General features: G+C 38.8%; 1 protein-coding gene across 1 annotated transcript; it reads right to left on the minus strand.

Annotated features, from left to right (window-relative positions):
• Positions 1-41,557: 41,557 nt before the first annotated feature.
• On the minus strand, positions 41,558-102,555 carry CDYL2 (chromodomain Y like 2). Its single transcript, XM_086758415.1, has 7 exons — positions 102,311-102,555; positions 70,163-70,754; positions 60,619-60,836; positions 54,102-54,274; positions 49,202-49,412; positions 48,357-48,500; positions 41,558-46,130 (listed from the first exon to the last, which is right to left on the minus strand). Exons 1-7 carry the CDS (start codon positions 102,332-102,334, stop codon positions 45,972-45,974), a joined length of 1,521 nt encoding a protein of 506 aa, XP_086614541.1. The 5' UTR covers positions 102,335-102,555; the 3' UTR covers positions 41,558-45,971.
• Between the last annotated feature and the right edge of the window lie 41,624 nt (positions 102,556-144,179).

A 144,179-nucleotide genomic window follows, 5' to 3' on the forward strand; every position in this document is an offset into this window, starting at 1 on the left:
AGAACCTGCTTCGTAGTAAATGAAGGTGTACTAATAAAAAGTTTTACATGAACACTAAATTCACATCAGGTTCCCCAAACCTATTTAAATTGCTGTGTACCATAACGTGTCAATGGGAACAAAATATATATTTAGCCTAAAAATGGTTCTTGTGAGCTGTCATGCTTTAAAATTATTCTTTTGAACTATTTAGTGACATTTTAGAGGCTGGTAATGTTGATAACTTTGAACTATCACTTTAACCACTGAGACTATTATTATTTTTTTTTTATGAGACCACTAGATAAAACAAACTACATTCCAAAAAGGTAACTGTGCAGAAAGATGTTTTGGGGCATTCATTACCTAGAAAAGATCTTACTGATGGCTTGACAAACCGCATGCCCAGCACAGACATCAGCTATCCAGAATCCGCTTGTTTTGGCTTGGGAAAAATGTCAAATGCCTTAAAGAACACGTGTAACAAAATTGTACTGCAACCCAGATATAACAATCTTGTCCCCAATATTAAGGTGCTGAAAGAACAGGTTACTAAATATGTGTTTCGTTGGCATTAAATCGGTGGTCTAAAGGCAATACGGTATTTTTACAAAACCTTTGATTAAAAACTGTTCTTGACCTTTGCTGCCAGCAACCTAGGGCTAGACTATTTTGACTGTAAGTAAATATCTGAAACATTAAGCTAATTCCTCCTCCAGCGCTAGGCTGAAATGGTTATTCCCCACGCTTGGATCACTCCGCTCTTTTTTTTTAAGTTATACAATTATTTCCAAAGCGATGTTTGGCACTGTGAACCCGAGTGCCGATGGCAGTGCCTTCTGGGTGCTCGGCTGCATACCACGCCGCCACTGCTAAATCCTTCATTCAAAGCCTCTAAGGAAGAATATCGGGAATTTTTAGGTATTTTCCCCCGCAGTGCCTCTCGCTAACAGCCACCGGCCGCGTCTCCCAGCGGCAGCCGCTCCCAGACTGGGGACGACGGCCGGTACCGCGCTCCTCAGGGCGGCCTTCGCTGCCTCCTTGGGCCGCTTCAGGCCGAGGCGCCGATGCTCGGCGCTGCTCGCTCACCTGGGCCGGTAGCACCGAATCCCCTCACCGCCGGGAGCGCCGGCAATCCCCTCGGCCCGGCCCGGCCCGGCCCGGCCTCCCCGCCCCCCGGCAGCCGCCAGCGCCGCCGCGCGGCCGCGCCGTCCCGCCGAGAGGCAGCGGGCTCCCTGCCGCGCGCGGGAAGGGCTCGCGGTGGCCGGGCCGCCATCTTGGAGGGGCCGTGGGTGGGTGCTGGCTGCTCCCGCCTTTCCTGGCTGTTGGCCACCGGCGCAGCCTGGCTGTACCCAGATGCCCAGTGCTGTACTGAGGAATTGTCCTTGTCCTCAGAAAGGTGTGGTGCTGATGTGGGTGCTGGTGTGGTTGCCATTGCCCACCGGAGGCTGTGCGGTCCAGCCATGGTCTCTGCCTCAGGTAAAATGACACCATGCTCTCCCCTCAGTGTGTCCTTTGGGCCACAAGTTCTCACAGATGTCCTTCATGCCCTTGAAATACTCTAGGGATGCTATTGATCACCTGTTGATGCCAAATTCTCTTGCACAATCCCACTTTATCACCCCCCCCTTTTTTTTTTAAATCTAAGTCAATGTTGTGCTCAAAACAATGCTGTTGAAATAAGCAAACTTGGTTGGACTTTGCTGTGCTCAGCTTTGAGCAGGGCCTTAGCATAAAGACTCACATCTGATCACAAATCACAGCAGGGAATGATGGTAATTTTGTAAATAATCCCCTCTATGTTGTTTGGTAAGAATAGAAGACTACACCTCACTTCCTTCCCCAGATTTGTAGTTACAGCTATAATAAATATTTTAGAAACAGCAATGGTGTGCCCTAATACAGGCATTCCTCTTTTTCCAAAGTTCAGCAGGATATTTGAACTGGCTGATGTGCCTGGCTCTGGAAGCAGCCAGGAATATAAGGTCATCCTCAAAGACATCTGGCATTGTTGCATTTTATCTTATTAGTGATTAATTTTGGGTAGTGTCATGGTTGGTTTGTCTCTTGCTTTGTATAGTCTATAATACTCTAATTATTTATCCAGTGGCACCTTAGACTTTGTGTGTGATTCACAAAACAATCTACTTGAGCTGTCTTTGTGAATTTAAAATTCCAGCTTTAAATTCTTACACTTCTCTGTAGCTTTCAGAGCTACATATTTGTGTGGATTATATTGCTGTATTTCAGTTTGCTTCATATTCTAGCATTACTGGTAATGAATATATAAAGTACTTTGTGTATAAGTGCTGTTAGTTAGACAGCTGCGGTTACAAGCAGCCCACATAATCATATTAAATCAATATTAAATGTGTGCTACTGAATAGTTGTCTTTGGGATGCTGATGCTCTCGATTTAATTTAAACTTCATCCTACTAGTGCTTCCAAAAAACCTCAGAGGAAAACAAATCAAAAATCAAATCCCCAAATGAGTAATTCCAAATGGAATAACATATCTTTCATAATTGGTCCACAGTGGCTTCATTTAGGCGGATATACAAGTGTGCGGTATGTGACAGCAAACAGTCCAAAACCCGGTCACTGTTTGCTGTCATACAGCTAGCAGATGGCAATCACGGAGAATGGGTTTTGAGATACAAAACTTTCTTTTGATGAGAGAGTTTGTGTATTTTAACTAGGAAAATAGGAGAGGCTGGTTGGAGTTACAGTATTCGGTGTGAGGAAAAGATTTAAATACTCTAAGTTTTTTTCAGAAAGCAAATTTGCCCTTACCCTGATGCAGCTGTGCTGCTGTTGGTTCTGTTTTGCAGGATGGCCAAGAATAGATAGCATGAAGGCTAAAGAGGGGTAGCAGCAAGGAAATCTGAAACTCTCCTTTGGAACTTCTTTGTATTCAAAATGGAAACTCTTAAATCATCTTCTAGTTATAACAAGAGCAAAACATGCTCCCTTGAATTTTTCTGTGCTGGGCTTGTGTTCAAGGGCTTCTGTTTCTATGCTTGGGGCTGTGTTCAAGGTGAGGGGGAAATGACATAGCTGAACTAAATCTCCTAGTTGAGAAGTTGCATATTATTGCAGGGAGTGGTGCATCAAGCGGAAACCAATTCCCGTGTCCAATACTCACTGGAAGTGTTGTAATATTATCTCTAATTGTTTATTAGGTCTTACCATGTGTTAGAAGATACTGCATACACAAGTTGTGTACTATACATTATACTGGGGAAGCAGGAAGGCCATACCTGCAAGTGAAATGGGAATTCTTCCTTTGAGCAGAATGGCAGGTAGAGAACCTTGTCTGTATGAAAATATTCCTGGTTTAATAGGTGGAATATCTAGGGAAGGACTTGGGACATTATTCATAGGGGCTTTTATTTGTGGCTTGATGGGGCTTGCATTGTTTGTGGCTACCGATCAACAAGCCAATTTTAGTGTATTGTGGTGCTGCTAAGTGGAGTTTCCTCGTGTCCTTACACCAAAAATGGTGCTTAAGACATGTAGGTCATGCCTGGCAAATGCAGGTCACATGAACCTAGGTCTCTAGTATGTCCTTCCCTTGGTTGGTGTGTGCCTTCCGTTGCAGCCATGAGGCTTCCAGAAGTTGCGCAGCAATTCTTTTCTGTTTTGTGCGAGTGAGTTATTAGGAAAGGGGAAGAGGAAAAATAAAGGGACCAATGTAGGTTTGTTGACATTATTAGTAGCATCCAAAGCTACATTTGAAGTGGTGGTGTGTGTGCATGTATATATATTTGTACATATAAATTTATAAAAATGAGTGAAAGAAAGGAAACAGTGAAAGAAAGAAAATGGCAAATTTAGCAAACGTTTCAAGCATGGAAGGTGTATGGTTCTTGTTTTCCTCTGAAACTGCCTGCTGTATTGAAACCTAGCAGTAATACAGCGGTGCAATCTTAGTGATGGTATTTACTTTTATTTTGGGGGTTTGATTCAGCATATGAAATGTGAAAAAATATTATCTAAAACCAAAAGGGAAAACAAAATATGTTAATCTCTCTGTTGTCTTTTAGGGCATTGCAAATAGGTATTTTAATTTAGGTGTGTTTGACTTGGCTTTGACAGTGAGAGAAGCTAAAATAGCTTAGCAGCAGCAAGAAGTTTTGAATTATCATCTGCCTCTGTGCTAACCTGCATTTTAGAATTATTTAAGCTAGGTGCAGAATGATGTTCTGAGTCTTGCCATTCCCAAACAAGTCAGATTACTAATACTAGCGAAGGACGTGAATGGTGTACAAATAAAGCAAATAAGGAATTTGCCATTTTTCAGCCCAAGAAGCAGCATGACTGACTAGATTTGCATACAGACTACACAGATGCTAAGTATTTTTCCTTAAATGTTGATAATAATTTCTTATAATAAATAACTTTGTTTCAACTTGACCAGCAATGACAAGTAATGAAAGTTATTTTTGTTGTTGCCATAAACTCTTTTAAGAAATTATGGCTTACTCTCCAAAGTTAAATCATCATATTCTGCTCTTCATTTCAGCTTCTTGTGAAAGTGGTGATGAATAAATGCCTCAACATAGCCCCTTGGGATCTATGGTACATTACAAAGATCCAGTATTTAGCAGATATAGTAAAAAATAGACTGGGAAGCCTCAAGTCTATAAAGACTCTTAGATTTTAGCTAGTGATGGGCCCAAAGAAAAAAAGCCATGGACTTAAACATCTGTGAACTTAAGTTCAGATTCAGATCTGTTTTTACTTTACAGCTTCCTCTTATCTTTGTAAGCAGAACCAAAACCATGGTTTCAAGTCTCTTTTGTCCTGAGGATTATATGTGTGGGCTTGAAACTAAATCCAAATTTAGTTGTTTAGGCTTGTGCTAGTTTCATCTTTTTTTTTTTCTTTCTTAAATGGAAACAAAGTATGAATGCCACCTTAGCAGCTGGCCATATAAGCTGCCGTTTTACCATAGCTAAATTAGGATTTTCAGTTTAAGTGTAAAATTGGTCCTAGGAAAGGGGAGGACAAGATGCTGCCCTGAGATAGGTGTCAGGTTGACATAACATTTTCCTCCAAACCTATGCTGGGCCCCTCAATCTTGACTTGAAACCGAGTACTGGAATTGTAAGACATTATTATTGTTAAGCAGAGACTGCTTACAGCGTAGGACATCAGTTGCATACATATGAAGTGCGTGAAGGAATCAGATTTGATACACTAGCGATTCTCTGTTATAAGCAAGTATGTAGACAGGGAATTTGTAATTGCAGTTGGTTTTCTACAGAAATTGTTTATTCTATTACATTTGTTTTAGAGCAACATTAGGGAGTTCTTTCAATTAAACATCTTTTAAAATTGGTTTTAAAAACAGTATTCTTCTTAGTTTACAAATAGACAGTGTAGCCAGGCTATTGGTTTTGTTTTGCGTGGTTGTGGGGAATTGTTTAATTCTCCTTTCTGAGTCCTCTTTCTCTAGGTCAGCAGCCAGCAGTGAGGAACATTAAGTAAAAATAAAACTCCTATTTTTAGTTCAGCTACATAATGTCCTATTTATAATACTGAAATTTCAGCTACTACCTGGCCCCTTTCAGTTCAATGAACCATCTCTCCTCTGTTAGCCTTCATTGCTCTTTTTTCATACCTGCCCCGTTTGATTCTTTTGCAGTTATTTTTATAGGTTTGGGATGCTTTTCCAAGAGGGCTCTTAATTCTGCACAGTGCTGACAGCTATCAGTTCAAGTAATTTGACTAGAAGTAAGGGCAAGTAGCAGCTAGCAGGGGATACTCAAAACTTGGCGTAATTCATCCTCAAAATTTTAACATCATGGAACTCTTGGAAAAAAAAATAAGAAGCTGCAATCATAATGATGTATCTGTTTCTGCAACATCCAGAATAAATGTTTGCTTCTGGTTTCAATCCCTCATGACTACTGAAAATAAGATACTTTAACTTCATTTTCCTCAGGATGATACATGACAATAATTTTCTTTTTTTCCCCCTTTTGTTTTGTATAAATTTTAACATAGCTCACCACAATAACAATATACCAGTGAGAGGGAGACAAAGAAGAGCATATTCATAAACATTTCATGGCTAGCCAATAAGCTGCCTGCTATTTGGAAGTGAAAATGTTAAAAATGTGTTGAAAATCTCTGAGTATAGCTGAAGTCTAGGGTTTTGGCAAGTAAAAGATGGCCCTCAGCACAGGACCTTAGGAAAAATGCATTTGTGCAAAGGCAGTTTTTACCCTGCCCGCAGTCTTGGAGATAAGGCAGTAATTGTAACAATAGGAATAGTTCCAAAATATGTTTGTCAGTTTAAAGAATTAGAAGGAAAAGTTGATGTGCTGCTGGGCATGGTTCTGCCGCCATCATAGAATAGGCTGCAAAATGGTAATATCACTCTGGTTAAGCCAAAACTAATGTAGAAAAATTCCCAGTGAGAAGCAGCTTATGAAACCAGATAGACGCTATTATCCAGTGGGGACCATGCACTGAAAATAACTTCTGTAAAGCATTTTATTTATTTCCTCCATATGATGTATCTCACTTCAAAGAAATGAAATGACTTGTAAACCTACTGCTTTTCAGCTGGGTTGAGTCATGCTACAGAATGATGAGGAGTTGGATGGGGGCGGAGGAGGAGAGAATGCAGTTCTGGTAATGTGGAGACCTTGTCATTGTGTGGCAAAGTTTGAGTTTTAAGAGCCATGATTATGCTTGAGAGAAATTGTTGCATGATATGTATGATGCATGATGCCAGATAATACTGTGCTGGGCTGGAAACTGAATAAATAGATTGAGCAAGTAGTTAGCCAAGCATGGCCAGTTTGTTATAACAGAGGTAGCAAAGTCTGATGGCTGGAAACAGCTCTTCTTTAGGAAAATGGGGAGCTGCTTTAGAAGAGGCAAAAATAATGCAAAACTACAGTTTAAAAAAAAAAAAACAAGCAACAAACCCTGTAACCCATGCTGCTTCACAAAATTCAGTGACAAAGATACAGAACAGTTTATGTAATTAGATTCCATATATAAATAGCTCTGTATTTCATGAAATTTCAGGTATCTTCTGAACAACAAAAAAACCTATTGTTTCTTCGTGTCCTATTTCATCTCCTTATTTGAGCACAGATCCAAAGAGAATAACTCCTTCTCAGAAAGCTCTTTTTTCCCCTTCTTTAATGTGCATTTTTTAATATCAGAATAAATGATAAAAAAAAAGAAAAATAAGTGAGATCTAAATAAGGGAAAAAATATGTATCTTATGGCTGCTCTGTCTCAAAACCTTCATCTGTAGTTGGGTGAAAGATTCCTTTTGGAGAGAAGGGCAATGGGTAGAATGAGGTTAGGTGGGATAAACATGTAATTCTATTGTTATATTTAGTATTGCAGTATCTGTGAGAGGAGAGAAAGGTGGCAGGGTAGAGATCTGCAGAAGAGGAATATTTGAGGGTTGTCAGTCCCTGCTCAAGGAGAGACCACATGAGTGAATGAGGTCAACAGAAAGGTAAAAATAGAAAATGTGAAAAAGTGGTACAGTGAGAAAAGCCCCTTAGAAAATGTCCACAGTGTATGAAGAGAGGAGGAGGAAGAGGCAACTATTGAATGTAGCTCTGAGAAGGTCAGGGAGGAAGCCCACTGCGTATACAACTGTGTACCAAACAGAAGTTTCAGTAAGAGATGAGTAATTTGTGGTGTCAAAGGTATCGATGGGGGTTTGTAAGGGACGATAAGCAGAAGACAGTGTTAGGTCTTAAATTTAAAAAGACCATCAGTGATGCCTGTGACAGCTGTTTCAGCAGAAGCTAGAAAATGCATTTCTGTAGACCAAGGTGGAGACTGTTCTGTGCTCACAACAGCTTCCTGAATGAAGATATTCCCATTTTTAACCTTCTTTACCTTTAACAAGTTATGATCATTTCAAGTCTTGTAACAGAGATGCTCCAGCTATTCATTAAATGACTAATATTCTTGCACTTTATACAGTCATAAATAATGTGTGTTAGATGTGACCATTCCTGGCAGAGCTCCAAACTCTATTTCTGCAAAGAAGCATTTGTTTGCCTTCAACTTAATAACAAACAAGGGAATTAAGACGCTGCTATAGTATTTATTTTAATATTTGGGGTGTTCACTGCAACGTAATGCATTTGCTATTCATTGCATTCTCACAAATTATTTTTTTAAGGACAAACACTCACCTCCTTCCTGATCTTTCTTCCTCCATTCTCTTTTCACTTTGAGCAGAATCATTTCCAAAGCAATCAGCTGGATCTAACCGAAGTACAAATATGCTAAATTATGCCATTGTTCTTCTGTTTTTCCTGATTTCTCTCCCTTAACATAAACCCATTTGATACTGTCTTCTTGGCTTTGTGCTACATGGTGCATACATTTAGGATAGCCTTTCAGTTATTTCTGTGTATTTAATTTCAGTATCTCTTTTTGATAAACTTTGCAAACAATTCCAAACTGGTGAAGTTTTCAAACCTAGTGCTTTACTTATTTCTAGAGCCTTAAGTGGCAACTTAGTAGAGCTACATCTGCATTTGCAATTAAACATCATCACTTAGAGACTGGTTTAAGACAGGAGAAAAGTAATATGGAAAACAGAATTCAGAGACAGCCTGATAATTCCCTTCATTTGTGTTGGAGAAGAACAGTTCATGGAGGCAGTGATGGTTTAAAATATTTTCTTTGAATTAAATGAAAAGCTACTATTGCTCTAGAGCATCAAATGTGACTATAAAATGGGAATACACTGCTTGGTTTTGCACACGTGCATTGTGCCTGCTGTAGATGAAAGGTCATGACTGATAATGAAAAAAGTGTGTGAAAACAGTTGCATCCCTGTATCTTTGATACAGGTAGCCAGTGCAGTGAATGGCATTGAAAATATTTGTCCATAAGCAGAGGGAGTATTTATAAACACAGATAATGAATAATTTCTTATAGGGGTATAGCTGTTCAAGCTTGTCTGTTTCTTGGACGCTAACAGAATAGACTGGTTTTGTTCCTTGTGAAAAGGGGACAGTGCTTATCTGTTGGGTTGTATTAACCAGTGTTATCAAATTAAACTCTAGGTGAAATTCCACCAGGAAGGCAGCTGATCCACTGTTTCTGGTATATGTGAGGGATATGACTGGAACACTGCTTCGGTTTTTGCTTTAAAAGTCTTGATTTTTTTATTAGTATAAAAAAATTAATAAGATACAGGAGAAATACAAATTCCATTTGATATTTGAATATGTATGAGAAAGAGAAGGCTATCTCAGGAGCCAGCTACAAATAAGAGAGAGTCTTATTCACAGGAAATTGGGAGCACAGTTCAAAGAATATATTTTAAAAAGTCAGCAGCACTGAAGCAGCTAGAAAAGAATGTGTGGTGAGATAATACTATGCTAACGATAAATAGAAATATAATGCTAGTGCAACCAGTAATAACACAGAAAACAGTATGTAACTGTCTTCCACTGAGATGGAGATAATGAAGCAGAGGTGAAGTAAAATTTCAGCTTGAGCTACAAGCTGTGGCTTCAGAATCCAGAGGTTGTTTATTAAGTATCTTGGAAATTGAGAGCTTTCGAGATACTGCCTCTTACTTGAATGGTTTTGTAATAATTAAAATATCAAATTAATTGCAGAGAAAACTGTTTTTCATATTTTTGCCTTAAAATCAGGAATCTCAAAAATTATTTCTCATCCTAGCCAGAAAATTTTATTCAATGGAACTAGTAGATCAAGAGGCATAAGCTTATGTTGAAAACAGAAAAAAGTAAGTATTACAGAATGAAGACTTACGTCCTGTACAGGTAGAAATTCCACGCGCTGAACCAGAAGACGGTTCAGAAAAGGGGGAGAAGTCCCTTTTGTCAAATCTGTTCTGCTTTGCATGAAGTGTTCAAATGCTAATGGCTACTTGCTTAGCCCATGTTCAGGTTTTGGTGCCAGTAAATATATGATAAACTTCTTTATATTAGGTGTTAATTCTTACAATGGGAGGACTAACAAACTCGATCGTGACACAGGACCCTGTAATTTTTTAAGTTTATCAGTTCATCCTTTGATCTTTCTCTTCCCATGCCACTTTTCCTTCTGGTTTTCCAAAAGGACTCCTGAAGAATGACGTAACTAGCACAACAGCAGCAAACTGAATGTCTCTTTGAAGACAGCCAGAGAAATAATTGCTGAAATACTGACCAGTGTTTGTCTGTCTTTAGAAAGTGGAGCTAGAGATGTTAATTCAGATAAAATAAATGTATCTTAATAGAGTGCTGAGACATTTCTGCCTATTCCTCTCCATGTTTTTGTTGAAATTGGCGGTATTACATCTATGATAGATTACTATTGTTTCAATCTTTTCAATAGCGTATTAACAAACAGCTTAGTAGCCAACTGTAAGATGATCACAGAACACATTAAAGTCACAGATTGAGTTGATAGATAATGCAGTCCTAAAATCCTTGCTCTCTTGAAACAGTGTGGCTAACTGAATGAATCTACCTGAGAAATACTTACTGGCAGTGATAGCAACAAAATGGAATTTAATAGATAATAAATAATAAATACTGAGGCCTTTATGATCAAATACAAGTGATCCTTTGTCTTTGCTATATGCTGAGAATGAATGATGAAAAATATTGCTGGAATTTTATGGTTTGCTAGCAACTATATGTTTAGAATTTAAGGTACGGCTTTGTTGTGTATCTTCCAGGTTTTAAATTCTAAATCTATTTTTCCTGAATACACTTGGGTTCTGAAAATCTGAATGGTTGCTGTAATTCGCAGGAGCAATTGTGTAATCGCATTTTGCAAATTAGGTGGTAAAAAAATCATTTTGTGAATTTACACACTTCAGAAAAGCCTTCTTTCCACCACTGAATATCATGTTATGATATTATAAAAATAATAAAACATCAGTACTACATGCAGAAGGACATGTATGGACGTCTGAGCACGTACAGAGAACCCAGTGTTCTTCAAAGGACTGGGGATCTCAAGGTCATTAAAATGCCATGAAAGCTTTGGTTTTGAATACCATTTTGGAACTCGTCTGGAGGAAGAAGAAAAACAACGGTGAACAGGCACGACTTGCAAAAGATAGGGCCCAAAATCCGTGTGTCGTGTTCTAAACATCATGTGGCACTTTCTTGCCACATTCTTGCCCTTTCAGCTCATGGAAGAGCTGAAGACTGGTCTGGGATTTCTGAGTGCTCTGCTGCCCAGGACTCTTTATAATCTGTGTGGCATTCCCTTGCCCTTTTTCCTGTCTTTAGACCCTTTTGGGGACCCTTTTTAGAAAAAAAAATTAACTCATATTGTGGATTTCTGCTTCCACATGGAGATTTTGCGTGCTTGAGTTCATCGCTGTAGGAGAGAAAACTTAAACAAGAAGGCAGCAAAGACTTATTTGTCTCTCTTGTCCCAAATGCTTAGCTATTAAAATGAACCAGTCTTAGAGAATTTTATGTGTGAAATTTTTGTAGTATTGTGAAGCAGTAATATTTTATACATGATTGAAGTGAAGCATGGACTTAAAGGGTAAAAAAAAACACTGCTCCAGAAAAACTTCCAGTTGGTTAAGTAGGATTTTTCCCTCAAGAGTAGTTCTGAATCTAGTCTGTTTCTGCAGATCATTTTTTTTTCTGCTAATTCATGTTTTACATATGTGTAAGTAAGACTTGTCCTGGTGTTCAATGTCCCAGGCTCTAAAGGTTCTCACTTCAGTGGGATAAGTGGAGAAAAGCAATAAAATTGTCAGGTATTCGTCTCCTCTAATTCAGTTGCGGAAAAATCCAGTTGCTCCATCAATTTGAGTGACAGCTTTGGACAAGAAATTATAATGTTTGTTTTCCTCACAGTCATCTTCCTCATTGTTAAAGGACAGATGAGTAGATACTGTTTCTCTGCTGGTAATGTTTGCAGCAGCATAGAAAATTAGCTTTAGGTAGGTGTATTTCTGAAGTGTATGTTTTTCTGTCCCTGTCTGGGGGATTGGAATTTGTTGGCTGTTATGGTTTTAGTTGCTAGTTAACACATTTTGGTGTTTTATTCTTGGGACCTGTGTCACAGATGCCTGTAGCTCATCAACAGGTGCTCTGTGCATGTTTTGCATGGCAAAATTTGATACAAAAATTAGGCTTATACACCAACTCCTATTTGTCATGCTTTTTTTTTGGTTTGAAATGAGAACTGAACCATGATTCTAAAAGTTGCTGTCCTATTTGAAAATTATTTAACTGAGTTGCACAATTTATTCTACACAGAAATAAAATCTAATCAGATAAAGATCCTCTTCACTTACTGTTCCTGTCAAGTTCTCCATTAATGATGGAGCACATTAAGAAGAGGAGGAACATGCTAGTCATTGTTTCTTTACTATTAATGTAAAGCAGTTAATTGAATTGGAATTTGGAAAAGGCAGTGACACTTCTAGGGAATTCTTCATGACTTGATACTTAGTGCTCCTGAAACTGTATAATTTTCATGCATTCTCCTGAATTTTATGCTTTCCTAAACTCTCTTAATTTTAGCCCTTTCCCCTTTTTCTTTATCTTCATTACTGTATATAAGCATAAATAAACAGAAACTAAGATATTAGTAGCTTTTGATACAAATACGTGCAATAGGAAACATCCTCTGTTGCCTGACCCTTTAAGAATTATATACCACATTGCAATGTTGCCACTAGGACTTTCTAGACTAATGTGATCCATTTTGTTTTTGAAGCAGAATGCAACAATCTTTGAGATGACCCTTGCTGCTTGTCCTTCAGACATTTTGCTATAGTTCTGGAGAAGGAGAATAGGAGCCCTTTTTAGACAATCACCACAATTTCCTGTGAAGGAGTTTTTGCCTTCCCTTCAAATGTGTGCACATCCTACAGACTTATTAACCTTTAAGATAGACTGAACTTTTCTCATGCAATGGTGCGTAAGGTGCATAATGATATGGGCCAACTGGTAAAACCTTTCTGCTCTTACTAGGTACGAAACTTTAATAAGCAAGCGTTAGGTCTTCCGTGTCTTGGCTGTTTGTCTTAGTGCTGTTCTCTTTCCCAGTGTATCTGTAATATTGATTATAGAAGCCGCTGAGGGATGTTGAAATGTTCAGTGCAAACTCTTATCACTACTGAAGCAACAATGTGTGTGGCTGTGTTTGCCTCCATGACAGTCTGTCCCCTAACACGTTTGCTGCTTCCAGACACATGGGCTACCAAGATGGGTAAGCTGTTTTCCTTGGGTAGTTGTGCATCGTGCCTAATTTTCTCCCTACTTCTCCCCGAGTTGGCAGTGATTCCAGAAGCAACAGAGCAGTTCATTGACAATCATCCAGGAAGAATTGCTTTGTTTTCTTTATTAAACTGTGAGTTTATAAGACAGAGACTGGAATGGGCTTAGTTCTAGTAAGTCAGAACAGCCTAGAGGGTTTTCTGTGCTGTACCGGCAATCTCCTGTGTACCGATGGTAACATCCCTACTGCAGGGTAAATCACTGGGTAGCTCAGCATACCTTTTATTTAGCTGAATATAAATAAACAGCAGGATACTTGAAAGAAATAACACTCCAGAGAAAACACAATCCTAGTGCAATTAGAGCATTTCTATTTAGATAATTGCTCACTGAAATTATAAGCTTGGATCTAATCCTCAAAGGATACAGAAAACTGGCAGTTCCAGGATGATCTGCTTCTTTCACTCCCCCCCCCCCCCCATACATTAATATCTTTGTTTCTCAAACTTTAAATGATGGGTTTTGTGGGGGGTTTTGGGCTTTTTTGCATGCTATAGTGAGAGTGATACTGAAAATGACAAAATAGCAAAGGATGCCTGGGAGATAATGTAATTTTGGAGACAATCTGTGTAGAGGAGTGATAACAAGCATGGTAATTTACTGCTGCATGAGAGAAAAACATGACCTCATGCAGTTACAGAGGGGCTTGCCCTAATTATGGGTGCAGACAGGGTGGTCACTAGGGTATTGGTGAGACAGGCTGTAATCGCCACAAACAAGTATCTACCTCAATGACACTGTTCTCTCCTACCCAGTCTTTTATAAGACTATGCTTTTGGGGAATATTTTTTTTCCATTTCTAAGAGGCGTAGCTTGATGCTTAGGCTAGGAGGTAGAAATAGGGTTCTGTTCCTGACTGTCCTGTTGACTTTGGATGTGAGTTTAGGTCCACTAACTCAATTTCTTCGCGTCTTTTTCCATATCTATAAAGTGAGGATTACCAGCCATGGGTAGAGTGCTTTAAGTTACTTCACATGCTTTAATTTGCTTCTTTGTTTGTTGATATTTTTTAAATCCTTACATTTTCTGTTAAACTGAGACCCTTAAAAGCCGGAAAATTGGGAGTACAAAGAGACTTCCTGGTTACGCTACTCAGCAGAGCGCTCTGAAAAAAAGTATTTTGGCCAAAAAGAAACTGGTCTAAAATACTGATGTGTAAAACAAATCTCCCCTATAATCCATGTCGCTGCTTTGTTCAGTTGCGTTTTCTTAAATGTCTCCTCAATTCTCCATTTGCAACGCATTTTATGAGACATATTTGCACTTGCGGTTTATAGAAACACTTGCTGCCTTGAACACCTGCCAAAAAGTAAATTTTTTTTAAGGATGAAACTAGAATAAAGATCTTAGGATATGTTGCAGTTCCTAAGATTAGAATCAGAAGTTTTTAAAAATAACATTTCAACACATTAATTACTGAAAAATGATTTAATTCGTTGATAAAGCAAAATGTGAAGCCAGTAAGATGTGTATGAAATACCCTTATTAGCATTGAAAACTGGCTCTGTGTTTATACGAGAAGCAGAAAAATCAAGTGTTGCCCCGTATATGACTTAGAAATACTTATTGGCTAGAGGAGTAAAATATGCCTTGAAATAATTTTTTCTGTGTGCATTTTTTTCCTGCATATTCCAGAGCTCAGATTTTTTTCATAAATACATGAAAAAATGAGTATGTATCCTTATGCAGTTTCTGTGCATTAGGCCTCTTCCCCAGCTCTTTAACATTTAAGGGAAGGGAAAAAGTGTGGGTGTGAAAGTATGGGGGCAGTTTGAGAAGGCACTCTTTAAATGGTATGAGATTGTGTCATTCTGTCTCATGAATTACATCCTCAAACTGTCATTTACTTGTTAATTCTACTTTTGAATAATGAATATTCATCTAATCTGTTCTTGGTTCTCCATGTAACTCCCATCGCAGAAGAACGTCTTTCCACAGGCACTGAAAGGCACTCTGGATTTCACTCCTCAGGACCAATGTGACTTAGAGTCACAGGGGCTTGCTCTGCTCTGTTTGGAACAAGCCTGGATGCTCTGGGTGCAGGAGGAAGAGATGAAACTGCTTATTCTTTCTACCCTAGAGTGTGATGGCATGTATCAGTCCCAGTCCATAGCATAAAGTAAAACTGATACGGGCTAAGCCTTTGCCTCAAAGGACTGTTTTTATTGATTTGGAATTGGTAAAATACAGCGACTGTCTGCTCAGTATCCTCCCCATTCATGGTCTGTTTGACACTCCTAAATGGGTGCAGCATAAAAGCCACAACAATTGAGGATTCTTCTAAGCTGAGAAAATGCTTGTTGACAAATTTCCTTGATTTTAATTTTGAATCATGGTGTTGGATCAGGGCACAGCAGACTTAATGGCTGATGAAGTCATCAACGTTTTTCCTTTGTCGCTTGTGGTCTGCTGAATGTTCACTTGTGTTACTGCAGGACACAAGTTTATGAAGTTGATGTGTTGTTATCAAAGCCTTTTAGTGTGGCCATTATACACCTCTTCCCCCCTGCCCCCCCCTGCTCTTTAGCAGTCAGCCATCTGCAAGAGCTGTTTATTGTATCCAAATGGTTGTGATAGCATTCAGTTAGAGTATAAACAGTGTCAGAGCTGGTTTCATTAGCAAAGGGCATGCAGAATCAATGTCTAGGGCTGATTCCTTCGTTCTTAGACTTACATCCATATAATTCATGTTTAAGTGGTCTGATTTACTTGAGCTCAAGTGAAAACAGATACAGGTCCATGGACTGACACTATTCACGTTGATGGGAAACCATTTATATTGCTGCCAAATTGTTGGGGTTTTTTATTACAGTGGCAGTGAATAAAAGCCAGAGTAAATAATAAATTTCACTACCTATAATATGTGAGAAACGGAGACATCTTACTGTAGTAGCCCTAAATTAACTCACAACAGTCATTTATCTTCATTGTTTTCTACAGAGATTGGCTGAAGGTTTTTAATACACATAGTTTATATGGGCACTGATTATAAAATATTTTTACCTTTCTTAGTGTTAAAACACTCTTCTCTAATTAGATAGTATTTATCCCAGACAGGAAAACAGTAGAAGGGCTCCCATGTCAAATTTTTATTCCTGTAGCTTCTCAAAGACTATAAAAAATTTTTTTTTTAAATCTCATGAATCTGAACTTAGGCTGCTATATTTCTACGTTTCTGGAGGGAGTATATTACAGATGAAGCAGGCTTTCTCAGGAGGGATTATACCTAATTACTTGGGAAAGTTAATTGGTAGTGCAAAGCCCACAGAAGCATCCACTTCATCTGCAGACACAAGATACCTCAGCTGTCCACAATAACCTCATTTTCTAGTCTTAAAAAGGAAAAAGGAGAGAGGCTTGTGCACTTAAATATTATGAATTTAACTAAACTAGGGTGAGTCTCTATGCTGCTGAAGCAAATGATTCCACTTGGCATGTTACTGAATGCTGGTAGAAATCCCACTTACTGTCTTACCTCATACTATGCTACCATTCTGCCGTGCAGCTTTTAGATTGAATGCTCCTTGGTGGAGGGCACTGAGGAGCATGTGCATGGAGCATTGGATGTGGATGTTCAGGGATGGATCTTACCACCAAAAACAGCTGCAAACTTCTCTGTGTCGTCACGTTCCTGTGAATTCATGTGAAAGACAGTGGGCCAGAAAGGCAAGCAGCTTGCCTGTATGGACATACAAAAGATGGGAGTCAGAGGGACTTGGACACACCAGCATCTTCTGTCATATCGTATCAAAGGCTGCCTGATACTTTCAGCATTGTACCTGATTTTCCAGTTGCATAGACTTTTCTGAAATACAGCTTACTTTTTCTTTGAATCTCCTTTAATACGTATGTTGGTGTTGTTACTGGGGCAAACAGAGGCCTTTTATTTCTGTGTCTGTGGGGAAGGTCCCCTGCTCTGTTCAGCATCCAAGCTGAATGGATGTTAAAACTAGTGCTGACAATATCATGTCATCACCGGTTCTTTGGAATAGAGCTTCTGCTCATCACAGTATTGAGTGTTTCTTGCAGTACTGCATTCTAGAAGGCATTAAATTACTGGTGCAGGAAAGAGGCTGGGTTTTTGTGAAAATAAAAGCAAGATTGTATTAAAATAAGGCAATATTTGAAATAACAGCAGAGGCTTCTCGGCATACACTGCTGTAGCTGTTGTTGCCTCTTAGAGACAACTGGTTATTACATGCCTGGAAAGTCTGTGCCATTCTTCAAGGTTTTAATGATTTTTCTTACTGACAATGGATAGCACATATCCCTGCCTAAAACCGTTCTGAAAATACCCTTTCTCATTATAACTCATCCCATCAGAAGAATAACTGTTGATTCAGGTACTTCAAGCAGGTTTTGTGACTAGGCAGTTTCAAGAAATATCAGAGAACAGAACTATTTAATAGCACCAGCAGTGCTTGCTTAGGCTGCAGGTAAAGGCTTCTGTTTATTTGTTTGTCCAGCAGTTTGTACCTGTGCAAAGTACAACTAGAATGTCACTAAATGAAAAAGGTTGCTTTCACAGGGACAGCTTTATTGAGATTGGATGAAGGGCCAAGAGGGTTGCTTTTTGCCTCTTCCTCTACTCTGCATTGTCTAGTATGCTGTCCCACATCCTGGTCACAAAAGCAAGAGCAGCTGTGTCATTCCTCCATCCACACTACAGCTCTTTCTGCTTTATATCCTCTCATGTATTTCAGAGGTTCTGAAGCTCATTTTTGCAGATTGCTGAGATGGTGGGAGAGTTTGCTGCCCCCACAAACTTCTCTCTGCCACAGGTTTCTATATTGCAACAGAAGCGATGTGAACACTCCCTAAACAATTCTACCTGATGGTGTTAATCCATCTTTGCTGGAGGGTACTGACCTGGCAGAGAGTGATGAGAAGGTAGAGATGGGTGCAGACTTCAGCTGAATCTGGTAAAGATGTCTGTCTTTTGTTTCCAGTAGGTTGGGACAGGTGGCCATCTTTCAGCCCTGCCAGTGGACCTTCTCTGCTACTGATTTCTGTCAAATTAAAGAACTCTTCTACAGCTGCTTCTCGTAGCCTGTCAGATTTGCCTGAAACATTTGAGGCAGTGCTCACACAGCGTGTCTGAGGAGATGGTGGCAATGGTATTATGTTGGAAGGTGCAAGTTCCTTCTACAGACATGGGTGTTTACAAGGTTTGTGATGCCACCCCTGTGTAAGCAGATGTAGCCTGCAATGTTTCACACCAACAGAAAATGTAGCCCATGAACATGGAGAAGCAGGAAAAGCAGATCAGAATGAGGACATGGGCGCTTTCAGTGTTTTTTCTCCTTTGTACCATTTAGCCCAGGCTCTTTTCTTCTCTGCTGTTCTCTATAGTTGCTTGTTCTTTGGGCCAGTAGCGCAGAATTTGAGAGTTTTGGTGTTAAAATATAAGGTCAGGATCAGCCCAGATATGAAGAGATATAATGTTGTTATGTCCTAGCAACTTAAGTCTGCGAGACCTAAAGAAATTAAGAAATGCCTTTCCACCTTGTCATGTTGCATCTTCCCTCCTCTCAGCTTGCTCTGACTCTCACAGCCATGGTATAAAGGCTCCTGTGCAGAGTTATCCATTGGTAAATGTAAGAAGTCAGCTGGGGGAGTAAAGAGAAAGGGAATATTGTGCACTGTGGTCTCAGTTATGAGGCTTCAATGTTTTGTTTGCCCCAGGATCTAAACCAGCTTGTGGTCTTGAGAGCTGAGGTTGAGCTGGAGTTCTGTGCTTTGGGGGGATGCAGATCAATAAGTGCATGTTGGTAACAAAGGAAGATCTGACCCTTGGCTGTCACTTCCAGCTGGCAGCTGGAGGCCAGGGAGGGATTTCTTGCAGTGGGGGAAGGGACCGATTCATTCTGTAGAACTACAACACAACTCTCACTGCTGGCAGGGGCAGCGACTGAGAGTGGCTAATACTGACTGGAACCACTGAACTGATACCAGTTCACAGCCAGTCTAAGTCAGATTGTCTTTCTTGTTTCCCGTGTTGCTTTTGTGTGTTCATCATGAGCACTGTACTTGCTCTGGTGTAAACACTAGTGGCTTTGAAGAACTCAAGAGTAGAGGAGGAAATGCGCACATGCACATGTAAGCATGCACACACAGAGAAAAAGAAATTAGGAGGAGTCAGCAAAGTAAGGAAGAGTCAGCAACAGACAATGATAGAAGTATAGGAAAGAGTAGCACCTTGAGGAGGTCTCATTGGGGATCCTCCTTTCATCAAATACACATTTTAGTGATGATCCCAGTGAAAGGTTTAGTAATCTTACAGCAAAGAAGCAGAAAAGGAGGAGATTCTAGACAGCACATTTTTTTTCTTGACCAAGCAAGCAATGTTTGGATGAAGTAAACCTTTATTGTTTTGAAAATAAAGTAATGCTTAAAGCCATATTTGGTTTAGTACTTTTCATTGCAGCAGCATTAAAAAACCTATCTTCTGCCCTGAAGAGCTTACAGTAAAGTAGATAAGGCAGAGGAATAAGGAAGCATATGAAACAATGAGTATTTATTGTCATTTTTCAAATGGATGGAATATGCTCAATAATTGGTGAGACTGTCTACAGTAGGGATTTTTGGGGTGAGTGACTGTTTAAAGGGATTACTCCCATCAAGGTCAAAGAGTATGTTGTTCCAGGGCACTGTATTTGTGAAGTGCCTACACTGCCACAGATAGATGTTGTATCTAAGTCTTTGTTGACTGTCAGCTAGCTCAAGCAGACTAACCCTCGGGGATCTGTTCTCCTCTTGTCCTCTGGATGTTATTGATCCTGCTGTACTGCTACTTGTACATGTTCTTTCAAGGTATTATTAGACTGGCTGAATAATATATTTTTGGCTTAACCGTAATATTTTGGCACTTAGAACATTTTATTAGCTAGCCAACTTTCAAAGAGTGGGAATGAAGTAATGTTTCTGGAATGGTATACTAGGAGTTAGGACACAGAGTTAAGCTTTCTGAGTATGTGGTCCCAAAGGAAAAGATTAATGTTCATACTGGAATGAGAAGAGCTTGGACTCCAGGTACGAAGGGAGGGAAAGGACTGTCTTGCACTGTATGTAAACCTCATGAAATGCTTTATTTGCTAGTCTAAATCGCCACAGTTATACAAGGAGCTGACAGGGATGGGCTGTACGGAGGATTCACCTCCGCATACCATCTCAGTGTGGAAGTGATCAGCCATCCTTTCGTGGTTCACATCAGTACTACTTAGGTTCCACTTGATGTTTCTGCCATCATGGACTGTTACAAAGATGATTGCTCAGGCTTTATCTTCTGTAAGAAAATATAACCTTGGAGTGTTCTGCACAGAGCAGTTTTAGTGAATGAGTTAAATTTGTCATTGCAAGATTTACTCAGAATGCATTAAAACATGTTAGTTTTGCTAAAAAAGACCGGTGCTGCTTGCTGAGGTTTTTATCCATGCAGTGGGCAGGAAAAAGTTGAAGAGCTCTGAAAGTTTTGGTCTGAGCTTGTTGCCATTGTGTTGCAGAAACACAGCTGCCATAGCTAAGATGTAATTAGCTTTTAGCTTAATATTATAGTGCTTTTGAATTACCTGCCCTAAAATATGCAGCAGTTCTACCTTTTGTTGTTGTTTTATTTCCACAAATTAGACACTGCACATTAAAAAATGCTCTTACATCCATGAGGACACATACACTCTCACGCTGTTTTTGCTTTTTTTTTTCTTAACCAAGCAAACACTGGAACACAGACATAAAATTAAATGCAGGGAAAATGTTGTAAGTTATTATATGCATAAGCAATAAGTATAATTTTGAACATGACAGTATTATCTGTTGTACTCCAAAGCAGAGAAACTACATTTTTTTCTACACTGACAGAAGCAATAGTGAAAGTTTAAACATAATTTTTTGGATTCTGTAAACCAAACTGACTGATGTGCTGTGTGCTGAAATATACATTGCCTCAAAATTGATGCTGCTGTTATTTTTCATATGTCTAAACTTTTAGCGATTTGTCTTCCTCAAAGGCAGAAAGGAGAGGTGAGGGGAAGAGATTCCTAACATCTGCCCATAATGAAGGATTCTTTTTATTCTGTATTTCAAATCTTTCTTAATTAAACCTGTGCCATTCTCTGAACTGCTTCTCGAAAAGGAAAAATAGTTTTTAGCCTTGAAGACAAGAATTAAACAGCTTGCCCTAGAGGGCTCTAAAACTAATAGCAAGGATGAACACTCTTGTAATTATTCATTCTGGTGCTTCAGGTTTGGAAAATGTAAAGTAAAACAATCTGAATAGTCTTTCTAAATGGCTGCACAGTAAAAGATTTTCTTGTCATCAGAGGGATAGGAGATCTTGATCCTAAAGGAGAAGTAGTCCTGTGATGGTTTAAAACTGTCTTGCAATATACTTAGTTTACTCTTTTCTGGGCCATTACTTCTATATTTTATCTGTTGAAGAGGAAACATAATATTTCTCATAAAGTGAAATAAATTAACCTTCCTTCTCTCTCCCATTTATATACTGAACATAAAGCCATGGCTTCCTGGTTACTTTAATCCAGGATACGCCAAGAGTGCAGCTGAAGAGGGCCTTCCTGCTTTCCTCCTTCCCACAGTTTTTCCCCTGCTCAATAAAAAGTTATTACTTGTCTATTTGTCATCCTGTGATGCCTGAAGGGATCACTTAAGTGCTGCTGCTTGCATGAGGGAAAGGATGAGTGGATGGGAGGGGGAAAGGTAGGGGATGCATTGTCAGTTTTCATCTGTCTAAATTTTTTAAGACGCAGGTCTATGCTAATCTAGTACATTTTGGCTGAAGTGATTTTGGTACCAGTTGAAGTGAACAGCTGGGAGCTGCTCTGAAGGGGCAGCTGAGTTGGTCATGAAGATCTGAGGATAAACTTTTTCCACCAACACAGGTATTTGCAAGGTGGGTGTTTGTCCACATGCTTAATCTTTTTCTCTCTGCACAGCTGAACTAAGAATCTAGTAAAATAGATGACTGCATACAAAACCTTTAGATATAATTTGGTGCTGAAAGCTCTAGATGTTAATTTCTTATTATTTCTTATCCATTCCTATTTGGCAGGTACAGTATTTCAGTTTATTGGAACACAGAGCACAAGGAAGTTTTGCTATGACATGTCTCAGGAAAATGCACTTGAATATACTGTTAGTTAAAGGATTGACAGAGGTCTTACTTCATAGTTCCAAGAAAATTTTGAGATATACTGCTCTTTATTTTATTTTTTTCCCATTACTTGAAATACTGATTTCTTCGGGAATTGATAGTCCTATCTTCTTTCTTTTCCCATCTCTTGATCAAGGCCACTAAGGATCTGCAGTAAGATAAAGCAGAGAAGAGCTAGTGGCAGAGGTTGTGTTTTGTGGTATTGCCAATCCAGTATCCTTAATTCTTAATCAGTCTTTGGTTAAGAATCCATGGCATTGTTTTAACAGGAAAGATGAACTCGAATTATAAAAAGCATGAGCTCTTATTTCTTTTTCTCCAGTCCTCCCACATGAGGTTTTGGAGGAAACCTGGATATGAATGAGTGCTAAGTTTCTCCATAGTGCTGAACCTTTCAACCAGAAGCTGGGTGAAGCTACTGTTTGCCTCCGCTCTGGAGTGGCAGTTGTTGGACTGCGGTCTGAGTATCCCTGTCAGCCCTGTGACACTTTCATGAGGAGCAAACTTGTTCCATTTTTAAAGATTGGGAGTAATGTCCTAGAACAGCAATAAGTGAAACATGTTCCTTTATGCAGCATGGACTGTGGCAAAAGTTCAGTACACATAACATAAAACACACTTAAGGGAGGTAAAAAAATTGTCAGGAAGATGTTCTTAGATCTTCATCTTCATCATCCTCTTTGTTGTCATTGTTTTGTTCTTGATTTTCTTTTTCAGAAAACATTGTAAAATGTGAACAGCACAGAGCTTGGAAATTAAAACTTGGATAGATTATTATCTAGTACAGCAGAAACTGATGTATTAAAAATATGGAAGCAAGTATCTTTTACTAAAGCAGAGTCTTTTGTGCAGATCATAGCAGCTGAAGTTGGTTATTTAGCCTTTCAGAGAGCTGGTTTATGTTTTATGATGGGAGATGGTAAGCATTATTGAAATGTGATAAAAATCAGCTGTATGTTCTGAAATTAGCAATGCTATTTCATCTGGCTGCTTTTTTTTTTTGGTAGGGTTCAGTACCTTCCACAGTGAAGTGCACACTAGAGGACATCCTAGATTTGATATTTGTATCATGACCAAAGGAAAAAATATTTTAGTACAAGTATGTAATAAGCAAGATTCTCAATGGGTGTAAATTATTGCAGCTCCATTGATTTTAATAGATCATGGTATGTAATGTACAACTTGAGGATCTTGCTCTGAATAATATTCCTTACAATATTTGGTGACATTAATATTTATGTCTTTCTTCCAGCTGTGATAAACTAAACAACTTGCAAATATCTACATTTTAAAAAATCCAACCGAAAAACTGTTACTTGAGCAGTTTGTGAGAGAAGAAATAGCCAATTCAAGTACTGTATTTGAGCTTCATGCTTTGTTCATGCCATGGAAATGACAAAAGTCTTAGCTGGGATCATGTATTGGTTTTAAAACCGAGAAACCTAGTTTGAGAAATTGATGTGATCTCGGCTTCCTGATGTGTTAACTCACACCTATAAGAGGATATTGAGTGTCAATGTGCTTGGATAGGTAAGTGTTGGTTTTGGCAGATGATACAGATTGGTAAAGATCTAGTATTTTTTCTTACAGATCAGTAAGAAACAAGAAATTGGGTTAGCAATTTTTTTATATATATATATACAATATGCTTTGGCTTTCATTGTATAAAAATATTTATGACAAAGTACTGTAGTTACTCTCAAATAAACTATCTTCTGTAATGTCATTCTTATCTACCCCACTTCTCAGATTCTGAAGTAAAAGGTAAAGAATGAAAGAAGTGAAATATGTAAACTGAGGTGCATTTGTGATCTTGTCAATGCTACAAACTGCTCAGATTCTACTCAGTTTATTTATTTGCATATAGGTGTCTCCTAGTAGATCTGATGAAGTGCAACTGACTGTAACAAGAGACTTTGGGTTCATTCACGGTACTACCAAAAAGACAGAGATTGGAACACAGGAAGCTTTAGGGCATGTCAGAAAGAGAAAGTAAAAGTCTTATATTACATGAGGACTAAGGAGGCTGAGTTTTATCTGTGGTCGTAGGCTTTGCTACAGTAATCCTTGCACATGAATACATGCATTCATAGCTGCTTTTTAATGTACATAAGCAGTGCACATACTTTTTCCGTTCGTACATTGTGCTGCTTCCTCCTCCTTTCAGCAGCAGTGAAAACTGTTCTTGCAGATGCTGGTAATACCCGTGTATGAAGGCTGTCGTAAAGAAGCTAGGGCTTTCAATAATAACTGTACGCCTATCTGATAGTGTTTTTCTTAAAGTACTTAGAGTTCAAAAGGAGCAAGATATTTTTGGAGTTTTCAGTGTTTCCTCATGGTTAATTTCTTCTCTGTAACAGCAAGAATTGATACGTAGTTCTTGTTCTACATGTAGCAAAATAAGAGGAATAGTAAAGTAAGCTCTGTTAAGAAAAGTGGTGTCATTGAGGAAGATCTGCTGTGTAAAATACTCCACAGCCTATTTTGCCGTGCTCAGAAGATAAGTGAATTTCAGTGCGTGCATGCCTCCATCAAAAAGCTGAAACTTTGATTGCTGGTTTCCAGTTTATTGTAGGTTTGTATGTCAGCTGAGTTTGATATTGTGCATGGTATCCCTTCCGTAAATGTTTTATGCAAATTGCTGAAAGCGCATTGTCAGATTTGCCGGAAAGGTAGCAATTTCATGAGTGAAATTCATGAATAACTTCCTGTACATTAAAATGGCCAGCAACTTGGTATTTTGTTCTCTTCTGATTTTTCAGGTGACCTATGCACAACATTCTCACTCAGCCTTGTGGACGAGAAGATTAATTCCTTTAGAGGCTTTCTTATATAATATGTTTATTCTGTAATCATCAGGGTTTTTCAAAACATTCTGAGTGTTATCCCCATTTACAGGTAAAAAACTGAAGCAAAGGAAAGTGAATGACAATTTATACTAATGCTGGTTGCCTAATTGAGACACCTAGGACCTAAGTGACCTTTTTTCAACTGCTGTGGTACATACACTATATGACCAGGGAGGAGCTTCCATTGCAGCTAGCCACTGTTCAGAAATGTCATACCCAAAGATCTCCAGTCAGAAGCTCTGAAATTGTGTAACAAGTTTGATTCAAAAGATTTTCCAGCTATGAGAAAGTAAAGCAGAGATGGGGATGAAATCCCATTCCGCTATGTAATGTTCAGGTGTCCTGACATGGGACTCTCTGATTTTTGCTTGCCTTTCTCTTCCCACTGCCTGCCATTTTGTTTCAAATGTGCTTGTGAACTTCAGCAATAACATGGGAGCCTTTTTCTCTAAACAAACCAAGCCCAGCATGTATCTGTCCTGAGCAATAGGGAGTGTGGAATAGAATAATATGGAATTACATAATCTGGGGCCATATGATACTACATAATGTATGAGATGTTTCCCCAAATACGAGTTCTGCTGGCGTCTTGCATACTACCTCCCAATTTCTTTCCTTTCCCTTCCCCCTGTGAAGTCTTATCCTGCCAAATGTGTTTTAATTCTCTTCCCTATTTATCTGCTGTTCTCCATCTAGACAGACTACTGGCATGAATGTATAAAGTCTGGCAAAGACATTATCAACTGAAAGCAGAGCTGCTGGGCTAGGCTTTACCTTGGCGGGGCTGCAAGGGCAGGAGGATTTCTGTAGCGTAGCTATAGCTTACTGAACTGCTGCTGTGCAATACTCAAGCATGTTTTTGTGAGAGAGGCTTTGTTAGGCTTTATGTGTAATGATTTGTTGACTTAAAGTATAAAGCAAATAATCAGGCTGAGTACCAGTCCTAAATGGAATCAGAGTAACCTTGTGTAACCTCTTACTACTTTTTTTTTTGTAATAAAACCACTTTAATAGACAGGCTTGCTCTGTGAGATCATACTTCGTTCTAGCAGCTGGCCCTGGAACAAGAACATTTAACTGCTTAAACAAAGGTGCTCTTAGCTTAGAGTGTGGAAGACATGTTTGATTTTTGTTTCAAGATGTGAAAAATCCAGTTTTTACTGCCAAGTCTGTGTGGTTATATGTTATTGTACATGGTCTCATACATAAAATGTGCTACCATGTTTACTCTGCAGAAGTGTATAAAAGAAGACGATTTAAGCTTTGACTATACTTATATCTCTGCTTTCTTCAGTGCATAAGAATTACCAAGCATCCTATTGTTTTATTATTTAACAGCAAGTTCTCTACCCATTCAGAGGTTTTACTGTACCATTTATATCAAAATTTGTGACTGCAGAAAAGACAATACAGTGTGTCTGTGGCCGCTGTATAGCACTGATGTAAGAGCTGTATTGAAGCCTTACTCAGTGACACAGAGGAGAGAATTTTTCTATACAAATGTCCTCTGGCAATTATTGCTGACAGATGTAACAATAGAAAATAATGATATTTTAAAGGAAGTTAATATTTCAAATGTATTGAGTATATTGTGGTACTAGTGACTTTCTGCAGTTGTCCACAGGGAATCCCAAATGCATATTTAAGGTGCGTTAAGGAAGAACTATTTAGTGTTTATTTTAAAACACTTATAAAAGGTAGAGCACAATGGAGGAGAACCTTGTCCATAATCTGTGGTTTCATTTGCAGTACACTCAGCAGACAGTCTGTAGTTTGTGTTTCGCTTTCCTGGAACAAATTACCTTTACTTGTGCGTTTGCAAAATGTGAAGTACAGCTGAGCATCTGTAGTCCTTATGTTTAATTTGTGGACATTTCTGCTTATGTGTATAATCTGGGAGCTGCAAACTGGAACTGAGAGATGCATGTGCCTAGTTTTGAAGACGTATATGCAGTTTTGAGGGTATGAATACCTGTACTTTTTAAAGGTAAGAAAGAGAAGAGGGATGATTTGAAGTTGTTGAAATATGTTATTGGAAGAGGAGAAAGTTGAAGGCTGTTAATACCTTTACTTTCTTTCCCCCATGTGAATTATGTATGTTGTAATAAAAGACCAAGTGTATATTGGGATGAATGAGTAATTGAATGAACTGTCATATCTCTCTCCCACTCACCAGCCTGTGGAATCCAGTTAGGGACTGTTAGCAGTGATCTCAGCTGCTAACAGCTAATCTAGCAGACTCACAGTTAAAAATGTTTGCTTATTGCTTCAAAGGCATCACTGTGAACTCTCACACTGGGATTCCAGTAGACCTCATAAAAAGTTACTGTTTGTGAATGTGCAAACACAAAAGGGAAAAGGCTCAGTAAATAAAACAGCACTTCAGTCTTGCAAGTAATTCTAGAGGTACTCAGTGTTTGGTTTATGCAGTTAATATTTTCAGGTATATTCTTCTCAAGTGTAACTTCCCTCATAGGTCATACCAAAAAACCCTGAAGCTCTTCAGTTCAAGAGTTAAAATACCTTGATGCAGCATGAAGCAAAGTTTTGAGGTTTAGAATGACAGTCTAGATAGAGTAAGTAATTCCATCTAAAAGTAATCTTCTCTGAGTGTGATGTATTTTAAAGTGTGTTTGGTAATGAATGCTGTAGTTAAATTTAAACTTGCGCAGTAAGCCTGTTTTATAAACCCATTTCTTTTCAGCAGATTTTTTTCTCATCTTAGAAGATGATTTTGTATGATTTTAGATTTTGAGAAAGACTGCAAAATATTTCTTTTCCTCTCATCTGTCCAAGCTTCTTATCTATATTCAGACTATGTAATAATTTCTGAGTGTTATTCAGTGAGTATTCATCAGGGTCACAAGCCAAATCACACTACTGTTCTCTTTGGATATTTTGTTCCCCAAAACTTCGCCCCTGTTCCCTCTTGTGGCCTCACTCCTTGTCCCTGTTTTCGTTGCTCTTTCCCCAGGGAGGCCTCTCTCTGTCTTGGATGTGTTTCTTCTAAAATGGGAACTGTTTTTACCCTTCTGCAAAAGAACTGTAGAGAGCTTAGAAATTCCTTAGCTATGTAAAAATGCCAGCCAAGGTCTAGAATGCCGTCAGTGATGTAACTGATGTCATTTGATTCTCTCCAGTTTCCTGACAAGGACAGGGAAATGGGGACTTGGTATGCCAATAATAAAGAAGATGTTTTAGGAAATCTCTGCTTCCCCATATGTTTTTTTTTTCCTCATTCTCTTTACTTTTAGAGGTGCATCCAATATTGATGAGAAATACTAAAGTGCAAAAAGAAACTTTTTCTGTATGATTCGACCTAAAAAGTTGTATCATATTTTAAATTCATAATCCCTGAAAGTAGAAATTGCATTCATTTAGTGTTTATGGAATCACCATTAGTAAGAAGAAAATATGAAGCGTTTGTATATCTCAAATAAGCACATAGTTCCTGTGTTTAAGGTAATATTTTCCATGTACATGTGTATATATGTTGAAAAAACAAAAAAAAAAAATTTATGCATTAACATTAGCAATATTTCATGAACAGAAGTTTGATTAATTTAGTAGTAATATTTTCTAATTTCCTGCTCTTCTGAGAATCACTTTTAAACAGGATATTGATTCTGTTTTCCAAAAAAAAAGAGCCAGTTTATTAATGTAAAATTGGAGTTGTGCCCAGATGGAAATATGTACTCCCTTGCAGCTATCTGCATTATACTGGAGCTAAATGCTGAGGTTCATCCACCATCCGCAAATAGTATCTGACTTTACAGCAAAGGACTTTTGGACTTCTTTTTACTTTTTCTTTCTGTATATCCTTGGTAGATTTCCTGTAGAGATTACATGACTGATATCTGCTGTGGATCTGGTCCAGTGCAAGTTAAAATGTCTTGGTTCTCAGTAGGAGGTCCAAGGCTCTAATCCTGGGCTGTGGAAATTAGCCTCTTTTGTCACTGGTGTCTATCCGTACCGAGTTATGCCCCTTCCAAAGAGAGATCTGTTGAACAGAAGTGTAGAGTGGTGTGGATGTAGAGAACAAAAATATGTCTCCATTCCCCTCTGGCATCTGAGCTTTTAAGAAAGCTTCAGTTTTATTGTCTCTCTTTTGACATAATCAGTTGAGCACAGTTCCGGAGTTCAGTGTGATAATTTGGATGGAAGGGGAAACTGATGGTGGAGTAAGGTGCCTCATTGATAGAGTCTAGTTTAGGGGATTTCAGTGAAAAGTACCTAAATATCTTTGCAGGTGGAGACTAAAAGCAGTTCATATGTCACACCGCATGTTTTGCTGGCGCAGAGCATTGAACCTTGATTTTGTGTAGCTAAACCTACCACCTTAACATGGTTACTTGTTTTCTCCTTGTAAACTGGCTGATTCATTTGTATTCATTTGAACTTAATTTGAAGTATGAGCTGATTCATTCGAATGATTTAAATGTACTGATTCTTTCAGAAATGCACATATGACCACGAGAAAAGTCAGTAGTAGATTGCAACAAACTTACATTGCAAAGAAGGGAGAGCAAATTCAATCTGCTGTGATGTATCTGAGTTCAGCTGTATTGGCTGTAGTTTAATATAAATTAAAATAAATTAAGTTAAAATAAAATTCTCTTAAGTATGATTAAACAACGCAGCTGATATTTTTCTGATAAATGACTGGTCATGTATGAAAACATCTTAGTCTTCCACCCTCACAAATAATTTAAATTTCATCATTCCTTGGGGTTTTAAAATTACTTCCAGTATTTTTAAAAGGGGCTGTTGACTAGAGATGAGTAAGCAACCCTTCTCTGAAGATAAAATAGACTCTTTGGCTTGCAGTCCCTAATTAATTTGTTGTGTTATCAGTCACAGTGGAAGTATCTGTATATTTTTTGAATCAAATATTGTTCATAAAAATGAAACTAACTGCTCATTTGCTTGTTAATGACATTGTGCACTCTGAGAACACTCAATTCTCAGTATCCTTACATTTCTGCAGTTATTTTAACAATTGTTTACAGTTTACAGACTTTGAAATTCTGTGTAAATTAATCAGTGCATTACTCCGTCCCTCATGTTTAAACTAGTTCCTACTGAAAGCTCTGTTATTAAATACCTTTCACTATGTGGGCTGACAACAAATCCATAGGTGCATTGAGTAATTCCAAGTCTTGATTTTAAGAGAAACATTTTATTTCCCCTAATCACCTTTATAAAAAAAATACACCCAGCCATCCTCTTTTCTTGTAGGAAAGCCCCATTTTCAGCTTCTTCATTTATTTGCTTACCTTATTAGTTTCTAAGCCCTGTGTTCATGAAGTTGTTTCACAGTTCTCTTGGAGTTGTAATGATTTGTGTCAGCTGCTAACCTATGCTTCTTCCTGCATGTCTTTTGTGTCACTGTCTCTTGATCCCCAGCCTCAAAACTCATTTTTAAATCTCATACAAACTTACTGTGTCTCTTTCTGCTTTGTATTGATCCTGAAGACCTCCCTCTAATGTGATGATTGTAATAAATGAGACTGTGCAAAGGCTAGGTAGAGTCTGATGAGCAAAACTGGCGTATCTCCCATCTCTGGGCTTGATCTTATTTCCATTCAAGTTGGTGAAAAATCTCTCATTGATTTTAGTACAGCAAGGTCAATATTAGATTTCCATGTATCTGTATTTATAACTCTGCATTTCTGATGGTGTATTTTTCTCCTTCTGAGACAGGAGCTGTGTCTTCGTCTGTGTTACCACAGCGTCTTGGCAACAGACACAAATCTGGGCTTGGGATCTCATCTCTATTCTAACAGAATCATACAATCATTTAGGCTGAAAAACACCTTTAAGGTCGTTGAGTCCAACTGTAAACTTAACACTGACAAGTCCACCACTAAGCCGTGTGCCTAAGCACCATGTCTACCAACATCAAAGACCGAGAAAGAAAAAGAGAAGGGAAAAGGATTTGGATGTTACTGATCACCTTGCTGCCACATTGGAACCAGTGAATTTGCCCACTCTCTGTTCAGTTTTATGAGAGAGAAGTTTTTCCTTTTCCTTGTGTGTATTATATACATATAAGCACTGTGTCTGATCTCTGTGTCTATACATATTATTATGATCCTTTTGTCAGTTTGTAGTGATAATGTATTGATAATCATAATGCTCTTACTGTTTTGATTCTGTTTTAATTACATGACTTAGTGATATTTATTAATCAGTCTGGGAAGGTTCCTTGAATTTAACTTAAACTGCTGTAAATTAACAGCACATAATATTCTACTTTGTAGCTAAGCAGTGGATATATAATACCAGATGAAATAAAGGAAGACTTAACTCTCCTAAAAATGTAACAGAATTCTGCAGAAAAGGAACTTCTGGATTCTAGGGGCCTGTCTTGCAACAATCTCTCAAATCAAAGCTTCTTTCTGTAAAACTTGAAGAGCTGAGTCTGTGGACTAAATGTATAGATAGTTAATTTAGATCGTGTATTGGCCAGCATTGCCTAAATCTTAAGATTTATGTGATCCACAGGAAGTTAGGTGCTGAGGTTTCTAAGTGGATTAGAGCAGAGGATCCATAACCAAGCAGGAAAACTCAATGAAAATATAAGGCAAATGAAGAAATACTATCTACTTCTATCCAGTATCGTAGCTTTTTTTTTCTGAGAATATGGAATGTGAGAGGTGTAGCTGTATTGCCCTCATCTCCTTAATGAATTTGAGTCTACCTTCTGCAGCATCCAAAAGCATATTCCAAATGATGAACAGGTTGCTTAGAAGTGGAGGAGGGCTTTCTCAGTGCCTCCCATTGCAACTGTTCTGCTTTGCAAAGAGCAGTTAACTGTTCAGTAGGCCAGTGAGAGAGAGCAAGCATATTGCTGTGACTTACTGTCCAGGGCACTTGTCTGGGAGGCTGGGAATGAGGTTCCTGTTCTCCTTCAGCAGTGTCACTTTGTGGATGAGCACAACATCTGGAAAACAAGCTGCTGTGTATATTGTGCAAGGGGAGTCCTGAACAGAGTGTGCTGACTAAGTACAAGTGGGTTTGAGCCAAGGCAAGGTGCAGAACTGAGCAGCAGCAGATGCAATCTAATCTTTATTTCTTGGCTGGTGCTGCTGCTCAGCGGTCTTCTTGATGACTCAGTTACATGGTGAAATCAGCTTTCTGAATTCAAAGAAAAAAAGTGGCTTTTATGACAAGGGAAGGTTCTTTCTTGGTAATCTTGTTCACAAAGTAGAACATTAACCCACTGCAAATCATATTCCCACAATATAAATGTCATCTTCCTTAATGTTCAAAGCACAGGTTTTACACAGTGAAAATTGGGAGGTCTTGCAGAATAGAAATGAGAACATTTTAGAGCATAAAGTGCCTTACAGAGTGAGAACCTCACCCCAAGCATGTGGGTTTGGCTTTTTGTTCTTGGTTGGCTATAATTCTTTTTATATCAGTTGAAGATGACCTATTTTTCTAGTGGTAAGATTTGAATCTCTATAAACTGTAACCGTTCTTGTCAAATGAACAAGACCTTCCTCCTGTTTTAAAAAGATAGTTATTTTCATGAGTATAACCTGTGGTCAACTGCTTTAATTAAAAAACAAAGCTGTGATTTAGTGTTTTTGTAAATCATATGCAAGTAATACACAGGCAAAAATAATCCAAGCCTCTGCAAATCTAGTATTTCAGCCTACCTCTGTTTTGTAAGGTGATATGAAGGCTTATTTTCAAGAAAGAATTTTTTTTTTAACATACGGTGATTACACATGTTAAGAATATGACTGTCTGAAAGCTATGTTACTGAGTACATGCTCAAAATGTTACCTCAGTGGGCATACTGAAGTCAGCCAGTGCTCACAAAAGCAGGCATTTTTGTATTTTAAAAGAGATTATTGGCACCATGTTAAGTGAACAGAGACTTTGCCTAAACACTGAGAGGAGGCTTGCCAGTGAATGCACAAGACAGGTTCTCAAAAGCAACTATGTAAATTTGGTACCTGATTTCCATTGATGCAAGTTTCAAAAAAATCGCATGAGGAGATGCCCTGTTTTCTTTAACTTGGAAGAAGCCCCGTTGCTGCCATGGTGTGCAGTACAGTCATCCCACAGGTCGTCTTAAAATCAAGTGGAACTATTGCCTCAGGAAGTCTGAGGGTTTTAATGGTGCAGAGATGTACCAGGTTAGTTTGCAAATAATAAAATAATTTACTTTGGAAGGGCCTACCAAGCTTTAGTTTAATATAGAGTAAAAATAAAATTAAGTTTTCAAAATTCTTATGTATATTTATAAACTTTTTGTCATTGTAGTAATTATATGAATGTTACTTAGATTTGATTTAAGAACAAACAGTACCTTTTCTGGAACTGGGGCCCATGTTCACAGCAGCCTATTGTTAATTAGTCTAAAAGACACCAGAGGCCATTAATGATGAATATAAAGATTTTTATAGAATATAAAGATTCTGCAAGCAACTCTGGGACATGTTAGACTATCAGCTATTCACTGCATTTATACCACAAGTAGACAACTACCGTCATCAGTAAGAGGAACTGTTAGAAAATAAAAATTTCTCTGTACTTGGTGTTATTGGTTGTTATGTTCTAAAGATAATAATGTAAATTAATCTAAGTTATAAACATTTTTCTCTCCAGTACATTTTATTTAGTTTCTGCTACGATGACAGTTTTGTGGGACTGCATTTCAACTTCATCCTTATGCTTTTTTCCCCTTTTTCTTCATTGACACATTCTTCTGTTTTAAATATTTGCATTTTCTTGTGGTTGAAATTAATCCTGGCTGTGTTGAGTTTCTTTTGCCTACTGCACTTTTTGCTTACACACACAGAATTATACCTATCTCCCATACCTAGCTGCAGTGAAACATTTTGCCTCTTCCACTAAGTTCGCTTTTGAATTGAATGCCGAACCCTTTGCTGTGTACTGCTGGGGACAGGTTTCTGCTCTGTCACCCGTGGTGTGTTCAGTGTGTATTGCGTGCTTCTGACAGGCTCTTCCTTGGTTTTGTGGTGGTGTTTCATTATGACTGTGCAGAGAAGCTGCTGGCCTCACTCCTCTGTGGTATTTTTTTTTTATTTTTATATTATTTCAGTCCCTTTACAGTGGCATGTCTTTGTGCTTGTAGTGGTCTTTTTCAGTGCTTTGGATATTTCAATTTTTTTTTTCTTTTAACTTCTATAGCTCCTGTCAGAGAAACTTAAAAGTGTGCTTTTAAATAAAAAGGCACCTCTTCTGTGACTTAGAGCGTAAGTTTCTTAGCTTGCTTGTATGCCCGACACTGTACAGTGAACACTGGAATCCTTTCTCTTTTTAAATAGATTTGCACAGTGCATGAAAACTGAATGCAGTCTATTGCAGAATGGTTTTTGCACTCTTTTTAAAAGTAATTCCATATAATTACAGCGCTATTTAAATGCAACCTGATTAAACATTTTATTAGTACTTTACTACTTAATTAACAACTATTGCTGAAAACAGTCCCCATACTGAGACTTATTGCCACTTAAGCATCCATCCTGATGAAATGTAACTTCCCATTTCAAGGAATATATGACGTTCTGTGGAATGTTTTTTCTTGGTTGTTTCTTGAAAGTGAGACCCTTATTTAGTGCTGAGTATCTGAAATTATTTAAAACAGTCTCTGCTTGTGCTTTCTGCATGAAAATTGCAAAGACTATATATAAATAAAATTCTCAACAATAATTCACATTCTTGTCTGGGTTAAGAATCTTCATCCAACAAGCCACCAAGTTGTAAAGCGTTCAAATTTTTCTGCTGCTAAATCAACAGTTGTGTTAGTCTTATGTTGCCACTGCCTGTGTCATTTCATTTGGTCTCTTACTCTCCTGATTTGTTCAATATGTTGCAAGCAGTGTAAACTGGTTTAACCTGTAGATGTTAACGTTTCCCAGGTATGTACACCCAGAAGATCAAAAAAGTTTTTGGGTATGGGAGTGCAAGAATGGGCAAATAATTTTCTATTGGTAACTGGATTTTTTTTTTTTAAGACAGTTTTTGATGGAGGAGAGCTGGGTATATGAAACAATGCTCTAGAGAGTTCTGGAGCTCTGCAGGATTTCTGGGAATTACTGCTGGGATGATGATAGAAGATGACTTAGAGCTTCCTGCATACAGGAAAGATGTGTCATGATTCCTTCCATAAACTGCAAGCTTAATATTGCAAGCTGACAATCTTTTACATTCCTCTTTCTTTATGAATTTCTTATAGAGGAATTTAGCTGCATACATAGGGAATTTGCTTTCAGAACTGAAGTTCTGCAGGACTTGATTCTGTTCTCACACTTGTGTAAGCCAAGTGTGAGCCATGACAGAATCATTCACAGTGAGTGACATTGGTTTCTCATCACAGTTATACTTTGGTCGTATTTCTGTATTTCCAGTCCATAAGATCGTGGTGGAGGTGAATGCAATGTTTGAAGAGATAACCTGTGATCCTCTGTTCCTCTGTGCGAGATTGCCATGTCTCAAGTGTCCTAGATTTTTGTCAACCATTTAAGCTCATAGTCAGATCAAATACATCTTCTTTGTGCAGATGTGGCTGCCTAATCTGCAGCCCCTGCTACAGTTGCTAACATCTGGCAGAAAGACAGGGCTGAAGGCTGAGGTAAAAGTCTTCAGAGCCACTCCAGCAGGGTTTGGCAGGGCTTGTCTCTTAATGCTATAGGTGATGGCTTGGTCTAAACTTTGGGCTTAGGCTTTATGAGGGCTGTTAGATAGGAGAAAAATTCTTTCATAGATCTGTGCAGGGAAACTAACTATGAGTATTTCCCTCCTGGTCGTACATTAGATGTCTGTACAAAATAAGTCTTATCTCTGTAGTTTCACAGCCCAGGCTTAATCCAGGGCAGGACAAACAATAACATTAAATGGACATTACTGGCTGTAAGTTGAGTTCCTGTAGAAGATGGCCCAGGCTATGGAGCTCAGTGAGGCAACATGTGAAAAAAAGTATTTGTCTATGTAGGTGTTTGTAGGATTGAGCAGGGTGAGCTGTGGCAGAGCTAGCTGTTCTCAGCCTTTAATTGGAAGCTGTATCTGTTCGTTGATGGGGGTAAGCTGTAAATTCACAGCTGGTCTGTAATTACCCTTAACTAACACTCTGAAGGTAATAACTGGAGCCTTTTTTCCCCCTCTTTCCCTTCCTCCACAGGTGTCCAATGTGGTTATTTACACCTGTGAAGAGTGAGTAAGAAAGTAGGTATAAAATGCTGCCATTCTGGTTTGGCAGTGTTTAACAACCTTGTAAATGAGCGTTCAGATTTACAGGTGGAAGATTGGGTCCTCTTTCAAATATTTTATTTTTTTTTTTTTAATCCTCAATGTTTTTATCCTTTTCTGATATTCTGAATAGAATATTTAGGGTGATCGTGCAAAGTGATGCTTCAGTAGGGAATTCCTTACGAGGTATTAATTTAAAAATGATTTATGAAATCTCATGATTTCATCAAGCACTCTGCAAGAACACTGTGAAGCAAAGTAGCATGCACAGATACTCCTTTGGGAATATGACAGATGATCTGAACTGTATTTTCATTAGGAAAATGTACTCCTTTCTATATCTGAGCAAGTATTTAGTATTATAGATTTTAATGGTCTCATGAAACCCTTCAGGTTTATCAGTGGGATTTTAGTCACAGTAAGGATCATAGGATTGGTTCATGAAACTGTTTCTCATCAGTTTACTGATTGCTATTTTCTTAAGCATTTCTCCTAATTTAAAATTTGAGAGCTTCTGTAAGCTAGAGGAGAATTGAGATGGTTGTTTGTACTAATGGAGAAAAAATTCCAGTAATTTTTGCCTTTTTATGGAGTGTTTTCATTCTGTTCATAAGAAAAGTGTCCTCTGGAGTGAGGGTTAAATGCATTTTTGACACTTGATTCCTTTCCCTGCCTGCTGACTCACCATTTTGTTGGCACACAGCCATGGTACAGTTGTGAAGTGTGTTTACCAAGTGCTTGAATCGCAAATGGAGTGCTGTTGGAGTTTCTTATACTTGAAAGGATTGGGAAAAGTTTTAGCCTTTCAAATCAGCTATATCACAGCCTACCTCTTTAAAGCTCAGTTTAATCTCTCAATAGATTTTTAGCAAAAGTGGATTTATTTAAGAAACATCGTTTAGAGAGGGACAGTGTCTTTGTGTTCTAACTAGTTACAGTCATGTATGGAAGATTAATCCTACCAGGTCTAACGTATTTTGGGATTTTTCTTTCCAACTGGTATCACATATAGCATCCCGGAAAATAAGTCTATCTGTTTTATCCTGTTACATGTAAATACATGAAAAATATAATGTCCTGTTTTTCTGGTCTAGTTAAGCTAGGCACAGCTTGGTGCTGGGCATGGTATGGGTCCTATGATCACCACGTTCGTTGCTTTTTTTCAGATGGGCCTGGTCACTGGCATAAGGAACTTGCAGGGAGCTTTACAGTTAATAACATACATTGCTTCAGATGTCATTGCAGGGAGCAGCCCTGCGCAAAGGAGTGATGAAAGGTCGTTATGGTAGGAAACCCACAGAGGGCTGGGCCGCTGAGATTATTAAGGCTTGCTTTCAGAAATAAAGGGAGGATCAGGGTCGAGCAATTGTTGACTCCAAACCCTGCACTCAACCAGTGGGCATGCTGCTGCCGATCAGCAAAGCCGTGCTCATCTGACCTTTACCCTTGAAACAGCAGGGAATCCCTTGGCAGCTCAGCTGGCAGGAGTTTTGAGTTGTTGCTCATTATGAGCCTAATGGGCAAAAAGTGGACTTGGAGGGAATTGTGGGCTGGAATCCCTGACAAACAACTCGCTGCAGCTGCATACAAAATAAAAAAGTGAGAGGGTAAGATAATGCACATCTTGAATAATTAGGCATGGGAAGAGTTTTATGTGAATGCCTTTATCCATTTAATGAACCTCTTGTAGAAAGTGAATACCCTGGAGCCCGGTAGGCAGGATTTGTAATCACTAACCAGAAGACTGGAAGGACAGCAGTATGAAATTGCTGATCTTTTTGGAGTAATACAAATTGTAGCACTTATTTACAGACACATCAGAAACACATTTCTGGATGACTGTGAATAACTTGCTTCTAGATTATAGTAATTAACTTAATCCTAACAAGTCAAGATTGCTGCTTAGTGTTTAAATCATTTTTCGTTATAGAAACTCTAATGTTAGATGCAGCTTTTTAGCTAACATCTTAGGAGGCAGTGGCAGTTCAATAGTCACCAGTGTTCAAACATGACTCTTAGTTGCAAAGAACATTTTCACTTTTCTCTTTATAGTTGCTCAGCAACATATTTCTGTCTGTGACCAATGCGTAAAGTAAGTTTCACAGATGTTACATAGTCATCCAGAATCCAACTTGATAAATGTGACGTTAAGGAAGGTTAAAACACAGCAGAGCACGTTTTTCTACTAACAAGAATCACTGATAAAATGGAAAATGTTGATTTCATTCAAAATTTCTTAGATACTGCTGTTAAATTTTGAACTGAAGATATGGAACCCTGCCTCCTGTGCTAATGATGTCTTTCTGATCAGTGCTACATTATTTATTGAAGAAGATGACTACAAGATATTCCCTGTACTATTATGGTGAAGCAGTTTGCTGTGGTATTGATCAACCACTTGGCTTGATCTAGAAGCGACTGAAGTCAGAAGGAGGATCTCCATTGATGTTGGTGTGTTTTAACGTAGATCTGCTGAATTTGTTATAGTGACACCAGGGCCAGGAAGCAATAAAGGAAAGGTGATACGGCTTAGCTTAGAATTTTTAAAGTTACTCTCTGCATTACTAACTTCTGCTCTATGTGGTTCATGTATTGCAGGGAAAGCGTTGTGGAGGCTTAAGTTACAGGTTTCTTTCGGGGTCATGACACTCCATGTTTGCTAGGAATGGGACATGAAGTCACACTGACAGTACTGTATCATGTACAAACCTCAGGTGTTAATGACCTCTCCTTCTGGAAGGAGGATGTTTGCTTATTACCTGGAAATTTACTGAAGGACAGGTGAAATTGTAATTGCTAGGATTGTTCCTCACTCACTAAATAGCATTACAATTTTTGTGCCAAGAATTTGATAAGGATAACATTCTGTAAATTATGTCATGATAGAAACTGTTGTAGTGCTTAAGACAATTAAAATCTACCACCCAACTGCCCAACAATTAGGGCTGCTTTCTAATAATGTATAGCTGGAGATGATATATATGATTAGATATTCCTCTGTAACCTGTTCGTAGTAGAAACCTGGTTCTTATACTAGTAGAAGCTTTGTAAAAAACTCTTCATTTGCTTCGTGTTCTGTGTAAATTAATTTATTCCATACTAAATGATAAACTGTTTCCTTTTCCCAACTTAAAAATTCCCTTCTTTCTCCTATAGTACTTTTGACAATTCCAGGTGAAAATTGTGTCAAGCCAGATGGACTGAATAATTGGAATTCAACAAAGTTCTAAACATGTCTATTTTTATTATACATCTGTAATGAGCAAATTTTGTAAAACCAAAATGTGTAAATCAAATCGAAGTGGTGCTAGTTGATTTGAATTCTGGAGCAGGTTGTTACTCTGGCTTTCTTAGTAATTTGAAACCATGCTATGCCTGTAGATTGGTTTTGAGGATAAGTCAGACATCAGAGTCATGAACAGATGCATTACATTTTATTAAATTTTATAATCTTCTGAGGGGATTTTGTGAAAAATAAGGGAGCAGGAAGAGGTGAATTCCTGAAGTTAATAGGCCCAGAATTTCACCCTCTGACTTTTTCCTCCTCAACAAAACTGCCCTGCTGTCCGACTTCTGAGACTTGATTTGCTTTGAACCCCCCAGTCTTTAAAATTATGTCCTTCTGATTTTCTCACATGCTTTAATTTGCTGTTCATTTGTTTCAAAATCTCATCTTGTTCCTTCCTTATGCGATATGTTTCTGTCTGTTATTTGAAACTCAGAATGAGAAATGGCATGTCTCAGTTTATATCGAGCTTTGACCTGTTTGAGTACTTTTTATGTCTTAAGTGAGATTAATACCTGACTGTTCTTTTCTAGATGCAATTCATAGACTAGTCTTTGCTCTGCTTACATTTCTAGACCTTTATATACACTTAACGGATTCCTCTTCCATCTAGTCTGTTGGTATACTAATTTACAGCAACAAGGACTAACATTTATCTTGCTTTAAAAAAAAGTTGTCTTACAATATTTTGATGGGGTTTAAAATTTTAAATATCTTTTGCTTTCCTTTAAAAATGAGTTAATTAAAATAAAACTCAAATGTTGGCAGTCTATGTTAAGACCAAAACTTACCAATAAAACTGTTAGAGAAGAAAGGTGTCACACTCTGTTCATCATGGGCACATTGCTTACAGTCCAGTGCAAGCTATGATAAGTTAATTCCTGACAAGAGTCACCGTAATAAATAATTGGATTTGTTGATGGTGAAGCAAGACTAAATTGCTCAATCCTCTGCTCTAAATAGCTGACCACAGTTTTTACTAACAGTATCTGCCAGTTTAAAGCGAACCAATGTAATTGCTAGAACATAATTGTTGTCCTTTGAATCAAGTGTAGGTAATTTTTTTCAGATCTTGTTGTACAGGTGGTTTGCGTAACACTGGCTCCCTGTAAAAATATTCTTACATTTCTGCCCCAGGCAGAAGTAATGTACAGTTACTCTTCTAATCATGTGAGATACATGATTGGAAAGAGCATTCATGGATGCTACAGCCAAATGATCACCTTGTATACCGGAGACCCCATGTAGGAGGCCCGCAGGGTGATCCAGCTTCACTCTGCACCAAGGGCATTCTAGGCTGAATCTTGGCCTCCACGGCAAATACCTCTTCAAAATCAAATTCCCTCATGTGTAGCTGAAGTACTGTATCCAGTAGTCAGTTCTGGGCAGATATGCTTTAGGGGATGTGCACAGAGCAAATAGCGGAAGTGATAATGGTGGAGCAAGTGCCCTAGAAGTGTATTTATAAGACAGTTCTTGATGGTTTTCTTGGATTTGATAAGGAAATGATAAATGAGATGGATCATGATGAATGATTTCAGAGAGTTCTTATTGCAGTGTCTTTTAGGGCCCTGGTTTTTGCCATTTGAAAAAAAGAAAAGTTTAACTTCTCTTTTAAAAAGCCTGGTGTATGCCTGCTTTCTTTGAAAATGCAGGAGTCCATGAATAGCTTTATCATATATAATACAGTATCATATATTACAAAGCTACGGCTACTACTTATCATGTTCATTCTGATTATGTAAAACTGAAAACCACTGCATTGAAATGAAGTTTCAATATTTTTATTCAAAGCAGCTTCTCACAATGTATAAATACTGCATATTAACACACATGAAAAATACAACTTCTAAGGCACCCAGAAATGTGTCCATACACTAGTTACAGGACCATCAACAAATAAATTGTGTACAATTTGATCTAGACAGTCAATATTTTATATATCAGAAGATACAAGTCCCTCATTACTGTACCAGTTTCAGAAAATATTTACAACACTGTGATATAGGGGTGCCTGTACCCTTATAATATTATAATATGCACTCATCATTACAAATATTAGAAACTGTTTTAGTCTGTTCCATGGTGTTCTGACAAAATAACTTAAGGGCCTAATTTGCAAAGTTCTACAATTAATTATTTGTGCAAGTTCTGAAAATAAATTTTACATTGACATAATTTGTGAATTTTTGGTTCTTTGCTTCATCTCAGAGGTTTGGTAATAAGCCTTACCAATAGACATGCCATCCTAGCTGAACGTCACTCCTTTCCCATAGGTCAGTGGATACATCTTTTCCCCTTACACTTGACGTGGATGAGAATGCAGTGTTTGTAGCAGAAAGAGACTATTTGATCTTCAGTACAAATGTCAAACTAGTTCACTGGCGAAGGAACTAATGCTTTGTTAGAATATGTTAGAATATGCAATTCTTTGGTCCTTTGTTTTTATGGAAGGCATAACATTTTTATTCAATAAAAATTGAAATCCTGTCTGTGAGTAAGCAAGCTAGTGAATGACTTTCAGTGTAGTATTTAAAGTAGCAGTAAAGAGATTTAATATGGCTTAAAACATACGGTTAATTGGGCAGACACAGATAACACATCTAGGATACCGAGTACCCAAATGTACTATGATTAAGATTGTCTATAAGTCTCTTATGTAAACTTCTTTAGTGCCTCCTAAAGAGCGCTGGCTTTAGCCAGATTTGACTTTTATAGACCCAGCCACACAAAGCCTGAGATTAAACTACTGTGGTTGGGAGCACAAATGCACAGTTTATATATAACAAAGCCCATGCTGACAAATCTACCTATGTTGTTCAAAAGAAACAACCCGTATTATCCTTTTCACAAGAAAAACTTAAGGCCCTGTACTCTGATTTGCTAACTTTCTTACAGCAATTATTTGGGGAAGTCCTTAGTACTACATAAGCAATTATGTAGCTTTAAAGATTTCTTGTACCTAATGGTAAGGCTTATTCACAAATGCAATACATTTATAAATTACATTTAAAACTGTAAAGGCTGGCAAAATAATAATTAAAAAAAAACCAAACCAAAATAAAACAAACCCCAACCAAAATTGTCTGTTTATCTCTAACAGTAAAAGAGCATTTTATTCTAATGAAAAACTATTGGCACAAACCCATTATAGTATAGATTAAAAGAACAGTTAATAGTAGTGAAAAAGATTGCCTAAAACGCATACCCTAACCTACCACAGAAATATAAAAGTTTATATTCTGAAAATATATACTGTATTAAAGTTTGTAAGCTTATTCATTTAAACAGAAATGTACTGAAATAGTAAACTAAGCAACACTTATCTACAGCAAAAATATACATGCAGGACAACACAAAATAAATTGCTTACCTTTAATATCTACAAATGCAAAACTGTAGATTTTTAAAGATTGTACAAAACAATTTACACAAGAATAAAATAACATACTTAACAACAAATTGCATTTATAATCTTAAATACTGTGAATATTAGTAAAGGTACCCAGACTAATATGTACAGTACATCTAGATATCTGAATACCTAGGAAGGACAGGAACACAAGAGAAATTGGATTCTGATCTTTAAATACTGGAAAAGAAGCTTTTGACATTGTTATTACTCTTTTTTTTTTTGAAGGGAAAATAGATTCCATGAAAACTAGATAGTAACTGTATAGATATGAAGAATTAAAAATGTTAACTATGGTTAGTGCTTGCTTTAATGGAAAAATAATTATAGAAAATGTATTTCAACAATTCCTTTGTCATAAAAAATGCTAAGATACAGATATCTGAAAATTCAGATGAAACGATGCAGTTTAAAGGTCTAACAACTTATGATTCTTCTCTGTTTCAAAATCTCACACGGAAAGCATACCTTCACATTGCTGAGCAATTTTTCTATATTTATCTACAAAAACCAAGCATAGTATTGAAATAAACTTCCTAATATCTTATTAACACATGACTAGGAATTATGGCTCTCTGGACGGGAATAAAGGAAATAAAGGAAATTGAGGAATCATGGGACTTTCCATTGCTTTTTTTTTTTTCCTTTTTTTTTTCTGAAGTCATATGCTGGAGGCCTGGTTGTGCAAACATGTATGCATGCCAGCGGTTTTCACTTGAGGAGTCCCTCTTGTTTTACTGGGACTGCCATGCAGGTGACTGACGTGCGCACACTGGCGTAGCAGGGGGTCTTGTGGCCTTGATCCCACCACGTCTTTGTGTGTGCGCTCTGCGGCATTGCTGGCAGGTTGTGGAAATAAGCAAGTGTTAGTATAAAACAAAAGTGGTGCATCTATCACTTCAAAAAGTTATTGAAAGAGTCCTGTTTCAGACATTTAAAAATAAGTTACTTGTTTTGATAAGGTTTTTTTTGAAAAAAGCAGGCTAATTAGAAGCCAGATTTTGGCTTTTTACTGAAGAATTTCCATGAGAACTTCTGCCTTTAGGATAAGGATTTCCTTAAAATTCAGTGGCCATAGAAACAGCACTTTTAATTATTTGTGGAAAAAGAAATGTTACATTAATGTGTCGAAGGCTTACTGATTATAATCACTTGTTTGTTAACTTTACAAAGGCTTTGTTGAAAGTCTTCATGGAAATACTGGGAGGGAGAAAACCAAGCGGCCTCATTTGCAGAGGTTTAAACCATAACCAAGTCACTGAGCTCAAGGATGGAGAGCAAGTGCACAAATTACAAAGCAAAAAAAATGTGCAAAGCTTCTGCTTCAAGAGGTTTTAATTTGGGCATCCTAAAATGGCAGGTGAAGTCGCAGAGCATGCGATGTGTATTTCCATATTAATTGCCTTACTAGCAAGAAAGAAATGAGAGAGATCCAGTGTTCAGAAGTCACTCAGTGTCACTGAAAAGTACTAGGATCACATTCCAAAATAGCAGATTGGATTTTTGTTGTTTATTGTGGACTGCTTTTACGTAAGTTCTTGTAACAGATGGTAGGGTGGCCAGATGTGGAGAGCTGAGAAAAGCAAAACAAACCCTCTCCCCCAACTTAGTTCAATACCTAGCACCTTGTATAAACTGTTGGCCCACACCCAGAGGCCTCCAGAGCAGAAATTATCTCACACCTGAGGAATCAGGCAACTAGACTAAGGCTCAAAGGATTTGCTGTTAGACTTCAGACCAAAAGGGGATGTTTAAACCTGAAAAACAGTACGATGCCACATAACGGCACCACTCACCCTGTTACTGACATCTGGCTAACAGGAATATAGAAACTGAAATAAAGCATCTTGTTGGTAAGCCCTTCAATGCTCCTCAAGAAGGCAGAAAGTGAAGAGAGACTTAGGGGGGACTCACTCTTTCAGAATGCGCTGTTTTTCCCCTTAACCCTGGCAAACCTATTTCATTCATTTTTTTTTGTACAACTTTGCACATAGAGGAGCACATAGAGGACATCATAGATTTTTCTTTTACTGCCCACAGCATTCTGTGTGTTTTCTATATATTCTTTATTTTTCTACACAATTTGCTGCTAAAAATGTGTTTGCGTTCTCACGTGATGCTATTAATTCAGCCAAGGGAAATATGAAAATAAGATCTGTGATCAATAAACAGCTGAATATGAACACAAAATAAATAAGTTAAATAAATTCAAAAAAGAAAAAAATCCTAGCAGTTTTTGTAAAACTAACTTTACATATTATACATATAAATTATAAGATTTTTCTATTACACTGTTAGAACTTAGAAAAAAATAATTAAAATATTTCTAAAGTATGGTGTTTGGGTCTACAAAATATTGTGCTGACCTAGTTTTTAGATTAAGCCCTCTATGTCAGCCCAGATGTGTTGCAACAGCAAGAATAAGTTAAGAAGGGCAGACAAAAGAAACCATTACAGATGGTGTGCCTTACTGGGCCTCGGTGGTGCTTCTCAGCACATGGAATGTATACTTTCATCTGGATGAGCATGTGAAAGATGCAGCCCTCCGTAGAGATTATGTGCACTGAACAAGCCTGCCTACGTCTCGGTTACACAAAATCAAACCAGCTACAAGCAGCCGTGTAGCTCACAAGGAAATCGACACAACCGTACGCGTTAGGATACACTGTCACAAATTCCTCAATGATGCATTGCCTCTGCTTTTCAAACACAGGTGATGTTTGACTCTGTTCACAAGTGGAGCATTTTCTCTTTAAGTTAGGCCAGGACATCAGACTTCATAAATTTTGTCTTGCAGGTAGCTGAATAATGAATCCAGTCCTTTGGAAGAACTCCACAGCTGTTTTAACATCTGACACTCTTTCTCATTCACATCTTCAAGTCCGGATTTCAGGAAGCTCCGCATGAGACATTTCGACTCTTCCAATACCTAAAGTCAAAATATCACTTAGTATTTTATTTTGAATCCTACAAAATTATTATTATGGATAATGGTGTGAACAGCATTTTTACACTACTGACTCTGTTTTACAATCTAAAGAACTTATTTGGGCACAGAAATTAGATCTGATTTACAGCCGTAACTCAGATTTATGCCTTAGTGCCAACATTTTTCAAAAGAATGAGGAATTCTGAAGTACCTTAGTTTATTGAAGGTCTGTCATGAAGGACTAGAAGGAGCTGAACTCTCTCCTGTTGAAAATGGTTCCCTTAAAATGAAAATGGTTCCCTTAGCATAATATATTGGCTACCTGTTTTCTGGAAGGTAGTCTTTGAGGTTATAGAGGTTGGAAACCCAAATGTGGATGTCAGTCAACTTTAACAATTTTCCCTCATGCGTTATTTCCTTATCAAAACAGAAATTAATAGGAAAGGGCCTTTATTGCAAATTTCTTTTAAAGTTTACTTACTTAATTTTTTATAAAAGTGAAATATTTTATAAAAGAAGGGTGTCAAGCAAAACAAGCACCCTCTGGCTGTCTTCTGGAGTTAGATTTGCTTAGCATATACAAGCAGTCACAAAAAATGACTTGAGATTTTTACAATGGAACATCCAATCTCAAGCCCTTAGTAGATTGCTCTAGTTCTTAAAGACATGAACAGCAGGTCCATGGTTGCTCACATAGTTCAGCTCATTTTTCCCAAACCCATTTTTAGACACTATGAGATTGCCTCCTTTAAAATTCCTTTTGAAATGTATAACACCAGTATGTCTCTCACATAGAGGGAACCCAACTAGTCAAACAAAACCATTAATAATTCACACATTATTGAAGGTTTAATGTAAACTAATACAATGTTTATGGTAAGGGAGACGTGTACTCTCCACTCAGCTTCATCAACACCTACATGTTAAGTCCAGTTCCTGTCTGTTTTAGGTTACAACACTGCTATTCCAAAATAACATTTCTCTTTAACTGAGGTAAATGTTGCTAACTGCAAATCGTGGGGCCTGTATATATTTTTTTGTCTGCTTGTGAACAAGTACCCACAGTGAACTTGGATAAGCTCATCACATTCATTGCTTTTGTGACTTCAGCCTGATTTGCATTTAGGATCTCAGGGAGTAAATCTAGTCTTTGACAGTTTTAACTCTCATCTTTGTCCACAAGTTAGCACCAGTCTTCCTAACAGGTCTCAAGAGAAAATTTCATTGGCAGCCAATAACAGTGAAAGAAGGAAGAATTCACAGTAAGGCCCAGAGGTTTTCCCAACTCATATAATACACATTATATCAGCATCATCAAATAAGCTTATGCTGCATTTCCAGAGAGTTTCATTCTGCATGTCTTTTGTGAGATCTAATCTACACTTCATTTAATTAAAAATCTCCTGTGTCTCTACCTTCTCTTTTACAACGGATCTTTTAAATGAAACTGAGGGATGCTGAGACAGTTTCAGGCACAGGAAGTATAGCAAGAAACTGCGACAATCTGCACTTCACTTAGTGCAGTTTTATTGCAGCCAGTATCACTTTCTTCACTGCATTTTTTTAAACAAATATGTGCCCAGAATAGGAGTGTATCTCCCTGCAGGGAAAAAACCTTGGGGAACAAAAATAGGAAAGGATTTTCTTTCCACTTTTATGTACACAAAAAGAAAGTTATAATACACTGTGACCAGACTGTGTTCAAATCCCTCTGTGTCTGGATCTCACTCCTCCTTCACAGCAGAGGTTAGCTGGCACTATCCTACCCTTCTGGTGCACTGTGCAGAACATTTTGCAGAATCAGGAACTATGCAGGTGTAGAAAAGAAGGCAGACTCAGCTGAAACATAGTGGGCTAGGACAATGTGAAATGCAAATATATTTTCTTACTGGACCTATAGTCCAACTGGACCCGGTACAGTTGTATAGTTTCAGAATCTTCCACCTTCGTAAAGGAAACCTATGCTAAAATCCCCTTTCAAAATCTGAGGCAAGGAGGTTCCACTCATACTGAATAAATGTGAAGATGAGGAAAGGAAACAACCCTCCCTGTCACTGAAAAATGGGAAACTCCATGAGCTTGCTGATCCCTACCCAGATTTTCTGCTGTTAGCCTTCTTCCACAGGTGTGGTTGTGGAAACTGGAGACCCACCACGTGATGAGCCTTGAGAGCACACCTTGCCTCTGTGAAATATAATTTAATCACAAAGGAGTTTGATTTCTTACCACTGCACTGCAGGATGCCATTTCTTTCACTCGTAGCATCACTTCTTGGCTAAATGTTGTTGGCCAAAATACTTGTGACACTAGTCCTCTGCTGCAGGCTTCCTGTGCTGTCAGCTTTCTCCCACAGAACAGCATTTCATTTGCCTGTGGAACCAAAAGTTTACTTGTGATTTTGGGTTATAATTACCTTAAAAATTTTCCCATACTTGCTTCCTATTTTCAAGATTAAATTTACAAATGGTCTCCTGTATCTCTCCATACTGTAAAATACTTAAAAAGGAGTTTCAGTAGCTATTTAAGGATTGTGCAGGTGGCCAGAACACAGCACGAGTTTCATTTAAGAGAAATGTGCTGGCATGCATGATGAATCTGTATTGCTGATTTTACAAGAGTAACTGTCAGTGATACAGTGATACTGTGCCAAGAGTCATGGAACCTAGTGTGAAATATTTTGTGGGGCAAATTCTGCTTTGTTATACTGGTAAAAATCAGTCTTCAGAGCAGAGACGAATATCTTGCTCTGTTACTGCACAGTCCTAACAAAACACAGACAAGCACTCTGCAACATTATTCTGCTAATGCCTTTCTTCCCTTTTCTACCATGATCTTGACAATCTTTGCTTTTTCAACCTGTGTTCAACCTTCCTTGTCTACAGCATGTGTAATATACTGAATTCTGAGGTCATTTTGTGATATTGGCAGGGATTAGATGAACTTTCCACAGGTTTCATTTTCGTTCATGGCAATTAAGAGAAATGGTTGCTTTCTATTTTACTTTTTAAAGAGAGAAAGAAGAGCATGAATTTAAGAAAGGTTCTTCATCAATTTGAGGTGGAAAACCTTACCAGTGCAACACCGAGAATTTGTGGGAATGTGTATGATGAGCAGCCAGCTGGAGTGAGTCGGATTGTTGCATATGGTGTCTGAAACCATGCCTTCTCACTTGCCCAAACGATATCACATAGAGGTAAAATAGAAGCTCCTAACCCGAGAGCAGGGCCGTTGATAGCAACCACAATTGGCTTCTTAAATTGAATAAAAGCTTTTACAAAATCCCTAAAATAAAAAATAAAGGAGACATCTTGAATACAGAAGTAACACTCAGATAAATACCCAAGCTTAAAGTATTTAATCCGAAAACAAATTAAAAACACAGACAAACACAATAAATGCCATGGCCCACTTTTTATGAGGTCAGAATTGCAAGATACTTTCTAGTTTGGACATGGAAAATTTTGCTTATATTTAGTTATTTAATCTTTGTGAGTACCTGGGAGAATAAATAGTTTTGTATATGGTGTATATGATCTGATTAAATGGAATGCACTGACTGTTGTACTTCTTCCAGAATGGTTTGGTTACGTTTAGTTTTATTTCTGGACCAGAAACTCATGAGTTTGTACACATAGCACTTCTCAGTTTGTTCCACAATGGTTAGTACGGATTCTGACAATCTGCTTTGGCTAACTTGAGGAACATATTATAGCATGAAAGACAGGAAACTCATTAGGTAGACTGCTGAATATTTTTTTTTCAAAAAGTTTTCTTAAGATCCTATATCAAAGGTTGCTGGAAGTCCCATCAATGGATTGGGAGACAGTAAATGTTTATGGCACAGCAGCAGAAAGAACAAGACCCCCAAAGGGGAGTCTGAGAGAGAGAAATGTTTGAACAGGGAAAGAATTAGGCGAATGATCTGTTGGGTCTTCATTGCTAATGTCTTTGGCAAAGACATAAAGAAGTAGGTGCCCTTGCCTGCCTACAAGGGTGAATGTGAAGCGATGGGAAATAAAGAGGAAGTAAATGTCATCAGATTCGTCTGGATGAGTGAACTAGAACATGCTAAATTCTGTGCAATGAGGAGGTATTTTAAATACGTTACCTACCAGCAACTGTGGAAAGACATCTGTTGAATGGAACAGCCTATACACCAATTAGGAAAAAGCATGAGTGTAAGTAATTGTGGGCAAATTATGGGCTCCAGCAGCTCACTGCAGAGCAGGTATATGGAGGCAAACAAGATGCTAAATTATTTTAGAAAAGACACATGTATAAATCAAATTCAAAACAAAAGATGAGATTCTGTTCCTGCACGGGGTATTTATCAGATCTAGAGTGCATCTTTGCTGACAGATTTTAGGAAAGAACATTTTGTCAAACATGCCCTTTGATGAGTTGCAGCTCTCCCACTGAGGTCAAAAAGACCTAGACTTCTGTATCTGAGAAGCAGAGGTGTAACCTTGCAGGTTACAGTGCCAATTTGGCAAAAAATTGAAAACATACCGAAGATAAGTATTTTATTGGACTGAAGTGCCAGGGCATTGGCTATACTTTAAATGAAAATGAAGAGTCTGAGGTGACTTAGCATTAAATCTTCAATGAATGGGATCTGTTTTTCAGGCTATCCAGTAGGGAGTTGATTTTTGACCATGGGAAAATAGAGGCTCGTGGGAATTGATGCAGCTCTGTTCACATAGTGAGTAATAAAAGAGAAGATCAGAGGCAAGATAAAGAGAGCAAAATATGGAACATCGTATGTGTTGGTTCAAGACCATTTCTTTATAGATGATAGCAGGGTTAAGGTGAGCTGTGATTCATTTTTGTTTGCAGAAGCAATGCTGTTCGCTTATCTTGTTATTTCTTCGGTTGTTTATGGTTGAGTAATGATTGTGGATCACTGCACCTGATTAATTCCAGAATTCTCAGAACCTTAGTAGTTATGCAAGGAAGCCTTCTAAGTAGGGCTACAGATGGGAACAGGGATCTGAAGAATGATAGGTAAAAATAAGAAACTATGGATAAATGGTAGCAGCAGATCTGAGGACCATGTGGTAGAAGAAGAAAAGTGTTGTGGAGAAAAGCAGGAAGCATATGGTGATAAGTGGGACTGGAAGTGAATACGGAAAAGCAATTAGGGATGTGGAGAGGAATGGTTAGAGGATGATGAGGAAGAACAAAGCAGAACACATTAATGGAGGGGAAGGGTTGAAGGAAATGTGAAATCTTTATGTGAATGAGCAAGGAAGGGAGGACCTGAAGATGGGGAGACAGTGGAACAGAACACTGAGAAGATAAAATGAGCCTGTGTCATGAGGAAAAGGAGCAACAGAAGATGGTACAATGGATGGGTATGGAACATGTCACCTATAGGATGGAGTGGAAGGCTAAAACATTGGGAGCTTGCGAGGGGAACAAATGCCTGCATTTGGTCTGCAGAAGCTGCAGTGTCCAGCACTCCACTTCTCTGTGTTCCGTTTGGTATGTTATTTGTTTCAGTGAGTTGTCTTTGTACCCAGAACCTGGCATGTTTCCATGTCGCCAAGCCATTAGTTCACACATGTAGTTTCTGGGCTAGAACATCCTTGGTTCAATTCAAGGCAGTCTTTGAAAAGCACTTAAAATTGTAACCGTTGGTGCACAGTAGAGCCACAAGGTCAAAGAGAGGAAAAAGTATCACATGCAGAAGGCTTTTGGTTTTGCTAGAGGATATCTGGGAAGTTGACCACTGAATACACTTTGGGATGCTCAGATACTTCTGCATCATGGCAGATGTCTTGCTGCAGGTCAGGGCTCGTAAGTACATCAAAGGCTATAAAGAAGTTGATCAAGTAAAGTCGTCCTTCTTTGTTTTGTTCTGAGCACACTCAGAATTTTATGTATCGGGTCACATAATGATGCCTGACTGATGATGTGACAAGGGAGACTGGTGCTGGGAATGCCTTCCAGTGAGTCTTTGAGTTGCAGGGCTCTGTAGGCAACATATGCACAGTTGCAGTGCGGTCTGTCTGCCTTTTCCCTGCTCCAGGAGGGCAATACCAGACGCACATGTGGATGATGGCAGCCCAGGCTGATGGATCTATGCTCAGTACCTGGAGGGAAGCTACAGTGCCCTGCATCTGTGGGTTGGTGAGTTGGAAGCCCCAAAGGCAGTGGAGAGGACAGGGGCCAAATGAATAAATCATTTGGAATGTGAGATAAGACTTGATGGGTAGTTAAACTTCAGTTTTGACTTGTGATCAGTATATGAGATCCACACTTTAGAAAGTGGAAACACATAGTAATGAAGATTATAATTTCGTTTTGATACAAGTCTAACTTGATGTAAAGCAGTGGAGGCAGAGATGCGTTAATGTATTTTAGGACATCCTAACCACTGAAAAAGCAAAGTGTACATTTTTTTCTACTCTTATTACATTTTATTTTCCATGAGTTGAGTCCTTTGTTCACAGAAAGCACAGAGAGTGCTAACTGGAAAACGTAGTGTATTGTTTCCAGAAGTACAATAAAAATCTATTTCCAGTGGGCCTGAAGCCGACATTCTTGACAAGGAGCAATACATTGTACCAATATTTCAAGAATGTTCTATGAGTCCAAGGTTGGAAAAACTGAGTATCATAGTCTGGCTTATACTCATTTAAATATTGAATTGATAAGTATACCTGTATATTAAACGTGTGTAGATAAATTTCTACATACATAACAATAACTATCAACACAATATTTACATGAATAATATTACATTTATATCTTCTAATGGAGTGTGAGTGTGCCTACATTTTCAAACAAGAATAGTGATTTTCTTCCCTCATGTTTGGTTCCACAGTATTAAAAATCCCTCACATTAAAAAAAATAAATTGTGACCTTCAAAGTATTTTTCTTTTTTTTTAAATATCACTACATGATATTTAAGCATAGCTAGGGTCCTAAAAACATGTAATAATTTATTATATTTAAGAAATACTTTTAAAATTCTTTCAAAATAATTACTACTTTGAGAATTTCAAAAGTATTAAACTGAGAATCCAAACTGATCAGCAGCAGTTGTAACCAAGATAATTGGTGGTTAATACATGTCATGCAGCAACTAAACCTGATCTAATCTTATACTAATATATCCAAAATGTAGATCTGTTGTAAAACAAATTCTTTAATATTCCTCATAGAATTGTTGCATAATTTTTTAAAGCTCTCAGAAGAATAATATTTATTTGTAGAGGGAGGGGGGGGGACACCAAACCCTTTCCTGGTACAGACTGGTGAAATACCATTTGTGTTAGTGGAGTAATGCTGATTTATACTGGAAGATCTGCCAAATGTGTATGAAGTATGCCGTGTGGATAATGGAAATATTTGGTGATGTATTGTGCAGATTGATTTGTAGACTGCATGTCATAAACCCTGGATTTCTATTAAGGTAATGTGATATATATAAGGAAAGTCACATTTTATTTACCAAAATGAAACTACATTTACATGTATATTAAGTAATTTAAGTTTAAGAAAAAGAGTGGAGACCCTTCTAATAAGGTTCTGAAATAGCGGCAGACTGCTGTTTCAACAGAATATGAGTAAGCCATGGATTCCTATTTGTACTGAAATTCATTAAAATGACGAACATTAAAACAAGTAAAGTATCTGCCTTTCAGGAACCACTTTAGAAAATGAAGCAATAGCTAATTTGGAAAAACAACAACAAAGTTGTATTTGAATTTGGAGGAATGATTTGAAATATTAAATACAGAGAATTTGAATAAAATAAATCCCTATGGATATTAGCACTGGAATAAATGTGCTTTCTTTTCTAATAAAGAAAGGTCCAAGGTTCTTCTTACTAAAAGAATTTGAAGGACTATAACTAGAATGCAATCAACACTTAAATATACAACATTTTTGGACCTGATAAATATCTTTATAATCACACACTGCATTTCATAATTTAGATATCATAGGTAAGCTTGGGTCACCTTATAGCTTCTGCAATCCTAGTGCTTTCCTTTCTTCTGTCATTGGATAACCTGCCAATTAAATATGAGTAATCTAGGCCACTACAGAATACACTTCCCACTGCGCTGAGAAGTAAGAGTTTACTGTCATCAGCTGATGCATTGCACAATGCTCTCCGAACTTCCTTCATGATCTGTGGATAAAGAAAAGTAAACAATTCGACATGCATGCCGTTGCAATATCATTTCCCTAGTTTTACAAACCTTATTGATTTTGAGAGACTTAAATTTTGGGCACTATTAATACGTACACCAATTATATATATTTATATAATTTTAATATACTTAGAATGATAACACTGAGATTTTGCAAAATATTTTATATTTGGAAGGGCTTTGTAGATCTTTACTAATTCAAAGAGTTTTTAGAACTTGGCTGTTCTTTGCTTATTCTATGGGAAATTTTAACTAGCTTATGCTATTTCATTGCAATTTAATAATTTCAAATATCACCTTTTTATTTTCATCGTGTATATTCAGTGTACATCGCTGTATCCTCAGTAACATGGTTATCACAACAATAGCCTATGAACCTCAACAAGGTGTAAGCAAAATCTATAAACCCCAATTTTCAGTTCTTCATCCACTTTGGTTTATATGACTTGAACCAGAGCAAGCAGGACAAGAGGACATCATATACATCAACATTTCAAATACATTATTCATTTTTCTGTGGTCAGTGATATTGTTAAAGTCTACAAAAATTAGAGCCAAAAAAGCCACTTGAAAGACATTTCTACACTCTGATTTACAACTGGATCAAGCTGTTAATCGCACCATAAATCAAACCTAATCAAAATTTGTATAGAATTGAGCTGCTGCTATTGTAAGAAAATGGCCTTTCATCTAAGCCGAATTGTTTTTCTAATTATTTTAAAAATGAAATACTATTTCATAAACCTCCGATGGGTGACGTCTTGTTTGGTCACAATTCAGCATAGGTTCTAAGCTGTAACTGATATCAGCCGTTTCAGCTTCCCCTCTTCTCTTTAGTGATTTGCGCCTCACTTCAAGGGCCATGAATTCATCTCATGTGGCACCTCCTGTGCTTAAACAGACTTGTGTCGAAGTATTTCCTACAGACAGAGTCCCACTGAGTCAATTTTTCTCTTTTATACTGAAAGATTTGCTGTTAGTGTAAATTTAGGTAAAAGACAGCAAAATGTGGTTGAGGGATTAAATGTGGTTTCCATGTGAGGGAAAACCAAGATTTTTAGCTTGTGATTATTTTTGTTCACTACTTTCTGTTTCCAAAAATTCTTTAGATTTCTGAAGTGCCTTACTTAAGAAAGTCCTAAACACAGAAGTTTTGCTTACACCATTCTAGGTAGCCTTTTATTAGAAATCCTGTGGCTTGTGAGACCAAGCTTGAACTTGTATATTCAAACCATGCAGTGCAGTGCTGCCTGCTTTCCATATGTGTTTGCATAAAAATGATTGCTTATGGCTGCTGGGACCAGGACACGAGAAAGCAGGTGGTGAACTTTTAGATGCTTCACTTGTAAAAGTGCACTTCAGAACGCCTGTAATACTGGGTATGTGACAGTGGGTGGAAGTGAAGTAATTAAAAGCAGCAGAATTTGGAAGTGTATTTGAAATTCTTGTGCAGGTACAAAAATGTCATCAGCAATTTTACAAGCAGATTCTCAGAGTCTCAGAGGCTGTCTCAGTCCTCACTTGGTAAAAACATAGCAAAGTTTCCCCTTTTGCAAAGGGGTAACTAAGGAAAAAAAACCCTAAAACCTCTGTCCAAAGTTAAGAAAGAAACTTTAAAAACCGGTAGATGTTAGAATTAAAAAAAATTATGTATTTTGATTTTCCTATTTTCATGTGAATGCAAGATTATCCTCTTAGTTTATTTTAAATGTTCTCAAAATCTGTGCTTTCTTAGGGAGGATGTATAAATAATATCAGTCAAACATTTTTATATACAATGAGGAGTGTTGCTGTAAATGTGATGCCACGATGTGATGCTCCGTTCAGCGAGTTTCTTTACTGTTCCCCTTCCTCCAGTGATATTTGCCTATGGGCCATCTCTTTGATGGCACTGCTATCCTTCAAACACATCATTACCGTGGCAAACCTGTCTCTTTTTTATCCTCCCCCTCATTGATTTGGATGGATAAAGCCATCTAAAAGTATACCAAACTTCCGAGCAAAGGTTATACTATTTGTAGGAAAACCCAATTTCTTTGTCAGAGTCTGTATTCTTTTTCTCTCTTCCATGGTCCTTAAAACTTCCCTCATTTTGGTATAACTATGACATTTCTCAAATTAAATGTTACTTTCTCTAGTGGACCAGATCCAATATTACTCTTTGCAGGACTCTGTAGCAGTATTCTCCAGCGCTGTGCTTTTTTAAATTAGCCTTTAAAATTATCTTTTAGTTAATTTTCAGTAGGGGGGACAATATTTTTATTTGCATGCATTTGACTAAAATTTCAGAGGAAGTATTTACAAAACAGTATGAGCCAGTTATTTCACTTATGAAAATATATCAAATTACAAATTTAGATGAGGCCTAATGTTTAATGTACTGTTTTATAGAAACCCAAATATATAATAAAATTATCACTTTCTCAAAAGTTGCTTATTTTTTTAATCCTGTCAAGAAAATAAGTTGGTCAGTTCTTTAATAGGACACCATATATTGGAAAATAAACATAAAATGTTTAAAAACTTCATTACACTTCTCAGAGCTTATTTTAAAGCCTGTCACTGGACATAGGAAATTTTAAAAGTGATTCGGTGCCCTTTGCTTTCAATATTGCTTACATTCTGGGGAAATCAGGAAGCTGGGAATTTATCTCTGTAACTATACAAAGTATCTTAAACAGAAGTGTCTTGTTCATATAAATAGAAATACGAGTTTAAATGTTAACTTCTCTGAATCTCTAAGGATTCACTGTTGATATTCTTAAAGGTAAATATACTTTATATATTACAGTAAACCCAAATTTTAAAGCCATTCAGTTCTTCTTAGAACCTCTTCCACAATTGTATCTTTTTACATAAATACACTTCTTGGTACTTACTGACTCTTTGTGCAAACAGATTCTGAGTCCTTTCTGTGTGATAAATAAAGGACTTAGGAACCTGTAAGGCTGGCTTCCGGCAGAAGTACTGCCCAAAAAACCAATTTGTCTTTGTATGAGAGCAAAAATACAGATAACAGTAAACTTGTACCTGCCTTTTTTTTTTTTTTTTCTACAGTCAGGAAAAGTTCTAAGTAAGGAAAAGTGAAGGCAAACCAGTTCTCCAAAATGCATCTGGTAGAACTTCAAACCCTGTAATTCTCATGGCTAGAAATTTGAAACCTGATTCTTTTGTATGAGAAGTGTATTTGAGGCAGTTATATCAGTCTTCAGTGGAAACATTGGCTGTTTAGGGTATGCTCTGCTTTTAATTCAGGGAAATATTAATTCCTAGCTCTATTAATAATGTAAAGTCAAAACATTGGATGGATACATTTAATCTTCAGTTTGAAACAGAATTTGGATCCTTGAAATGTGCTGAGTTAAAACAGCAACATCCTCATTGGAGAGAGAACTTCAGAAGCAGCAAAAGACCCGTGAGAGAAAATGTCCTAATGGAATTTATAATGATGAAATATTTTGCATATCCGTTTAAAAAAAGAATTTTAAAAGTAGCAAGCCTAAGCCACTGAAATAAAAACAAGCTGTGCTGTTTCATGACACTGGCTTGGAAGTTTTATAAGGTCTTGTAAAACATAAGAAAGAATTTCTATAATGCCCTGAACATTTTCTTGAAAAAACTCAATTACTAGAGTGGCACTGAGCCAACCTCAATCAGTGCAAATGCTGCTAGAAGGAACATTGGCATGTTTCATGCTAAAATCACCTGCACAAACCCACAGGTGTGATATGCAAAAGCATAGGATGAAGATTCAGGTAGACTTCTCTAAGCTCTTATTTTTTATTTTTATAAATAAGTTCTTTATTTTAATTAAATTGGCATAAATAGCAGAGGCCAATGGTTGAACCAAACTATTAAATTTCAACTGAAGATTAAGGTAAAGCACAAAGGGATGCAAGGTTGTTTAGGAGAGAGAGTGATTTTGTACAAGCTTAATTTTATAATGATTGTAGGCAGTGCACACCTTTTCTTTTTTCCCTAACACAGATGGCCGAGAATAACCAGACCACTATTTTAACCACACCAAGCAGACCTGCGCTGAGTAAATTAATCATTTACCATTTGGCAAACATAATTTACTGAATGTCTAATAAAGCTGGAAGTTAGTGTTTCTTTTGTCAAAATGAAACACACTTTCTTCATTTTGTAGGAATTTTGTGTTTGTACTTTCTATTCACTGGGGATAAAAGGTGTCAAAACTGGAAATATTGTAAACATCCCCAAAATACTTTGTCAGTTTGTCTTGCCTATGGCTATGGGAGGGGACAAGGGGACTCTAGGGACAAGGCATTCAACATATTCCTCTTTTTGGTTCCTTGGTTTTTGCTGTAATTGCCAGTAAGGATGTGGAAATGCCAATACTGGAGGTGCTGGATTTTGTGGTGTGAATGATCACGGGCTGCAGCCTGGACCGAGGCCAAAGGAGCCGTTTCATGTTTGCCAGCAAGCAGCCTTCAGAGAGCAAGAGCTTTCAGTTGCTCTCAGCCTGGATGAGTTTTAAACAGACAATCTCAATGTGGAGAACTCATTACCCTGATTAATTGCTGACCATCCAGATCCTGGTCAGTAATGTAGTTTTCTAAAATGTATTTTCTGGTTTTCAAGTGAGCTTCAATAGAGGTTTCTAGAAATAGTCTATGCCAGTGATGCAAGAAGAGGACTACTATGATATGCTTATCATTTATTCTTCCAGAGAGGTGGTTTCCCAGCATATTGAAACTTTTCAGAGAATGAAACGGATTGGTTTGGCAGACCTGAAGAGCCTGAATTAGTTCACTGGTTAGAGCATCTGAACACTGCTGATGTGGAACAGCACAGCCAGCAACATAAAGGTATGTCTGTTCAGCCTCAACACAGTAAGTCCTTGATTTCATACTTTTTCAGGCCCTTGAGCTCTTCATTTAAATTACCTGCAATGTCAATTAGTGGTAATTAATACATGGATGGAATTATGGATTTGATGCAATCTAATGGGTTTTAAGGAATTAAAAGCAGGTGTTTGGTGTTCTGTGTTAATTACCAAGATAGTTCTTTTAAATATCATATAGTTTAAAAACCAGGAGCAATAAATGTATGTTCCAACAGTTTTAACTATTTAGTATCATTCTGTGTATTAATGTCCATGTGTAGGTGAGTCAAATTTAAGGCCCTTCATACCTGCCAGTGATTTTATCTGAAGCTCATGACAAGTAATTAATTTCGAAGTTATTCAGTTTCTTATTGAATAAAATAATTCCAAATTATTCAGTTTCTTATTGAATAAAATAATTCCTCAAAGTGACAATCTCCTTTTCCCTCAAATGGTGCTCAAACTGGTATTTTGTATACTCTTATCTTGAAGTTACTGTGTAAGACAGAGCTGCACTGTGTGTCTGGAGGGCAGCAAAGGCAGAGATCTGCCACACTGGGGGCAGCTCATGGAGGAACTCTGCCTGCAGAATGCTCAGACAGGCAAAACTGGTGCTGGGGGGCAGCTCCTTATTGTTTCCTCTCTGATCTATGGTAACTCCTTTCTGTCAGGCCACCACTGCCCACGTGGAACAGGCCTCAGCAGGTTCTCTGCTCTCCAGGACCTGCACCCTGATGCAGGCATTTATTGACACCCTTTTTGTTCTCACGTGGGAAAGGCATACCAGGGCATCACCATCCACTATGCTGGGATCACAGGGAATGGAAGGAAGAGCTTCTCAGCCCATCCAGTGACCAATATATGTACTGGAGTAGTACAAGCTACAAGTCCAAGTCTGACCTTAAGTGTATAATGCTTGGAACAAGGGAATTCAATAATATCATTTATATGTTGTATGTCTTTTTGCAATTCAGTTGAGAATAGAGCCCCTAATTGGTTAAGATTTCATAAATAAGGACTTATAAAGTGATTTAGAGAAAAAGCAATCAAGGTATACTTTTAGCATTACTGTCTCAGGATATAGCCTGAAATTCTTTGTGTGTAACAACTGGAGCCCTATTTAAATTAATAAAATGAAAGAGACCAGATTTCTCCTAAGGATAGTGAATATCAGTAACTTCATCATGTGAGCAACTGCTTCATACAACTCCATGCTGGAAATACTGATTCTGCCGTTCCTTTCTTTACTTCTGATTTTCAGTTTCAGACATGTAAATTAAAAATTAATTTCCATTGCATTCTTTTTGATAGGAATCCCAAGTGTGAAAAAGTTAGCTATATCTAAACTCCATATTTCTTTTTTAAGATAATAAATTAGGAAAAAAATGCATAAAATCCAGTTCAAGCGTTATGTTTCCAAGATAACCCACACATTAGGATGGCTTGCTTTGACTTTTATGGCTACATGCTTACCTCTGGGGTCAGTGCATTGTTATCTGAAGTCTGACTTGACAGCAAAATATGTGTAAAACCATCTTCTTTCCGGACTACAATGTCCCTGAACCGGCAGTTACTTTCGTTTTGACGCACGCTGTATCTTAGTCTCTTATCGAAGACATAATCTTTCTCCCCATCTAGTTTCCTTTTCACAGTGCTCTGTAGATTCAAGCTTCCATTGGCCAGAGAAGAACCTTTCAGATGGAAAGAATCAAAGCATAATTATGTCTACACCTTCAAAGAAATGCAGTGATACTTTCTATTAGCTTAAACATAACTCAGGATTTGCAATAGCCTCTACGTGATAAATTTGATAAATCAAAAATATGCCTGGCTAGTCAAATGTGGCCTCAAGCCATTCTTATTATTCTGTATTCCAACGTGCAGTACATTTTGTTCTCTGATTAGACAACCTCTAGATCCAGCGAACTGTAGAATGTAGGACTGGTACTCTTAATGGGGTTCAGTTCTGCTTTAAAGATGAAAGCAATCGTATCATAGTCTGTCATATGAATTTGGGGTGATCCTTGAATTCATAGGAAAATTCTAATTTGGCTTTGGACAAACTTGACATGACAGGTTTAGTCCAAATCCCATCTCTCAGAGTTACAGTTTCTTCCTTTCATGGTGACCAGAAAGTCATTATCAGTTTCAGACGACAACTTGAATGCACACTTGTTGCACATCTCTCTATGACAGTAAATTGAGGGAGTTCTTACCGAGCTGACACAACTGGCCTTCTCTTCCCTGTATCCCTGCGGGTAGCACTGGAAGTAGCCGTTAGCCATCCTCTTTGCTCTAATCCCAAGCTTCTGCTCATTACATCTTACAGTAACAGTTTACTGGCTTTTGACTGACAGAGGTGATATTAATATTGGGCTTTGCACATGGAAAATATGAATGATGATGACATTTTGGAGGGAGTCCAGCAGTAAGGAAAAATGGGAACTATGACAAGAAATATATAGTTCTTCCTTAGAAGAATTATTCCTTAGAAATAAATGAGAGTAATAGTACGTCAATTTTAAAAGACAATTTATTCTGACTTACACCGTGTATGAACTGTAAACTATTACTTTGCTTATGTTTACGGTTCCTCTCTAACAGGCAATGTATTAAGACTGGTAACAATGCTGAGTTGGAATGTTGAAAATATCTTTACAACATTTTAATGCAATACTTCTTTTCTAATTACAGATGGTTCACACTATTGCCATTAAAAGTAAAGCAGAGACATGTTGTTGAGGAACAGAGGTCACAGTCACTCTGTTCATTGAAATAGTTTCCAAATCTGTTTTTTGTTTAAGTAGAGATGAGCCCACAATATTCCATATTTAAGAAAGGCCAAGAAAGTTGAATTAAAACACCTTTGTTTGTTCCATTCTTTATTCCTGTCAAAGCTGACCTGCTCCAGCTTCTGATATCAAATAGCTAGGAATTTTTAAAGGGCAGATGACATAAATATGCGAACACAGGTTTGTATTTTATCGTTTATATGACTGCTACCCAATTAAAAATACTCTGTTGGAACAGAATTGAATGGGGAATTCCGAACAGATTACTCTCAAAACCAAAATCACCCTCATTTCGGATTAGCTGTGTTTCAACTCAATGTGTATGTAGGTAACTGAACTGTCTGATACCTCTCAGCTGGCAATGGCCTGGGGGCCATTGTTGAGAATTTCACAGTGTGTGAAATGCCTGTATATCCGCTGCAGTTACGATATGTGATGTTAAAATACACAGAGTGCTTAATTGTATTTAACTGGTGCATCATTTGGCCTCATCGTGTAACGTGTGCATGTGTGTGTGCATATATCCATACACAGAAATGCATGTTTGTTAAAAAGTCTGCTGTTGCAGGTAATCATAAAATTCTTTTTCATTGGTAAATTAAGAGATAACATCTAAAGTATCACGTGTATTATATTAAATAGAGGATTCAACTAGTGCAATGAAAACACTGACAAATTACATGAGATCATAAATTTGGAAAAAAAAAGCATTGGAAGCAAACAGAATTTGAAATTTGTTTTCTTGAGAAGAATTATCTACAAGTGTAGAAATCACCATGTGCTTGAATTTTAAAAATTATGAATAATTTCTTATGGCATGTTTCTTTTTCGTAAGGTTTTGCTAGTGCATATATTTTGACATGTATTCTTACAAACAAAAAGCAACTTGTGAAATTACTAATGGGAAACTAATAGCATTGGGAATGAAATACTGAAACAAATCTATTATTTGATTGAGGCAGACTTTTAAATATGGCATTTTATCTACTCAGTCCTTACTATGTTGCTTCACTCGGCAATAAGGCACTAAAATGTGAAGAGCTAAATCTCTCCCAAAAGCGTAAAGAACTTATAAACACAGGCACAAATGAACATTGCGTGGAAGATGTGTCAGACTAACTGTACTGATTGTCTACCTTGTGCTGAAGATTATGCCACATCTATTTTAAATACAGATGGTTAGAGAATGGATTATCACACAGATAATCCAGCTCAACAAAAAGCCTCATAGCAATAATTTCATTTTAATTTTTTATTGTATTCTTCTTTGTTTTAAGAGTGTATTGATGGTAAATTAAATATACGATGTAAGAAACTATAGATCTTATTACAATATTTTAACTATCTGCATGCCAGCTGACAGAAATTTAACCAAAGAGATACCTAAAGTAAATATGAGAGAAACATAAATGGAAAAGTGTCATTTCATAGAATCATAGAACCGTAGAATGGTTAGGGTTGGAAGGGACCTTTAAAGACCATCCAGTCCAACCCCCTGTGCAAGCAGAAGGGACATCTCCAACCAGATCAGGTTGCTCAGAGCCCTGTCCAACCTAGCCTTGAATGTTTCTAGGGATGGGGCACCCACCACCTCTCTAGCCAACCTGTTCCAGTGTTCTACAACACTCGGTGTAAAAAATTTCTTCCTTATGTCCAGTCTGGTTCTACCTCCCTCTAGTTTAAAACGATTACCCCTTGTCCTGTCACAACAGGCCCTGCTAAAGAGTTTCTCCTTGTCTTTCTTATAAGCCCCCATTAGGTACTAGAAGACCACTATACGGTCTCACCAGAGCCTCCTCTTCTCCAGGCTGAACAGCCCCAACTCTCTCAGCCTGTCCTCATAGGCCCCTCCAGCCCTCTGATCATCTTTGTGGCCTCCTCTGGACTCGCTCTAACAGGTCCATGTCTTTCTTATGTTGGGAGCTCCAGAGCTGGACGCAGTACTGCAGGTGAGGTCTCATGAGAGCAGAGTAGAGGGGCAGAATCCCCTCCCTTGACCTGCTGGCCACGCTCCTTTTTATGCAGCCTAGGATGCAGTTGGCTTTCTGGGCTGCCAGCATGTGTTGCCAGCATGTGTTGCCAGCTGCCAGACCATGTGTTGTCTACCCATTCTCCGCCCAGCCTGTATTTCTGTTTGGGATTGCCCCGACCCAGGTGCAGGACCTTGCACTTGGCCTTGTTGAACTTCATGACGTTTGCGTGGGCCCACCTCTCAAGCCTATCAAGGTCCCTCTGGATGGCATCCCTCCCCTCCAGTGTGTTGACTGCACCACACAGCTTGGTGTCGTCGGTGAATTTGCTGAGGGTGGACTCAATCCCATTGTCCGTGTCACTGACAAAGATGTTAAACAGGGCTCGGCCCAACACGGACCCCTGAGGAACACCACTCATCACTGGTCACATTTCCAAGAATGGATGATTAACAGAACAGCACAGTGAGTAAATTGTTTCGGTGTATACTGTGCATCCCTGTAATCTTGCTTAATCTGATAAACTGGAGAAAATGATCAGCAAAATCTGAAGACAACAAACACTCAAGAGAAACCAGGACAATTTAGCATGTCTGTAATCCTTCTCCAAGAATGGCAGTAAAGCATGCTACTTAAGGAGAAAACACAAGCTTGCCCACTTCCTGCAATCCTTTCCCCTAGTATCATCCCTAGGTGTTTTATAGGAATATGAGAGGATTCATCCTTCCTGTTTCCTTCAGCATTTGCTCGTGCACCTTTTTATGGATTGCTCTAATCCCCTCTTGAGCCTGTTGATGCCGTCTGTCTCCTCAGCCTCCTGTGGTATGAGTTTGAGAAGTTGTGTAGCCACTACACAGAGAAGAATTTTCTTTCATCTGTACTTTTATCTGATGTTCTACCAGTGTCAGTGAGTGATCCCTAGTCCTGCTACTGAGGGATTTAGTGAACAACAGATCTGCATTTACTTTATCTGAAGCCTTGATGATTTTGTAAACTTTGATCATATTCACCCTCAGCCTCCCTCTCTCCTAACTGGAGCCTCTTTTATTCTTGTTATCCTCTTCATTGTAGTTGCCTGTCCCTGTATCTTCTCTAGTACTCCACTACTGTCAAAGCGGACAACATGTAATGATGTTACTGCTGCTCCTGTTGGTACCAGAAGGTGCCTAAAGACTCCAGACTGAGTCTGAGCCTGGGACTCCATTGTGCTAGGCATTGCAGAAAACACATTAGAAATTTGTAGTCTAAAAAGATGAGGCAGACAAAGAGTAGGAGAGGAAAGAGAGAAAAGATTGCAATGAGCCTCAGATCACTCAGTGCTTTAGAGGACTCGGATCTCCTCATCTCCTTCCACGCACTAGAAGAGGACACCTCAAGCTATTGTTATTTTCAGATATATCTTTTCTGAGTGTTTCATCACAGTCAGTTAAACGGAGCCGTCTCTGTGCCACCACCCTACAGAGCGATCCTTGTGCTGGTCCTAGCGTGCAGGTAGGTAGCCACACTGTGAAGTGACTTGATCAACTGTTCTGGGTGGAAACTCGCCCTGCAAAACTGTGGTTAATTTTCAAACAGATCAGGTTCACCTTGTAGCCTCAAGAGCACTAAAAGTGGTGCAGGGAAAAGGATGAGAATAAGGATCAGAATATCATGGGAAGGAGGGCTGGACTGTTCCTTCTGTTAGCAGCATGCGTTTGGGCTGAATGAACAGGATCATGGAGCGAGGGCTTTAATTTTTCTAGGTGAAATAAACCATGCTCCCTTACTCTCCCTTGTAAAACAGCTTGGCATTCCTCAGTCTTCCCAATAGCTTTTCTCTGTCTCCTTTCTGTCTTTCTTGTGGGTAATGGTTAATACTGTACATACTTAAAAGCAGAGTTCTGTTGATAATTTACTAATAATTTCAGACTTCTCCAGCTAAGGGAGCATCTGTAAGATATCTAAAAGCAATGAGGTTTTCTCCAAACTGAGAAAGCAAGCATATTTGGTTGTCTTTTACTGCCAGGATTGCTCCAGAATAAATAAAACAGAACAAGCTAAAAAAACAAGAGGAAGCAGTGACTAAGTTCATAGAGAGTATTTAAATTAAGGGCACCATGAGACTACAAAGATTTTTGTAACGGAGAAAAACAGTGGTTAGTGATACATGACAAGCAAAAATTCTTCAGCAGATGGTACAGAAATAGAATGACATAGAAAAGGGAAAGAGAAAATTAAAAGGGGATGGTTTTTGATGCTGTCAAGAAACTTAACAAACCAATCACTCTCAATTACGGTATCTGGAGAGAAACAGAAATGTGATAACAGAGGACAACACATATAATCAGAAAGAATGGTATTGTTAGCTCCTGGGAGCATCAGTGGATGTCCTCCCGCAGAGTTTTTCAACATTTTCCAGTTTGCAGACCCTTAAATAACTGTCAATAAAGGTAACTCTTCTGTCTTTATGACGAGGTGTATAGAAGGCAGAAGAGAGGTTTACATAAGAAAGGTCTGTCCCAACTTCAGCAAGGTTCCAGGTGCACGCAGATGTGTGCATATATGATTTTGTGCATACATCTGTATGTATACAGTCATCTTTCTGGGGTAAAGAGCTTACTGGTGAGAGTTTTATCTATAGGTTGAGCAGGAAACACTTGTACCCAAGTGGATGTATGCACAAAACCAAACACACTGGTGGAAGTCCCTTCAAGGAGTCATCAAAAACTATTTTTCAAATATCTGTTATTTGTTTCAACAGAACTGGCATACCAAGAGACATTTTTTAATTAGTTATAGTATATAAATTACTAATTATATTGCTTGGTTCAAGACACTAGCAGTTAAACATCATTGTAATACAAAAGAATACTTGTTCAAGTTGATGGGTTTTGGAGGCCTTCAACCATAGGCCAACACTGGTAGTAGAGCTGGGCCTGCAGCTAGGTTTTCAAATTGTGGGGAATTTTCGAGTTTTCCAAATCTAGGCTTCATCTCATGCCCAAATTACAATTTCTATGTACATTTTCTGTGCACTCTTACACTTAGCTGTGAAATTACTCTGACCTTCATTTGGGCTCCATATAAGCAATCTCAAAACTGACACAAATGCATGCTTCGTTGGATTCTGCACGAGGCTGCCCGGGAGCCACAGGTTCTGGGAGCCAAATCCAGGTCCTCCAGGCTCCCTCTTTGTTCTACATACAGTGCCTGGGAGCCCTGCGAGCGTTGATGGGGCATGCTGGGCTTTTGACTTCCAGACTCTGTGGCAGACTGCCTGAAACCTCTGGCATAGCTGGCTGCCTCAGAGCCAAAGGTGGGAGTCCTGCCAAGCAGACTGCCACATTGCTCCCGGTCTCAGGGGACAAAGCCTTGGGACCTTGGCTCAGATTTGGAGAAAGTTTTGAAACCCAAGATGTTTGGAACAAAACTTCTGTTATTCAACAAACTGGCATTTTTCTCTGAAACTTTCTTCATTTGTAATTTGTAAAATTTCAAAGCAATTTTAGGGTGACATCTACCCCGATTAAAATGAGTTTGTGATACCAACAGGACACGTGGCAGAATCCCACTGGCATCTTCTGTGCTACTTCCCCGTGAGTGGGAGTACTGGGGGAGTTCAGTAAATTGCTGGACTTGTTGAGGAGTAATGCAAGTCTCTTGGCTTTGACATTTCAAATGATGTAAAATCCTGTATCAGGAAATGTGACTTCTCTCAAGCTTGTAGGGCAATATTAGAAAAAAAGCTAGCATTTTTATTTTGACCCTTCTTCACCAGTTTCTGTTTGCTCTTACTCATCTCTCCTCTTTGTAGTTTTCTCCACTATGCATGTGCTGGGTATCACAAAGCAAGACTGGAGGGATTCCTGACCTTGGGAGTGCTGCTGAGTATGGGTTTTTCAGATGAGAACCAGGTAGAGATTTAAAGATCTCTTGCTTTTGCCTACAGGGAGGTCAGAATGCAAGGGAGAAAGGAGAACAAATTGCAGAACAGAAGTGATGGATTTGGAGAAGGCAAAAACCACCATAAGGAGCTGTTTTAAAGGAGCTGCATATGTTAGGCCAGGAGCCCTCTGTACATGGCAGAACACGGGGCTGCTTAGGCAAAGCAGCTTTCCGCTGAAATAGAGCTCTCTTACAGGGATTACGCAAACAGAGGCTGGCGGATGCCGTTCATTAGCTCTTGTGGGACAAATGAAATGCTCGCTTGGCCTTACAGTTCTTTGTGGCCCTTTAGTTCTTCATTAAAAGAGACTCTAAAATATGGGAGTTAATGCATTTTAAAGATGCATTTTGTGTTAGAAATGCCCCAATGAATAACATAAAACAAATTATTAAAAAAAACTTCATTAGAAACAGTAAGAAAGCAAAGAAAAATAACTTTATCTGCATCTGTAATTAGATATGCAAGTCTTCTTAAAGAAGTAGGTAACTTTTTAAACACTCTTATGTGAGCTCAAACTCATCAAAATACAGGAGCTTGCACTCTCAGTTTTAAGTGTCATTGGCATAATCTGGGCTACTTACACACTTAAAGGTGACCATACATTTTGATGGTTTGGGAGACTTTAACAAGGTATTTGATACCTGGATCGAAAGATCCTAGCAGTTACAGGATGTAACCAGTAAGACTAGGCAAGGACAGTTCTACATCCCGAATCAAGTAGCATTTGCCAGGTTGCCAGTAGGGTGGAAAATGGAAAGCAGGGTAATGCAATGTACGTTGACTTTTGAAAAGTTTTTGGCAGGGTAATTCACAAGAAGCTATTAAGGAAATTAGTGCTATCATGGGCTACGGAAAGTGGCTAATAAAAATAAATAATTGGAACAAATGGTTACTTTTCATCTCTCAAATGATTAGTAGTTGGGTGCCCCAAGGACCTGCAGAAGGATTAGTCTATTTAATGTACATATTAATGAACTGGGAAGAGAAGTATGAGAGGAAAATTTGAAGAGAATACAAAATAAGTAGAGTAAAAACTAGGAAAGAATTTGAATAGCTTCACTGAGTCATAAGGAAAGGGTGAATTAGCAACAGTAAAGCAGATTAAATGCATAATGAAAAGAATCATACATATAGCTGTGTTCTAAATTAACTGTAACTAGCAAAGAAAAAAACCCAAGAGCAACTGTGTATCACTCAATGAAAACCTTTATGTAGTGTGTAATAGCAGAAAAAATAATTCTTAAAAGGTTGTATCGTCACTATATCAGTAAGCAGGAGGAAATAATTTGGAACAGCTCCTGCTGTTTTTAAAAGGTATTCAAAAAACCTGCACACACCAAAGGCACAAGAGGATACCGAAAACTACCAGGAATCTAGAAAGACTTCCACGTGGCAGGAAGGCTCAAAAGGCTGGAGCTGCCTACAGATTGACAGGACGTCTTCCTCTTTATCCTTTCAGATAAGGACAGAGCTTATTCAATGAAAATAAAGGTCAAAAAAAACCCCAAACAAAACCCCAAAGGCAAAAACCTGATGAAATAAAATGTGCATCTCATTGTTAACTCCTGGAAATTACTGCCACAAAGCACCATCGAGGATTAAAAAAGAAAAGATTGGACACATATAGATAATGAGAATTTACTTAGTTGCATTTAACTGCATAGTGTTTATAGAGAACATATTCCTTATTCTTTGAGAACTAAGCCAGTCAGTAACTACAAGGCTTAGAAAGAAATTTCTCCTATTTCTTCTTCAAGGCTGTTGGTACCTTCCCATAAAGTATGACTTGCAACTTACTGCCAGAGACAAAGACCTGGCAGTTCTGAGTACTCCTGAATATGATGAGCATTAAAACTGAGGAACGTGAATGTTATTCAGCCATACTTACCAGAATACTTTTGCAAGACTGGTATTAATTCTGTTTCTAAAATAATCCTGATCTTTCTAGAACACTGGGTCTGTGCACACATAACTGCGAAGTGTCTTGTTACTTGGTGATACGCAAAACCAAAGGTGCAGTATTGTACATACCTTCGTGGTCATTCCTACTCTGTGCCTTCTCATCATTTCCCCACAAGACCTTTAGACTGCAAAGGCACGTAACAAAGCCCACACTGCTTCATGTCACTCCGTGGGAAACAGAAGGAGAGAAGCCAATTGATAAAAAAAATGTTGTAATATACGGGGAAAGAGCGTGAAACATGTTTATATGCTTCTCACCATATCACTTTTGTAGCATGACAATGATTTTTCCATGAGTGGACTCTGTTTGCCGTTGCTGCAATTAGCCCCACCTCCCGCCTCAAAAGACTGTAGTTTAAATCACATACCAATTCCATTCACAACAGGTGAATCATTACTAACTTCCAACACGCTGGGCAAATTTTGTTCTCCTTCATGATCATTTAAATCCACATTTTGCTGTTGTGAACCATTCCCAAAATGTCTAGAATCTTTTTCATGACTGCCATCTCCATTCTGCAGACCATTATGTGGCTTTTTCAGTGGCATGATCTGTAAACCGCTGGGAGTAGTTCGGTAAGTCACAGTTTTAGCAGCCCTGTCATTAGCAGATGCTGGCTTTGCTGCATATCCTCTTTTCTGTTTTTGAAGCGATGGATTAATTCTCTTCCTTTTATATGTTGACCCTTTAGACTTCCCAGATTCAGGTCTATGTGATATTTTCTCAAGAGACGACCCTCGGCTTTCCCGTAAAAATTTTGGAGCGCTGGCCTGTTTCCCATGTCTTGATCGCTTTTCCCTAGTAACATGTAGTCCATTGAACTCATCAATAAATTCCTCACAATGTAGTAGATGATGTTCAGGTTCCCAGGTGTCTTCATTGCTACCGTAGCCTTTCCACCTGATTAGATATTCCCATTTGCCCTTCTTGTTCTTCCTTTTGTCTACAATCCTCTCCACCTAAAAGAAAAAACCAAAAAAGTATCATATTAGAAAGAAAAATAGTTTGGTCATGAAAACAATGTTCTTCACTTACAGCTAGCAAGGCCTTCTTGACATTATAAAGGCACCTTGGTATTCATGAGATTCTCCTAAAATGTAGTGCCTAACACACGGACTGACTGTGACACGGAAAGCCACCCAGGCTAGCCAAAATGTAGCAACTTATTTAGCAGATTTAAATTGACCTTATTTTCATAGGATGCCGTCCAACACTGTATTCCCACTGGAGCCTATACAGACCCTGCTGCCTGCTGAGGAGAGCCTGCTTGGTGTGTGTGTAAGTGGCTTGACATAACATTTAGGAATCAGCAGTACATGTTTCTGTTCAACAAAGAATTCCCACGAACAGACCTGGCAATACGGGAGAGGAATGGAGTAGCCCCGGTGGTATTCTGACAGCAAGGCCACTTCCCCTTCTGCAAACGTTAAGAAGAGACACAAACACCTGATCAAACCTGATCTGGGACCCTGCAGTAGCCACCATGTGAAGTAACAAGAGACAGCTTGAATACCATTAATGAAAGCATGATTTCTTTGAAAATCTGCTTATAAAATTAAACCATTATTGTTCTATTTCTCAGCTACCTCTTGTCTGAAAGAGCTAAATGAAGCATAATTTGCTATATTGTCAGTTACTGAGCATTCTCCTGAATCCACATATGCATTATGTCCCTCTAAACATCCCCATACTTCTTCATGTCTTGAAACTATCTTGAACAGAGAACTGATTATAACAGATTACAATATTTTACACCAAAGATATGTTTGCAGTAGTGTACATCCACTTTGCAACTTCCAACTTATAAAAATTTGTATTTTTTATGCATGTGATATTTGCATAAATACACAAAATTTGCGAGTGCACCAATTTAAAAAAAAGCAAATGAAAGGCATAAAGGCAGGATTCTTACGTACAAGTAATAAATTTCCTGAACCTATGCTAGAGAATGTTCGTGTAAGGAACATTTCTGCACCGAGGGATAAGGGACTGTATTGGGAGTGCAAGCTGAATGTGAATTAACAGTACCGTGCTGCTGTGGAAAACGGGCTGTACAGCTGAAGAAATCTTTGTGCTATCTCTGCACTGGCAAGATCTCAACTAAAGAGAGAGTGCATATGAAAACCCAAGCACAATCAGTGGATAGCAAGTCATGAGTTTAAATTGCATCAAGTGAAATTTAAATCAAGTCATTAGGAAAAATGTTGCAATGATAGTAAGAAGCATTAGAATAGGTAATGTGGGGAAGGTATAGAGGGCTTTTAGAACAAACAGTTTTTATTAGACAAACATCTGCCTTAAAAAGTCATTGCTAGAAAGTCAAGTTATAATGAGAAAACCTTTGAAGTCTCTCAAAAATTTTATTTTTTTAATCTTTACTTTTTTATTTTTAAAAGTGTGGCTTATAAGGTATAAAGATGCCACTAATGAAAAAAAAAATCATTATTGTTAAGCAAATTTACTATTTTTAATTTTGAAAAATAAGTAAGTGGCTAGCTAATGTACTAGTTTTCGTTTCTCTTCAAAGATAAATAATCTCATGTGAAGACTAACACTGTGGAAACTGTATGGACAATTTAACCTTGAAGAAGGGCAATCATAGCAGTGTAAGTAATTGTTCTTTTTAGGTCCCCTGTTAGAGTAAACCAATGGCTTAATTCTGTCTGTTCACTGGCTGGAACTGTACATTCATAGAAATCTTGGTGAGTTCCCCAAAGGAGTCTAAATGTAATTAGCAACTGAACACTATACTTCTATCTCCATTCTTTTACATGGGAACTGTGCTAAGATATCTGCGTCTGAGTCATAGTGGACAACTTTCCTCCATCTCCAGGGCACTCAACTGCAGCATCCCAAACAGCTCGTTCCTGTGCTCTGTCTTATCAAATATCTGCATAGAACCACCGCAGAAGCACCCTCCTCACTCTGAATATAGCACAGTCCCCTTCAGGATTGTTCAGTGTGGCAAAACCATTAACTGAAGCTCAGTCTAGGTAAGCTTGAGATCATTTGTCTGAAAAGAGGAAAAGTTTTCACAAAAAAAAAAAAAAAAGAGCTAGCTTTTTTTTTTTTTTGTCCTTATTTGGGATGTGTCGCTTTCAGTTGTCAAACTAATAGATTTATTATGATCTTGTTGACTTTATAGAGAGCAGTTGTCCAAATTATCCCTGGCTTTAAAATACTTTTCATCTTCCTATCTGGTACTAGCCAGAAAGACTGGACATCGAACTGTGGAACTCTGTAGTGGCCTGTGGGTTGTCTGTGGATTTGTTACTTTAATTACTGCAGCTCACTATACCAAGACCAAAATATATATATATATATATATATATATGTCCTGGGGAAAAAATTAAATTGCTGCTAAACTCAGTAGACTGCAGCTGTCATTACTGCAGATAATTTGGTTTAGTGCTATTCTATCTGAACTAGCTAAACAGTACATGCATTCCCCTTCCTTTTTAATTCAGGAGTTTGGACTTGGAATAAAAACTCTGTGTCAGGTTGATGCTACCTAGGAGTAACTTCTGTCTTTCTTTTGAGGGATTACACCAGTTGCACGCCCCTACTTGCTCAGTGAAGGAAGAACAGGGACAAATACCTTGCAATTTTGAGAATTGCATACAAGACCCATCTCTTCAACTTCATCTTTTTTTCACTCATGCAGCTATCTTTAAATTAAACTATACTGATTTGTCATTTTCACACTGTTGCTCTACTACAAGGAGGAAAAGTGAAGGGAAGAGGTTTCTTGGAGAGCACTTTTTAATAGGGAAAACACTCAAGTATTTTGGTGATGAGGCATTATGCATTTCAATTAAGAAGATAAAAGGAGAAAACATGAGTGGTCTTTGTGCCTGGGAAACAAAATACTGGCAATGGAGAATGTGACTAACTGGTTCAACACATCATGAAGGGAGAATAAAAGTATTTATGAAATTGAGTCAAATTTAATAAATGGTTTCAGAAAAATATTCAGAAGGCAAATACATTTGGGAAAGACCAAGTGTTTCATTATAGCATTTTCAGAACAAAACTATCAATGTTTCACTTCCAATTTAAGTAGCAAAACTAAAATAAAGAAGGACTAAATAAACTGAAGACAAAATGTTTTGTTTCTGGTCAAACCTCTTCTCAGTTTATTGTTCTGCTGTGGAGAAAATGAAAAAAATGTGGGTTGATGCAAAACTAGTTGTTTTCCTTGAGTTTTTTGATTCAGCCATCATATGCACTGGCTTGACTGATGACACACAAAAAGTCTGAGTAGATACTTGCTTCATCCTCATTGCTGCCTCATTGTTCATTACTGAACACATTTGAGGGTAGCATCAAACACAGTTGACCTCTCAACCCTTTTCTTTCTTGGGGCTTCAAGTCCTTCATTGACATTTATCCCCTTCAGAGTGCCACTGTGTCCCTTCACTGCATACAGGGAAGTGCTTCAGTGCAAGCCTAAATATCAGGTTTTTACCCACACACTGTCTGTCCCATTTGCCTTCTCTTCACAGTCCACAGTAATAACAACAATCACCATTCTGTTTTTTTTTTTTAATGATGTATATTTGTTTTAACAGGTAGTACATAAAGTAACATCTTTCTGTGTTTATTTAAGGTTACACAAATTCATATGACTTTTCTTAATGAGAAATAATTCTGTGACAGAATAATTTCTTTCTTTCCCTAGAATAAGTGCTACACAGTTCTGAGAATACGCAGAAAATACCAGTGGCTTCAAAGTCTGATTGTCCATTTTCCCCCTCAGTTCTGTCTTTAATGAGAACTGAAAAACATCTTCCCAAAAAATGACCTTGGTAGTTACAGTTTGCCAAATCCCTGAATTCACTGTATTTTGTTTGGAAAACTAAGTAGTTAGATCTAGTAAAAGTGAAATGACAAAGTTTGCAGGGGTATCACAGAGAGAGTGCTAGAATTGACATACACCATTACTTGCCTGGATTCTCTCTCTTCCTGCCTAATTCTGGATGAACTGAGGTGCTCATATGTTGCCATATAAATATGTTTGAAGAGAACAAATAGAATGAGACCATGGCATCAGTGTAAATGAATTTGCAACACACTTTTTAGCTTCCAACTGGCCTTAAACCTAGTGCTATACACAGCTGCACAAACTAGGATGAAAGTCATAAATAAAATTCTTTAAAAAAAATGAGTATTCTGAACTTAATGTTAAATTTTAAAATACTAATCAATTATAGTACAAATATGTAGAGCTTCATAAACTTAGTGTTGTGATCTAGTGAGCAAGTGCTTTTATATGCAGAGTGCAACACACACACATCTTCCTTCACAGAAGATTCAGGGTCAAAATCACTCATTTAACAATGCAGTGTTATTGTTACAATACTTACAAAAAAAGAATCTAGGCTAAGTTAAAAAAGGGTAATTCCTATCAAATTATTTCTGTAGGTATAATTGTAAAATCAGAGCCCAGTAGACTCATCTCACAGTTCACAGGAGCTCTACAGAGTATAAATAAAGATCCTTATGCTCCCAGGAAACACCTTCTAGGAGATCAATAAACTTCCAGAAAGGTTTGGAAGATTGCGTGTCTACGTAGTGATTTCCAAAATGAGTGCATGTCATCTCCTCTTCTTTCACTAGGCATATCTATGTAAACAATTTCAGCTGTGATCTGTGATGCTCAGATGGTCTCTGTTAGTGTACAGTCCAGAGCAGCAGACCGATTTCAAGACATACACTAGAAAAACTGCTTTTAATTACTATAAATTATAGGACTCGTACTGTTTTATGTGTTTTTTTCATTGGAGGTCTTTGTCCCATGTTGTGCCTCTGGGTGTTGGAAGAGTATTAGAAGAAAAGTGCCAAGGAAAGAAAGATTTCTGAGGGAGATAAAGGCCATATGATTCAACATGTTTGTCTTTAAAAAATTCATTATTGCCCTAACTTCCTCCTTTTTGTTACCTTCGCTTTAAGAAAGAATGTCTTTCACTAGCTGTAAATTTCTTGCTTGCTTGCATTTGTAACTTTGTTGTGTTTCTCTTGTATTTGTATTTAGTTTCTCGAAATCTGGTAATTGGAGCATTTGTTCCAGATGTACAAAAAAATATAGCACCATATCTTCTGAAGCAGTCAGTACTCACATATAGAAAACTAATAGCGGAATGGATGCCGGGTCTCTCTCCAGAATCTGACCCACAGTTTAAAAACAAAGTAAATTTGTGTAGTTACCTGGAAGGTCAAAATGAAAGGGCTAGATAGTCCTAAAAATGAAAAGGAAGACACTCCAGTAAGGGATGGTGGAGCACTGGCCCAGGTTGCCCAGAGGGGTGGTTGATGCCCCATCCCTGGAAACATTCAAGGCCAGGTGGGACGGGGCTCTGAGTGACCTGATCTGGTTGGAGATGTCCCTGCTCCTTGCAGGGGGGCTGGACTGGATGGCCTTTAGAGGTCCCTTCCAACCCACACCATTCTATGATTCTATGATTTTATCAGATATTTACAGGCAAAACATCAAATGACATCTTCCCAGGAAGTTCAGTGATCACCCTGTTAATGTCAAGAAGACACTACTTTTTACTCTCATCCCTTTTTCTCTTTTTAAGCATACAATGTTCTCAGAATCAGAAGAGGTGTTAAACTTGCTAGGGAAATCCTGAAAGTTCTGCATTTTCACTGGAAAAAGCCTATCAATCAGCCTCAGATTAAATGTGGTTGCAAACCACTGCATTAGGTATATGTGTCCTCCAACACATACATATGAAGACTTAGGGCAGAAAAAAATAAATGCTGTAAAAACTCCTGCTGCTCCCTGTATATAGGCCTGCACCTTTGATCTTCCTCTCCTGATAGGAACACCGAAGAGGCTTCCTGCTATGTGATTCCATGTTCCAAGTTTATACAGAAAAACAGAAGTGCACTGCAAGTTAGTTGTATTTTACAGTAGTGACGCGGCAATTAGAAAATTACTGCTAAAAAGTGGTGTTGTCACATTCCTAAGACTTTTCCAGACCCAGCCTTTTGCCTGCATAAGTACTCTGTTAGTTACCTTCCCTGGCATCCCGGTATTTTAAAGAAACTGAACCATAAGCCTTGCTCTGTGCTTATGCAAGCCACATGATTTCCTCTTTGTGTAAGGGGGCTTCTGGCAGAAGGAGCTGCCTTTATTATCAGTTTGGATCATATGAAGCCCTGGCTGACAGCCTGCAGAAAACCAGCCAACCACACCTTCCATGTAGACTTGTATCTCTAGTGACCTTACACCATTTTTTCTTGGAAGTCCCCACCTTTCTCTGAAATTCAGTCTCACTGAAACTGAAATTCTGGTCTGGTCTCTCAGTTGTTCATTTTTGGTTCTTTTGGCTCCACACAAGAGCTGTGTTTGTCCCTTGATGCCATCTGTCCCTGTTGCTGACTCTACTACCAGAACCCATTTTCATGCCCTTGTCGTCTCTTGTTTTGTTTACTGCAGCTTTCTCCTGGTCAGAACTTACAGTGCTCAAATCTCCCAGTTTGTTAAAGCCATTTTCCTCTCCCACTATAACTTTAAGGATGTAATCTAATCCTTTTCTTTTATTGGGATATTTAAGTGTATGTGTGTAAACAATACCTGTGGTGGAAGTGCCACAAGCATTGTGGGTTTTGGAGCAAACAGGAATAATAACATAGCCAAGAATCTTGCACTTGGGTATTTTTGTATAGGCTGATACTGTCCCTTGGGAAAGGACTGGAAAAGGAAAATTGACAGATGACACAGGGATGAGGAAGGGACATGTACAGTATGTATACAACATGTATAGTTCCTGTCACTGTAGGCAATTACATCATATTAGATATGTTCATATTAGATATGTTCATGATACAGAACATATTTCTGCCCAGGCTTATTGCTGATAGGTTGCACAGCAAACAGTTGGTCATTCTGAAATTTAATCATTTTGTAAAAAATATTTTAGGTTTTCATTTGAAAAGCAGGACAGTTTTCGAAGGCGCAAGAAAAGTGCACTAAAAAATAAATATATTCTTTAGCAGTAGGTTAAGGTAATCTTGACGATGTTCTTTGTACGGAGGAAGAGCAGGATTTTTTCCTTTCAGTCCAGGTGTGCAAGTCCAAGTGGAGGAGACCTCTTCAGGTCTGTTCCTCTGTAAATGGTTTAAATCCCTTTCACTTACACACGTTAATCAACGCACACAACATATGAGGAAATCCAAAGAACACAGGCGTTTCTATTTATTTTAAAGCATAATGATGCATTTCATTTATCAAATCCCCATTTTATTTTGTACAATAAATCAGTTCATTGTTGTATTTCAGTGTTCATATTTCTTAAGGAAAGGAAAGCAAGAAGCAGGGCATATTAAACTCTTGATGTTCTTTATGTTGAAAAGTGGTCAGTTCTGAGCACACCCTCTACAAGCTCGCTAGCACAATTTATTTCATAATGAATATATTAGAATGCTATCCAGAATATTTGAATTTGATGATAAATGCTTAATTTTATTTCAGTACTAAAGTACAGCTGGTAATTTTTACTATACTGCTAAATTTGTTTCGTACATTATAGTGCACACTTTAAATTTAGAAATAACAGATATTTTCCTGGTTCCTAGATCAACAAAAAATGCTGTTCCTATTTACTGAAAACACAGTTAGTGTACGCTGCTAATCTAAGAGAACTGAGTCGGGGATGAAAGTTGCTTTAAGCAGAACTGTTCTTGTACAGCCTGTTTCTGTGACAAGCACAGACGACTAAAAGATGAATGAGAAATCTAAATTCAAGGAGACAAAATATTTTGCTAAGCTCCACAGAGAGCTGGCTATTTTGGACACATGTATGACTCTCAGCTTTCTAATACTGTGAACTGCTTCCTCGAATGTTTCTCTGCTGAATTCAGTGGGATTCTCCAGTTTTATACCACCTGAGAAAATGTGTATGGGAAATGTGTGTGTTTCCTTTACAGTACTGCAAGTCAGCAGAGTTACTCCCAATTTACTTAGATGCAAGTAAAATCAAAGTAGGAATCCCTGCGATTTAAACCATGAGGTTTTAAACTTTTATTTTAAAAGCAGTTTATAGGAACAGGAGTATGACTTGAAGAGACTTCTAAGCAAACCTGTGTTTATGTGAGCATATCACAGTTCTTTCAGTAAAACTGATAAAAATTTTTGAAAATACTGATGTTTCCAAGCAGATGTGGAAATGTGTAAGCAGTAGTTAAAAAATAAAAACACGACTATCACTAAAGGTACTTTTCACCAACATTAAAGCAAGTCTACAAATGCAGGAAGCAATTATTAATTTACATAAAAGCTGCAACTGAAATCATTAGGAAAAAATAATGCTGTCTGTTTTCTTTTATGTTCATTTGCAGTTTGTTCTCTTCTAGCTTATTTGAGTGTTCTGCTGTACAGTTCACTCAGTCTTTTTCTCCACCATATCAGCTTCATTGAGATTCAAGTCAAGGCCAGGACTTCAGTTCAACACTTACATCCATCCCAAAGCTTACCCACAAGTGAGGATTCCACATTAAAAAAATACAAAGGTTCAGCTATAACACAGTAGAAATAAATATTTGAACTACTCTGCTGTACTATCACTCAGTGACTCATTGCTTTACAAATGCTACTGGTATGACTGTCATAAAATAAACCACGTGTTCTTGGGTGGTAGGTAGAAAAAATATTTTTCTAGCCCTTTTACAGCAAAGTGGTAAACTTGAGCACAAAGAAGTGAAAGCCCAGCTTTGGGGAGCTGGTCGTCGCTCGGTGGTTTCCGTAGGTGCTGAGGACTTAGGATTTCCATGTGAGCATGAGCTTCAGCTGTTCAGAGAGGCTTTACCAACTTCATGTGACAACTGGGGAGACTCGTCCGAGGGCAGCTTGCTGGCTTTGCTAAGCTTATGCGCCAGGGAGACAATGAGAGACAACAGGAGGGTACAAGGTGATACTGGTCAGTCTAAGTGGCCATTGTACAACATTCTCCTGACCAAAGTTTTTGAAGTGAATTTTAGTGATCTTTGAAAGAGGACAATGTAATAGCTTTGCAGATAATTTCAAGGAACTCTGTTGACATGATGGCTTGGTAAAAATTAAATCTCTGTGTTGGAAAACAGGACAAATGGCTAATTAGAGCATGTATTAGGTAATTACCACAAGATACAGGATGTGGAATAGAAATTTCTGAGTATGGTGTAAATATCCAGTGACAAGATTTGTTTTCTAGCTGCTGCATACAGGGAGAGACAAGTCTTTTTGAAATGATCAATACATATTCGACAGAGCAAATTCCCAGTCTAGAGGCCTGAATGTGCAGGAGGATGGTAATCTCTCCCCCATCACTGAGACAGGAGGGAGAGGAAAATGAAGAACCCTGTCTGTGTTACATTAATGGCTGGCCAGGGATAAGGAGATGTCAGAAGGATAAATCATATATCCATTTCATGCTTTCCATCTGAACTGGAATAGGAGGCAACTGGTTTGGAGCATCCATACAGCAAAGATAACAGTCAAATTTGTGAATAATACCACGCAGGGAGAGGTTTTAGAAGGAAACAGCTAAAAATAGGTAACTGTACAATATAGAAGAAGGCTGAGGGGCGATCGTTTGAGTGAAAAGCTGAAGTAGCCGTTTGTGAAGTAGTGGGATAAGAGAAGAAAAGTCATGAAACACAAAGGTTTCTTTCAGAATTCAGTAGAATTCTTCATTTTCTTGGTTACACAAATGAAGCTAATGTAATGGCAGAATACAGAAATGAGCCAAAAAAAAAAAAGGTAGAGCTGAAAAAAAGGAATAAAGAAACATGCTTTAGGCAACTATAATGGTATGATAGGAGCACAGAATTTTGTAAGTAAGTATCCAGGATACCACTGCAACATCACAGAAAAATGGCACATAAAATTTCAAAAATTATCTGTGAAAGAGTAATTGTCAAAAAGGGAGAATAATACATCATTATCCCCTCAGAAATAGCATTCAGATGAGCAGGGTCAGTAGGCCAAGTTCTGGTCTCAATTATTGCATTGGTTTTCACTGCAGATTTAATTTGTGTTCGAGATCTGAATTCTGTCCAGTGTAAAACCAGCTTACTACTGGTGCCTGGAAGGAACAAACTATCTTACGGACAGTAGGAAAGGCAGTTACAAAAGCTGTCAGCGTTCATCAGACGGATGCATTTTAAATTGTGTGAGAGTGCATCTAGTTAAAATCTGCATTTAAAAAGTGAGGACAGTGCTCTAAACGTGGAGATGCAACGGCATAAAAGCATATTCATTGATTTAACATGAGTGTGTTTTGGAGCAATTTGCACTCTGTGTGAGGAGGACGTTTGCTTACAGTGTGGATGAAAGGCACTAACACATCTGTGCTTGTACAAATGTCTGCCGTGAGTCAGACTGACTACACCACGCTGCGTGGCAGGCTCTGGCCGCGTGGTGCCGTGAAGCTCCTCTGGCAATGGCAGAGCCCCATGGGAGCTGCTACCAGGGTGGCATGCTGCAGAGGGGACAGTCACAGCTCACCCTTCTGCTGTCCTCAGACCCTAGATCCTCCTGAAAGCTGACTTTGGCAATAGATGGTCACCATTCCTTGACCTCAGTGAGTCCTGTTTCAGCCTTCGTAATTCACACAAGCTAAGGAAGTGTTAATTGATGAGTCCCGAGTTCTTTTAGACTGTCATTATTCCTGATGATAGGGTTTCAGCCAAGGTTGGCAGTACTTCCAGCTGTAAGGGTTGCTACAAACTGGAATCCATTACTCCTTTCAGGGAGGTCCCCAGGAACAACACTGGGGTTTCTCTGGTGGAGAGGTACAGATCCTGACATCCTGCTCAAAGTGCCTGCCAGATCACTCCAAGGCTTACTGTGGAGGCACGTGCCACATCTCCATGCTGATGGCTATCTTCTCTTTCTGTTGATAGATGATGCAGATGTATCAAGCGTCAGGGTGAGACTGGAACTCTGATGAAGCTGAGGAACCATTTAGAAATGTCTGTGCTTGAAGCAGTATTGAATATGTAAGTAGTGAATATATTACTGAGGAAATTTTCCATGTATTTGTTAGTCAAATTCCTAACTTGGCAGTTGTGTTAATACGTCAGCTGCTCCTGGATGCATTTACAGCAATGACATGGCAAAGTGCTGTGTTCCATGTGCCTCTGTGGAAGGGGGCACTATATTTTTACAAATGTAAGGTTTCTGAGTTTTATACCCTACCTTTGTTTCACTGGGATTAGGCTAGTGTATGTTCTCTGCGTGGCACTATGCCAGTCACAAACTGAAGCTGTGGAAGGCTGCAGCTGTCTATTGTTATTAATTGAGGGTTAGTGCAGAGACCAGCATACACTGGTGCTCCAACATCCATACTGTTTTCCAGATACCTTATGAATGGAAGAAACCTCTGGGTCACATATAATACTAAGATCCCACTTGCAAATGGTTTATGAAATTACAAAAAGAAGTTTTAACAAATGGCTAATAAGTTGTTAGAGAGTCTTATGAATCTCACACCTAATTAGTCTTCTAATTCTGATGAGTCCATGATAATCTTCTGATGTCCTTGCCGTCATCCCTAGCACAAACTACAAATGTAGTCAAATGCTACAACAGCGGTCCAGAGACGCTGTGGAATATCCGTCCTTGGCGATACTCAGAACTCGACTGACCAAGACCCCGAACCTAATTAAGTTGGTGCTGCTTTAAGTAAGGGGTTGGATCAGATGACCTCCAAGAGTCCCTTCCAACCTACATTATTTTATGATTCTACAATACATAACTTTTGCCTAAAATATTTACTAGTCATTTACTAATTCTTTATTAATTCTTTTCCACTTGGAAAAGCATTTCCAGTTGGAAAACTGAATTCTATGCAATCTGTGAAAGTGGGTGTATGACCTGACTCAGTTCAGCTGAGTTTAGATTTACCAGGCAGCTGGAAGGGAGTTTCCCACAAGCAGCCCTGAACTTCCTTCTTTCATTGACCTGGTACCATCAGGGTTTATTGACTTTCAGGTCATACGGCAAGAGCAATCTACTCTCTGAGATGTATAAAGGAGAGATGGGTTGGAGGACCAAGGTCAGCTGATCACAGGGTTAAACCATGACCCCATCCATTTACCACAAAGATAAGAGGAAACATGCTAATAAAAATACACTTGGAGTTCTGGTACCTATCCTGGAGGTTTGTGCAGAATGCTCCGCAGGAAAAGGATGCTAAGATGGGGCTTGAAAGTCCAAGTTTCTCTTTCTAGTTCTCCTCACGAACTCAACTATTCTCTTCATTTTTCTGTGCCTTAAACACCCTCTCTGAAAAGTGGTGTTGAAAATGGAAAGGTGCAGTGAAACAACTGTTAAATACAGCAGTCTACAAAATGAAAATTTTGATGAAGCAAATCTGTCTTGAAGCCTAGTGAGCAATACAAAAATAGGAAAAAACTCCAAGATTAACTTGTTCTGAATGTCTGCATTTAGTATTTGTGCTAGCTGCTGCTTGTATTTAGCAGGTTTAGCAGATTATGCAGTGCAATGGCCTGACAAGACCAAGAGGTTCCTAGCGTACTCGGGAAGGGTAAGAGACTCTTAAGATGAATACACATTTCCTTTGGCTTGGAAAAAGAATACACCTGGATTAGGTGGCTCTGGAATTACTTAAGGAACTTCTGATCACAGTCAACCTTTCTTTTTCTCCAAAGAGCAGTTCTGTACAAAAACATACGTAGAAAAAATAACGTAGAAATAAACAGTAGCGCACATGATGGAGGTGTGTTATATTCTTACTACTTCAACGGAAATACTGACAAATGTTGGGGAAAGTGTTCCTTTCATTGTGCTTGCCAACTGTAGCCCAGTGAAGGAACATAAACCTTATTCTTTCGGAATATTTTTAGGGATATTAACTACACTTGATAAAGTATCTAGAATGCAACTAAACTTACCTTCTAGATAAGAAGATATTTTATATTTTATATTTCGAAGATTTCAAGATGATACACACCTGGTTAAAGTTTTTAGTTTAATTACAAAGAAACAAGAAACTTCAAGTGGTTATGGAAGAAGGATTTAAAGAAACTGACAGTTTATCTTTAAATAATCAAGAGAATTTCCCTAGAGAGTATGTATTTCCCCTATTACTCCTCTGAAATGTTATTTTCATAGTTACAAAGCACCATGTAAATCTATTCTACCAAATGGATACTAATGATCATTACTATTATTTAACAGCATAATAGGTGGAGCTTGGAGCAGTGAGCACTTTCCTTTAATATGTAGTGTGCCATAATGTTTTACTTGTTCTTAAAATTAAATGGTCAGAATATGTTAATCACAACATCTAGTATGGAGTGTCTGTCAGATCGGTGCTAACGATTGCTTAGTGTGCCCCAAAGACAAAGATGTTAGTTTTGCCATATAAAAATTCAGTGCTATTCTGGAAAAGACCTTGCCCTTGGCTGTTGAATGTCACATGCAGTATTCAGAATATGCGCTGTGCAGTGCAGGGCTAATACAACACATGCAGTACTGTATGCCGCATTATCTTTACAATTTCTGCCTTGTGCGTTCTGTTAATGCACACAATTACAAATAGTTAAAAGGCAAGTCCACACCTGTGATTTACTTTTAAAGGGAATCTGAGATATTTTACAACACACATAAGGATATATGCTAGTTAGATGACAGCCACTGGGGAAAAATGAATGGGGAATGTTCTTCAATTTTTCTAAATGGCTAGAAAGAGTCTTCTGAAGGTGACAATAAGGGAGAACGAAGTGTATGAATCACCTGTACATCTCCTACATTTTCTTGGAATTTTTTCTGACTCAGAAGAGCACTCTGAGGTGTTTAGTAACTTCCTCTGATGGCCATATAATGTGAAATCATTTTTATTCAAGATAATCAAAATGTCTGAAATCTTTCCACTTTCAATTGTTTAATGATGTGCTTTCTTATTTTTTAAACCCCTCACAACACTATACCTATTAACAATAGAGACTCCTGTCCAAGTTAATCAATAAGCCACTTCAGTTTTGTCTAAGGAACATAATTGCATTTTTTTCTTCAACATAAAAATCTATTTGGCTTCAGTTTTTTAATGGTAGATATTTAGAGAGCAAAGAGATTTTTCAGGCTCTCTTCTACTCCAGAGTTTGTATTTTAGGATCTAGGTTCTTTCCCCTGTCTAATGCCTGGCAATTACAGGACTCAGAAGCCAGCAACATGAAATCTAATTATGTAAGTAATTGTGGGCATTGTTCAATAAATGGCATCCACTGATAATCTAAATACACTGCATGTACAGTGAGAAAATTCATAATTCTAAAGAATTAGAGTGTGAAATAGTTTGTTACTTGTACCAGTGTAAAGTACTGAAAATTTCTGCTGCAAGAGAGTGGTATGCACTTTACAGTTTATTCACACACTAGAACTCATTCTCAAACAGTTGGTCACTATGCCTTTCTTAAAACTATAGGTTTTTAACCACTGTTTAAAATAAAAAGCTAATCATATCCTGTTCATCAGATGTTCAAATAATAATGCTGAAAGAGACTCTGCATGTTTGAGCTTGAGCATTCTAGCATTTTAGGTGTTTATTGTGTAGTATAGTCTAAAAAATGAAAAATAAGAAACTATTAAAATAATAGTGACCTTCCAGAGTGAATGACATATGATAAAAAAAAAAATTAAAAAGGTTTTTTTTTAAAAAATAATTATTCTGTGGTTATAAAACTTTTGGGGATGTAGTGTCTTGATAACATTTTGATAAAAAACACTAGAATAAAACTAGAATACCAATCTAGAATAAGTTTTACATACCATGTCACCAAAGAAATACCAATGCACTTCCATTTAAGAGGAACCTACGTTCCTTTTCAGTCTGACGGTCCAGACTTGATTATTTGTCTGTCATGGCATTACTTACAGGCTCACGGAATCACAGACTTGAAGGCCAGAAGGGACAATTATATCCATCTAGTCTGTCTTGGGTTACACAGGAATGTTCTTCATTAAGCAGTTCCACTTCAGGTCTCAAATTCTGATTTAGTTAAACCACATCTATTAGAAAATCATCACATCTTAATTCAAAGTGATGCTGTTTTCTAAGTGGTATAAATAAAATGCTATAACCTTAATGTTAAAAAGGGCATCTCATTTCTAATTTATGAAGGGTAAATTTCTAGCCACTGGCGCCTTTCATATCTGTTAGCTAATTTCATTTTCCAGACCTTAAATCCTGCAAAGTGGTTTGCAGCTAACTGAACAGATGGTCTTCATATTTCTTTAAGTTTTGTATTTGGGTGCTAATGTGATGGTTCTGTCTAAAATTTTGTAGCTGCTTCAGAAGCCATATTCTAAAACTTGATCATAAGTGTTAGGGTTCACCACTTGTGTTTAAAGTTCAAATTCACATTATTTAATATAATTTCAAGGGAGATCATTTTTATGAAGTGCAGGACTATAATAACTGCATTCACCAGATCAATACAAGTCACTTACTTTCTTTGTTTTATTACCCAGAAAAATAAAGTGTCTCTTAAAGACGGCACAATTTGACTAAAGAAAAAGGAAGAATTAAATGTACGGAGGATGTGCAGTGTTCAGTTCTGTGCCCCAGTTTTATTCCTGCTATGCAAAAAGTTTACTACTTATTGTCTTAAATCTGTACCCATGTGTTCAGTCATATGGACAGAGCAGTTTTCCCCTGTGCTATACTGGATTATTGCATACAACTATATAATTACCCACATCTGTCTACAAACTGCGTTACATCCGCATAAGTCTGTACCCCTTCTGAAACGGCACAATATTCTCATTTGTTTGTGAAAAATTCAAGTGGTAAATATTTACTTGAATGTATTTAGAGTCATAGTACAACATAAGTGCAAAACCTGAAAAAAAAATCATGTATGAAAGTTACACATGCTGTAAAAATGTAATAATCTACCTTTAAAAAAGTTAAATTTTCAGTGTTTGGGTTTTTTAAAACCACATGCTATGAATTCAAAAATACTAATTAAACTAATTAAAACAGAACACTTTAGGAATTTTCTGAAAGCAGGCATCTAAAGCACTAATCAAATGTAAGGAAAGAGTTTAAAAAGTTTGCCTTTACTGGTTTGTGTATTTTTTTTACCATAGTAAAGTACAGTCAAGTCTTTTTATTCAAAGCATTTGTATCCTTTGGATACATGTGCCCAAAAATAAGAAAGGAGTTGGTTTTGCTGACCTGAGAAACCATTCACTAGGCAGAAGAGATGTCTGACTTTCCAGGCTTTCCTATGTGTGCAGGCAGCAGAGAGAGGCAGTGGGCTGCCAGGGAGCCAGAGAGGGGCAGCAGGAGGTGAGGAGCTGCTGGGTCACTTCCCAAAGATAACACCCAGGGAAATTCCACTAGCAGCACAAAGGGATGAGATGAGATGGGATGGGATGGGATGGGGAAAGCACAGAAAAGGGCTGAGGACAGAGAAAGTGCCTTAGAGCCTTCAGAGTAGAACTTGCGGTTTGTGATTAGGAATGATCTTGAAATCACTGTACATACTGCCTGAGTTATATGTTCCCACTGGTGAAGAAAGTGACTGCCTTATCCATATTTTGCATGGGAGATTTACGACTTTCTTGAGCTACACACACACAAAAATGAGCAGCAGAGATCTATCATGAGGAAAGGTACAGCAATCCTGTTGTGTTCTAGGATCCCTTCATTTTCCTGGAAGAGCCACCATCTTTTGTGCCATGAGCATTCTGGAAAGTTGTGAATATTTTCACTTAAGGGCCAGACCCTCAGGTATGTTTTGGTTTTAGATACCTGAAAACCTTTTCAAAAGTCTTCCTAAAAAAAGGAAGGGAAAGATAGATTTACCAAAGAGTAGGATAGCATTAATTTTTTTTTAATATACATAAATTATGTTCATGTAAGTTACAGTAGAATCTAGCATGAGACACTTCCCTAATCATCTGAGTCAAAAGCTATAGATTATTTCTTAGTAGAAGTCACAAAGCCTTACACCACTGGTAGATTCTGATATGTTATTTAAACAGTGCTATACTCATGCACAACCAAATCTCTCCAGCACTGTAATGAGCAAGGTCAACTTGGTTAGATGAAGTTCTGTTTTTTAAATGACTTTTATAAAAATATTTAGCCCTAGGGCTTTTAATTTTCTGGGTATATCTACCATATTTCTCAGCTTTTGGCATTCAAGCACACTGTAATAATTTTCTAAAAGTAATTTTTTAGTTTTTGAGTATTCCAAAGTAGATTGTCCAAGAACATATAATTTACAATACATGTCCATTTATAAATCGGTACTGTAGCCAGAAAATAGGTGTGATAGTACTTTTCTTTTAAAATGATACCAGTTCATCACCCTGAGTCATTTTTAGGTTTCTATGGTGAATGTTTTTTTTTTCTGCAGAGAAGGCCTGAGAGTTTGCTGGCTGACTGACTCTTTCCTCCAGTGCATTTTTAGTCCTAACTACTATGGGAGAGAGCTGTCAGAAACCCTTTCCAGAAGCAAGCTTTAACTTTGGGAGGAGAGGGTGAGAACCTCGCCCATTGTAAGACAGACTCTGATGCAGATAGCCATTTATTTGGATGAGTGATATATGACATGGCTGACTGATGAGGAGCTGATAGCCATGACTGTAGAATTATTAACTTTGGAAATCTCCTTCCATCCCACTTTGCTAAAAGTAAGATAAATGGTGCTGCAATTATTTTTGCCCTTTGAAGGTCAGTGTACATATTGCACATGAAATGAATCCTTGCCATTCGTGTTTTACAAGAACAATATTAACATTCATGAACGTTTCTGCTTTAACCATGTGATGAGTTTGGTTAACAAGAATGCCAACTCCTGATCTTCTCTGGGTACTTATTTCACAAAGCAAATCAGTTTGTTTCTACATGAGTCTGGACCTCCTGGACTTCTGTGAACATCTGTGAACATGGTGACCTGGGGCAGTGGAAGCCTGCTGCAGTACAATGTATTTTAAGCTCCATTCAGAGAAGTCTGATCAACTTCATGCTGAAAACAGCCACTAAAGCCAGTGAGCTACTTACAGTAGGGTTGCTGATGTTGCTGAAATTGGTGCAGCATAGAACTGGTGCAGTTTTTTAGAGCTCTAGAGTGTACAAGGCTCAAAGGTCAGGCTGAGAGCACTGCTTTGCAGGACTGAGAACTCTAAAGGAGCTCTCAGTCCTATATAGGATTTATTAAGCTCATTAAAATAACACCCAGTCCTAAATGAGCCACAGCTTTACTTCCTCTCTGTTGTGGCTCTTGAAACTCAGAGAGTGTGATTCCCTCACACAATAGCATGATAAGCCACAGATCAAAAGCAGCTGCCACCATGTTTGCAAAGGGGAATGTGCTCCTAACAGTCTGCAGTTTCTGTCCCAGAAGCGGTGCAGCTACTGGTTTACCCCATTCAGAAAAGTCTCTGTTTTAGTCAGAGGTTCAACTAACCTTCTCAGAAATTGAGCTAAGGACTAGTCACTTCAAAAGAAAAAATAAAAAACAACAAAACTGGCTGGAAAACAGCCTCGGTTCATCCTGTCTGCCTCAGTTACACTGTATCTGTCACTCCAAAGCCCTACTACACTACCGCACAATCAGACGGGGAATGAAAAGGTAGGGCTCGCTATCAGTTCTTCTGTGAGACCTAAGGCTTATCACGCAGTTCCTCTGCTCACCCTGAGGCTTACTACTCAAGTACTTTCCAAATCTTGAATAAGTGATATATCAAATACTAAACATCTCTAGGCAATCCCCAGATATCCCCTTGATGCCTGTAAAAGTGTGTGCATTTAAATACACATCCAAATCATACTTTTGTGATCCTCAGTACTAAACAACATCCTCAGTGCGCAACCCTGCACTTCGAAAGATCAACTGCCATTAGACTGCAACTTTTGATTACCAGAGATGCTTGCTATCTTGGAATGGCTGCCTTTTGGTGGTATTAGGAGTGACAGCAGCTGGACATGAAGTAAGAGAGATGTTTAGGGAAAGTTCTGTTAGAGCTGTTCTGAGCTGCACCAAACCCTACGATTAATAAAGGAATCTAGAAATTTTACAGAAGTGTTATGTTGAGGAATTATTTCAGTTACTTAAGTAATTCTGCCTTGTGGCTTGGGGATAAAACAGCATTAAAGAATGTTGTCCTTGGTTTGTGAACTGTACTTTGGACACATCTGTTGAAAGGACTGTAGAAAATCAAGGGGTGTATACTCCAAGATGTAACAACAGTGCAGATTACAGATCCAAAATAAAATAGTAGTTTACAGATCTTAATTGATCAGTAAGCAAGACTGTATACTAAACAGGCTACAAGAGCAGCACTTAGTAGCAGGGGAGGAAAACTGCAGCATTCCTGGTACACATTGAAGGTCCAGTTCACATTAAAAGGAGACTTGCCTTTGTCTTCTAAACATAGCAGGTTGTCAGTGGTATTTGATATGAGTGGATGAAGCACAAAAAGTAATAGCAGCACAGTTGCAGAACAATTCAAATCACAGCCCACACTAGCTTGTCAATAAGTGGTAACCATGCACACACTGCAATATTTGATACCACTTCTAAGAGTGAGAAATGTGGTATCACTGGCACTCACTAGAAATACTGTAAATAATGTCATGCCAGAAAGTCAAAGCGTGGGAAGGTCAAACAATGCAGGAAAAAGACCCAGCATCCTTTGTGGCGCTCATGACAAAGCTCAGGCACACGTTATTCAACTGAGAGAAACAGGAGTCTTCCATCAATTCTTCTAGCAATTCCTTGAAGCTTTCTGAGGCAGCAAGAACAACAGTTCATACAAGATTATGAAGTACAACAGGCAGTCCACATGTTGAGCCATGCTGTTCTTCGATGGAAGTGCATTCTATCAATCGGTGTAATGAAAGATGAGAATAATAATCCAAAGCTTCTGATGTGTACAATGAAAAAAAAAAAACAACGGTGTCTTCCTTGGAGCTTGGAATTTTGTTATCTTGATCCAGTTGATAAATTCCATCCAACATACTGATTGCATAGGCCTTAGTCAGCAGGGAGAGATGACAAGGCCACCTTGGCACTCCTGCTTTAATCTGTCATCTGCTGCAAGCGCATGCCAGCGCATGGGAAGTCATTCTCTGCTGGTGAGAAGGCAGCGGGGAAGATGGCAGGAGGGCAGTGGATGAGTCTCCTTCCAAAGACCTCCGGACGTCTTTGCTGACTGAGGACACAGGAGGGGCAGAGCTCTGATACTCCTTAGCTGCCGTCAGCTCACACGGGCAGCCTGCCCGCCGCTTCGTCTGACGGTGTATTTATGCTTCAGTTTCCCTAAAGGTACCAGCTCATCAGTATTATGTACAAAACAGCAGGTTCTAAACCAAAGGAAAGTCAGAGGAAGGAGCTGATCCAAATCACCCGGGCTCTGAAGGCATTGCTCAGCCCTGTGATGCCAAACAATTTTGCTCTGAGAGACCCACGATTCCCACAGTTAATTGATGATTGCCATTCTTGACACTAAGAAGCAAATAAAACGTGGCAGTGAGAAGACCATAAAAGCTGGCCAAGGGCCTCACCCTTTTTATTTTCTTAAGAAGCAGGAGCATTTCTGTGGGTGTAAAGTAAAAGAGCCGCTATTTCCCTAGTATATGTAAAAATACATAGTCAAACACAGCTTCCGCCGGGGTTTCTGTTGCATCTTTTGTGCATCATCAGTGCATAGCTGACTACGGCTTCTATTGTACGTTATCAGGCCATAAAGGCAGGTAATGGGAACACTCAGTGTTACTAAGTTTTGCAGTCTGAATTGTCTATTTTTTAGTTGTGTGTTTCACACTTTGTTTTTACATATAAAGACAGAAAAGCAGTCATTTTGCATTTCCACTGTAAAAACCAAAAAAAAAAAAACAAACCAAACCAAAACCCCAAAAATCACCTATTGCCCCTTTCAGTTTCTTGTTACTTTTATCAATGTTTCCATACTATGGTGTGTTTGCTGACTATACAAATACTATACGCTACTATGTGTTAATCTGCAGCATACAGTAGTATTAGGTATATAAGACTGACTACCTGGAAAAAACATTTTCAAATTCCTCATCACCTCTACCATCTCCTTTTCTGACTGTTCTGATATTTTAGCATAGAAGAAAATTATGAACCAGTGGTAATGTTTAATTACACAAGAGTGGAAGCTGCTTTTCAATTTTTCATATTTTTGGATTGTGAACAGCTTGAGTTTGTGCACCCAGACTCTATTACAATCTCGCTTCCACATAATAAAATTGAGTCACAAAGTTTTAGTTGCCCTTCATCAGCCAGTATTTATTCCTTCTAGAACTTCCAGGTTATTTCCCCTGGAGTTATGTGAAGGCATTTTAGTTCATAAATGTAGTTTTCCATATAATTCTTAACACTTAATTTGAGATCCAGGAAGTCTCCATCCTCCTCCCTGTATGGATTTTGATACTTCAGCCATATTCCTATTTAATCTGAAGCTATATGTCATACCATTGCTGAACCTAAAAGGTTGCTACTTCCTCTAAGTTCAACCGCTTCTCATCAAAGGTCTTCTCATGCTGTGTCATCCTAAATTCATGCATTCGTGTTTGCACTGGAGTTTGCTATTCCTCCCTTACATTAATCACAAAAAAAAAAAACCCTTTGTGATCAACATCTTTCCAGTCTGAGAGTCTCAGAATCCATTTATGAGCCCAGTAAGCATTACTGGGCATTTTCTTTCCACGTGAACTGTATTTAGCAGGAATTCCCCAGCACCTTTCCTGTCAGATTTCCTGTGCTAAAACACCTCAAACCTATCGCAAAAAGATTTCTGAAAGACAAATCCATCAGGTGTATTCATGTGATTTTATATTTTGCAAAAAGGAAAGGATTTAACGGTTTAAAAAATATTATTAGAGCAAATTTCAGCTGCATAACATTTAAAGGGAAGTCCGCTAGCATAGTCAAACAAATTTTATAAAGTAGACTTTTAAAAAACTATGTAATGTCACACTTTATTTTGTAATCTTTCTCTTAGTAATAAGATACACAAGCAAAGCTCTGTCCTTCATAGTTAGCCTGACATCTCAGAAGAGCTTACGATACCACTGCTCATTGAAGTGACTGCGAAATGATGTCCAAGAAAAGTTAATTTTGTATCTGTGAAAGAATATGACAAGTTGAGCTGGCCAGTTAGAAACTAGACTGTTTATATTTTGGTGTATTAGTAATCACCATTTCTGGAAAAAAACCCTAACACAATAGGAACTTGCTAGGTTTGTTAAAAGTTAGTGGCTTCTTAATGTATACTCGGGTAAGGCCTTTAAAGACTGATAAATGTGGAGCAACAACCCTTGTAGCCTTAAGGAAGCCTAACAAGACCATCCAAAAATGTAAATACAGAACAGTTGTGGATAAACCCTTTTGGATGCTGACATGCTTTTCTCCTAGAAGTAGGAGAAATCTCATTTTGTTCATTAGAAAACTTTACTACATCAATATAACTGTCTAATAATACTGACTTGATCATTTGCCTCATTCCATGCATTTACTCAAAGGTTACTAGTTTCTCTTTATCCCTTTTACCCCAGCTATTAGCCAGAGTTAAGGCAATGAGCCAAAACTTCATTTTTATTATGCACGTTTGATTCAATGTTACTTCATCACCTCCTCCCTTCTTCTACTCTTTTGTTTGCTTCTACCACCCCTTGCACCTTGTTGGAAGTCTCCACTGTGAGGTCTCTAAAACAGAAACTGACTTTTCCTGTGTCGGAAACTGAACTCACCATTCTGATTTGTCCTTTAGTTTGCAAGGGTACTAATTGACAATGATTAGCAATTCGAATACCAGAATACAACTTGTAAGGTAAGAATGTTTGTGATCTCTGCAGACCGTATCAACACCTTAGTCAATACCTATGTTTGTTTAATGACTGTAGTAAGTACAGAACTAAGAACTGCCATAGGAGGTCAGACTAAAGGTCCATGTAGCTCAACACGTTGTATATTCTAACGGAAATTAGTACAGGATGCTTAGGAAACAGCATCGGTAGAGTAAGTGCTACCCTTGCTCTACACTCCTAGCTTCTGGTGATTAGAAATTGAAAGGTTTTTTTTTTGTGCTGAAAGGTATAAAGAGATCTGTCCTCCAAGAAGCTCGTTTACCATTGTGGGAAACCATTTAGAGTTCTGACTTCCACAACATCCCATGGCAATGAGTTCCAAGATTTAAGTACCGTGAAGAAGTACTTCCTTTGTCTAAGTTATTTGCCTAATCATTTCATTTGCTGCATGCCTTTTCTTGTGCAATGAGAAATAGCATTCATCACTGGATTAACTAATCATCCCCCATTTGTCTTTTCCATACCATTCACATCTTCCTCGATCACTTCTTCTGCCAGCCAGAAAGTTGTCATGAAGCGTCTTTTTGCTGACAGCCATTCCATACCATGCAACACCCTGTTGGCTCTTCTCTGCATTATTCCTCACTCTGGGTTCTTCTTGAAGCAGGTGCAGTACTGCAGATGTGGAAGCACAATGGTATTCCCGAGTAACATGACGGTGATCATCTTCCATTTCATTTTCAATTACTTTTTCAGTAACACTCAAAATTCTCTTTACCTGAGGTGTACCTCTGGTAAGTGGTAGTCTGGTCCCACGGACCGGACACCCATTAGGAGCTGGAACACATTTTCTGGTTTAGTTTCATCTGAAGGGAGGGCGGTCACTGCTCTCCAAGACAGTTCTGTGATGCAAACGGTGTGGTAAACGGAGATCACAGGGAGATTCACTTCAAAAGCACACACCTGATCCAAATTAAAATACTAATGTAGACACACCCAAAAACTTCCCACAATGATTCTAAGATCTCTCCTGAATAGTAACGGCTTCTTCAGGGCTCATTGTTATGCATGTGTAGTGAGGATTATCTTTCCTTTGATCATCAGCTTGCATTTATAAACACGGCATTTCAGCTTCTCTCATCCAGCTCTTCACCATCAACCTTTCTCTTGACAATGCTAATAAAAATCTATAAATTATCCGCAGTAAATGCAATTCTTTTCAAATAATTGATAATTCTGTTGTACAACACAGGTCTCACTACTGATGTTTGGACACTCTACCATAACTACCCTTTATTGCTTCCTCTCTGTGAACGAGGTAGTCTAAGAGATTACCAACTCTTCTGGACCACAGTTTTGTTTCATTAGCAGCCGCTCCTGTGGGTTCTTACTGGAAGTTTTTTTGAAAATCCATTTACACAAGCCAGAACCATTCTTATCCACGTGTCAAACGAGTTCTGTGAGACGTGACTTTCCTCTAAAATTCTTCTCCAAACCAAGAGTGTTCACACACATCTGCTGGTTCTAGTTCTTTTTATAGGTGCTATTGATTTGCGTGCAATGGAGCTCAGACTTAATGGTGAGTAGTCCGTTGTATCTCTTCTTAATCCATTGGGTGCTGAGTACATGTAAGTGATTACATTATAAGATGATTTCAAATAAACCCCACAAAATCCAAATAAATGCAGTGAAGTGCCTTATGGAAGAAAACATCCTTATTGTTCCTGTTTTGCTCCATGAAGGAATGGGCTGTGAGTTTTGTGGGTGGTCTGTAAGAAATCCAGCAAAGACCAAATGGGGCAACTGCTATTTCCAAAGAAAAGTGTCTTTCTGACAGATGTTTTCAATACTGTTTTTGCTGTAGTGTTTTGCTGTATTCTACTGATCCTGCTGCTACTGTTTACAATTCTGTAAGTCAACCTATTTCTCCTTGTTTGGTAAGCCACAATAAGAATATTTTTTTTCCCTACACAAGTCAATCATATCAACTTATTGTGAAAGCTTTTAGAGACCTAATAGATTTGCAACAATATTTTATACTATGACCAATAATGAGAAATAGTATTGGAATCTACATTTCCTCTGTGTAATAGAAGAAAACTGATTGAAGTGAAGCTTTGCAATATTGCCAGTCTGAAGTTTTGATAATAAACAAAGAGTGTGAAATAGTTATTCAACAGGCCAAAAGGATGATTTTCCTTTTGTCAAAACCAGAATAGTCTTATTTGCTTGAATATAAAGCAAGTCAGCATTCACATACCCCACCACTAGTTGCCCTACATTGCAAATATTTAACTTTAAATTGTTTGCTATATTATAGTGTTTGAATAGTTTAAACACAAGGAACAGTTAACTATTTAATTAATCTTTTTTTTTTTTTGCCAGTGTCAGGATGTCAGTGTCATAAAAAATGCTGCAGAAATTGTCTGAAAAATATATGGGTAAGGAGGAACAACAAAAAGGGCTGCACTGATGAAAATGTACAGAGCCAAGAAACTGTAATACAGCTAAAAGTCAAATGAATGGACAAAGAAATGCTATTTACAGCATAGCTGGCCATCACAATTACTCCATTGACTGAAAAAAATAATTAGCCAATTTCTTTCAATATTAGACCACATTTAAATTTTGCCATTATTTGAACTGTCTCTCTCTAAATATTTTAACTTTCAGAAACAATTACTAAACAATGAGTTTATTGCTGGATTTTCATTTTGAATCAAAGACCACCCCAAAGTAAAGCACTGTATTTGTCATTCAGAAAGCCCTACAAAAAATTTATGTGATTTTAATCTTCAGATAGGTAGGATCACTGAACCGGGACAACGAAGGGAAGCACGTTTAGTTGGCTGTCTGGTGGTGGGAAAATCTTCACCGCATGTGTTTAGGCTTTAGAGAGTGATACAGAGTATATTTTCAGTAGCCCTTCCAAGCAGGAGTATGCTTACGGTGTGTACCTTGAGATAAACTACACTTGATCCAGATAAAACACTTCATCAAGATTGTAACAAAACGGTAACATGCATAAAAAATCAATTGGTTTTCGCTACCCCAAAATATGCCAAGCAGTTTACAATGTAATAAGGAAGTTGGAATGGTGGTAACAGAGTGACGCTGTAGGTAAACAAGACAGTCATTATGTGCATTGTAATGGTCCATATGCGGCTCGACACTGGAATTTCTTAGTAAGATAATGAATATTGCCAGAGTTATCCAGTTACGCTTTTGAAACTCACTCAGTATCTTTAATTTAGAGAACTACAAGACCCAGGCAGAAGGGACCTCAGGCTAACTCTTCGTTACTGGCTGTACACTTCAGTTTAATCTAGCGTCCAGATGATTGCTCAGTTTAGGGTTGAAGCATACTGTCTGCACTACAAATCACACTGAATTTGGAAGAGAGTCCTAAAATCTTTCATCAAGCAGCAAGATTTCTAGATTTCTTCTGACTGAGGGTGATGCTGCTTACACATTGCCTTACTTTAAAGACAATTGTCTTCTAAAAATTCATTTTGATAATAGATCAATAACAATGTATAGATAAATAGCTGATTCTTCAAAATAGTTGTTAGTAAAGCTTTTCCACAAAAAAAAAAAAAAAAAAAGAAAAAAGGTGTTACGTACAGATGACCAGCTGCTTAGCTGCTGGGAACAAGCTGGTGGGAACAAGCTATTGCTGAAATCAGCACTGCACCCATAGCTTGGCATTCTACAGGAGTAGGTGCTTCACTCTGCTCTGTAATCCCCAGATCCTACTTCAAGTCACTGTTTTCTGCTTGTGAAATCGGTCTTGTTCCTTCAACATGGAACTGTTATGTCAATAAAGAGGTTGTTTTAAGTTGAGAAATAATAACGTTTACTGAAATATACCATCTTCTTACAAGCCACATCTGTCTTAGGAGATACACGTGTGAAACACTTTAAAAACAGATTTCTGCTTTCCAGTTCAATAAGCAGGTTTAAGTATGTGTCTCTCCTAAAAAGTGACTCCACTGAAAGAGATTCAAGATGGAAAGTCACAATGCTCAAAACCTTGCATTTCCTCACTTGGTAAAAAAAAGATTATTTTCTAAGCCTTGCATCTGCAAACCAAAGCTAGCATCCAAAAGTTCAGCCGTGTTCTCTCTGATTTGCACGTCTCCACATGTAATAAGGATTCAGCAGGCCAAACAGTGCCATTATTCTCTTCAGGTTTTGACTTTGCTGGTACCTGAGTGCAGGTATAAACGGGAGATGTTGTTACTCATCTGGAAATACATTATCTTTCTGGTGGGTCATGTGAGCTAAAATAAACTGCAGCTCATTCTTACATAGCTGCATAAATAGACTAAGATTTAATTGAAACCTGTCGCTGTGGTGGACAAGCCTCCTATCCACGGGCATTGTACCATTTCAGAGAGAAGATGCCATTTTAAAAAATGTCACTTTTCCACAAAGAGCAACACTTCAATGCAAAAACTGTTCAAAGACTGATTTTATTATTATGATCCAGAAATATACATGTGACAGTCCCCTTCAGAGATTTAGCTATAATTTTTAGATCATTTACCCAAGGTGTTGTAATGTAATCTGACACAATGTTAAAATAAGACTTTAGATTTCAACATCATCACCCCTGAGTGTCTAGTTGTGTTCATTGTATATAAACCCCAAAAATATTAACTAAAAAAGAAAAGCATCAAAGTCAGCTTCTATGATACTGGTAACTGATTCATATGTTCATCAATAAAGTGGAATTTCATTGCAGTAAAGGGGATGGTTAGGTGCACTCTTTATACTGAATGTTTCTCGCCTCTAAAGCCATCTCATATACTTTGAATGCAAGAGCCTTTGTGAGAGAACTGTTTGGGTTCAGGTAACATGAGAAGTAAATTGCACATAGAAAATACAAAATATTACTTCAAATTACTGACAACAACTTTAATGTGAATCAACAAACTTAGTACTTAGAGTAAATACATTACGCTTTCTGTTTGTTACCAAAATTAATGCGGATTTCCTATCAATGCACCCAACAGTGCATTTGAATCATAAAGGAAAACAGGCCACTGGAGGCCTCTTCTGTCAGTCCTTTACTTTCAGTTTGTTATTTCTAGGGAATATGGACCATAGTTCTTCAACATTTAACAGGTTACCTCTTACGAGAAAGAGGGAGAAGAAAAAAAAAAAAAAAAAAGGAATATTCCACAACTCTCTTACCCCCTCAGAAAAGCCTGAAGTCATAAAACATGGAAGTTAAGTGAAGTCAGACTAATATTTTGTATAGCCTGAGAAATACACTAGAATATATACATCATTCCTTACTGTTAAAGGAAAAAAAATACTTAAAAATAAAACTTCAAAACTAACACCTACCTTCTATCATACAATGGAAGTGATTCTCTTTTGACATAAAGTGTCCTGGTTCTAATACACAAATCTAGAACTGACTACCAGTAAACAGAGAATTCCCAATGGGTGTTCTTTTGCTTCTAGAATAAATTGACACCTGTTTTCACAGTCCTAGAAGAAATATAATAGGAAGCATTTCAGGTGATTAGAAGCCATTTCTAACTAGAAAAAGGCACCTAAATCAAACACTGAGGTTATTTTGTCTGTGATCTTATTTCGCTTCAATATAAAGATATTAATTAAATGTATCTTTAAGTTTAAAAGGTTGATAAGACTTTTAGAACAACACAGCAGTACAAAATGAATGAACTGACGGGATAAATATGCACATATATTTCCAAAAATTAAACTCTTACTTAAGTTTCTTGAATGTCACCAAAATATGAGAAGTTATTACAGGTAATACAATGGTACTTTTTAATGTGCTTTATCATGGCTCCTAGGTCATGATTGGCTTTAACAAAAATTTTGGCTTTAGCCAAAAATAATTTTGCAGCCGGTATTAAATACTCCCAGTTGCAGAGGTAATTACTGTCTTATTGCTGAAGTTCAGTAAGAATCCTTTAAGGACTCAGATATTACTAATGGAGTCGAAGGGGAATCAGGAGTGTAGTCTACCTTTGGAATGTCACCATAAGCCCCAAATTATTTTTTTATACCAGTAGCCCCAAGCTAAAATCCTGGAACTGTTTATTGGTCATCCTGCCATCCACATAATGTTTTACTTGTTCAGGAGGACAGAAAAGAATGGTGTACCCAAGCAAGAATGGAAGTGTCAGCTCTGAAGGCACAAAGCACTCGATCTCATGTGCTAACTGGTGTGGGACATCATAGCTGTAAGAGCTTCTTCCTAATGAGTCCCTTTGATGTGGTTGGTTTTTTGGGTCAGGAAGAAGCAGGGACGCAAAGCCGAGTTGTTTTTTAAGTGAAGCTCCTACCATCTACACACTTGCTACCTACTAGACATACAAACTCTTCAGACATTTCTTCTGACTTCTGTCATGGAGAACTTCACAGTGGAGATGCAAAATGTAGACGGATTGATAACCAAAGCCCTGCACATACTTCTTCCCACATGTCCGACATGTAGATGAAGATTTTACACCACGACCAGCTGAGAAGGTCATGTTCCAAACACCTCACACAGCAAGGAATGAATAGCCATACTTCCACTTACCTGTGCTGGTGGATACATTTCTTCCATACTACACAATGATAAGCAAAAGTAGTTCAAATGGAGTAACAAAGAAAGGAAGTGATTCAGAGGCTTTGAACCACAGTACTAACAATTCACATTCATCCATGCAAATGCCTGCAAAGTGACTGGGCCTAAAATCGACTGCAAACTGGGTTACAAGTCTGCTCTCTCACTGAACACCTCCACACCAGGTTACTACTCAAGCAGCATCACTCGTATGCCACGCAGCGGTACTCAATGCACAGCCTACATTCAACTGGCAAACGTTGTCATCATATAATAATACAAAGATCAGAAAAAAGCAGAATCTTCTAATGACAAGTGGGAGCTAAACCAGCATGGCTACCATTAGCCTAAGAGGTATTAGTTTCATTTCTTTCCAGAGCTAATCCAAACATCTCAAGAAAACTTAGACAAGACCAAGCAAAAATCCTCTACACATCCCAGGAGTTACTAATACAAAACTGTATCACTAACTTTTGAGTCAAAGTTCTTCTTCACAGAACTCCCACTGGCTATGCCAGAGTCACAACAGCAATACAGTTGACATGCAATATCCTTAAAATTGCCAAGTAGTATGACGCATATCGCAAAATGGTAGGGAAAAGGTCAACGATACCATTGAAATCATCATACACTTCTGATAACTTAACATCATGTAGGAGAGCATAAGTGCTGTTCTCTTGAAAGGAGGTGTGTCCCACTCAGCAAAATAAAGTCCTAACAGAGCAATGTCATCTTTTAACTACGACCTTTGTTAAAGACTTTGAAAGACCATCATGACAAAGCGAAACCTGCCAGATCCTCCACTTCTTGCACTTAAGACCCTACAGCTGATCATCAAGATCATCAAACGGAGAGTAAGTCCAACCATGTCCAACGAACCGCAGCAGCAATTCCACACCCAAGCACACCCTGATGGTTGAGCCTAATCATCGGCACGCAGCTCCAACTGGAAGGCGATCGTTTCTGTCCCAGCCCTTAAACTGTGGGCTCCAGACGACCACAACACAAACGGCCATGTCCCCGGGAAACGTGGAGCCCGGGGAGCTGCTCCAGACCAAGAACTGGTGTAGGATGTCCGGTCTCATTTGGCTTTTTTAGATGGTAGACCTCCACCTTGGTTCCACTTACTGGAGCTGGATATTTAAAACACTCGGGTCCAGTCTGTCTTATTTTTAATTTCTGCTTTCTCCCTTTTTCTTCCCTGGCACGCTAAGAGTGGCTAGACTTGTTCTCAGTTTGGGCATTAGAACTGGGTGCCTGAGGTCAAAATTTGGCTGGGTCTCGCCGACCGCCTGCCAGCTCCTTTTCCTCTCCCTCCCCCCGACCTGGAACTCGGGCGATGCCGCGCCGCTCTCCCCGCCGCCGGGGCTGGGGTGGGGGGGACACGGCGGGGCCGGGGACACCGCACGCCGGGCTGCCGGGGCGCGGGGGGGAGCCGGGGGCCGGCACGGCGACACCGCCCGCCCGCCCCACCTCGAACCCCGGGCCGCCCGGCCCCGTCGGAGCGGGGCCCTCGCCAAACTTCGCAGCCCGCCATGGTGCCGGGGGCCCCCGCCCCGGCCCGGCCCGGCCGCCGCCCCCGCAGCACCCCGGGAGCGAGGTGAAGCAACCTGGCGCCGGCTCCTGCACTTTGCACAGCGGGCGCAGAGCCGCCTCCATCCCTGCGCCTCCCGGCAGCGCTAAGGCGCATTTTTTCGCACTAATCTGCACATTCAGCACGTCCAGAGCGCCTATGACTTTACCTGGACTTTCTCCACTCTCCGGGCTCATCACACTGCGATCGCCTCCCCATCCTACCGCTAACTCTCGCTCTCCTTCACTCCTTCCTCCTTCTCTCTTGCAAGGCCTGCTAAGATCAAGCCCGATGGAAAGTAGAGAGAGAAAGAGAAAGAGAGAGGCAGAGGGAAGGGAGGGGAGCCGCTCCATCCCTCCCCCCCCCCTCCCCAAACCCCAGGCACACTCGCCAGCCCTTTTCCCCCCCACCCCAGCCCTTCCCTCGCCCATTTCCTCCGCTCTTCGGCAACTCGCAGGGCTCGGCGGAGCGGCTCCCAAACGCCCCCACCGCTGCCCTCCGCGCCGCCCGGCCGGTGCCCCCCCCCGCCCCGCGGCCCCCCGCTACCTCGTAAAGGTCCCCTGAAGCCATGCTGGGTTGCGGGACTGGGCTCCTCCGCGCCGTCTCCCTCTCTCCACCTCTCCCGCTTCCCCCCCACTCGCTCTCTCTGTTGAGTAAACTGTGTTTTGCAGAATGACAGGCTTTGGGGCTGGCTGTGCGCAGAATCAGAGGCGAGGAGAGGCAGAGAGGCAGGCGGCGGGGCTGGCGTAACCAGCAGCAGCTCGGGCGCACAGCGCCGGGAGCCGCGTCTCCCCCGCGGCGGCGGGGCCGGTGCCCCCCCCCACCTCAGACACACACACACACACCCCCGCCCGCCCGCCGCCACCCTCTCCCCGCCCCGGGAGGGGGGAACGGGGACCGGGACGGGTTCCCCCGCGCCCTCCGGCAGGGAAAGTCCCGGGGCTGCTCGGAGGGCGGCCTCCTCTTCTCCCCCCCCCCCCGCCTCTTCCACCCCCCCCGCCCCCCCGCCCTGCTCCAGGCCGGGAGCGCTTCAAACTCTTTCCGCTGCCAAAATAAATAAATAAATATAAAAATAAAAAAATATAAAAGGGTGGGGGGACGGAGCGGGCGCGCGGCGGGGAGGGCCGCGCCGCCCGCCCAAGGTCACCGCGGGGAGAGGCGGGCGCGGGGCCGGCTCCCCGCCGCCGGCCTCGGGCGGCCCTGCCGGCCACCTTCCCGCCCCCTCGGCGCCGCATGGCCGCCCCACCCACCCCATGGCCATCGCCGAGGAAATGGAGGTGGTGAGGTCCCTTCTGCCAGCCCCCCGAAGAAGGGCAGTGGGTTTTGGGGCCACCTCTTGCCTCCACAGGCACCCACCCTCCACCAGGCAAGGCGAGGCCTTTCCTGCTCCCTTGCAGCCATTTTGCAAATTAGCCAGCCCTCTCCAGGAAATGGAAGCCATCAACCTCCCACCACCTGGTCTTCACGTGGAGGCAGCGGGCGGCCAACATTTTGAGGTGGCTGTGGGATGTGGGGTGGCATGAAGCTGTCAGCCATTGGCATGTTAGAGCCTTCTAGACCTTTCCTCAGAGGAAAGGGCCGCACGATGGCCGCTGGTGTCCTCGCGGTGTAGCGTGATGGCTTACCTGAGTGGGGGATCCACGACAAGATGGCGCCAAGCAAGCTGAGCAGCCTCTCAGCCTCCCCTCTGCCCTTATCTGCCATTACTGCCCAATGCCTGCTGCTCAGGGCTTCTTAGGTTGAGGAGGTTTTCTCACACCAGCTTGGCCATGAGTGAAGACAAACTAGCTCATCGCGAGAGGAAGCCCTGCATTCCACCAGGCATGATGGAGTCTTGAGATCGGAGTTGGTGTGCAGCAAAGGGCCCTCAGCATGATGCCATGGACAGCGCAAAGCAAAGGGCTGTGCTTCTGTGGAGGCCACTTGAGTATCAAGTCATGTTTCTGCAGCTTCACGCTGTGACGGATTTGTTTCTCCAGGTAAAGTGTTGAGTGTCCTCTTGATATTATCTTTTTTTTGATATGAAAGAGCACCGTTGTGGTTTGCCCTGACCAGCTCTTTACACCTTGGCTTTGTAGCCAGCCTGCTATAGTTGTTACTGGCTGTTAGACTCCATGTTCTCATAACTCACCTCTGGTAGTCATCCCCCCGGAGTCTGGGAGTGATGCTGAGTGCTGCACAGTCTGGCTTTGCCGTGGTCGTGGCTTTCATTTGTCTTCATTGTGTTGGCATTTTTCATGTCTTGATTTCAGTCCTTTGTGGACCGCTGCACTCCACGTTAATGTGGGACTTGGCGCTGCCCAGACTCTTATCTGTGCCGCAGGTTGGAATTGGTTATTGAATATGATACAGTGAGTCCGGGCATGGTTAATAAACGTTGTTGGTATTGAGTGCTGAATTACTTCTGAAATTTCATTTCTGACCAAAACATCTGGTGTGGTCCAAGTCGGCTGAAGCCGAAGACTCTTTCGACTGGGAGGATTCCTGTTTGAAATAGCGATATTGGGCATTTTGAACATTATCACCATTTATCATGGAAGTAGGAAATAACACATGCACATCCAGCTCTTGATTGACCTCATCTCCTGAACTGTGAATACTACCTCTGGTGATTATGAACTTGCCAGCTAACCAGCTTAGTATTGACTTACAGTTCAATAAAACCATCTTATGGTAGTTTGGAGCTCAAAGATGTTTATGGTTTGTGTGGTGTACTGGGTAGTGTGATAATATTGAATTCCTAAGGACAAGCCACTCTGCTTATGTAAAACGTAACTGGTTTTTATCTTAACTGAAGCAACTTGAAGGTTGTTCTCTGCTTTCCAGTTTGCCAGCGATATTTGGATTGTTGCGATTTGATATTTGAAGAGTAAAATGTTGAAAGGATTAAGAAATACTGTAAACTACCCATGCCTTTAGCCGTTTTAGTAATTAGTGCAGCAAAAATTTCTTAATTCCCAAGAAATGCATTACTTAATAATCACACCCCATGGTTTCTTCTTGAAAAATCAATTATTTTGTCTTACTCTAAAGTGACTTTTATTGTTTACAGTAGCGAATCAGCTTTCTGGAGTGCTCATTGAGCAGAATATTCCATCAAGAAGTAGACATTTTAATACATTTCTCTTCAAAGTCTGCTTTATTACACCTACTATTTTGCTGCTTTCCACAGCACTAAACAAAATGGCAGTCAAATCCAGTGAGTCATTTTTCAGATGCATTCTAAAATATTCCTTGTCTGACACTGTTGGCTTTCTTCATAGTATCAACTCCCTCCAAAGGTGTCTTCAATTAATTAAAAAAAATGTCCCTTCTCAAGCTGTAGAGGAATATATGATTTTTCTTTCAAGACAAGTGAATAATCAGACTGTTCTTCCTGATCCTTGCCATTACTCTGTTCTCAGCCAGCTTAAATTAGAACAACGCACCCTGCACCATACTGGAAGAAATCTCCGTGACCTGGTCTATGTTTTAGAAAATTTTGTTTATGTTCTACAGTGTTTAAATCACATTAACATGTCAATATTGTTGCTATAAGATTTACAACCCAAACAAATATTAGTTTGGAAGTTTTGAAAGGATGAATGTTTAGTGAATTCTTTGAAGAGGGGAAACATCTTTTTCCTGATTACTCATTCCTTGTTTTAGAGTACACAGTCCCTTGGGATGCAGTGGTGTGTGAGTCAATAGTGAGGAGCAGAAAGAGAACTTTTGGGATTGTCAAACCCAGGAAAAGTTGATTGTGGTTTTAGTGTATTTCCCTGTCATTTAGCAGAAAGCAAGGTTTTAAGTTTTAAAAAAGCCAAGTGACCTTCATTTTCCCAGCAGGTCTCTACTGTAACTAGTCAAGTCATGTGGTATACCTCAGTGTCTTTTGGAAAAAATAGAAATATTTAAACTTATTACCATTTTTTAAAAAGTTTCTGATAACAGTTTTTCTGGAAAGACATATTTTCCAATTTTCCTTGCCTTTTAATGGACATGTCTTTACTCTGAAATGAAATTGCTGCAAAATCCAGATTTTTGTACAAATTACAAACTCTAAACTGAATGTTTTTGCTAAATCTGTGATTATTCATTACTCTTATTGTTTCACCACCTTCTCCTATTTCCCATCCCAAGAGAGCAATGCAAGCAAGGGAGGCATTCCAAGTGCGATACGTCACATTTGAACACTTCTTTTGATTTGGTGGATGCTCTGGTTTCCACTACTTTAATTACAGGCATTATCTCTCAGACTGAGTAAACTAAAAAACGAAACCATTATATTTCAGAAAGCTAAAATACTGTTGTCATAGCTGTGCCATTGATTTGTTATTGACTGTTTAGTCAGTCTGTCCAGTGCTATGCAAATACTGTAGATACTGTACGGTCAATAATACAGCTCCCCCAAGGAGTGTACAGTCGAATAGTGCATTTTGGCAGCAAGCGGTATGAAAAGCCACTCTAAAGGACTGCATTTTCTCCTGAAGAGAAAGCTGAATGATGGGCGAGAATAATTTGGTAAATGGAGAAATTGAGAGAATTCCTGCAGTAAGGTATGAAAATTAAATGAGAAAAGGGTGAAAACAAGGCGTGAGTGAGAGGAAGGAGAGAAGGACAGGGAACCAAAGGTGAATGCAAGGAGAAAGCTGTGCAAAGCCTTGGCTGCGTGAAAATAGGGAGGCAAAAGCGAGTATTTTAGCAGCAGTAACTGGAAGTGAAAGCGGGGAACAAGGTAACAAGATGTCTATCTCTAACCAAAGAAGGGAGGATGACCAGAACATGAAAAAAGTCAATGAGGGTGAAAATGAAAGAAAGTGTTAGTGAGTTACAAAGGAAGGGTTGACAGGAAATGGTGAGTAGCTACGGCAGGAAGAGGAAAGCCACTTATGACGCCACTGTTCTGGCTGGGTCATAGGCAGGATAATGGATTTCGTAGGGTTTGGTGCCATGATGGCTGTATACTCACCTATTAGGTCTGAGAGAGAGCTAAAATACTCCAGGAAGCTTTTCAGAAAAGTTATCCGAGATATGAAATCAAACAGGAGTTGCAAAACAAGATGAGGATGTCCTTAGCATACATATAGCGTCTAAAAATTAGAGAACAGATGAACGTGAAAGGAAAATAGGAAGGTACCTTTTTGTTTTTTTTAATAATTGATTTACATTCTTTTGTGACAAGAAGAAGTAGACTTGGGGAAAAGCCCGATATACTTTGCCCTGTGCCATATGCTCTTTGAAAGCAAGCAAGTAGTTGTGAAAGTAACTTGACAGTTACTTTCAATTGGAAATATTTCATATAATGTGTCCTGCTTCTGTGAGTTGATTCGTGTGGTCTATTGATTTTAACAGATCTCCGTGCAAATATGAGCATCAGCTCACTGCAGTCATTTTAAGAGACTGACATCATGTGAGAAAGAGAGATGGAGAAAAAACTGCCTTAAAAATTAAAGCACGGAATGGTGTGTCACAGGAGAAGGAGGTAGTGTACACTATTGCAAGAAAAAAAGACGAGTACAGAAATTACCCTGCTAGAGGAGACTTCACTGTCAAAACAATGTTTCCCTAAAACAGTACAGGCAGTGTTCCATAACAGCAGTCACTGAAGAAAGCGTGAGAGTGAGTAAGACTCCGCATCTGATAGAAGTGGTTCAGAATTGGTTTCTGGTGTGAGTCAGCAAAGGTGTGTTTTCCGTGGGTTGTTATCACAGCCACATAGCAGCCATTGTAGAAGATGCTTTACCAGGACACATGGTTGTTCTGGAACATAAATGAAAAAACATGGAAATGAGTGGAAGTATTCTTCTGACCTCTGTGAATGTAGGTGCCTTCCACACCTGTTCATCTCTCCTTTTTCTGCTTCCTCTTGCTATGCTGTTGTAGCGTTCGCTGTCTTATTTTATGAAACTAGAACCGTGTCTGGCAACAAGGATTGAAGCTGGCCATTGTTGTGCCTTTTCTGATGTTACAATTAAGAGAGTTTTGTCTTTGTTTGAACACATTGATTCTTTTGCCAGTACCTCCCAATGACACCAAAAATAACATCTTTCCATATTCTGCTCTCTCTTGTTTGCAAATACCTTTTTTCCACCTGACATGTTGTCATAGATAATAGAAAGGTGCCAAAACATTCCTCTTGAAAGATTTGCTGACTGTCTGACTAAGGGAAAAAAAGTGGGAAAGCGTAGATGATGTAGAAGTCAATTTCTTATGGGAACTGTTGTGTATACAGAGCTTTCCAAATTGACAGCTCAACAGTTGAATTTTCAACAGATTTGGGAAATCATGATATACATGAAAGAGGAGCAAACGGCACACGTTATTTTCTTAGTTTCCTGTATATCCTTTACATCAGGTAAGAGTCCAATATCAGACACTTTGGTTCATGGCCTTATTTTTATATGGGCAGAAATAGAGGTGTGAAGTGGAGAGCTCATGTTGTTTCTTCTGTTAGGCAACAAATGATGGTGTGTAAACACTTAAGAACGTTGTAAGTTGTAATGCAGCATGAGATTTGAAACTTGCACAGTGCCAATTAAAGGAAGTCGAGATAACTTTTAGTAGTAGTATCTGGACAAGATGTATTCGAATAATTCTAAGGAATCCGTAAATAGCAAGGCAATAGAAAACACTGTTAGATTTAGCTGAGTGAAAGATTCTCTTAAGGGAAGGCATCTGACAAATTCAGTATGGTTTACACGTAGAGTATATGTAACATTCAGAGTGATCACAGTGTATTACAGCACATTAGTAAGCTAATGGACTTTTTCCCTGAAACTGTGCTCTAGAAAAATTGCACTGAACCTACGATATCTACTAATACAGAAATATGCAGGGTTTTAACATCTAGGTGTATAATTTTGTCTGTTAAGTAATACTGTGTTTTGTGAGTTTTACTCATGGACACATCTTGTGTTTGCCAGTCACTAAACACCCTCTGTATAGCTAGGCTACCCACAAAGGTCACACGATGAAAAGGAGTAGCACTGCATGATTATAGCAATAACTCTGAAACTGTGCAAGAACACTCAACATTTCAGAGAACTAAAAGAAGAATTCTTTACTAATAGAGACAATATGGTGCCTGATCCTGTCATGAAAAGGACTGTAATACTCGTGGGGATGGGGAGCCTGAAGCCAGAAGGTGCCTCCAAGTCCACTTCGCTGGGCTTACAAGCGAAAACCTCATAATACACTGAAAGAGTTTAAAAATACATACAATTATTAGAAAAGCACAGCATTTGGTTGGAAAGACCTCTGTAGATCATCTAGTCCAACCCGGCAGCTCAAAGCAGAGTCATCTGCCCATCTGCATGAGCACATTTGCTCATGACCATCTCCAGTTGGATTTTTGAGTGTCTTCAAAGATGGAGATTCCACAACCTCTCTGAGCAACCTGTTCCTGTGTTCACCCTCACAGTAAAAATAGTTTTTCTTATGTTTAAATTGATTTTTAAATTAGATTTCATAAAGCTAAATTTAATCACTTTATTTTTTGGTGAGATTTTCAAAATACTAGAAACGTACTAGTATCTCAGCCATGATCTGAAAACTGAAATGTGTCACGACTTGATGATTCTCAAGACCATGGCAAGTTGCATAGTCAGGGATGAAATCCATAGCCCAACTCTCAGGCCCTTGCTCCGGGAATTGATTGGATTATCTGTGGCGTTGTTTCTTATTACATTCTTTAAGGAGACACTTCTTTTTTGCAGTTAGAGGATTCTCAGGACCTGGTAAATTATGTTAGATTTCACTCAAGAAAATGCATATATATTGTATTTGAGTATCGTAACGCAGCTCAAAATATTATTATGAGCTAGTAAAGGATTGGCTACTCTTTGCCTGGAAATTTAAAACAAAGAGCTTTTAGATCTTGACAAAATGGGAAAAGCCTATGGTAGTCCAGGCAGAAGTACCATTAATTTTGTCTGGTGGGCATTTGGAAATTCTTTCTATGCCTAGTTAGTTAGAGTTACTAATGGTACACTTTTTAAAAGGTATATGTATTTATAGGAGGTTTGTTTAGGAGCAAAGAAGCTAAATTTTAAAGGAATATTTTTATTTTTTCATTTTGGTAAGATGTTTTATATTCTGAAATAATATATATTATATGATGCCTTATTGTACAATCTGCACTTTAAAATATGTAAATTTATCATGCATGTTAATTATTTGTTATTATGGATGCTTTAAATAAAGCTGGTGGAACTCTCCATTTACATACAAGGGCTGTTGCTGGGTTTGGTGATGTCTCTAAGAAGAGAATTATACCCACTGCAAATGAATATCCAGCAGGCTCTACATTACAGTACATACTTAACTATGCTAATCCTTAGGAGTGCTTTTTAGGGTAAGGGCTATAAACTAGGCCTTATGGGACCGAGTATTTGCATTGCATTTGTTTGTGGGAAAAGTATGCCTCAAAAGCTTACTTGTGCAGTTTTTGATGAAGAACTTGTGAAATGGTAATATCTTGTTCTTAGACATTATTCTAATTTTTTTATACTCTTCTTTTTGTTTTTAGACATTAAGCATTGTCAGTTTTAGAACTGTCAAGAATTTAACTCTGCTTAGTTTTTGCGCCAGGGTGACTTTTAAACATTTTAAATCAATTTCCCATACTGATTTACAAATAATGAACCATCGAACTTTTCTTTGGTGTCTCTATTAGAGTGTATCAGTGTAGAGGAGATGGCAGCCAGCCCACTTGTGGTAGGCATGGACTGGTCCGCAGTTGCCGTAATAGGGCTTTCTGAAACCAAAATGGACTAACTTAGAGTGAAAGTTAAAAGAAGTAAATGAAAAAGCCTAGTTTTAATTCAAAAGGCTGATTCATTTACCAGTGTGAATTGAGAGTAATTCTTGGAAAATTGGGGAAGGTGAAACCTGAGTAGAGATGAGAATCAGATCTGTACCTTTACAGTCAAACCCAGACTTCCTGCTCAGTCTGGTTGGAACAAAGCAAGTTGGAGCATATTAAAAGCCACAACCTGAGAGCTGGACTTTCAGTGAATTTAAAGTAATGACTTCAGTATAGCAACAGCAATTCACCTTCCCTGAAATTCTGGCCTGGAGTCTTTAACTGGAGGTAAATCACATACTGGTAGAAACCAAAGGACTTGCTTCTAGCTTACCTCTCACCACTTAGTCTTACTCTGTGTTATTTTAGCTCTATAACAATGCATTAATTTTACTTCTTCATCTGTCCTCTTGGCAACACGTTACTTCTGGTTCAGAGTTTCCTGCAAGCAGAAGTAGTGTTTTTATTTCAGCTTGGCGTTCCGGTCAGTTGTAGTCGTAATTCTCATTGACTTGTATTACTGTGTGTTCCCTCAGTTGTTAAACAGCTAGACCAAACCAAATAAGCCTACCTAAACTGACTGTATGGAAGTAAGAGCTGAGTTTTGTTTATTTGTGAGCTCGTGCAACATATTGTTTGTACATATATGATGCAGATAATTTTTGAGGCAAGACATAATGCAGAATGTTGGTACTGATATCATCGGATAAGAATCTTGGTTTGTTTTTTGTTATCTCGGACAGCCTCTCGGTTACACTTTTTTTTTTGTGCACAAACCAGTCCATTCTCATTCTAATTCTGGGCAATGAAACATGTAATTTTCTGTTCTAATTTTAATAATGCAGTTTCAGAACATGTGTCAACTAAGTATTCCTGGGAAAATGTCTTCCCAATTCCTTATCCGTGTTTTTGTTCATTTTTCCTCTCTAATGCAGAAATCTTTGACATGTGTTCACCATCCTGAACTGAATTTTAGTTCTGTTCCGGCAGTCAGGGCAAATTCTTAGGTGAGCACCTGGCCTCGCTGAGGCTAGTGCAAATTTTATATTGACTTTACTTAGAGACTGGGACCTCGCAGCTGGTGTCACTATGCTACGTCGGGATAATTGTCAACCCTTTCAACCTGGTTGATGCAAAGCAGTACAGTATATCTGCATGCTAGGGGATATGGTGTGATAGCAGTTGGGCCATTAAGGTGGTTGGAGGACTGAGAACTTCAGGGAAAAAGGGCCTGAGGGACAAAGATTTGTTCAGTCCAGAGAAGAGAAGCCTAAGGTGGGTCTGACAGTGGTCCTAAGAGGTGGACCTAATAGGGAGGACATGGTAGACTTCTCTGAGAGATGCGCCACAAAAGGGTGAGGGGTGATGGTTGCAAGAAGGTAAACTTCTACTGGACAGAAGGAAAATAAAATTAATAATGAGAGAGGTTAAGCGGTAGAACACATGCTCAGAGAGGTTGTGGAATCTCCATCTTCAGACATTTTCAAGACTCAACTGGACAAAGCCCTGGGCTGCTGTATCTAACTTTGAAATTAGCCCTTATTTGAGAAAGAGGTTTGACTAGATGACCTCCTGAGGTCATTTTCACACTCAGCTGTTCTGTGATTCTATGAAACCAGGGGGAAATATCATATTTTTTTTCTGCTTGATCTGTAACTGCAGTTCTAAGGATTTTACTCCTTGAAATTGCAACTGTTAACATCATGTCAGTACATAGTTATACGAAATAAAAGTGTTCAAATTACCTTGTGTGGGTGGAGGTAATCTGTGCAGCCTTGAACTGCAAATAATAATTAAAAAGGGTGGTAGCAGAATGTATCCTGTGCTAGAGCTCCTGCTATCTGCATTGCTGTATGCTCTCTTTTCACTGCGTACCAGTGCAGCTTCAGCTGAAGGCAGGCAGGAACCACGGCCTGTGGTTGTTATGATACGGATGTACTACTCAGAACTACTCACGTGATTTTCAGCTAGTAAAGCACACTTGCAGTTGGGCATTTGTCATTTCTAAGAGGACAGTGTCTGTTTCCTACATCTTTGTGTTCATTCATATGCCTTTATATTTAGGTATCAGGCTATTTCAAAGTCTGACTCTTGAACTTTTCCAGAATGTCAGCAATATAAGTCCGTTACAGGGCAGTGTGACCCAAGGACATCATCGTTTGATGGCTACTTGATGATTCTTGTGTGTGCCTGCCAACATTTGACATTCAGAAAGTGGTAGAGTTGGCTCATGTGCCTGCTCAGTCTTTCTGCCTTAGCAAGCTTGGTGCTGTTCGGTTAGCAGCAGCTGCAGTCTGAATAAGAGTTTCTTGGAGGGTTGAATACTCGCTAGGCCTGTTACAAGGAGTAGTTTCCTTGGTTTCTCAAAGCAGGCGAGACAGTGCTTGAACTGAGAGCTGAACTTACTGCCCCACACAACCTGTACCATACTGTGTGCCACCTTCCCGTGCATCTGCACAAGGGTTCAGTTGTAGTCAGATGCCAAGAGCCAGGACTGGTTCAGCCATACCCACGGCAAAGGTGCAGCTTTGCTTCTGGCTCAGGGACGTCGCTGTGCACAGTGTCCAGCAGCAGTGGCCAAAACATGGTTGTCTTCTCATGGATGTACCATCTGCCCAAAACCACCTCCTTTCCTGTCCACAAGTGTCATCCCCTTGCTGCCATCTCTGTAAGTCCTGCACGGACCCACCCCCCGTGTCTCACCATGACCAGCAGTGCGTGTGGGTGTGGTGCTGGCTGCTGTGATCTACATGTCGCAGGTCGTGGACAAGCTGGGCCATGGACTCTGCTTAACTCATGTGATTGCTTCATTGGTTCTGGTGTCACATGGTGGTGACAGCAGCGGAGACAGAACTGCCCTTGCCTCCTGATGCAGCCAGGCATGCTCAGTAGCTGCCTCCTTGCTACCTCTATCCATGCAATCAATCGAAAGACTGAAAAAGCAGTTAACATGGAGGAAGGCTCATAAAAAAAAGTAATCTGCTCCCAACTAGGAAAGGAAAATATGCCTGTGAAATACATTTGGAGTCTTGAGTTTCAGGTCTAAATGAACTGTTAGCCGTGTCACAAAACCAGCCACTTTTTCTGGCAGTCTCAAAAGACTAATAAACCAGAACTTCTCTGTCATCTTAACTGGTGGTCTGCTTAGCCCAAAGGTTATGTGTATCAGCTGTCTGCTCTTGAGAAATCCATGAATATGCCTCAGTCCTTATGGTTGTTAGATGTCACCTTTCTTGAGCAGTAAAATTCCTAACAGGGCAAATCTTGCCCCTTCTTTCACAGGATTATTAGGATAGAAGTAACTCAGTTCATGAGCTGGCTTTACAGAAGACTGAGAACACACTATTGATTTTAACTGTGTTGGAAAGTGGCACCCTTATTTCCACTGACTGTTAGAAAACATATTTCTACAAAAATGTAGTGAGGAAGATTAATTTCAAATGTAGTAGATATATTGAGCTATCTCCCTTCAGGAACTCCAGATCAAAGGACATTACTTTCTCTCAATAGTATCTTATGAGTGAAGGCAGACATGGAGGAAATTTCATATATGGACAAAGAACATGTAAAGCTACAGAAAGAAACTATTTCTTGTCAGAGGGCAGAGACCGCAGATACCAGGAGCCACTGGGTAGTCACTGTTGAGACCTACAGCAAAATTGAGCAATAACCGATAAAACTTCTAACTCAGGAGGACTTCTCAATCAGGTGACTGATCAGCTGTGTTAGCTACTGCTTCTTTGGCCTGGGAGTGGTCTTGAAAGCTGTGCAACACCTGGTGGCCTTACAGGCTCTTGTGATATACTCTCAGCTCTCTTTTCAGTAGAAATTACTCTTTTTCTGTGTTTTGTTTTGTTTTGTTTTGTTTTAATTAAGAGGTGGTTCATTGCTGCAGATTTCAGAACTATCCAAGGAGGGAAGAAAAGTGGGTATATGTTGAAGAGATGTAGCAACCTTACCCTTCACCTAGGTTGGTCTCTGGAACGTAATATTTAAGCAACAAGTCTCTTGCTAGGTAAATGCATTGCTCTTGTCCTACTGCGGTGTCTTTAAGAACGTACTTTGTAAAGTTAGGCTGAACCACAGCAGTGACACATTGTACTTGATAAAGCTAGATAAAAAGGATTAATTTTCTAGTTTATGTATCTTTCTCTTTGTGTGTCCATGATAGATGACATAACAAGAGAGTCCCAAGTGCACTCTGAGTACTAAATGATTCATCAGTGCCATTGATGAGGAGTCACCCTCCAGGCTGGCAAATGCACCGATTCCCCTGAGCTCACTGTCTTTCTCCAATGCTTCTCAGCAATGGACTTAGAGGAGAAATGGTGGAACAGTGCTGGGGCTCCTCTCGCTGCTCCAGGGCATCAGGTGTGTTCACTATATGACAAAGAGATGTGCTGCCTTTCTGATCTATCATCCTTAAATTCCTTTACAGAGAGAAATTCAGGGTAGAATTTATAAGGAAATCTATTGGGTAGAATACAAAATACACACCAAAACCTGAGAAATAAAAGATAGAAATGATACAGAATTAAAATGCCTTCTCTCAAATCAACACTGGTTTGTTCATCCAGTGCTTTGCGTTACTAACTTTCAGACATTCCTGTTTTGCAGTTTCCAGGCTCTTGCAAATCAGGAGCTTTTTCTAATACTCAAGCCATTGTTTTGTTTGTGGGTGTTTTGCATCAAAATCAACCTTGACTCACCAAATGTGATTTTATGCTCTGTTTTTTTCTTTCCCATCATCGATGCTTTATTTTTCCCACATTTTTTTTTGCAGAAGTGTGTTTAATGTATCCATCATGAAGTCCATGGGCGATACAATTACACCAATCCTTGTGTACTATGTTGTATAGACATATGTCCCATTACTTCTGTTGCGCAGACTGTCACTAAACTTTTAAAACCTACCCCCCGCCATTGGACTTGGTTAAAAGCCTTTTGAGAGCTTCTGGAAAATTCAGACTGATTTCAGTGGCTTTTTGTTGGACGTTTAAGAACACTTCTTGATGTTTTCTGGTTTTGTTTTAGATACTTCAAGAGTTATCAATTCCAAAAGTGCTTGAGAAATAAAAAATCTAAGCTTGCACCAGTGCTGTCCTCTTCCTGTTCTCTGGCGATGGTGAGCTCCAAAACCTGGTACATCTGCAGGGCTTTAGCTTTGTCCTTTTCTTAACTGAAATTATTGATGACTGCTCGATGATTTGGGTTAGGGAAGCTGGTGTGGCAGCTCTAGGTTAGTCATGGGTCCCCAGTAGGACTCAGGAGTTCCCAGTATGTCACGTGCCTTTACTTTTGCAGCAATACAGACCTGGCCCTTTAGAATGCCTGTGGACAGCTGATTTTTGCTGTACTTCTGAAGCTCATTAGGGGAGTGGAGGACCTGTTTTGAGATAAGGAAGTAAAAAAGACTTGGCTTGTTTGGCACAGGAGGAGAAAAACAGAGACAATATGAATACATGAGGGAATAAATACAAGACAAGGTGAAGAGCTATTTATGCGGAAGGGCAGTTTTTGCTTATGAAAAAAAAATGGGTCTAAACCGGCCATGAATATATTTTGTCTGGAAATGAGAAGAAGATTTTTTAATTATATGAGGTTCTGGAACAGCCTACAAATGAGGTAGTGGGTTCAGAAAAAGCACAGCTGCTTTTAAGGTGGGGCTCAATACTTCTATGAAAAGGATTGTATAACATGGTGCCTACAGACTGCATCTGATGACTCAGGAGATCCCTTCCAGTCCTATGTTCCTAAATTTTCCTGAGCAATTCAAGTAAAAGAAGAAAATGTCAATTTTAAACAATTTGTAACTCGGCTCAGCTTGAGTACAATTCAATGGGATAAAGAAAAGACACTTTTTTAGCTTAAGGGCATTCTGCCTTCTGCATTTCAAAGGCCTGTGGCAACCATATGTTGTGGCTGAACTACGACACCATAGTAAGCTTGTCAAAATAGTCGTAAGAATCTTTTAAAATACAAGGTTTTAGACATTATAATCCTGAGACCTCTCCATAGCAATAATGTTTAATGTCTTTTTAAAACTTTCTGAATCCTCCCCCAAACCTAGGGGAGGAGGAAGAACAAGCTCCATTTTCATCACGTGTAGAGGGAAGGATTGATACAATCCATCGAAGGGAGAATTACTGTGCTAACGTGAATCATCTGTGGCCCAGGACTGGTCTGTAGCGATTACACATGCAGCACACAAGCACTGTGGAGACATGTAACTGGATAAGAAGTTGTAAGATATGTTTTTCTTCATTAGTTTGTTGGTAAAATGCTTCATGTATTTTACAGAGAAGTTTTGTTATGTTTACCAGGTCCAGACCATTGGTTCAGTAACTAAATTCTCCATGCCCATTACACAAACTTCCTTTATTGACACATGCAGCTTGTTACTGGCTGGAAATGCTCTAGAACTCTGTAGTAAGCCTACAAAAACTGGGAGACAGTAAGATACGTGTTAAACCATGTTCTTGCTTGCAAGCTTTTTCTTCAGTATTTGGGATTTTCTTGTGCACTAGGCTCACTAGAAACTCTTGCTGTGGCCTAGATTAATCCCTACAAGCAGAATACAAATTACTTTGTACTCGTGGATTAAGAGTCAGTTAATGAGGACAGTTGGTATTGCCTCTTCGGTTCGGCTGAGTTCCTTACAGGCCAAAAGTCTCTCCAAGATTGCAGTTTTCACCTGCAATCTTAGCAGCAAAACCTATCTGAGAAATAACTAATCAGTGCATTTTCTTCCTGGCCTAATTGCATTTTTCATGAATCAGCTAAACTCAGTCTGGGACTTCAGCAGCTATTTCTGGGTCCCTGAAGGGAGGTGGGGATTGCAGGAAGCTTGCAGCATTGTGCTGCTACTGCTAGCAAATTTATCAGTGTCAATGGTTTCCAGACTCTTAGTCTGAACATTAAAACTCGTAGTTGCAAGTAGGACTTTTTTCATCAAAACTTTTTCTTTTTTTTGCTGGAAAAAAATGGCTTTTCAATTAAATAGCACTTTTGGGATGGAAGAAGAAGAACTTTTGTTGGTCTATTTATTTCTTAAAATCTGAAAACATACAAATGTTCTCAATTCTGATAATCAAAGCCATGTTCTATGCAGACCTCCTTCCTGAATTTAATAACATACTTTTATCTCTGATTAAAACTCTCCATGAAAGAAAAAATATGGCTTCCCAGCTGCCTGTATGCTATACTGTTTGGATTCTCACAGGTGGAGTTTGTCTGGGAGAAGTTCGAATCCCTTACAGCTGCAATAAATAGGGTAAAAAGTACTTGTAATATTTGCTGAGTGTCTATCCTAGCTCAGTGTTAGCCAACACTTACAAAGTCGCATTTCAAAAAAAGCAATAGAAATGTAATGTTTCTGTTGTTCTGTAGTGTAGTACTGGCATTTTCTACAGTGAAAAGGTTACTTTTTTTTTTGTGTGCTACGTTTCTATGTGAGGAATATTCCAATTTTCAGCTAAAATGTGCTGCAAGAACTCTTTCTTGTCTTTTAGCATCCATTACTAAATATTCGGATTCTCCAAAGTGCAGGAGGATACTTTGTGCTGCTGATGACTGACTGACCTTTATATTAACACTGCTTCGAAGACAGTTTTGTGGCTCACCTCTTTAGCAAAATTAATAAATTCAGGGGTTCCATTAATAAGTATTTTGATTCATAATTCTGCTTTAAAACGTAATTATATGTTGCTCATAATGTTGCTTATACTCCACCGTGTTCTATCTCTTCATTCAAGAGCTGGCCTGTGATGCAGTTGCATTTCCATTCTTTCTTTTATCCCTTAAGCCACATCTTGAAATCGGTGGGGCCACATCGTTGCAACAGAAAAGTATTTGGCACTGCATTGTCTGAGAGTCTCGTCTCTCCACACATTGTTCTTATTGTAACTGGAAAACATATGTCCTATTATTTCTGTTGTGGAAATATCAAGTAAGATGTAGAACGTCAACTGTAGTTGTTGGGGGAGAGTGTAATGGCCAGGGAGGCCTCTGGAATAAATGCTGGAACCTGAAGAACAGCTCTTTGCATTGCTTGCTCCAGCTTTCCACATTGTGGTAAAATTCTGAGACCAAATGCATGCTAGACATTGGTTGTTTCCTGATACAAAACTTGAAACTTTCCTTTCTAAAATTTTGAGATTTATCTCACTGTTTTTTTTTTTTTGTTTTAAAAGACTCTTGTTAGAGGATATGCTGAATACCTTTTTTTTTTAATTCCTGTTGGCAAGTAAACCTCTTTAAGCTTTCGAGCAGGTGAGAAGGTAGTTATGCCCTTTATAATAATATTATCGTTGTTTTTATGTGAGTAGTATTGGAACAGAAAATTTTAATTCAGCTGCAGGTACTTAACCAAAACAATTTCTGTCAGACCTTACTTTCATACAACTAAACTGAAACAGTCATGAGTCAGCAGTGCATCCGGAATGACTCAGCAGTTTATCTGATTGGGGCTATTCTAGCATAACTGGTGCAACTGAAAAGAAAAGGCATCAGGAATGAAAGTATATGACTTCATTATTAGCACTCATTTCCTCAGTGCAGGCAAAATGTCATCCATAAGTTGTTACATCCTCTGCATTCACGAAATACCAAGGTGAATCAGTTGTTTAGATGTTTCCGGCGCTGATCTCACCACACGGAGTCTTTGATTGCAATCTGCCATGTTGTATCTCTAGTGACGCTTCCTACAGCGCTGATTTCTGTCAAAGAGCTCAACCCAGTTCACACACACCATTTCTCACAAAGAAATACCAGTCATGTATTTGTGAGCATCATTGTTCATTTGTCTGCACAAGACGGGAAAACTTGTGCACCCCACTGGATTTCTTGCTTGTCAGTTTGATCACTTGTGTGTGGAGTATGTGGAGCTTCCAGCATTCCTAGCTTAAAATGATTTGGCTGTGAGATGTGTGTGTACTGGAATATGTGGTGTGTACAATCTGGGTACGGCCTAGTTGGAAGCTGAAAATGAACTTCGTGACTAATTTCATGTATTTTCATCATTGGTTCCAACAAAGATGTCATTTACTGTAAATGTTTCCTAGTATTTTCTATTTAGGGTTACTTCTCATTACGCAGGCTAAACCAATGATTCTCATCCCTGGTGCCTCTCCTTCCTTTTGCGCTTGCTGCGATCGTAATACTTGGCATCCAACAAACACTTGCTCTGGAAGCTGTAACAACGTCACAAGAAAGGCCAACTGCGTTAACCTGTTATGGAACAGAGTTTTTGTTTAAGTCCACGTCTTTTCATTTTAAAGGTCACATGATGACATCAAGGCTCAATAAATGGTTAATGTGTTATATTTCTATGGTGAGGAAAGAGCAGATTAAGAACTGCTATAAAAAGCAATTGTACTTTTTCAATGGTTACAGCTTTGCATTTTGACTCGGGGTGTTGTTTATGCAATTGCCATATTCCCATGGCTCCATCATAAATGAGTTGTGAAATTCAATCATGTATCCTGGCCAGGTGAATAAATGGTAACGATATATTATAATGGCTTTCAGGTTTTGTATCCTATGTGTTTTATCTCAGATAAATAAACTCAATAAATGTTACAGTATATCCACTTGTGCCACAGATATTTGATTCCTAATGGGTCATAAAGTGCCTTTTGGAAACCTTCAAAGAAATGTCAGTCTGTTCTATGGAAAATGTATTTCAGTACTAAAATTACTTTATACTATTCTGCCCTACTGAACTTATTCCTGTCTTACATTTCTAAACAATGTAGATAGTAGAATTTATGTTTTGGGTTTGATCTGCCTGTTGGTTACAAAGATCTTAATTCTACTGAAGTGAAGCAGTACAAGCTGGATTCTTTGTGTCCTGTTGTGTTTTAATGTGTTCAATATTATCTTAACATAAGAATAATAATATCAAACCCTATTATATAAGCTGCATGAATTTTATTATTTGAACATATAAAATAAAAGTAATTTACATTATTGCATCAGAGTAAGTATAAATTATGCCACAGAGGTCTATATTGTAGAGAATGGATCCTCCATTGTGTTTAACACAGTTTGACCTTAAGTGATGTGATTGATTGTATAAATAGAAATGATGATGCTAAAGTAGAGGATAGATATAGCATCAGCTATAGTCTTGTGACTTTTGGTCACTTGAATTAGAACTCAGTTAAAATTTAGTGTTAATATGAGAGTAATCTGTAGCTAAAGTAGGTTTAGATCAATTATCTGACCATAGCCACAATTTAATGCATTGATACTTAAGTCAACTTGGGATGTTGCAGAAAAGCTGAAAGTCTAACTTCGTAAAGTAATATTTCATTACCGATAACTTTGAAATAAGCTTGTTTCATCTAAGACCAGAATTTTATAGATGTGGCTCATGAAAAGAGAAGAGCTATTTATTCTAAGTAGAATATGGCACATACTGATATAGCCAAATGCAGAGATACATCTAGATGCTAGTGCTAGTTCCACATTTATTTTAGTATTTAGGATGGTGCTGTCCCAGATGATTCCATTTATGTATAATGGGAACTTCTCGTACGTTGCAGAGACAAGGCTAATATATCATTTCTCTTAGTTGTTCCATACAGGCTAGTACAAGAATAACTAGTTAATGGTTGCAAGATGTCAGTAAATCTTGGCTGCAGAATATTAAAATTGTAGAATCTAAGTTAATTAAGATTCATTGGGTTTATATTATTAGATATATGTTACTGAGGATTATGTGTGCATTATAGCTATGGTCTTTGAATAATTTCTATCATCGTGAATCTCTGAGCTGAAGAAAATGGATAGCTAAAATGGCAGCATAGTGAAGCTGGGGCTGACGTCTTCGGCTGCACTCCATCCAGAGTGCCGGGAGACTCCAAGGAAGTTTTCTTTAATTTGCATTAGTTTGTAGAAAAGTATTTAATGTTCAGGGTTCACTGGCACTGAGGAAGAATATCAAACATGTAGTGGTACTTGGCTAAATATTTGTGTAGAAAAAGGGAAACAGCAGCCAGCCAGCATTACCGTGGCTTCCCCTTAGACCTGGTGGTAGTTCGGGGAACCATTACGAACCTGTCCACTTCCAGCAAAGTCTTTGAAAGACTTCCCATCAAATGAGATGGGATTGAGCCAGATCCTTTGGCTGAAATGTTTAAGTGTATTCTTCAAGCAGTAAATTTCAATAAGTGACAGGAGAATTGCACAGAAAAAAGCCATGGGAATATACTTGGGCAGATAAATGTATTCATCTTCAAATTAAAATTTTTGGTCAGAAAACTAAAGTCTAAATCAGTTAATTATCCTGTTAAATTGGCTCAGGTATCCAAAAGACTTTTAAACAAAATCTATTGAGCAATAAAATTGAAACAGTAAAAAATATTCATAAGCAAACACTGACAACTGAGCCTGCCTTGATCCTGTTCACCCGTTTTCTGTTCTCCAGGAGCTCTCAAAAGAAGGTTTACAAGGTAGCTGGCATCGCTGTTGCTCTTTAGGCAGAACGGTGATTTACTGGACCGGTTGTTGGTAGATGTGATCTCTTTCACCACACAAGAGCAATTTACTTAAAGCCTGTCAGAAGTTCAACATTTTAATAAGAGGGAGATTCTTGTAGTCTGCCATAATAGTTATTAAAGATTCAGGTGTTACACACTTTTATGTCTTACATAAATATTTTAGAAATAATTTATGTACAAAACAGTGTCTCAAACTGACTCCCCTGAAGCCAGTGACGTATGTCCCATTCCCTTAGTGAGGTTAAGACTTGGTAAGAGAGAGTGATTAAAATCAGAATTAAAATGTGAATTGTAGGGAGACTTGTGTCCTCTCCAGAGATAATGTGGTAACCGTTGCCCTGTCAAAGGAAGAGTAAAATGATGCTCAGAGACACTGACAGTTTTCTAAAAAGTGGAAGTAGCAATTTTTTTTGTTCCTGCTTAAAATTAAAGAACTTTCTTTCAGTTGTGAAGTGTTGGAGAGATTCTTTTGCTTTTTCTTCAGAAAACAAACACGTCTTCCACCTTAGTCTACATGCCTCTGTGTGTGATAGTCCACAAAACATTGTGTACGGATGTATCCGAATGGACACCTCTGCCTGGGAAGAAGAGAGGTCTTACACAAAGCTGTTTCTGAGTAGGCAGAAGCCATCTGAATGGAGTGGCAGAGCTTTCATTGCAGCAGCAATCCACTGGGCATGCTTTTATGTTTTTACCAAGTCCTGAAAAAGTCAGTGACTCAAAGTCTTTTGCATAAAATACTCTGACTAAGTTTATGAGGTGTATCATGTCCCACGCTCTGTACTTCCGAACTACCAGATTGACACCTGCAGCTCAAATGAAATCTGACATGCTGGCTCTTCTGACACATCAGCAGCTAAACATCTCTCAAGGACTGAGACCAGTGGGTTTCCCAAACTCTGGCCCACCTCTGTATAGCTGAAATGCATAATGAACAGGGAGGTCAGGGAACACCAAGTTTTAAAAAGCAAGTTTAAATCCTGTTCAGTTTGGTTAATTTGATCAGACTTTCTTCTGTTTTAGTACGTAAAGTACAAGCTGTTGTCTTGAGTTTTCTGACCTGATAGATAAGCAATTTGTTGGTATTTCCACTCATTAATAAGGGACTTTATGTGAGGTCATAGAACAATCGCTGCTTTAGCGCTGTAAACATTTGTCAGATCTCCTTAGAAAGATTTAGCAACTGTAATTTCTAAGTCGTTAATCGCTTTTTCCAAGAGCTGTATTTCTCTGGGCTTGCCTTTTTTTTTCAGTATAGACAGTTATGAGAGTTTTGAAGTTTTTCATCATTAAATTGTTAAGAATTTTATTCAGAGTTGGTGGAAAGCCTATCTCTTACTTGGTGCTATAGCTAAATGATTCAAACTGCATATATTGCATTTGAGGTAGACATCGATGGAGAAATTTCAACAGTGTCATATTCCATTACGGTGTGAAATTCCATGAAAGTTAAAGCACATTGAAAAATTGCATTGTCTTCCCCATCATTTAGTTTCAAGAAAGAGCTCACAAAGATGTCAAAACTCAGTAAACTCCATACTAAATATAATGAGCTTTTGGCTTTGGTACTGCCAGCATCACTGGCAGGTGGAAGTGTTGTTTAAAACCTTTATAGAAGCTTTCTCCTATTTTCTAGCTTGAATTTTTTTCAAGAATGGTTAATATACTTGGGCATTTTGCTGTTAATTAACCGCTGTCATCTAGCTTAAATAGACATTCACTGTATTTAGCTCTCTAATGTACTTCAGATATCAATCATAAACCTTTTCAGGCTTCAGTCTGCTCAGCTGAACCTAAGTTCATTTAGTTTTCTTGTGGAAGATAAGCTCTGCCTTTCCCATTCATCTTAGTAATGATTTTCTGTGCTTGATCCAGTTTGCATTCATTTTTCTTGAATGGGGTTTGCTGAGGCTGTGCGTAACACTGGGACAGGAGTGATTCCAGTATCTTATACAGTGGCAAAATAGGAATATTTCACCTGCTGTCCCCTAAGCTTGAATCACGGACTCACTGAATTGTTGAAATTGGAAGAGATGTCAGAGAAATTATACTGCAACCCCCCCTGCTCAAAGCAGGGTCAGAATATCAGTCAGTTGAATATCAGTCAGCTGAGTGTATCAGCTTAATACTCGGTAGTGGTCCAAAAAATACAAGACAATTCAATATTGAGAAAAATCAGGAAAAAATATAAACAAACCACAAAGCATTATAATGTCACTGCATGTTGCACACTTTAATCCCTAACACTGTATATAAAGTTTTGGTTCTATGCCTCAAATGAAATGCAGTAGAACTCCAGAAGGTGGAAAATCATGGAAACAGCATGCTAAATCAAAGGAGTGAAACTGCTTCCTCTTGGAGAATGAATGAAGAGTAGGACTTTTTATCTTGTAAGTGAAGGATATGATAAAAATCCATAAAATCAGAGCTAAATAGAAAAAGTGAGGAGGAGATTGCTCACTGTCTCTTCCAACTGTCTCTTCTCTTGGGCATGAAATGAAAGTGGCAGCAGGCAGGTTCAGAAGAGCAAAAGAAGATGCTCCTTAAACCTGGGGGATTCAGCTGTGGAACTGCCACAGGATGCTGTGGGTAACAAAGGTTTTCAGAAGTTCAGAAAGCAACTGGACAAATTTATGAAAGAAAAATCAATTAACAGCTATTTAGTAAGAGAAACAATCTCTGGCTTAGGAGTCTGAAAGAGTATTTTGGGGAAATACCATTCTCTTCTAGCCTTGTTCTTTGCACTCTTGATGTGACAGAGTGCACAGCTTGTAAAAGCTTTTGTTTTTAATTTAGAATGAAGTTAAATTTCATAATCTTGAAATCCTATGTAAATATTATTTCTCCTTAGAGCTCTAATTTCTAGAGACTAGTCACAATGAAAAGTTCTATTGAAGAATACCATTTTTATGCCATGCAAGAGTATAACAGGCCTGCTACTTGTTCTCTTTCACCATTATTATTTTACTGAGTTAATAAGAGTACTTCTAATTTACATCAGGGGGAAAGAAAGAGACCACTATTATCTCTTATGAGGGTGAAATTATAAAGACGTCAGTAGGCACAAGAAATGTATATTTCCACCAAAAGATACAAGTTTTCTGAGATGCTTCAATTTGCTCAGATCTATGTCATCCATAAGAAATGGGAAAATTGTACGTGCTGGTGGTGTTCTGAGTTGGCCTGAAGAAACAGAGTAAAAGCTAATTAAGTTAATGGCTGAGGGCTAAATTCTCCTTCACTTGACTATTTCTTCATGGGTGCTACAAAGGCTGAATATTGTAATGTATGATGACCACCCAGAAGTCAGACTTGCCAAGAGTGAGGACTGAGTATGTTTATTAATTGCACGAGCGGTCAGATACCCCTTTGGTCACCCAGCCTTCTCAAGGAAAGAGCTCACTCGAGGCACGCCCTGAGACTGGCCAGAAGCGCTGGCTCGCTCGTTCACATTGCACTATCTCCTGATCGTAGTCATTTTCCTAGCAGTAACTTGATATCTAACCTCACAGAAAAGATATTTTCAGCAAATGTTTATGCCTTATACTTTAGTAAATATAGTGGAGTTATGTCTTCAGCTTTAACCTCTTCATAATCTTGTGTGAGAGAATAGCAGTTTTTGGACTAAAACCAGTATAATACAATGGGATCCTCCTGCTCTTTCTCAGAGAAACGTCCTACTCAACCGTACTTAAAATTGTCACGCTAAGGATCTACTTCTGCTTAAAGACAGCTATTCTTGAAGTTTGCCTTTAAAGTTAATGAGAATAATTTTTTATTTTATTTTGTAAAAAAAAATAAAATGTAAACAGTGAAAACCCAAAAATGCTCAGTCAAAAGTTTTTGTTTTAAAACCTCAAGTTTTGAATTTGGAAATGCTTCCAGGGTAGTTTATTTTTTATTTCTGCTGTTCCCTTCTTAGAGTTTTCCTCTCATGGTAGTACAAGACTCTCAAACTACAGCTCTGATCCAGAATAATAATAAAACTTGAATTCCTCTGTGTATTTCTCAGTGATAAGTTTTTGGTTTTTTTTTTTTTTTGTTTGTTTTTGTTTTAAATGAATCAGCGATTTTCCAAGGAAGGCCAACACTTTATGGAAAACTTTTTTTTTTATAGTAGGGAAAAAAGTACTCCTTTTAAAACCAGATGCAGCCATCTGCTTTATGGAAGGATGGAGGAAAGAAATCTTTTGTTTCTGTTCTAGACAGTTTAATGCCACCCTTGGACTTAAGCAGATTCAATGTTACCGAGTTAATTTGTGATTCTTTGGGTGCAATGTTTCCTGTAGCTTATTGGATCAGACTGTTGTAGTATTATAGCTCACAGTGAACAGGGGTCTGTTCCTTAATTCCTGTTTTCACTAGTTTCTGTTAACCTGCACCATCAATGGAAATTGTCCGGAGCCAGTCCAACAGCTTCTCCCAAGTCATCCTGCTGGTTTCCTGCCGAGGGTCTTAAAATGGCTTTTCACTGTTTGCCTGTTCCAGCAATTATTTCCTGGTTTCTAGCCAAACAGTGATTCACACAGCGTATAAAGGTTTCATTCCACTTCTGGTTTCAGTTTCCAACTTTCTGGTGTTTTCCTGCAATTTCACTTCCAGAAGACATCCTACCTTTTTTGGTCCCGTATAACCTCCTACTTAATTCAATTTACCATCATTTGTCTGCTTCTCCACCTCTTCCTCTATATTTGTGTATCTGCTTTCCAAATGTGCACCGGTCTGTAGACCGAGCGCAAGGACTCAGTTGTAATTGATGTTCAGGACTTCTCTTTGGATTTCCACACTTCCATAAGCATAAGATTTTTTTTTAAGAAGCCAGATATATTCCTGCAGACATATATAAGGGAGAACTTATTTACTCTCTGAAATTTTTGGGATTTTACTTCTTACTGTAGTGACTCACCTCAATTCTCATAGTTCTAGTCAGGTTGCATGGCTGGATGTGCTAGAATCAGATATTGCAACACGAGGGCTGAAATCGGACCTATTCTACAGCAGCTGGATAGTCAGTATCAAAACTTGTTAGTACATTTGGCACTTCTGCAATTATTTCTTTGCCGTAAATATTTTTATTTTCAGCTGAGTAAGAACCTAATGAAACAACTGATGTTGCCTGAAGACACTTTTTAGGGCCTTGGTAAGCATCAGCCAGAGCAAGTGATAGTGTGAATTCAGCCCCTCCCAGAAGGACAGCAGACCAACCAGAAGCAAGGAGCCCTTTGATGCAGGAGCTCTCCTCAGTGTGAATTCCCTTCCTTTTGTGTACAGGAGTCTGGACTGAAAATATAGTATTAAATTAATTTTTAAACAGTGCTTTTCTTTTTGGATTGAAAAGAGTTGTAGCAAAACCGACTAGTGTGTGATGAAAACCACTGGAATTATTTCCTTCCAAGGAGGATAAAAGCAATGCACGAGTGCAGCCTGAGAGTTTACTGGCATTAATTACAGGGTAGTGATATTTTGTTTGTGACAGGAGAATGAAGTCATGCTTTTATCAGTGGCATTTATATTAGTATTCTTTTTCATGGGAGATACATGGGTGACAAAATGTTGATGTTCCTTAAGCTATTATTCTTTTATTATGCAACTGATGTTATTAATATGCTGTTGTTATGCTAATGAGTTACTAGGGTTTGTGTCTCAGAGGTTTGTCCACAAAATAAACTCTGAATGGAGAAAATTTATGAAGTACAAAATCGTTATATTCACCTTTGTAACATGTATGTGAGAAGTTGCTTTTATTATCTATTGATAAATGTACATCTGTAAAAAATTCAGAAGAGTATTGTGAAGTGCCTACTCAATCAGTGAACTTTTCTTGTGAAATGGGAAGAAGAATCCATGTGGGATTTTTCAGTAACAGAACTTCCTTCAGGTCACCATTGCGTATTATTTTGCGGTAAATATGTTTATTTTCAGCTGAGTGAATGAAAAAAAACAGGGTCACTAAAAGAGTTTCTATTGATTTCAGTGAACAGTTTCTTTCCTAATTTCGTGTTGTAAAGGGCCAGACTTTGCAGGAAAGTTTCTGCTGCAACATCTCCTACAAAACATTGCTGTTCCGTATTCTGGTAGGCTTCTGCAGGTGGTCTTATTTGTAGGTAGAGATATGGGATATGGCCTGCCTTGAGTGTGGTAACATCAGTAAAATATTTATATTGCAGACCACTTCTTGTTTTGATTTCTTACCACCCTTGGCAACTGCGATCCTGATATCTGAAGAAGAGTACCGTAAGTCAGCAGTTACTTTCATTGTATTTCTGTTTAAATGCTTATTGGAAATGTTGAATGTGGTGGCATTCCTGGCTTATTTTGCTGAAGGTGGCTGTCATTCTGTGATCCCTGCAAAGCAGATTACATATAATGCCTATATGTTGGGCTTTATCCAGTTACTTTACTGTTAATATCAATAATAATGGGTGTATATGAATTTTGCTGAAGTAGTGAGTTAGTTCAAAATGTGAATCCTGAGTTGGCTTTCATAACCTCTTGCTGCTTGTCACAGTATTCTCATAGTATCTTCCCACCTGCCATTTGAGACTCTTTCGGTCAGTGCCCTCGTGATGCTCATATGCCAGGAAAGAGAATCCTATAAATGGTCTTGAGGCAGGGATGGAGCTAATTAAACAATGGTTAACAACCTGATCAAAGGGGTTGGAGAAGATTTTAAATACTCTCATTAAATATACAGCCATCTACATGAAAGGGTGCAAGCACAGAGGAAATACGACTTTTCTCATCTGTACATAGTTTTCAAAAGTCTCAGCGTCTGACATAAGCCTGGTGAATTCCAATCAGCAGGTACACTTTTTTCACTCTTTGCGAAAATGTTCATTGGGAAGTTGTCTGAAATGCAAAGCAACAGCGATAGAATAATGCTGTAATGGAAGATCAAACTCATTCTTTCTGCTACATTAGTCTAATTTTTGTAATGCCCTCCCATGAGCATATAAGATCCCTGATGCATGGAGCAATGCTGGCATAAGTTATTAGCTCTCTGCCCAATTTGTTTGTTCATCCTAGATAGCCACAGAATGTGTTTGCTTCAGACTACAGTCTCTGCTTTACCATTAGATGACAGTAAATATGACTAAATTATTTGTACTTTTAAAATTGTCTTTTCAAGAATAAGGGTTTAGAATCCATTGCAACTACCTAGCTGCATCAGCATGAAAGTGTTGAGATTGCTTGTTTGTGATAACAAACCAGTTAGTAAAAGACTTGGAGCATAAGCTTTGTGATACCTATTTTCAAAATGATGGTGATCAGTATTTACTGTTAAGTCTGGCAATGTGTTATAAATTAATGATGAATCAATTTTTCCATTTAAATTCATTCATCAGAATGTCCAAATTAGATTATACTGACTCCAGGCGTTTGCTTTAACAGACTGCAAACCCCTGTGGAAAAATGCTATGAAATTTAATAGGAACAAGAATAGTAGGATTCTACAAGAATTTAATAAAGTCCCATGGAAAGTTTTAAAATTACTCCTAGAAATGAGCAGTAAGTGATACCTTAGATAGACTTTTGAAACAGCTCATGAAATTGTATGGCAGTTCTATAACTTTCTAGAAAATTATGTAGGATTTAGGGGGAAAAAGATCTCTCAAAGCATCAAAAGACTATCATTTTTTTAATTTCCAAAAGAATGTTTCCATACAGGAATATTCAAGTCTAACCTATCATTAAGATGTCAGATCTATAATGGAAAAAACCCAGGTAGAATACAGCGTCTTTTAGTCTGCGTCAGTTATTTTTACATTCCAAGCATTGCCACCTCCTTTAAAATGGGTGCCACACCTTGTGGCCGGCTTGAAACGTTGAACTAACTTCTGGCTTCCGCTGAGCCCTCAGAAAAAAAATTTTGATGCTTATCACTTCTGTTTGAGATATTTCCCTCTATGCAGGAATTCCATTACCCAGCCCATCCTTTGCATACGACTGGGACAATTAATTTAGAAATGGTTCAAGGAGTAAGAAGGTTTCAATAGGAGAAGAAAGAAGGAGCTACACTGTGAGAAAGCTGCTTACCTAGAAAGGGTCACCTCCAAAGAAAGATGGAAAAACGTTTGTCCCTTCCTTTGCGAGGCAGCTTACAGAGCAGGGTACAGTGAGGACAGAGCGTTCCGCTCCTCAGCTGAAATCCAGAACAAGAAAGAATCACTTCTCTCCAGCTGAGCATATATTGCACATTGTGAATCGAGAAGCGCTGAAAACGTGAATAAGAAAGCAAAACAAAAAACTTTCTATTGCCTGGTGGAGCTGGGATGAATCACACAGCTGGGTGTGGAAGACTGCTTCTGACCTTACACCCGTGAAAGCACGATTTCTGATGAACCCAGAAGCTCTGTGAAGCTGTTTCTATACGCGAATTACAGAGTTTGGTCACCCAAAACAATTTCAAAGCAGAAAAACTATTTTTGAACTTGACTTCTAAAATCTTGCTTTCAGTGTTTGATGGGTATGACTGTTAATATGTTTCGGGTTTTAGTTTAAGGTGTCTTTTTGGCACTACAGGAATCATAAACGCACTAATTTTTTTTAGCTTAATCTCTTGAGTTTTGCATACAAACATTGCTCATAGGAGAAGAATTTTGCCATCATGTTTTTAGCTTGCAAGATAATTACGCTGTGTTCTAGAACATGAATTTTATTTCCCATTTTGCTCCATATCCTTACTTTGGAAGGTGTTTGAACAACTATTCCTGAACTCCTTCTTGTCTAATGCTAATCACCTTTTCCTTTCCCTTGTTATGACTTTTGGATTTTTCCAGTCTTTTGTGAACCGTTTGAATTCTGAGGAGGTATCAGTGCATTTTAATTTGCCAGCACTATTTTTATATTGGCATACCTCTATAGGGCTGTGGTTTTTTGTTTTTTAAATAACAGCTACTTCTATTGTTAATATCCAGAGAAGACGGTTTGACCTATAAGCTTGACTTTTGTGATCATTTCTGGAAACTTGTGAGCCATCTGCTAGGTATTTTAAGGAAAAGTAGATGTCCATAAAACTTAGGGAAGCATCACTGATGTGTACAAATCTGTTCCTTAACTTTTCTACCTTAAAGAACAAATGATTCAATATTCTGTATTTCTTAATCGAGAAGCTGTACCTGCACTTAGCATTTAACTTAAAGCAAATGCAGCAAAAATTCATGAGGGTCATTATGAAAAGAGAAGATGTTTTGATAAAATCACTGTGTTGCCAACTGGAATGTGATTGAGTTACTTTAGGAAAGGTCAGCCTTTGGTGCAGTTGGTTTTAAAGGGTAGCCCTTACTTTATAGACTCTGGTAGGAACAAAAGCTATTCTCATCTGTTTTGCCTGATGCCTTTACACTTTGGAGAACGTTACACCGTAACCACGCTTTATGCAGTAATTGCCTTCCTTGGGATCCTCCCAGTATATGAAGCGCATGGCTCACAAATAAGGGTTTTCACATGCTGAGAGGAAAAGGGCAAATAGTTTGAATACATAACAGGAACTATACTGAGGTTTCCATTAACTACTCCAGTAGAAAAATGTTGCAGTGGTCAAATATTTTGCTATTAAAGAGCTGGCTAACAATGAGGAATGTGATTCTGCTAGATAAGATATCTATTTATAACCAATAAAAAATGAGATGCCTGCTTAAAACCAAGCGTCGGAGATGGCGTTTGCCAAAAATACTGGTTTTGGTTTAATTTTCCCCATCTAAGTAAATGGTAGAATACACAGTGACTTTGGTGTTAACAGAATGCATCCAAACACAGAATTCCTTTACAAACATTACCAAAAGAAAATGTTCACTATCCCAAAATATGCAGCCAGTCTAAAATGACTTTTAGTGTTAGATTAAGTTTGTGAGGAAAATGATTCAGCTTAAGAAAAATAATATCTTGTGTAGATGATCTATTAATTATAAAAGGTGAAAAGATTTAAATTATTGAACAGGTTACTAAAACACACAACAGAAAAATGGTGAAATAGTCAAGTTCTTACACATACTGAGAATAATATTATTAGCATTTCTAAAAACTTAGTAGAAATTAATATTTAATTATGCATGACCTACTCTTTTGTCTTGGCTCTGCTGCAGTCCTACTGCTTGGGACTAGAAAAGCAACCTCAGTGGAGGCACTAAAGTAGGCTTTTTCATACTTATTCTCCAGCAAAGCCCAACGCTGTCGTATAAATGCCATCAGCATTTATGAAACATGTAAAAATGAGTCTCCTTGTTAACTGATATCTGGCACAATTCTTGGCATGGATTCTGACATTCTGGTCTGTATGTTCCATTATACAAAGGGCACGGGTTTGGCCACAGTCGCCTAGAGAGAAATCCTGTGCTGTAGGAGGACTCCCTGCTGGGGCTTCAAGGCTGGACCTCAGCCCAGGACCTCCATCCTTACTAATATCTGCTGTGTCTTCTGCACCAAGTAGAGCTCTAGTGAAGGAGAGGATCTCATTCTAATAGTTTCCTTACTGTTTTTCTAGGTCTCCAGTACGATCACTAATCTATAAAAAGGGAAAAGCAGGGTTCAGAACAGTGTCTCCTATGACCTTTTTTCTTTGTCCAGTTGTGGGTATTAAATATCTTATCCAGAATCCTAATGCCAAGGTTAAAATAATTTCTTCTTGAACTAGTTTGCTGTGATGAAGTAGAATTGTTCAGGAGATAGATTGCTCTGAGAGCAGAAGATTATTAAATGCAATTCACTTTGTTAAACTGAGCAATATGAATTGCTAAATGGAGCTTTTCTCAGTGCTGGGTGGTCATTCTTCTCGTTGCATAGTGAAGTGAGGGGATTGGAACCAAATTCCCTGCTTGGATCTGATCATCATAACAATTCCTGACATCAGAGCTCCTAATTATAATTTATTAAGAACTTGGCATGAAGCCCAGATCTGTTAAGGGACCAGGATGCAGTGTCTCCACTGGAATCATGACAATTCACGTCAGACCATGTAGCGGTTGTGGATCCCAGGGTGTCAGCCTGCCGGATTGTGTGACAGCAATGCTCAGTCACATCATGACCACCCCTGGCTATGGCAGGTGGCACGGCAGGGAAGGCCTTCACCCACAGCCTGTGGCTAGGATGTCTGGTACCCTGCTTGGGTACCTTGCTCTGGTACACTGCCGTGGCCACCCTCCAGCTCCAGACTCCTGTATACCAAACGTGGCTGATAACTAAAAAAGGGTCCACTTGTTTGTGGCTGAATTATGGGATCCTTGGTATCAATACAGGCTGGTGGATGAAGAGACTGAGTGCAGCCCTATCGAGAAAGACTTGGGGATACTTGTGGATGAAAAGCTGGACATGAGCCGGCAATGTGCACTCGCAGCCCAGAAGGCCAGTTGTCTCCTGGGCTGCATCAAGAGGAGCGTGGCCGTCGAGGGAGGTGTACTCTGTACTCCTGTACACCTGTACTCTGCTCTGGTGAGACCCCACCTGCAGTACTGCGTCCAGCCCTGGCGCCCCCAACGTATGAAGGATGTGGACCTTTTGGAGCGAGTCCAGAGGAGGCCAGGAAGATGATCAGAGAATCATTTGCTTTGGGGTATCTCATGGCTTTTGCCATCATTTAACTTCATCAGCCTTTAAAACAATGAAATAATTTTACTTGCCAGAAAATGTCTATATGGACAAAGCTTGCTAACATTTCTAAATGCCCGCCTTCTTTTACGGTTATATATTAGTTCTTCTGGAAGACTGTCTATTCAAAGACTGGACCCTTCAGATTTATAAACTTATGGAATAACTTCAGTATAACCATGTACTAAGTGTCTAGAAGCTGAGGAAAAATCAGATTAAATGTTAGAGGTATTTTCTTTTCCTGCCACAGGGCCAGTTCAGCCCTTTATGTGAAATGCAGGTGACCTCTACGCAGCTGCAGAGGAATTTGACCTTCAAACCGTATTTTCTCAGCAATGACTAGGCATCTTCTTTTGTTTTCAATACAATCATATAAAATTATCACCTTAATTAAAAGGAAAACTGTAAGGGCTTGGCCTTCTGCTTAAATTTCAGGACCCTCTTGTTCCTTGGTTTGTTGAAGGAAGATACTGTGTTTTCTTTCCTACTGCAATATACTCTGTTTTGTAACCCTTCTCCTTCCTTCAGACTGGAATTATTCATCACAGTCAGAGTTAGGGCTCTCTCATCAGTAAACATGGATTTTATAAATTCATTACAATTCCTTCCTCTAGATATGATTGCACACTTCTCTCTTAAGGAAGAATTGGCTTCAAATTCCATCGATAGATGCTGTTTCAATTGTAATCTGTAACTGACAGCTGTACAAAAAGCAACATTTAACATGATTGTAAAGTCCCAGGATTGAAACGCCATCAGTCAGGAACAAATAGTCTTGGGAAAGGTTAGTGGTGATGCCTACAAAAAAGATACCAAAACTGCACGGTACTTTTGCTATCAATAATTACCAGCCTTTTTGTAGAAAATTCATTTAACAGGACCTTTCTCTCTGTTGCCCTTGGGAGAGTAAAACCTGGCAAATGGACTGAAGTTAAAAGATTAGCTAACAGGAGTAGACTAAATTTTTGAAGCTTAGCAAATAAAAAATAGAAGATGAATTGTATTGACACTGCTAACAATGTGTCAATGGGCACTGGCTGCTAAAGCAGCTATAATTTAATATTTCAATTTCTGCCCAAGAAACTTAAGGAGTTTCCTGCATTCTGAAATGCAGGTTTCTGTATTAAATTTCAGAACCATCCTCTTCTTTTACAAAATGCTGTCCTCCTTCTACACAATTTAGTTGTTTCACAATTGTATTGCACAGCAGACAAATTTCCTGTAAGCTGACAAATAATGCAAGTCTTTGGTGTAATTTAGAAAGCAGTCTTGAAGTCTGAACTTTTAGTCCCTGTGAAGATTTGACTTTTTGTGGATGAAAATTGTGTGTGGACTTTTCACTTGTTTGGCAACAAGATGATCAAGTAAATTGCATTAAAACAACGGCAACCCTAGGAATGGTTTATTTAATTTCACACATTTAATTGCATTTCTTTAAATGTATTTGTGGGCAAAGTCTGCGTTTGGGGCTTTGAATAGGTAAGCATTAAAATAATGTAGAATGATCGTTACACTTCCCATACTTTTCTTTTCTTCTTTTTTTTTCTTTTCTTCTTTTTTTTTTTTTTTTTTTTGAGCAGGAGTGTATTAGAAATGTCAGCACTTGAAATCAGACATGAATGTACCTCCTTTGGTGACCAGGAGTGGAGTCACGGCCTCTGCCAGGTGGAGAGCCCGTATCAGGCGTAGACTCTCCTCCCTCCTCACCGCTCTGACTCAGCCGCGCGGGTTGGCGTGCTGGAGGAAGCCGGCAGAGCCAGCGACGTGACCCAGCCTTCTATAATTAGATTCTGATGTAAACGACGGAGTTAAGCCGTAACTGCTCAACTTTCATAAAACTGCTTTTGTCATGGCTTGATGCTGCTGGTCTACTGAGCAAGCAGGTATCAGAGCTAATCCCAAAAATGCATTGTTATTTTTACAGTGACCTTTCTAAATAACCTGAAAGTGGTATCATTTGGATCAAATCAGAGCTGTTGGTAGTTCGTTAGGCCCATGTGTCTGTGCATTTGCCTCCAAAACATTTAATCACATATCCCCAGGACTCATTTAATGCACTTAATCTAACATGAGACTATCTTCTTCCCCATTTAAAATAAAATCGCAATATGTTTTGGCTTTGGCATGAAAAAAAAAGAAAGGAAATGTTTAGCTATTTTGATTTTTTAAGGGTTGAAATGACAAGGTCTGTCTTCATCAGAATGGAAAAATCACTGTTTAGTTGTCACTTAAACTTTATCCTTTAAATATCCCAGTGTTACTTTTTCTGATGCTGTAGTTATTTCCAAATTACTTTTGTGGGAGTTGAAAAGCATGTAGCAAAAACATGTATTAGTTATAGAAATAACTTAAAACTAATAGTATTCTGAAAAAAAACCCAATGTACCCTGTACTTGAAAGCAGTTTGATAATTAAACTGAGCAATTTAAAAAGTAAAAAAAGCAAAGCAATTTGGAAAGGAAGTAATTTGTATAACTAGCAAATATTTAAATAGAACAGGACTATTTCCTGCAGTGTAGGATTCTTTGCAGAGCGTTTCGAACAGTTGAACTCACAACAGGAAGTAATTTGCTGTTGAAAATAAGATCACATGAAACTCGCTGCCTATAGTGATAAAAGGGAAGTACTTCACTTGGTAAAACTGCTAGTTAATGTGGAGGCATCAGAGCCGTTTAATGACACTGCGTGTTTTAAATTAGTTTGGAATGTTAGGAACAGGAGTAGAGAAGACATGACAATCCCATGTAACAAGCGTTAAATGAACACAGGTCCCACCAGCCATCAGATTACTGCTTGAAAACATCCAGATCTTTGTCATAGGTGCCTGGAAGTGTGAAACCAATTACAAAAGGATGTTTGAGATCTCTGTGCTGTCACATACAGAGAAATAATTGATGACAGTGAATAAAATTCTTTCTAAATTCCTGTGCTGGCTAAGATGTAAGTATGGACCTGTAAGTTGAAAGTTAAGCACCTTGAAAACCAACTTGCGTATTTCCTCTAAAGTGACCATGAGAAGGATGACTTTTGATAATATCTGATTATACACTTGGAGACAGTAAACCATGATACTTTCCATTCTGAAGTATTGCCCTTTCAGGTGGCAATGGGACAGTCTTTTTCAGACATTGAGGAAAGAAGTCAATTCTTAGTATTAAACAGCACAGAAGGATTAAAAATTTTCTGGCGTCACTTGTGTCAGCTGTATCAGCTACTACCTGTGTCCAGTTTACTAATGATTTTGGTAAGACAGAGTATTTTAATATACCTCTTTATATTAGATTTTGTGCCTGTTTTATGGGTTTTTTTTTTACCATGTTGTTACCCTTGAAGGACCTCTGAGACTTTGAAGACTGAAGCTGCTGCTTCACCCACCGTCCTTATATTCTTAAAATACTTAAGGCAGGACCACTGCTTTTCCAAAGCAACCCCTTTTTTTTAGGGACTAATGCCTAAATTAATAGGAATCGATAAGCTGACTTCGGTAGCCCTTGCATCTAGTTTTAGAAACATCAGATCTGTTGAGTATATCTTTGTAAGGAATCATTCTCAGAAAATATTTACCCTTACTCAGTCCTTCTCTCGTGCTGTGAGGCAGCATTCCCTGTATTTTGATGGTAGCTTGGCCATTCAATAGCAATATGATCATCTGCTCTAACGAGCACTTAATTCACAAATGTGATAGTATGCCATATTCCTGACACATGCGTCTGTGCTAACATACCCTTTTTAATTTATAACAAAAGAAATGTAGTTCTGTGCTTCAGTGTTAAATTATTATTATAATCTGAATTTTAATTAAATCTTTGCTATATAAACATGGCATTTTAATGCTCTCAGTAATAAAATAGTATTTTATTTTAAGTAAGTCACTAGAAAGATGTCATAATAGTTGAGATCAAATATATTTGCAGTTATTCTAGGGGGAAAAAAATAAACTTGTTTCCAGGTATAACACAGTGGCATGGTTTATTGTTTTTTCTGTACTATGTCCAACTATGTCCATACGTGTGTAAAAATAATTTGCATTTCTAAATTAGTCACAAGTGCTTTCTTAGTGGAAGTGTTGTTACTTAGCGTCACGTGTTTCATTTTGCCAGGAGTCACACAGTGTCTTCTTTCCTCTCACTGAGATCAATTGGACTTTGGTAATGAAGCTGGCTGGAATTGCTTGAGTCTTGATTAGTTGCTCCCTGTATTTGTATAGGGTGTTACGACTGGAGGAAGATTCACCTGCTTTCTTGGGGTATTGCGGTGTAAATGTCCTGTATCCCCCGTGCAGTGCAGGACTGAATAGTCCACAATGTAAGCGACTGCAGGCCAGATGTGAATAGTTGGTGCAGTTTAAGAAGTCCAGCTTTTTTAGTTACTTTGCCCCAGAATCACAAAGCAACAGGCTTGAGGTCCACTGCTGAAATCAGCTCAAAATACGCGTGATGTAATTATTTAATTCCCCAAGTTCCTCTACAGTTGGGGCTCCCTTTCATGTGAAGATTACCAGTAGAGTGAAACCAGTGAGTTTTATGTCCTACACTTGTGGATTTTGCAGTTTCTACTCAAAATCATAGTTTTCCAAATACTCTCCTTTAATCACAACGTGCTGTGCTGACACAAATTATTTACTTAGTAAGCATGTCGTACCTCAGCATTTATGCATATTCATGGAAACACAGAAAAGCTTAGGGTATAAAAGTTACTCCAGACCCAGTGCAATCACTTATCCACTGATAATTTACATGTGTATTACACAACTATTTATTCAGCCTTTAAAAGGCAAAAAAATCAGTTACCAAAGCAACTGCTGTATTGTGTGTTACTAATGCTATTTTTAAGATAAGGAACGTTAGTAAGGCACACGGATCAGTATCTCTTAGGAACAAGTACACACTTTGCAAAGGGGAAAAACACCAGAACTATTAAAATCGTTGAATTTGTAAAAAAGAAGTTCAGACCTGTTTGCTAAGTACTTCCTTATAATTGAGTTTTATCACCATTTTTACAGCGTTGTAAAATATTCTAACAAGACTTGTAGGTCATATTCAGGAAAAAAAACCAAAAGGAAACAATAATACCTGACAGCAAGGGCTAAGTGAAATACGCTTGTATTGAGGGTAGGTCTGGTGGATCAAGCAGCATTTGCAATCCAAAGTGTGCAGCCAAATGTGCAACATTTATATCACTACAGAAGAAGACTTTATATAAATACAAGCTACTGACGGTAGTTTTCTTCCTTTCTTTTCTGCTCAGCCAGTAGAACACTCCCCTATCGTTGCTCCCAGAGCTGAGAACATAATGTGCTCTGTATTCCTTGCTGCAGAGCAAATGCTTGGGACAGAAGATGTTTGCATATCACTGTTATGGGCCGAACAACTATGATTCTGTGTCATAGTGGAAAATAGTAGCACATGACTTAAACTTCAGTAAATCATTTTTGTCCCAAGTGCACTCATAACCAAGCTACAGACGTTTTAAATGCCTGTTTCTACTCTTTTTTTTCTGGCAGTCCAAAGGACACAGAAGAATATGGTCAGTTTAGGAAGAGTTGGGTTTTACTGATCATATTTTAACTTTTTCCATTAACAGCCTGTTTATGAATAGACTGACATTTCCTTGATTCCAGTTGCACTTCAGAATTGTTTACAAGATAATAGTTTCCAAAAAAATCCTGGTCCGTGGCTTGCTACAGCCAATGCATTGTGAGTGCCTAATGTTGATCAAAGTCAAGTGCTGCTATCCTGAACATTATGGTGTGTTTCAAATGTTTTTTTATAAACCTACAGGGCTATGAATGTGAGTACAGCTTTCTGTCAGTATTAGACAAAGATCTGTTTTTAGAACCCTGGAAAACTTAATTTGAAGAATGCCTGCAACATCACTTGTTCCCTGCAAAACCTTACATCTTTCACCAGCCAAGAAAAAGCAATAGTCAAACTGGAATTAGAGGAGCTACTCTGATGGTCTAAATGAAAATTAAGACATTCTGGAACAAGTGTTTTGCTTATGGGGAAATAAAGCAGTTAGGTACAATTTGCCCCAAGTCAATCCTGCTTCCTACTTGCACCTCTTTGAAAGACCAGACCATTCAGGCTGTGGATTGCTCACTTAAATAAAGTTACCTGTGTGATTTTGTAGCTGAAGAGCAGGGTCCAAAATGAGCACCCAAGAAATGCTGAAGTGATGCAAGGTAAGGAACCTCCCTCCTCCCCAATGAACTTTTCTAGATTTTATTGTACAGGAGCATTTGCCCAGCTCTGGGTCAGATTTTCAGAGCTGTGTAAATAAAAAATGAATGATTATGACTCATGGGGATCTAGTCCGTTTGCTTAGAAAAAGAGTTATACCATTAATCTATCCAGTAACTTTTTCAGTCATTGATGTTGCTGGCTGAATAAGGCTTAAAATTGTCTGCTGTCCTTTTGATGAATAACAGCAATGTCTGAGTCCATTGCTAATCCAGTATTAGTCATTTCTCCGCTCAGGTGCAGTATCGGTGTCTCGGTTGCTTGATTCAGGGGTCATCATCTATGGATAGGTATTTTGGGAGAAGCACGAGCCGTGGATCAGTGCATGCATGCTCTTTGTGGCTCAGCTCTGCAGAACACTGCTGGAGGACTTTGGTCTCTGATATCAGGATTGATGTGTACAGCAGGCCAGTCATCAAGTCCATGCAGAGCTCCCCATTTTCTCTGTAAATTGTAAAAATCATGTTGGTCTATGATGGAAAGGAAGTCTGAGACATTTAAAGATACTTCATTGCATTTAGAATGCCTCTGCAGTAGTGGAAATGGATAATATGGACGGGGAATCCAAGAGTGTGTCACTTTCCACAGAGAGATGAAGATAGGAGAAAAGGCGTGAAAAAATATGCATCTGTTTTAATTTGATTTTATTCTCTTAATTCGGGATACCAAGGGCTTTTCCTGGCTCCCTCTGCTGGCTATGAAGCTGACTTAGCATTTTTTTTTTTTCCACTACGGTATTATTTTTGCTGATTAAAATAGCTGTGGCAGCTTTATGTCTATCTCAGCCTCCCACCCCCCACTACGCATTCTTCTGTGCTTAAATACACAATTGTTTTTACGACTAATTCCTCTCCTTCCTTGAAAGATTACTGTGTGATTCATATTTAAAAATGAATCCATCCTTTAAAAAAGCAATTGGTTACTCCAAGTGCATTAACAAAGGAGCAAAAAAAAAGAGAAAAAAATTGTGAAGTTCCTAAAATATTAAGCAGTAATTTCCTGTATGAACTGACTTTTTATCAGCACTGGATTTAAATAATGAAAGAAAATAATAACAACAGTGTAGCAGCAGAAGCCCCAGCCATGAAATGTTTGTATTATGCTTTACACAGTGCCTCTTTTCTAGTCACCTGAGATTTGAAATGCTGCATCTGCTCTGTAGTACTTAAGCAATAGTAGTACTTTGGCCTGATGTAGAATTTCCATCTCTAGAACATTTGAGTATAAACTGATGAGATCTGACAGTTCTCCTGTAGAGCAGGTAATAACTACCGTCGCAGATGTATTCCAGAACATCCCCAGTTCTCAGAAGAGGACGCTAATCTGTTAAGATTAAGCAAAATACCAAGGCAAAGCAAAAAACAGATACTGGTTCAGAGACTCGCTTTTAACTGTGAATTCCACCATCTAGATCTAGTTTTCGACTGCATGTGTGATTGATCACAGTTATTAGTACCTAGCTGATCATTAGTGCACCTAGAGCCATGATGGGTATGCATGATTTTGGTAATTGCACGAATGAAATAACAGACCCATTTTTAAGGGCTGTTGAAAGAGCAGCTACATCGGCGGATCTTGCCTCTAGGCATTGAAAAAACCCGAGCACTGCAGCAAGAACTGCGTTGGCTGAGCAGGACCACGTAGCTGGGTAGACTAACTGCCTCTGCTCCGTTCTGGAGTTGGGCAACAGTATCTTTTAGGATCCTTCTTCTCTTCTGAGAGTCGCCGCTTCCCTCCCAAAAGATGTACTTCTGTCTATCTCTGTCTTTTCTGGGGTGGAACCCAGCTGAAGCCCTTTGTGTGGGAAACAAGTTCCTGGGCTAAATTTTATCCTGTGCAATTTTAAACACTCCTTAGTGACTCAGCCGAAGTCCTGTGGGAATTCCTAAACCACTTTGAGGGTTTTGAAAATGTTGCCCTCTACCTGTGGGTCTCACTGCATTCCCAGAGTTAATGGGTAAATATGTGGGTGGTAGGCAGAAAATTCTATTAAGATTCTTGTATTACTCTTGCTGCTGTAATAGATGGATGCTGCAGGATCTCGAATGTTTCTATCCTCCCAGCTTCCTGCTGAGATGATATTATTGCTCGGGTTAAAAGCTAAGTGGCTGTGTGTATGTACACACTCCAGTCAAATATATGATTGCTAATAATCTGCGTCGCATGAATGGAAAAGCATTTCAGATGTGGTAATGCAGAACTTCAGCTAGTAACTCACACTTGGTTTGAGGCGAGCTGCTGCAGTCTGAGTTGAAGATGGCACTGTCTTCTTAAATTTAGGCTGTCGTTCTCCTAGGCCTTTTTTGTTTGTTTTTATCCTTCTTAACAAGTAAATATAAACTTAACCTTGAGAGCGTTTCTTGAAAATTTTATATCAAAAACTTTTCTAGATATAAAAATGATTTTTTTCTAAGTGAAAATATTAAAGTTTTAATACAGTAAACTAATGGCAATCGAAATTATCAAAATACATAAAATTAAGGATGTAACTTGAGAGCTGTCATTTTTTTGACAAAAAGTCTACATTTTTAGTGATCAGGGTAGAGAGAGAGAAGATAGGTATTCTGACACGTTCTGACTAACTTATCTTTGAAGAATACTTAATATCCTGAGATGCAAGTTCTCATGGTATTACCAGCCATGTAAACTGGTAGATGCAGTTTGGGACCAGTCATAAAATCTGACCTGATCCTGCAGCCCTTGGTTAGAGAGCTGGAGGAGTCAGCTATGGACTGCAGGCCAAATTCACCCAGAACAGTTTTGAAAAAATGTGTGGTGATGTTGAGACCTTTACAGGTTTTGCTTTCTAAAAAAAGAACTTGATTTCTAGATTTTCAACCAAGAGGACAGTGCCATCAGACGTTAATAATCACTATCCTTACTAACTGACTGCAAACTTCCCTTATCTGACCCTTTGCAAGGACAGATCATGTAGCAGAGGAGGTGAGTGTATACAGCAAGGTCTCCTAAGTGTAGAATAAATATCCCAAATTCACTGCTGCTTGCACACAAGCAATCAGTTAAACACCTCATCTGAAATTTGATAATAATTCATACATATCACACCATACATCAGTTTTAAAATACCAAAACAAAACCAAAGTTAAATCAGTGAACGTACGTAGATGAGTTGTTTCTGCTGTACAAATACTCATTAATTTGCTAAGATCCCCACCACCCTACCTGGTTGCCTTTGCCTGTTTATTCCAGGCATTTGCTGCAATGACTTTTGCTGGAAGAGCTCCTGTGTTTCCAGCATCTGAGGTAATAGGATCCTGTCTACTTAAGTAATGAAAAGCTGCAACTTGACAACAATTTACATATAGGCCATTCACATCGGTCTGTTTGGGTATGGCATGACTTCCATACAATGTATGTCCTGCAAAGGTGATTAAAGAGAGACTTAACGTGAAGGCTGTTCATATTTCGGAGAGTGTTTCTAATGCATCTTTCCCCTGAGTATGGTTACAGACTTTGAAACCCTTATAATTCCATTTTCTGTTAAAACCGGTGTAAGGAGCATAGCCCGTCATTTGGTTGAGGATTTGCGTCTAATTCCTTGCATTTTTTGAACTTACCATATTAAGAGCGTTTCTGATGGAAACAAGAGATCAAGGGTAAGAATAGGCCATCTCATGATAAAGTGACTTTGTCTATATGCATGTGTGTGATTTTGCCTTGTAATTCATTTTCATTCAGAAGGGGAATCTTTTCAATATTAAAATACAGTTCCTCCACTCCAGCCACTGGGCTTTTTCTGCTCTTCATGGTTTTTGTGTGTGATAGAGCTGTCTTTTCACCAAGGCTTCTCATGTGATAGATGATATCTATGTATTGCCCTGCTGTTTAATGTGAAGCAAATGGGACAGCTTATCTAATGTGACAGATACAGTGGTCTGTTGTCAAAGCTGTGACCGTACTGACCAGGATTATCTGGATGAGCGGTCTTGATGCTGCGGCATGGAAGGTGCGGGCCTTATGGATAAACTGCAACAGGACAATGAGGTAGACGGCTGCTCAAGTGGAAAAGATGAGGCAGACTGGATGCTAATGTGGTAGATAAAGATATTGGAAGCTGACAAGTGAAATTAGGATAAAGGTTTTGGGGGTGTAGGAAAGTGTAGTGGAGGATGTATGAAATACATACCTCTTGGAAAATCTGGTAGACATTATTTGCGATAAAATAAGATGTAAGTTCACTTTCTGCAGTTAGGCAGATATCTGTACAGACGGCTATTCATTCATTACCCGCGAATCAGTGGAGGATCCTCCCAGTGCTAAGACTAATAAGGTGTAGAGGC

Source organism: Chlamydotis macqueenii, chromosome 13 (genome assembly GCF_036417535.1).
Source record: "Chlamydotis macqueenii isolate bChlMac1 chromosome 13, bChlMac1.mat, whole genome shotgun sequence".
NCBI classification, from domain to species: Eukaryota; Metazoa; Chordata; class Aves; order Otidiformes; family Otididae; genus Chlamydotis; species Chlamydotis macqueenii.

Coding starts and splice junctions, on each gene's coding strand:
- CDYL2 (XM_086758415.1), bottom strand. CDS start 102,334: ATGGCTTCAGGGGACCTTTACGAG. Junction 54,275..60,618: donor ACAATGCACTGACCCCAGAG/GTAAGCATGTAG, acceptor CTTTATCCACAG/ATCATGAAGGAAGTTCGGAG. Junction 49,413..54,101: donor AGGATTGCAGAAGCTATAAG/GTGACCCAAGCT, acceptor TTTTTATTTTAG/GGATTTTGTAAAAGCTTTTA.